Source organism: Ranitomeya variabilis, chromosome 2, assembly GCF_051348905.1.
Source record: "Ranitomeya variabilis isolate aRanVar5 chromosome 2, aRanVar5.hap1, whole genome shotgun sequence".
Lineage (NCBI taxonomy): Eukaryota > Metazoa > Chordata > Amphibia > Anura > Dendrobatidae > Ranitomeya > Ranitomeya variabilis.
This window is the reverse complement of record NC_135233.1, coordinates 1089795038-1089939216: the sequence shown is the minus strand read 5'-3', so window position 1 is coordinate 1089939216 and position 144179 is coordinate 1089795038. Positions and strand designations below refer to the sequence as shown.

At 46.9% G+C, this 144179-nt stretch overlaps 3 protein-coding genes across 6 annotated transcripts in view; 2 read left to right on the top strand and 1 right to left on the bottom strand.

The window, feature by feature from the left end:
• The window catches only part of EXTL3 (exostosin like glycosyltransferase 3), a 46332-nt gene extending 2207 nt beyond the window's left edge, over window positions 1-44125 (top strand). The window contains exons 2-6 of the mRNA XM_077291731.1: window positions 12704-15243; window positions 38334-38461; window positions 41876-42020; window positions 42163-42291; window positions 42870-44125. Coding sequence (XP_077147846.1) covers window positions 13096-15243; window positions 38334-38461; window positions 41876-42020; window positions 42163-42291; window positions 42870-43079 — 2760 coding nt within the window. The 5' untranslated portion in view covers window positions 12704-13095 and the 3' untranslated portion in view covers window positions 43080-44125. The remainder of the gene's footprint in view (window positions 1-12703; window positions 15244-38333; window positions 38462-41875; window positions 42021-42162; window positions 42292-42869) is intronic.
• Window positions 44126-50683: 6558 nt separating this feature from the next.
• Window positions 50684-65304, bottom strand: INTS9 (integrator complex subunit 9). The gene is made up of 17 exons (XM_077291732.1): window positions 65165-65304; window positions 64655-64782; window positions 61235-61295; window positions 61052-61114; window positions 59824-59963; window positions 58687-58773; window positions 57590-57710; window positions 57114-57248; window positions 56914-57025; window positions 56427-56607; window positions 54781-54841; window positions 54518-54689; window positions 54294-54418; window positions 53836-54003; window positions 53662-53760; window positions 53410-53550; window positions 50684-51703 (listed from the first exon to the last, which is right to left on the bottom strand). The coding sequence occupies exons 1-17, from the start codon at window positions 65171-65173 to the stop codon at window positions 51527-51529; spliced, it is 1980 nt and encodes a 659-aa protein (XP_077147847.1). The 5' UTR covers window positions 65174-65304; the 3' UTR covers window positions 50684-51526.
• A 156-nt stretch (window positions 65305-65460) lies between these two features.
• On the top strand, window positions 65461-143419 carry HMBOX1 (homeobox containing 1). Of its 4 annotated transcripts, none has more exons than XM_077291735.1 (10): window positions 65461-65647; window positions 105989-106145; window positions 115519-115995; window positions 127991-128076; window positions 128857-128967; window positions 129853-130006; window positions 133517-133599; window positions 137149-137244; window positions 140019-140110; window positions 142801-143419. In XM_077291735.1, the coding sequence occupies exons 2-10, from the start codon at window positions 106114-106116 to the stop codon at window positions 142936-142938; spliced, it is 1269 nt and encodes a 422-aa protein (XP_077147850.1). In that variant the 5' UTR covers window positions 65461-65647; window positions 105989-106113; the 3' UTR covers window positions 142939-143419. The 4 variants fall into 4 exon arrangements, with proteins under 4 accessions (XP_077147850.1, XP_077147848.1, XP_077147851.1 ...); XM_077291733.1 differs by having other exon boundaries at window positions 65471-65647; window positions 140016-140110; XM_077291736.1 differs by having other exon boundaries at window positions 65510-65647; window positions 140022-140110.
• Window positions 143420-144179: the final 760 nt, after the last annotated feature.

The window sequence follows — 144179 nt, the reverse complement described above, 5'->3', positions numbered from 1 at the left end:
GGTGACTTAGCGGTTTCGCAATGCATCTCTGGGAACGGAGCTGGCGGCCACATCGCGCACATCGGTGGACGGCGGATGGTGAGAATAGCACAATTTTTTTGTTTATTATTTTTAACATTATATCTTATTACTATTGATGCTGCAGAGGCAGCATCAATAGTAAAAAGTTGGTCCGGGATGGGGCGACACACTGGCACTGACTGGAGGAGAGTAGGGAGGGGCCAATTCGCGGCCGGACTAAGCCTGTCGCTGATTGGTTGCGGCCGGCTGGCTGCGACCAATCGGCGACACGGGATTTCCGTTACAGACAGACGGACGGACGGAAGTACCCCTTAGACAATTATATAGATAGATCCTCTGTGTCATATTTCACATCCCTCCATATATATTATATCCCCTGTTATATATCACATCCCTCCTTATATATTATATATCCTGTTATATATCACATCCCTCCTTATATATTATGTCTCCTGTGTCATTTGTCACATCCCCCTCCTTATATATTATATAAACCATCCATTTACATTCCTGTGTAACAGATATAGGCAGTTGTGGAATAAAAGATAATACATATTAAGAAGCTGTTAGGTTATGTTTCCACAGGCAGAAACCGGCACATGTCCACTCCGTCTAAAGTGCTGCCGGCTTTTGAACGCCGGTGATTCCGCATGTGTTCATTGAACTGTGCGGAATCACCGCTTCCTATACATTGGACGAGAGATATATTTATCTTGGGGAGACTGGGCATCTCCGCAAGATAAATAGATATGCTGCGGTCTGGAGAGATGCGCCGCATCATCAGTATCTGGTGGACGCCCGTCACCTCCATCATCAGTATCTGGTGGACGCCCGTCACCTCCATCATCAGTATCTGGTGACTGCCCGTTGCCTCCATCATCAGTATCTGGTGACCTCCCGTCTCCTCCATCATCAGTATCTGGTGACCGCCCGTCTCCTCCATCATCAGTATCTGGTGACCACCCATCCCCTCCATCATCAGTATCTGATGACCGCCCGTCTCCTCCATCATCAGTATCTGGTGACCTCCCGTCTCCTCCATCATCAGTATTTGGTGACCGCCCGTCTCCTCCATCATCAGTATCTGGTGACCACCCGTCTCCTCCATCATCAGTATCTGGTGCCACCCGTCTCCTCCATCATCAGTATCTGGTGACCACCCGTCTCCTCCATCATCAGTATCTGGTGACCACCCGTCTCCTCCATCATCAGTATCTGGTGACCTCCCGTCTCCTCCATCATCAGTATCTGGTGACCTCCCGTCTCCATCATCAGTATCTGGTGACCGCCCGTCTCCTCCATCATCAGTATCTGGTGACCACCCGTCTCCTCCATCATCAGTATCTGGTGACCACCCGTCTCCTCCATCATCAGTATCTGGTGACCACCCGTCTCCTCCATCATCAGTATCTGGTGACCACCCATCTCTTCCATCATCAGTATCTGGTGACCACCCGTCTCCTCCATCATCAGTGTCTGGTGACCGCTCCTCACCTCTATCATCGTCACTTGTACACAGGTTATGGAGGATCTTGGCAGGAGATTGTTCCAAACATCTTGGAGACCTGACCCCAGATCTTCGGTGTATGAGGCTTGTGCGGATCCTTCTGTCTCTTCATGTGATCCCAGATTCCTGATCTCACACCGTCCCGTCTGTCTGGGATCACATGAAGACACAGAAGGATCTGCAGAAGCCTCATACACAGAAGATCTGGGGTCATTTCTCCAAGATGTTTGGAACAACCTCCTGCCATGGATCTGCAGAACCTGTGACTATATAATTAAAATATTACTAAGGATAGGTTGTCAAAATTGCACTTCCAGACAAACCCTTTAAAAGAAAACCAAGAACCTTGGCGGTGTCTGGGTGTCCGTTCCTGAATTCCCTTTCCCATTAGTAGATTGGCGGTGGCACTGCGGTGTACCACAGACCTGTGTGCGCTCCATGTCGGCCTCGTAGTGCCCTCTGTGCGGGACGCGGGATGAATTCTGCAAGTTTGCAAACAGTCCTCATTAAGAAATATTGTGTTATGTCTGTGGGTTCTGGGTTCTGTGCCGTATGCATTTCCATAGTAACAGACAGAAAACAAAACCCTGCGTGTTCTCATCCTCCGGGCTTATTTCCTTCTGTCTTCTTGCTTACACCTCCGTTATGAATGCATTAATAAAATAAACCAAGCAACAAAATGCTTCAGTGTAAGGCTGTGTGCTCGCATGATGTATTTGCTGCATTTGTGTTGCTTTTTTTACCCCACAGTTTTGCCACAAAAACTGAAGCATTTCCTAACACCATCAATGAGATTCTTGAAGTCTCGTGCACTCGCTGCTTTTTTTTTCCTTACCAGATTTGAAGCAGAATATTAATTGTTGCAGCATTTTTCTCCCATTACAATGCTCTTGAGAATACACGCAAGTAAAAAACAAAACAAAACATAAAACAATGTTAGTAAAAAGACATGCATTTTTCCTGCCAACATAAAAAAGTTGTGTTTAGACAATGTGGCAATTATCAAAATAGTGTTATGATTTTTGACATCCGTTACAATTTCTATCAATTTTTTTTTAATGTTACAACAATCTGGAAACAGTCACAGAAGTTCTAATTTTCTCGCATCAAATTAAAACGGGTAGCAGGGGTATGCGGGAAACCTCGTGGACGACGACCGCTTCTCGCCAAACGGCTCTTCAACAGGTCCTTGCATGGAGATAACCTGATGATACCTTCATTAAGACCCAAAGTTTTGATTGTTGCGGTTTATTTCTTTTGCACTTATTATGCTCTTCCATTTCATGCTGCATTCGTTACAGTGTTTAATATTAAATAGTTTAGTTACTCAAAAAAAATAATAAATTGATATCCTTCCACATACAGTCATGGCTTGAAATTGATCCAGAAAGTTAAGTATTTCTCCCAGAAAAATTATTGCAATTACATGTTTTGTTTATTTCGTTTGCCTGTTATTTCAACAATACAAGAAAAAAAGGCAAATTGGACATAATTTCACACAAAACCCCCAAAATAGGCCTGACAAAATTGATGGCACCTTTCCAAAATTGTGTGTGTAAACAAACAACTTTGTTTTAAGCATGTGATGCTCATCCAAACTCACCTGTGGCAAGTAACAGGTGTGGGCAATATGAAAATCACACCTGAAACCAGATAAAAAGGGGAAAAGTTGACGCAATCTTTTCATTGTGTGTCCGTGTATGCCACATTAAGCATGGAGAACAGAAAGGGGAGAATAGAACTGTCTGAGGACTTGAGAAATTAAAATAGTTGAACAATATCAACAATCTCAAGGTTACAAGTCCATCTCCAGAGATCTTGATGTTCCTTTGTCCATGGTGTGCAACATTATCAAGAAGTTTACAACCCATAGCACTGTAACTAATCTCCCTGGACGGCACAGAAAAATTGATGAAAGGTTGCAACGTAGGATTGTCCAGATGGGTCGATAAGCAGCCCTAATCAAATTCCAAAGAAATTCAAGCTGCAGTCTGAGGGTGCATCAATGTCAGCGCAAACTAGTATCTGTCCACATGTGAATGAAATTCAATTCTATGGCAGGAGACCCAGGAGGACCCCTGTTATGACCCCAATGGCAGAGGGTCTCAGAAGTTATTACCAAGTCTGCAAACACAAAAACCAGCTCATAGGGCAGTGGTAACTAGGCTGACCGTATACCTGATCCTAGCACCACAAATAGCAGCAGCCGGGGAACGTACCTACGTTGGTTCTAGACGTCTCGCGCCAGCCGGAGAACTAACTAACCCTAGAAGGGAAAAGATAGACCTTTCTTGCCTCCAGAGAAAAGACCCCAAAAGTTGGATACAAGCCCCCAACAAATAATAACGGTGAGGTAAGAAGAAAAGACAAACGTAAGAATGAACTAGGTTTTTAGCAAAGAGAGGCCCACTGACTAATAGCAGAATATAGGAAGATGACTTATACGGTCAGCAAAAACCCTATCAAAATTTCCACGCTGAATATTCAAGAACCCCCGAACCGTCTAACGGCCCGGGGGGAGAATATCAGCCCCCTAGAGCTTCCAGCAAAATCAGGAATCACATTTAGTACAAGCTGGACAAAAAATAAGAGCAATGCAAATAACCAAAAAATAAGGAAGCAGGACTTAGCTTATTTTGCAAGAACCAGGACCAGCAGACAGGAGCAAACAGAAAGGAACTGATTACAACGATGCCAGGCACCAGACTGAAAATCCAGGAAGCTTAAATAGCAACACCCCTGGACTAACGAGCCAGGTGAGTACCAAGCTGAGGAAAGAAACTCAAAGTGTCATGTCGCTAGTGACCACAAGAGGGAGCCAAAAAATCCAATTCACAACAGACCCCACTGCTGAAACAGAGACATAAGAAAGCATGACTGCAGTTTGTCAGAATGCACGTGAGTAAGCCAAAATCTTTCTGGGAGAGAGCCCCCTGGACAGATGAGACCGAGATAGAGCTTTTTGGTAAAACACATCATTCTACTGTTTTCTGAAAACAGAATTAGGGCTTGTTCACACGATCCTTTTTTTGCTGCGGATCCGCAGCGGATTTTCAGCTGCGGATCCGCAGACGTTTTCCATGCAGGGTACAGTACATGCAGGGTACAATGTTACCCTATGGAAAACAAAATCCGCTGTGCCCACTATCCTTTTTTTCCCAGGCAAATCCGCGCGGATTTGCCGGCAGAAAAAAAGAAGTACCATGTCTATTCTTTCTGCGGATTCCGCTCCTGTTTTCAACATGCACCAATAGGAAAGTGCTGTTGAAAACCCGCAGAGGAATCCGCAGAAGAAACAGTCGGAAAATCAGCAGTGCTGTTTTGCACTGCGGATTTTCCAAATCAGGACCTGAAAAAAAAAGGATCAAAAAAAGGATCGTGTGAACATAGCCTTAGGCCTACAAAAAAAAAGAACACAGTACCTACAGTCAAATATGGTGGAGGTTCAAAGATGTTTTGGGGTTGCTTTGCGGCCTCTGGCACTGGGTGCCTTCACTGTGTGCAAGGTTTCATGAAATCTGAAGATTACCAAAGGTGTTTGGGTCTCAGTATAATGCCCAATGTTAGAAAACTGGGTTTGATTCCTAGGTCATGGGTTTTCCAGCAGGACAATGACCCATTTTGGGGGTTTTGTGTGAAATTATGTCCAATTAGCCTTTATATCCTTGTATATGCTTCCCCCATCCATCCTGCCAGCACCGCTGTAGTTCAACGCATAGAAAAAAAACAAAAACACGAGCACTCCTACTCGCCTACCTTCCTTCCGCTCACTCGCTGCGCCACGTCCTCTTCTGAAGCCGGCAGCTGACTTCAGCGCCCAAGTGACTGGTGCGCATTATGTCAGCGCCCGGTCACATGTATGCCGAAGTCAGCTGCTGGCCTCTGATTGGCCACGTGTATTGCGGCTCACGGACCCTGCTAGTTCATGCACTGCAATACACTTCAGCTGGATGTGCATTATTCCTAAGCAAGCTCTGCACTGGTGTAGAACCGATCCCATAGCTCAATCCTCTTTAGGATACTGTCCTGGCACTTGCTGTGCTTTCTTGGCCACCCTGAAGTATTCTTCTCCTCAATTGAACCTCTTTGAAGATTTTGATAATCCAATAAATCCTACAAGTGGCAATGTCCTTGCCTGTGAAGCCTTTTTATGACTGCATATATTTCTTGGGAAGTAACCATGGTTAACAGAAGATAATCATTTCAGTCCCTTTTAAAAGCTACCAGTCTTTGCCTATGCGTCAATCAGTATGACAGAGTGATATCAGCTGCCTTGTCCTCGTTAACACTTTCTCCTGAGCTAACAGTGAGGTTACTGGAATGACATTTATTTATTATGCTTTGCTTATATAGCGTTACCTTATTCCGCTGTCCCCAATTTCTCCTCACAATCTAAATCAACTGGTGGTTTTGTGACAGGGCAGAAATTAATTGGAAAAGGGTGTTTTGTAATGTTAAGACGGCTTTCATGGTTAGGCGTGACTTTAATAATTTTTGCAATTCATCTGATGACTCTTCAGAACTATCTAGAGTGAATACAAACCGTCACTATAAGGCCGGCGTCACACTTGGCGTAAGACAATACGGTCCGTTTTTTACGGCCGTAATACGGAGAAATGTTCCCAAAATATTGATCCGTAGTCAGGGTGTGTCAGCGTATTTTGCGCATGGCATCCTCCGTATGTAATCCGTATGGCATCCGTACTGCGAGATTTTCGCGCAGGCTTGCAAAACCGACATCTAATGGATTTATGTGCTCAAATGTTCGGGAAAACATATATACAGTGTGTGTATGTATATATATATATATATGTCATTGAGACACATATATATATACATTCTGTATTTATATTTAATTCAGCGCGATCTCTGTGAAAAGCCGGTAATTCAATTGCCGGCTTTTCATTTCTCCTTCACAAACCCGACAGGATATGAGACATGATTACATACAGTAAACCATCTCATATCCCCTTTTTTTTTGCATATTCCACACTACTAATGTTAGTAGTGTGTATGTGCAAAATTTCAGCGCTGTAGCTGCGAAAATAAAGGGTTAAATGGCGGAAAAAATTGGCGTGGGCTCCCGCGCAATTTTCTCCGCCAGAGTGGTAAAGCCAGTGACTGAGGGCAGATATTAATAGCCAGGAGAGGGTCCATGGTTATTGGCCCCCCCGTGGCTAAAAACATCTGCCCCCAGCCACCCCAGAAAAGGCACATCTGGAAGATGCGCCTATTCTGGCACTTGGCCACTCTCTTCCCACTCCCTGTAGCGGTGGGATATGGGGTAATGAAGGGTTAATGCCACCTTGCTATTGTAAGGTGACATTAAGCCAGATTAATAATGGAGAGGCGTCAATGATGACACCTATCCATTATTAATCCATTTGTCTGAAAGGGTTAAAAAACACACACACACGATTATAAAGTATTTTAATGAATGAAACAAACAGGTTGTTTTAGTATTTTATTGCTCTCTCAATCCATCAGGAACACCCTCGCTTGGCAAAATAATAAACCCACAATATACATACCCTCTGTTGAACCGTCACGTCCCACGAGGTAATCCATCTGAAGGGGTTAAAATATTTTACAGGCACGAGCCCTGCTAATGCAGCTGTGTGCTCGTGCCTGTAGTCCCCGGCGAATGAAGGAAATGTAGGTCAATGACCTATAGTTACCTTCATTCGCGGTGATGCGCCCTCTACTGGGTGTCCTCATATGACCTGGAGCGTGGGAAAAAGTTCCCAGGCTGTAGTTCATGACGACATCCACCAGAGGGCGCCTCACCGCGACTCAATGTAAGTATAGATCACTCTGCTTTCCTTTCAGCACCCGGGCATTACAGGCACGAGCACACAGCTGCATTAGCAGGGCTCCTGCCTGTAATATTAGTTAACCCCTTCAGATGGATTACCTCGTGGGACCTGACAGTTCATCCGAAGGTATGTATATTGTGTGTTTATTATTTTGCCAAGCGAGGGTGTTCCTGATGGATTGAGAGAGCAATAAAATACTAAAACAACCTGTTTGTTTCATTCATTAAAATACTTTATAATCGTGTGTGTGTGTTTTTTAACCCTTTCAGACAACTGGATTAATAATGGATAGGTGTCTTATTGACGCCTCTCCATTATTAATCTGGCTTAATGTCACCTTACAATAGCAAGGTGGCATTAACCCTTCATTACCCCATATCCCACCGCTACAGGGAGTGGGAAGAGAGTGGCCAAGAGCCAGAATAGGCGCATCTTCCAGATGTGCCTTTTCTGGGGTGGCTGGGGGCAGATGTTTTTAGCCGGGGGGGGGGCAATAACCATGGACCCTCTCTAGGCTATTAATATCTGCCCTCAGTCACTGGCTTTACCATTCTGGCGGAGAAAATTGCGCGGGAGCCCACGCCAATTTTTTCCGCCATTTAACCCTTTATTTTAGCAGCTACAGCGCCCAAATTTTGCACATACACACTACTAACATTAGTAGTGTGGAATATGCAAAAAAGGGGATATGAGATGGTTTACTGTATGTAATCATGTGTCATATCCTGTCGGGTTTGTGCAGGAGAAATGAAAAGCCGGCAATTGAATTACCGGCTTTTCACTAACACCGCTGCGTATTTCTCGCAAGTCACACTGCTGGTCCGTGTGGAATCCGTATTTTTCTCGCCCCCATAGACTTTCATTGGTGATTTTTTTTTGCGCAATACGCTGACAAACGCAGCATGCTGCGATTTTGTACAGCCGTAGAAAGCCGTATAATACTGAACCGTAATATACGGCTGATAGGAGCCGCCCCATTTAGTAGCATTGTGCCGTATGTTATGCGAGTTTTACGGACGTAGTTTCTGCGCTCTTACGTCCGTAAAACTCGCATGTGTGACGGCGGCCTTAAAGCTGAAGTATCGACATTTGTTTGTCCAAACTTTTGCCCATGAATGTACCCGTATGTTCAATCTTTTTGAGAACTTTTTTCTTCAATTTCCCTAAAGAATATTGGGCCTGATTCGTGATTGCATTTCCACTTTTTATCTAGTTTTTTTTTTTTTTTTTTTTCCCTCTCCTATTTTGCATTTGCACCTGATTAACTGTTGGCGTATTTATTTATTTATTTATTTTGCCAATTGAGGGGGCTGGCTCTGGGGTTTCTGTACGTTTTCGGCTTATAAATGATTGTGATTTGAAAAAAGAAAAAAATTGTGCAAAAGTTCTGCACAGATGTACTCCACTGCTTCCCCGGAGTGACGCTATGCACACCTGGAATTTTTCTTCCAACATCTGGCTAAATCTTAGCGAAACGTCATGAACCATGTGCGACATTTTGAAAACCAAGAAAAAGAAAAGTGACTTACGGTAAAATAAAACCCAGTGATGGATCGGACCCGTCGGATGTAGGCAGCTGACACTCCTCCTCTCTGTATGTGTAGGAGAGGGCAGGCTTGTCGCACAGCTGTGCCCGCACCTCCGCGTTCATTCCCCTGGAGCTGTCGGCTGCGGATGTCCTTGTTCAGTCCTTAGGGAGCAGCAGAGTCCCAGCGCTCCTCCTTTCTGCCTTTCTTCTCTCGCTCAGCTTTGCCCTGGTAACTCCCGTGATGCTCCTTTCTTTCCAACTCCTTTTCTTGAGCTATCTTAATGACAATAATATTTGTTCCTAAGGCTGCTTTCACACTAGCGTTAACTGCATTACGTCTCAAAACGTCTTTTTTTCGAAAAAACGCATCCAGCAAAAGTTTTTGCTGGATGCGTTTTTTCCCCATAGACTTGTATTGGCGACGTATTGCGACGGATTGACATACGTCGTGTACGTTTTACGACGGATGCGTCGAAATTTGGCGATACGTCGTCGGCAAAAAACGTTGCTTGTAGCGTTTTTTGTCTCCGCCTAAAAAACGTGTCGCGACGCATCCTGCGGCATGCGTCGTTGGCTACAGTGGAAGCCTATGAGCGACGGATGCGTCGGGACACGTCGTACGACGTAATGCAGCGCTGCAATACGTTTTTTTACACTGAGCATGCTCAGAAGCTGGATTTTGTTGCCAATTGGCCAGACACCCCCAAATCTATATAAACCTGGCCTGGGCCTTCAACCCCACATATATGGCCACGTATATACGTGGCACGTATATAAGTGCCACGTATTTAAGTGCCACGTATTTAAGTGCCACGATATTTCAGTTTTTTTGCAATTCTTCTAGTTAATACTTTTAAGAACATTTTTTTTTTTTTACAATTTTTATTTTCCTTTTTCTATACATTTTTATCCTGTATATTTTTCTGATCTATTTTTTTTACATATTTTTCTTTTATAAAAAAGATTTTTTTCTGATGTTTTTTTTTTACATTTTTTTTTACTTCTATATTCTTTTTTTTTTTTTTTTATGCAAGATGTATTTTTTTTTCAGATGTTTTTGTTGCGCATGTCCTTCCTATATATTTTTCTGATATTACATTTTTTTTTTCTGTTTTATAAAAAATATTATTTTTTGGATATTGTTTTTTTAAAAAATATTTTATTCAGATTATTTTAGTTTCTTACTGTATATATTTTTGCTACATATTTTTTCCTATATTTTCCTATTTTTGTTACATATTTTTCTTTTTTTTTTTTTTATACAATATATTTTTTTTCTGATATTTATTACATACTTTATGGTCCCATATATTTTTCTTTCTCTTTTTTTACCTTCTTGCTACATCCTTTCTTGTTCTCTGGGGCTGATTACATTAGGCATCACCGTAGTCTCTGACTGGGAAACCCAATTGCCAGACCTTACCATACGAGTGTCACTTGTGACCGGAGCGATCAAAGGGGTAAAAATCCATGATCAGAGGTTCCTCCGATCGCTGTGGTTTATGTAATTAAAGGTCGAGTCTCTTGATTCATCGAGGCGGGAAACATGGGCAGCAACAACCGGGGCTATAGAATAAATGCCTACAGGTCCCCATTGCATGAAACCGGCACGTCTACCCCTCATGGTATCTATACTGTGGAGATGAGGACCCCTTGGTCAGTGGAGAGGAGGACCCCTTGGGCAGTGGAGGGGAGGGCCCCTTGGGCAGTGGAGAGGAGGGCCCCTTGGGCAGTGGAGAGGAGGGCCCCTTGGGCAGTGGAGAGGAGGTCCCCTTGGGCTGTGGAGAGGAGGGCCCCTTGGGCTGTGGAGAGGAGGTCCCCTTGGGCTGTGGAGAGGAGGTCCCCTTGGGCAGTGGAGAGGAGGGCCCCTTGGGCAGTGGAGAGGAGGGCCCCTTGGGCAGTGGAGAGGAGGGCCCCTTGGGCAGTGGAGAGGAGGGCCCCTTGGGCAGTGGAGAGGAGGGCCCCTTGGGCAGTGGAGAGGAGGGCCCCTTGAGCAGTGGAGAGGAGGTCCCCTTGGGCTGTAGAGAGGAGGGCCCCTTGGCTGTAGATCTAAAGCCCTGACTTTTTGGGCACATCTTTTATTTGGCTGCAGAGATGTGCCCATATTTATACTGTACTTACAGACTTTCCAGGTGGTAAAGCAGGTGATTAATTTTCCCAATAACACCCAGATTACCTCTCCATGTGTGCAGCAGCGGCAGAAGTCTGCACGTTGGCACTTATTAATGAAAGCTTATCTATGGCCATAGTTCATTTCACAGACGTGGGCGAGTCCAATTTTTGGCAAGATAACGGTCGTGACTTGTATAAATGGACATCTAATAAGTGATAATACAGTGACTGGTCTCATGGAGCGCAAAGCTACAAGCTTAAAGGGAACCTGTCATGTATCTGTGGACAGCACAATATAGCGAAGAAGAAACTGAGCGGAATATGTAGGTTTCACTAGGACCGCCCACTGGACTGCTACATATACACATTGACATTCCTGTTTCCTGTGGGCTTGAGTCCAGTGGGCGGTCTAAAACACTGGTAGTATTGTCAGTAGTAGTGACAGTACACAGACCAACAAGTCCGTTTACCAAAGCACAAGGGCGTTTTTAGATCTTCATGTAAAACATTTCGGCATGCAGTAATCTGACCATCTGTAATGTGGTTGAGCACACCGAGCCAATTGTGGCTACAATCTGCAGACGTGACTGGCCCCATTTTTCTTCTGTCCGTCTGAACTTGATGGAAATGTTTATGTATGGATTTCGGGCAGACCTCTAACCTAAAAATGACAGGAAGCGTTCCACGTGCTCATTACGGTTCTTTAACGTCTAGTGATTTTAATGGACACCAGTTGTTGAGGGGGCTCCTAAGTGGGGTATTGGCCCATCTGGCAGCCACATGCAACGCGGTGCCCAAACCAACTGTTTATCAAGTGCCTGTGCTTTGATTTATAATGGCCGTGTACCCTGTTACCAAATTTAAAGGAAAATATTTAGAATTGAGAGTCCTCAGTGGTTGATACCTTTTAAAGGCTAACTGAAAAGATGGTAACAAATTGCAAGCTTTCGAGACTACTCGGGTCTCTTCATCAGGCACAGACAGATCTGAGTAGTCTCGAAAGCTTGCAATTTGTTACCATCTTTTCAGTTAGCTATTAAAAGGTATCAACCACTGAGGACTCTCAATTCTAAATATTTTTCTATCTACTGGCTAACACGGCACCAAGATATTTATCTTTCCTGTATCAAATTTAAAGGGGCGTTCAGAGATATTGAAAGTTGTCCCCTATCCATACGATACAACCAACGATTTGCAGATCTCACGCTTGAATAGAGTGCAGATCAATCTCCCGCCAAGAAATAATTTTTGCAAATCCCCCTTCATTCTTCCATGCAGTCCCAGACGTCCCTTGGTTGCCCACCATTAGCGGGGGATTTCTGACACAGGGGTCTATGAGAAGGGGCTATCTAATAGAAATTGCACTACGTAAAATGTGAAATATCCAGATTTGTTAAAACATTTCTGGATCCAACGTCATAGTCCAACTAGTAATTTTAGACAGTCTGGTTGATGGGTATTCTATTCCAACCAATGGATTCCTAGCAACCAGTCTGTCTCGGATGTGGCAATAAAGAGTTGTTGCATCGGTGTCGGACATAAAAGTGGAGATGCCACTCTTTTCGGCTGTAGGACCTACATTTTCCAGAAACCCATGTACTTGGCATTTATCATTTATTGCCTTCCATCATCGTAGAGGACTGCTTGCTTTAATATTTGAAGGCCATTTTCTCGATTTGTTTCTAAGTGTACGTTCACATCTCCACTTTCTTCTTTCAGGTGTGAAGCATCGACTGAAGTGTCCAGTGATTGCGATCTATCTGGGAAATTGCCTTTTCTTCTTCACCATGGATCTCGAGCACCTATTCAGTTAACCAAGCCATTACGATGTCAAGTACAGCAGAAAGTGTCTTCTTGGTTCAGACGGGCTTCTCACCGCCCCAGCAAGCCATCCAAATAACTCATTTATTACATCTGGGATAAAACATGCATGATTAAGTCCGATATTTACAAGCCTTGCGTTGTTGGTTTTAATATTACACCTTGGAAAATGAAATTTCCATTTTATTGGCTTGTTGTTACTCAGACAGAGTAATTCCTCTTCTACAGTCCAAAATTTTGGTGGCATGGCTACTGACCCGACGTGATTGGTCGGTGTCACTCTTGAACTCATGAGTGGGTACACCATGCTACGCAATGGGGGATTGGGGAATGGAGGTCAACCGTGGATGCTGCGTTGGTCCAGTAGGATCAGACTCTCCTGGCTGAGCTTCACGTTGTTCATCATCCTGGTTTTCTTCCCTCTGATCGCCCATTATTACCTCACCACCATCGACGACGCCAACAACGCAGGGAAGCCGATCTTTGTCCCCCGGACGGGCAATGAGCTCTGCGAGGTGAAACACGTTCAGGATCTATGTCGAATACGCGAGTCCGTCAGCGAAGAGCTCCTGCAGTTGGAAGCCAAGCGTCAGGAACTCAACAGCGAGATCGCAAAGTTAAACCTGAAGATCGAGGCGTGTAAAAAAAGCATCGAGAACGCAAAGCAGGACCTTCTACAACTCAAGAACGTCATTAGCCAGACGGAACATTCCTACAAGGAACTGATGGCCCAAAACCAGCCAAAGCTTTCATTGCCAATCCGGCTGTTGCCAGATAAAGACGATGTTGACGTACCATTGCCAAAGTCCAAAAGGAACTGCCGGCTACATAATTGTTTTGACTACTCGAGATGTCCGTTGACCTCCGGGTTCCCCGTGTTTGTGTACAACAGTGACCAGTACCCTTTCGGCAACGTGATAGACCCTTTAATCAAACAAGCCTTGGAGGCCAGTGTCAGAACTAATGTCTACGTGACTGAAAATGCAAATATTGCTTGTATATATGTAGTTTTATTGGGGGAAATGCAGGAAACATTGATGCCAAAACCTACTGATCTAGAGCAACAGTTGCACTCTTTGCCATATTGGAGGACTGATGGCCACAACCATCTAATAATCAATTTATCCAGAAAATTCGAGACCCAGAATTATCTCTATAACGTCAGCACTGGCCGCGCCATGATCGCCCAGTCCACGTTTTACGATTCTCAATACCGGCCAGGCTTCGACATAGTGGTGTCGCCATTAGTCCATGCTATGTCCGAACCAAACTTCTTAGAAATCCCAGCACAGGTACCCGTCAAAAGGAAATATCTATTTAGCTTCCAAGGCGAGAAGATCGAATCTTTACGGTCAAGTTTGCAAGAAGCACGGTCGTTTGAGGAAGAGATTGAAGGCAATGCCCCGGCGGACTACGACGACCGTATCATCACCACTCTTAAAGCTGTCCAAGACAGTAAATTAGACTTTGTTATGGTTGAGTTTACCTGTAAAAATCAGCCAAAGGCGAGTCTGCCCACTGAGTGGGCGCTATGTGGGGGAAGGGAAGACAGGATAGAGCTACTGAAGCAATCCACCTTTGCACTGATCATAACACCCGGGGATGCCCAGCTGGTCATATCTGCTGGCAGTGCCATGCGGCTTTTTGAGGCTCTCGAGGTGGGAGCCATTCCTGTTATTCTTGGGGAACAAATCCAGTTACCCTACCATGATATGATCCGGTGGAACGAGGCAGTGTTAATCATACCAAAACCCCGAATTACAGAAGTGCATTTCCTGTTGAGGAGTATATCGGACAATGACCTCCTTGCCATGAGGAGGCAAGGACGTTTCTTGTGGGAAGCTTACTTTTCTACATCAGACACGGTTTTTAACACCATCCTGGCCACCATAAGAACTCGTATCCAAATTCCCGCCGCCCCCATTAAAGAGGAACCGGCTGTGGAAATCCCTCATCGTTCCGGTAAAGCTGCCGGTACGGACCCTAACATGGCTGATAACGGAGACTTGGATCTAGGTCCGGTAGAGACAGAACCTCCTTACGCTTCCCCTAAATACCTGCGGAACTTTACACTGACGGCAACAGACATTTACCGTAACTGGAACTCCGCACCGGGTCCGTTTCACCTCTTCCCTCATACGCCTTTCGATCCCGTCTTGCCTTCCGAAGCAAAGTTCTTAGGTTCCGGAACGGGGTTTAGACCGATTGGTGGCGGGGCTGGTGGCTCGGGGAAAGAGTTTCAGGCTGCACTTGGTGGCAATGTTCCCCGGGAGCAGTTCACGGTGGTGATGTTGACTTACGAACGCGAGGAAGTATTAATGAACTCCTTGGAGAGATTGAACGGACTCCCTTATTTAAACAAGGTTGTGGTGGTGTGGAACTCCCCTAAGTTACCCTCTGAAGACCTTCTGTGGCCCGACATTGGTGTGCCCATCGTGGTAAGTGGTACCTCTCTTATCCTGTACCTAACACATATGTTCTATTTTTAATATTTATTTTTTTTCCATCTTGAATTGAAAAAGTTTTCCCTTACTTTGGCTGAATATTTTTTTCACTGCATCAGTTTTTTTTTTTTTTTTTCTACTGTTAACCCCCAATTTTGGCATATACGATTCTATTCACTTCATATAAATCTATTGTAGGACATGTGCATCAAGGTGTTGGTATGATGCCTTAATAGATTTGTGATGGTGAGTGTGTTTGAAAGCATAGCCTCCCAAATTGTCAAATGGAGGCCAAAAATTTGTTTTTCAGTGGACTCGTGTCTCAACCGATTACAGCCGGGTGGGCAATTAATTTTCCCAAGGGGCCAAATGAAAGAACGTGACTGTTGTCAAGGGCCGAACCAATAGGCTGAATTTAATTCTGGTCAATATTATTATTAACATATTATTAATTGTATCACTTAATATTGAGCAGAATTAAGTATGCTAAAATCCCCTATATACCGTAGAAGCACACACACAAACCCCTTATATAATGTATGCGCCCCACATAGCCTCCTATAGGTGCTTCTCACAAAATTAGAATATCATCAGAAAGTGAATTTATTTAATTTCTTCAATACAAAAAGTGAAACTCATATATTATATAGAGTCATTACAAAGTGATCTATTTCAAGTGTTTATTTCTGTTAATGTTGATGATTATGGCTTACAGCCAATGAAAACCCAAAAGTCATTATCTCAGTAAATTTAGAATACTTTATAACACCAGTTTGAAAAAATTATTTTAACATCTGAAATGTATGTTCAGTAAATGCTCTCAATACTTGGTCGGGGCTCCTTTTGCATCAATTACTGCATCAATGCGGCGTGGCATGGAGGCGATCAGCCTGTGGTGCTGCTGAGGGGCTATGGAAGCCCAGGTTGCTTTGATAGCAGCCTTCAGCCCGTCTGCATTGTTGGGTCTGGTGTCTCTCATCTTCCTCTTGACAATAGGGGAGGTCAGGGGAGTTTGCTGCCAATCAAGCCCAGTGATACTGTTTTTGTACACCAGGTATTGGTACTTTTGGCAGTGTGGACAGGGGCCAAGTCTTGCTGTAGAATGACATTTCCATCTCCACAAAGGTTGTCGGCAGAGGGAATCAAGAAGTCCTCTAAAATTTCCTGGAAAATGGTTGCGCTGACTTTTTGGCTCCTCAGGGGCGGGGCTGTTTAGTGGTTTTATTGACCCTACCTATATAATTATGGTTTGGTATTGCTCAATTCAGCTACGGGTATTGAATGGAACCAGTGGCCTCACTTCTACAGACTTCCGCCGCCTCCTGTGCTTGAGCAACATGTAGAGTCCACCCGTCTTTTTTTATGATACCTACCACTTGTGTACGTGAGCCATCAAAAATCTGTAGACGTGAGGTCACCAGCCCGATTCTGCATCACTCGTTTGTGTAGGGCTATCGTAGTGCCTGATTCTGTTTTAAAGAAGATGGTCCCTTTTTAAAGAGGTTGTTGAAAACCGCAAAAACATAGCTGCTTGCTTCCAGGAAGGGCGCCAGTCTTTGTCCGTAGGCCATGTCAGGTATTACATCTCGAGACCCTTTTTGTTAAAGCTTTGCTGCGGATGCGCTCTTGTCATTGCTCAATCAGAAATGTTATTATCTATGAAAATAAATAGGATCCGTTACTAATCTGCACTCTGTCACAGATTCGACAGCTTTTTTTTTTTTTTGTGCAGCTTATTCCCTGAAAGCCGTCAAGGTTGCTAAGTAACAAAAGTGCAAATGACTCGAGATGAATTCCCTTTCAACTAGTTTAGCGAGCGCAGGATCTTGCAGCGTCAGCCGTCTATATAGTCTGTGTAGTATTTCTTGTGTTGCGCGCTCCTGGCTACGCATCCTAGGGATTTTACTTAATCAACGCGGCCAAACAATCGTGTGTCACTCCCAACGGTGGCATCTGCCTACTGGGCATGAAAGATGTGTGCCCTACCATCGAGATCTCGAGAATGGGGGGGATCCCTGCCTGGAGCATAGAGACGACCCGTTCTTGAGATAAATCTGGTTTACACGGATGAATTGGAAGAGTGATAATCGGGTTATAATCTAGCATCCGTTGTTTTCTGCACACTCCCAAAATTGATTTGTAGAAATCCTGCTGAAAAAATGTAGGGTTGATCTTCTGTCAATCTGGAAGGAAGCAGATGTGTCGAGAGAGGGAGGAAAAAGTTGAACAATATTTTTGTCAGAGGGAGAGGCTCCTGCTGCAGATGGGTATCCTACATCCAGACACAGTGCAGTAGGGGGGAGACATGGCTGTTACTAATCTCTTTAGTGGCCCTGGCACCTTAGTAGTCGCGTGTTTTCCATGTAATGAACCTACACAAAGGGACGACCGCACACCTGGCGTCATTCATGTTATCGGGACGCGGGAGAGTCGCCGGAGGAGCAAAGTACAATAAACTGTGTGATCATACCGCTAGGTTTATTGCTGATTCAGTCACTATATACTCTGCTCTCCGTAACCACTGCCAGCGTCGTACAGGGTGTGGAAGGACTTCTGTGCTTCAAACGACGCCGTCCTTTTATCTTAGAAGCTACTCTTCATAAGCTGATAACTGCCGCATACTCCACAAGCGATCAGCAGCAAGTGTTCACTTAGCCCACAGTGCCCCCGCAGGAAAAATGAAGCATTACACTGTTATTATTGAAATCAATCCGCAGTGATTGAATGGACATACTGGGTCCTCGAGACCTAGGTGCCTTATTTTTTGTCACTCTCGGCACTAGTTATTAGAGGGTACAACCGCTCAGATCAGTCATGTCAATTGGAGCTGAGGTTCAGTACGTTATCTTACGTAAGGACACGGCATGTATGTCTAGAGATGGACGACCCCTTAACTACTTATCATTATGTAGCTCTCCTCGCAGTAGTCGGGAACTGTGTGAGGTATGGGTCCATGCACATGATGGGCAACATGTGATAATTTATGGGCACCGATTGCTCTGACTTGGAGGAGCAATAACTATTGTAAGACAGGAAAACAGCTGCTGCCATTGTCCATATGTAACTGCTGAGTCCTCTCACAACAATGAAGCCGGTGTACAGCTCATTTCTGATTTATAAAGTGGGTGCAGCGTGTGAAGGTCATTTTATAACCATTGTCCTGGCAGCTAAAATGTTTACTACATGTCATCTGGCACCAGAACGGCGTTATTACTAGTAATATAGTGGCTTTACTGTGCTTACACCAATTTACTACATTATAATACTGCTCCTATGTACAAGAATATAACTACTATAATACTGCCCCTATGTGCAAGAATATAACTACTATAATACTGCTCCTATGTACAAGAATATAACTACTATAATACTGCCCCTATGTACAAGAATATATCTACTATAATACTGCTCCTATGTACAAGAATATAACTACTATAATACTGCCCCCTATGTACAAGAATATAACTACTATAATACTGCTCCTATGTACAAGAATATAACTACTATAATACTGCCCCTATGTACAAGAATATAACTACTATAATACTGCCCCCTATGTACAAGAATATAACTACTATAATACTGCCCCCTATGTACAAGAATATAACTACTATAATACTGCTCCTATGTACAAGAATATAACTACTATAATACTGCTCCTATGTACAAGAATATAACTACTATAATACTGCCCCTATGTACAAGAATATAACTACTATAATACTGCCTCCTATGTACAAGAATATAACTACTATAATACTGCCCCTATGTACAAGAATATAACTACTATAATACTGCCCCCTATGTACAAGAATATAACTACTATAATACTGCTCCTATGTACAAGAATATAACTACTATAATACTGCCCCTATGTACAAGAATATAACTACTATAATACTGCCCCCTATGTACAAGAATATAACTACTATAATACTGCTCCTATGTACAAGAATATAACTACTATAATACTGCCCCTATGTACAAGAATATAACTACTATAATACTGCCCCCTATGCACAAGAATATAACTACTATAATACTGCTCCTATGTACAAGAATATAACTACTATAATACTGCCCCTATGTACAAGAATATAACTACTATAATACTGCCCCCTATGTACAAGAATATAACTACTATAATACTGCTCCCTATGTTCAAGAATATAACTACTATAATACTGCTCCTATGTACAAGAATATAACTACTATAATACTGCTCCTATGTACAAGAATATAACTACCATAATACTGCCCCTATGTACAAGAATATAACTAGTATAATACTGCTCCCTATGTTCAAGAATATAACTACTATAATACTGCTCCCTATGTTCAAGAATATAACTACTATAATACTGCTCCCTATGTTCAAGAATATAACTACTATAATACTGCTCCTATGTACAAGAATATAACTACTATAATACTGCTCCCTATGTTCAAGAATATAACTACTATAATACTGCTCCTATGTACAAGAATATAACTACTATAATACTGCTCCTATGTACAAGAATATAACTACTATAATACTGCCCCTATATACATGAATATTACTACTATAATACTGCTCCTATGTACAAGAATATAACTACTATAATACTGCCCCCTATGTACAAGAATATAACTACTATAATACTGCCCCTATGTACAATAATATAACTACTATAATACTGCCCCTATGTACAAGAATATAACTACTATAATACTGCTCCCTATGTTCAAGAATATAACTACTATAATACTGCCCCTATGTACAAGAATATAACTACTATAATACTGCTCCTATGTACAAGAATATAACTACTATAATACTGCCCCTATGTACAAGAATATAACTACTATAATACTGCTCCTATGTACAAGAATATAACTACTATAATACTGCCCCCTATGTACAAGAATATAACTACTATAATACTGCTCCCTATGTTCAAGAATATAACTACTATAATACTGCTCCTATGTACAAGAATATAACTACTATAATACTGCCCCCTATGTACAAGAATATAACTACTATAATACTGCCCCCTATGTACAAGAATATAACTACTATAATACTGCCCCCTATGTACAAGAATATAACTACTATAATACTGCCCCCTATGTACAAGAATATAACTACTATAATACTGCCCCCTATGTACAAGAATATAACTACTATAATACTGCTCCCTATGTTCAAGAATATAACTACTATAATACTGCTCCTATGTACAAGAATATAACTACTATAATACTGCTCCTATGTACAAGAATATAACTACCATAATACTGCCCCTATGTACAAGAATATAACTAGTATAATACTGCTCCCTATGTTCAAGAATATAACTACTATAATACTGCTCCTATGTACAAGAATATAACTACTATAATACTGCTCCTATGTACAAGAATATAACTACTATAATACTGCCCCTATATACATGAATATTACTACTATAATACTGCCCCCTATGTACAAGAATATAACTACTATAATACTGCCCCCTATGTACAAGAATATAACTACTATAATACTGCCCCTATGTACAAGAATATAACTACTATAATACTGCCCCTATGTACAAGAATATAACTACTATAATACTGACCCTATGTACAAGAATATAACTACTATAATACTGCCCCTATGTACAAGAATATAACTACTATAATACTGCCCCTATGTACAAGAATATAACTACTATAATACTGTCCCTATGTACAAGAATATAACTACTATAATACTGCCTCTATGTACAAGAATATAACTACTATAATACTGCTCCTATGTACAAGAATATAACTACTATAATACTGTCCCTATGTACAAGGATATAACTACTACTAGATGGTGGCCCGATTCTAACGCATCGGGTATTCTAGAATATGTATGTGTAGTGTATAGCACAGCCGACGTAGTACATTGCGCAGCCCGCGTAGTACATTGCGCAGCCCGCGTAGTACATTGCGCAGCCCGCGTAGTACATTGCGCAGTCCGCGTAGTACATTGCGCAGTCCGCGTACTACATTGCGCAGCCCGCGTAGTACATTGCGCAGCCCGCGTAGTACATTGCGCAGTCCGCGTAGTACATTGCGCAGCCCGCGTAGTACATTGCGCAGCCCGCGTAGTACATTGCGCAGCCCGCGTAGTACATTGCGCAGCCCGCGTAGTACATTGCGCAGTCCGCGTAGTACATTGCGCAGCCCGCGTTGTATATTGCGCAGCCCGCGTAGTACATTGCGCAGTCCGCGTAGTACATTGCGCAGTCCGCGTAGTACATTGCGCAGCCCGCGTAGTACATTGCGCAGTCCGCGTAGTACATTGCGCAGCCCGCGTAGTACATTGCGCAGCCCGCGTAGTACATTGCGCAGCCCGCGTAGTACATTGCGCAGCCCGCGTAGTACATTGCGCAGCCCACGTAGTATATAGCAATGTGGGCATCATATCCCTGTTAAAAAAAATATATAAAAAAGTTATATACTCACCTTCCGGATCTAAGCGAAGCGGTTACCGATGCTCCTCGCGCGCTCCGGTCCCAAGAGTGCATTGCGGTCTCGCGAGATCGCAGCATGGACTGGTTACCGGAGCATCGCGAGCGGGAAAGGCCTGTTGTCGATCCAGGGGCCGACGGACGGTGAGTATATAACGATTTTTTATTATTTTTATTATTTTTAACATTAGATCGTTTTACTATTCATGCTGCATAGGCAGCATGAATAGTAAAAAGTTGGTCACACAGGGTTAATAGCAGCGGTAACTGAGTGCGTTACACCGTGGCATAACGCGGTCTGTTACCACTGCCATTAACCCTGTGTGAGGGCAGACTGGAGGGGAGTACGGAGCGGGGCACTGACTGCGGGGAGGAAGGAGCTGCCATTTTTCCGCCGGACTGTGGCCGTCGCTGATTGGTCGTGGCTGTTTTGCCATGACCAATCAGCAACTTGGATTCCATGACAGACAGAGGCCGCGACCAATGAATATCCGTGACAGACAGACAGAAGGACAGACGGAAGTGACCCTTAGACAATTATATAGTAGATAATAATGCCCCATGTACAAGAATATAACTACTATAATACTGCTCCTATGTACAAGAATATAACTACTATAATACTGCTCCTATGTACAAGAATATAACTACTATAATACTGCCCCTATGTACTAGAATATAACTACTATAATACTGCCCCCTATGTACAAGAATATAACTACTATAATACTGCTCCTATGTACAAGAATATAACTACTATAATACTGCTCCTATGTACAAGAATATAACTACTATAATACTGCCCCTATGTACAAGAATATTACTATAATACTGCCCCCTATGTACAAGAATATAACTACTATAATACTGCCCCCTATGTACAAGAATATAACTACTATAATACTGCCCCTATGTACAAGAATATAACTACTATAATACTGCTCCTATGTACAAGAATATAACTACTATAATACTGCCCCTATGTACAAGAATATTACTATAATACTGCCCCCTATGTACAAGAATATAACTACTATAATACTGCCCCCTATGTACAAGAATATAACTACTATAATACTGCCCCTATGTACAAGAATATAACTACTATAATACTGCTCCTATGTACAAGAATATAACTACTATAATACTGCCCCTATGTACAAGAATATAACTACTATAATACTGCTCCTATGTACAAGAATATAACTACTATAATACTGCCCCTATGTACTAGAATATAACTTCGATAATACTGCCCCCTATGTACAAGAATATAACTACTATAATACTGCTCCTATGTACAAGAATATAACTACTATAATACTGCCCCTATGTACAAGAATATTACTATAATACTGCTCCTATGTACAAGAATATAACTACTATAATACTGCTCCCTATGTACAAGAATATGACTACTATAATACTGCCCCAATGTACTAGAATATAACTACTTATAATACTGCCCCCTATGTACAAGAATATAACTACTATAATACTGCTCCTATGTACAAGAATATAACTAGTATAATACTGCTCCTATGTACAAGAATATAACTACTATAATACTGCCCCTATGTACAAGAATATTACTATAATACTGCCCCCTATGTACAAGAATATAACTACTATAATACTGCCCCTATGTACAAGAATTTAACTACTATAATACTGCTCCTATGTACAAGAATATAACTAGTATAATACTGCTCCTATGTACAAGAATATAACTACTATAATACTGCCCCTATGTACAAGAATATTACTATAATACTGCCCCCTATGTACAAGAATATAACTACTATAATACTGCCCCCTATGTACAAGAATATAACTACTATAATACTGCCCCTATGTACAAGAATATAACTACTATAATACTGCTCCTATGTACTAGAATGTAACTACTATAATTCTGCTCCTATGTACAAGAATATAACTACTATAATACTGCTCCTATGTACAAGAATATAACTACTATAATACTGCCCCTATGTACAAGAATATAACTACTATAATACTGCCCCTATGTACAAGAATATAACTACTATAATACTGCTCCTATGTACAAGAATATACTATAATACTGCTCCTATGTACAAGAATATGACTACTATAATACTGCCCCCTATGTACAAGAATATGACTACTATAATACTGCCCCCTATGTACAAGAATATAACTACTATAATACTGCCCCTATGTACAAGAATATAACTACTATAATACTGCCCCTATATACAAGAATATAACTGCTATAATACTGCCCCTTGTTGTCTGTAGAATTGACCTACTGCTTGAAGACTTATGTACCAGTAGGGGGGATTTTCTGTAGACTGCTGTCAGTGGTGGGTCTTGGCGCAGGATATGTGATGACTGTAGGACGACCTGCCCTCGGCCTCTGTGTAATTATATGTTATATTCTGCTATTTCTGTCTCTGCAGTGTAAATATAAAGCTGCGCTCACTCTCTTGTGTATTTATAGTGTTTCCTGCACTCTCGGACATGTATGTGTGCGCTCTATTTTAGTCCATGTATTAATGGCACTATATCTGTCCGGTGTGTCCCATTTGTGGGGCATCTTACAGGATTGCCTCATGTGCTACTTTAACACTTGCGTTTTTCTTCTTCCAACACAACAGAATGCAGGATCCTGCACTTTCCCATAGACTTGTATTGGTGACGGATTGTGATGGATGGCCATCCGTTTCATCCGTCGTGCACTGGATCCGTCGCAAAATAGCGGTCCGTCGTGCGGAGAAAACGTTCATAGGAACGTTTTTTCTGCACGTCCAAAAATCGGTCAGCGACACATCCTGCGCTGCCCGTCGTCTGCTATAATGGAAGTCTATGGACGCAGGATCCGTCGCTGACCGTCACACACAGGAATCCAGCGACGGATCCCGTTTTTCCCCTCTGAGCATGCCCGGAAGGATTTTCAAGTCCGGAAAAAAGTCTCTCTCTCTCCCCCTCTTCCTCTTTCTTCCCTCCCTCTTTCTCTCTCTCCCGGAGGTTTTATATACGGTAGTTGCTTGTAGTTTAGTAATTTTTTGCTTTTGTGGCAAAACAAACTCCTTATTTTTCTGCCAACCCTGCGCTTATACACAACAGCCAATGTGAGCGAGCAGTGCTGCAGTGTAAAGCATTGAGGTGGGGCTGAGTTGACTCCATGAGCCTCTGAAGTTGGATTTAGTAGTTATAGCATATAGAAGAGAACTGCATTCACAATTCTGCAGGCTTCAGAGCTGAAATCTCTCTGGTCCCTGCTTGTTCAGTGTCTGCACTAGTGATTTGCATTCTGGAAAGTGGATAATCTCATGTAGGGAAAAAGTAAGTGCCCCCCCCCCTATTCCTGCATTACAGAAGCTAAACTGTTTGGGGACCAGCTTACGGACCGTCTCCCTATATGTTCATAGTTATGCCGCAATATTCTGTTTTTTTGGGGGGAAATCCTCTCCGGCTTGTGCTGTGTAGATGAGATCAGAGGAGGGGATGGAACCTGTGGTACAACCTGCTGCAGTGGAATTTGGTGGGGTGTGTGGATATCCCGCATTTCAGTATCCGCCGGCGAGTCTGGGAACGTCATGTTACCTGCAGGCGATGGCAGTAATGCGATATCGAGCCTCCGCTCACAGAGTGCACGAGATCCTGCGAGGAAACTGCTCGCCGTCATCCCGAGACGTAGATACACTAGTATCCAGGCCACACAATGATACATTGTAGCAAAGCTACAGACATTTGTGCAACAGCAGATGAGCTCCCAGCCAATTGGATTCAGTTCAGAATTTACCAAAAGCTTCAGACTCGCCAGAATCCAAAACGTTTGCAATGAGCTGTCCATCAGAACCGGGATTCTTACGTGAGGCAGGGATTGGCCCCGTGTAGGGTTTGGCCCCCGTTTAGTGCTTGCCCCCCTGTGTAGGGATTGCCCCAGTATAAGGTTCTTATTCACTGACAGCAATCTGTTTTCATGTGTTAGCGAGTTAGAAACAGCAGCAAATGTGCAAAGAAGAACGGCGACTCTGCTGCAGCACTGACCGTCCGACGGCCGGCGTAGAGGGAAATCTGCAACAGTCACAAGTTGGCCATTATTATAATATTATTTTTTTATTTAGTTTTTGGAATGATGACATTTTTATATATTGTATATAATAAAAATTCATATGTTGTTTTAAGAATTTTTTATTATACAGTGATATATTTTTAAAATATAATTTTCTTAATTTTTATTTAAAAAAAAAAAACAAATGCACAGACTGGGCAGTAAACATCAGTCTTGACATTGTAGAAGTTGTGGTGCAGGATCCATTGCATGACACCATAGAAGTCAATGGAAATCGTGCTTGACTGCTCTGACGAAGGAGATCGACTCTCGTCGTTGCTGTTCCTGCAGGTCGCAGTCGCTCGTGCACGGCCCCGGTGAGCTCCTGGACTGTGTGACGTGTAATACATGCGGCTGCCGCTATTATCTCCAGTTTATTACGTGTTCAGCCTCTTTATCTTCCCGAGGGGTTAAAACCTCAATTTCTCTCCGTCATGCTGCAGAGACTCCGCTATGTGCGCTAAGCCCTCGTCACCAGTGTTAGATTACACCCAGCGGAGGACAGCCGTTAAGAGAGATCACATGTGGGTGCTGAGGATGAGCACAGCGCGTGCTGGGATATGTAGTGCACAGCAGCTGACTTTTAATATTTCAAGGAAACCCTTTGGCAGAAGATCGATCCATGATGATATAATTGGTTCTTTTTCATCTGCCAAGATCCACTATGTCTGGCCTACCATTATTTAAATTTTTGTTTGAGTCCTGCTTGTCTGCTACCAGTTCCCAGTCTCCTGTCTGCCTGCGGCTTCCAGGACGTCTTCTGTCCGCCTGCAGCTTCCATTACCTTTAATAACAGTTTATTACCTTTGCTACCTGTCCCTTGCCTTGCGGGGCCCCTGTCCCCCTGAATTTTTTTTTGCATTCCTTGGATTACTCCATTGACAGTGCGTTACTGGCCATTTTTCCTGCATCTTGCAACAGTTTGATCCTAAGTCTGCTTCACGGGTGATTGTTGCTGCGGCTTCCATCTCCCAAACATTCCTGACGGGCCCCATCGGCTGCTTTAATGATACTTTCAGAAATGTTAGTGGACAGGTGAGAGCCGCGTTCCAGATTTTGCATTGAGGCGCTGGAGCTTTAAGTTGCACCTCTGACCCCTTTAAGAGAAGGGCCACCAGGTGCATCGCCCGTCAATAATCAGTAATATTTTAGTCGTCTTTACTGACGGAGCCAAATATTTTATTAGCGCTTCCTGGGATTATGCACATTTTTTTTTCCATCCACATAAATGTTAATGACTCTTTAGACATATTTGACAAAATCATCGCGCTGCCGACACAAAATGAGGCTTCTTTATGGCTCGTCAGCTGGAAGGAGACGTAATTAAGTGCTGACGATAATGATTGACACGTCACCCGGCGCTCGTTATCCCTCCCCCACCACCTTCAGCCGGGGAAGGCGACGGCGCTCCGACACCCCACTTACTGCAGCATCAAAACAAGATTATTTAAGCCGAAGACACATGAAGGAGCGAAGTGCCGCCATCAGGAGACACAGGGCAGATTTATAGCTGGTAAACAATGAATATGGATGTGCCAGAAAAGGTTCATTACTAGGAGATGGGATAATGTAAAATAAAAGGGACAAATCGCACTGTACCGCTACCCCCAGGTAATAAATGGCGAGCAATCCCCGGAGATGCAACATTGGAGCCGAGACCGGGGGGTGGAAGGGATCAAGAGCGTCATCATCTGCAGGGCTGGTAACGGGAACGTGTACAGAGTATACCAGTTATAGAGAAGGCAGTATTATAGTAGTTATATTCTTGTACATAGGGGGCAGTATTATAGTAGTTATATTCTTGTACATAGGAGCAGTATTATAGTAGTTATATTCTTGTACATAGGGGCAGTATTATAGTAGTTATATTCTTGTACATAGGAGCAGTATTATAGTAGTTATATTCTTGTACATAGGAGCAGTAATATAGCAGTTATATTCTTGTACATAAGAGCAGTATTATAGTAGTTATATTCTTGTACATAGGAGCAGTATTATAGTAGTTATATTCTTGTACATAGGGGCAGTATTATAGTAGTTATATTCTTGTACATAGGAGCAGTATTATAGTAGTTATATTCTTGTACATAGGAGCAGTATTATAGTAGTTATATTCTCGTACATAGGGGGCAGTATTATAGTACTTATATTCTCGTACATAGGGGCAGTATTATAGTAGTTATATTCTTGTACACAGGAGCAGTATTATAGTAGTTATATTCCTGCACATAGGAGCAGTATTATAGTAGTTATATTCTTGTACATAGGGGCAGTATTATAGTAGTTATATTCTTGTACATAGGGGGCAGTATTATAGTAGATATATTCTTGTACATAGGAGCAGTATTATAGTAGTTATATTCTTGTACATAGGGGCAGTATTATAGTAGTTATATTCTCGTACATAGGGGGCAGTATTATAGTAGTTATATTCTTGTACATAGGAGCAGTATTATAGTAGTTATATTCTTGTACATAGGGGCAGTATTATAGCAGTTATATTCTTGTACATAGGAGCAGTATTATAGTAGTTATATTCTTGTACATAGGGGCAGTATTATAGCAGTTATATTCTTGTACATAGCAGATGGTATTGGAGCTGAAGAACCTCACTTACGGTAGATCTCCTTCCCTTTCTGTGCAGTTACAGTAATGATGGTGGACGTCTCCTGGCATTTGTAAGATTATATAGAATGTGTTCATCTCTTAGGGATAGTGATGTTATTCGGGGCACACGTTGTTCCCAGTCCCGTGCTGTTGGATAATGCACAGTGTGTGATATTGCTGCTCTGCCGGTCGCCGGCTTTGTTAGTAGTCATCAGGCGCCATCATCACATGTGACTTGTACTTTGTCCTTTGTGACAGTAATTGTTTCTGGCAACCAGGAATTATTGCTAGAAATTTTCCGGAGTAGATTTGTGTGATTTCAGCACAAGTGATAATAGCGCAGGAACGTTTGTCTCTGCTGCTCTGTATCGTTCTGGGCAACGCAAGTTATGTCAGAGAAGCACAAAAACGTAACGGGGAACTGTGAGGACGAGCGGTGACAGAAACCGGCCTAGAATAGAGCTGATCGCTGTATCCGGAAACAGTCAGGAAGTGTCGGAGCCAATGGGAAGCTTCGCGGGTGGAAAAGATAGGTAGTGACTCCACCAGCAGAATAGTGAGTGCAGCTCTGGGGTATAATACAGGATGTAACTCAGGATCAGTAATGTAATGTATGTACACAGTGACTGCACCAGCAGAATAGTGAGTGCAGCTCTGGGGTATAATACAGGATGTAACTCAGGATCAGTAATGTAATGTATGTACACAGTGACTGCACCAGCAGAATAGTGAGTGCAGCTCTGGAGGATAATACAGGATGTAACTCAGGATCAGTAATGTAATGTATGTACACAGTGACTGCACCAGCAGAATAGTGAGTGCAGCTCTGGGGTATAATACAGGATGTAACTCAGGATCAGTAATGTAATGTATGTACACAGTGACTGCACCAGCAGAATAGTGAGTGCAGCTCTGGAGGATAATACAGGATGTAACTCAGGATCAGTAATGTAATGTATGTACACAGTGACTGCACCAGCAGAATAGTGAGTGCAGCTCTGGGGTATAATACAGGATGTAACTCAGGATCAGTAATGTAATGTATGTACACAGTGACTGCACCAGCAGAATAGTGAGTGCAGCTCTGGAGTATAATACAGGATGTAACTCAGGATCAGTAATGTAATGTATGTACACAGTGACTGCACCAGCAGAATAGTGAGTCCAGCTCTGGGGTATAATACAGGAGGTAACTCCGGATCAGTAATGTAATGTATGTACACAGTGACTGCACCAGTAGAATAGTGAGTGCAGCTCTGGGGTATAATACAGGACGTAACTCAAGATCAGTAATGTAATGTATGTACACAGTGACTGCACCAGCAGAATAGTGAGTGCAGCTCTGGGGTATAATACAGGATGTAACTCAGGATCAGTAATGTAATGTATGTACACAGTGACTGCACCAGCAGAATAGTGAGTGCAGCTCTGGGGTATAATACAGGATGTAACTCAGGATCAGTAATGTAATGTATGTACACAGTGACTGCACCAGCAGAATAGTGAGTGCAGCTCTGGGGTATAATACAGGATGTAACTCAGGATCAGTAATGTAATGTATGTACACAGTGACTGCACCAGCAGAATAGTGAGTGCAGCTCTGGGGTATAATACAGGACGTAACTCAAGATCAGTAATGTAATGTATGTACACAGTGACTGCACCAGCAGAATAGTGAGTGCAGCTCTGGGGTATAATACAGGATGTAACTCAGGATCAGTAATGTAACGTATGTACACAGTGACTGCACCAGCAGAATAGTGAGTGCAGCTCTGGGTATAATACAGGATGTAACTCAGGATCAGTAATGTAATGTATGTACACAGTGACTGCACCAGCAGAATAGTGAGTGCAGCTCTGGGGTATAATACAGGATATAACTCAGGATCAGTAATGTATGTACACAGTGACTGTAGCAGCAGAATAGTGAGTGCAGCTCTGGGGTATAATACAGCATGTAACTCAGGATCAGTAATGTAATGTATGTACACAGTGACTGCACCAGCAGAATAGTGAGTGCAGCTCTGGGGTATAATACAGGATGTAACTCAGGATCAGTAATGTAATGTATGTACACAGTGACTGCACCAGCAGAATAGTGAGTGCAGCTCTGGGGGGGGGGGGTGGGGTGTATATTTCCAGGTCATTTTTAGACAGACTTGCTGTGTAATGAGGGTCTCTGTGCACTGTTGTCACTGGCATCATCATATAATGATATGGGGGGAGGGGTCCTGTCATTGATTGCCCTGTATATCACTGATAGACCTGGGGTCCGCTCCATACCCTCCTTGAAATTGCCGACACATGTCACTGTGTGCCGCTGCCGGCGGTTTTTCAGCAGCTGCTTTTTAGCTGGTAATTGATAGCGCAGAGGGCGTCCTGCGGCGAGACCCCTTATCAGTGGTGGGCTCACTGCCGATTATACTCCGCTAATAACCATTGGTTCCCGTCACCTGTTCTCCTGGATTATTTATTTTTTTTTTTTGTTGGTTGAGGCTTTTGTTACCTACGGTATTTTAAGTTTATCCATTCCCTCAGCTGGCGCTATACATGTGCACGCTTGCATCAAGTGAAGCCCCTGTACGACTGCATTAGTAAAGTTCCTGTATGCCTGCTCACTTGCATCAGTAAAGCCCCGTACGCCTGCATCAGTATAGCCCCCATATGCATGCACACTTTCATCAGTAAAGCCCCTGTACATATGCGCACTTGCATCAGTGAAGCCCCCGTACGACTGCATCAGTAAAGTTCCTGTATGACTGCGCACTTGCATCAGTAAAGCCCCCGTACATATGTGCGCTTGCATCAGTAAAGCCCCTGTACATGTGTGCTTGCATCAGTAAAGCCCCCGTACATGTGTGCGCTTGCATCAGTAAAGCCCCTGTACATGTGTGCTTGTATCAGTAAAGCCCCTGTACATGTGTGCTTGTATCAGTAAAGCCCCTGTACATGTGTGCTTGTATCAGTAAAGCCCCTGTACATGTGGGCTTGCATCAGTAAAGCCCCTGTACATATGTGTGCTTGCATCAGTAAAGCCCCTGTACATGTGTGCTTGCATCAGTAAAGCCCCTGTACATGTGTGCTTGCATCAGTAAAGCCCCTGTACATATGTGTGCTTGCATCAGTAAAGCCCCTGTACATATGTGTGCTTGCATCAGTAAAGCCCCTGTACATATGTGTGCTTGCATCAGTAAAGCCCCTGTACATATGTGTGCTTGCATCAGTAAAGCCCCTGTACATATGTGTGCTTGCATCAGTAAAGCCCCTGTACATATGTGTGCTTGTATCAGTAAAGCCCCTGTACATGTGTGCTTGCATCAGTAAAGCCCCTGTACATATGTGTGCTTGCATCAGTAAAGCCCCTGTACATGTGTGCTTGCATCAGTAAAGCCCCTGTACATATGTGTGCTTGCATCAGTAAAGCCCCTGTACATATGTGTGCTTGTATCAGTAAAGCCCCCGTACACTTGCGCGCTTGCATCTGTAAAGCCCTTGTACACCTGCACGCTTGCATCAGTAAAGCCCCTGTACACCTGCACGCTTGCACCAGTAAAGCCCCCGTAAACATGCACGCATTCATCAGTAAAGCCACCGTACACCTGCGCGCTTGCATTAGTAAAGCCCCCATCCACCTGCGCGCTTGCATCATTAAAGCCCCCGTAAACATGCACGCTTGCATCACTAAACCCTCCGTACACATGTGCGCTTGCATGAGTAAAGCCCCCGTACATATGCACGCTTACATCAGTAAAGCCCCCGTACACCTGCGCGCTTGCATCAATAAATTCCCATACACCTGCGCGCTTGCACTTTGTGAATGGCAAGAGGGTAATAAAACATTGGGCATATTGAAATTCATCATGCCCGGTCCCTCCCTCTAAAGTATGAGATTGCGTCTCCTCCACACACAAATTTGCAAGAAGTGGGACGTGAGCTGCTGCCGGCCTCGGGCTCCTGATTATAGCAGCGATCCGGTGATCTCCTGGCATTGAGCTTACAGCATGGCGCATTGTGTGAGGTCCTGGCTGTAGGTGGAAGGGCAGCAGGAAGCCGCTGGGCGAGGGGGCTTGTAAGGGGGCCAGTAACCGGTCTCCATGTTTGTAGATCTTCTGCACACACTCCAGGTACACAAGGACGGGTGATCTGATCGCTTTCTAACCCCTTTGCTGCTGACCCATGGCGGCCATGATGCATTGTTAGGGGCTTCTCTGCTATGGATGGGGGACGGTATCCCTCTGCTCGCCGGTTCCAGGTTGTGGCTCCTCTGGTTTTTGTTTCATCATTGCTGTTGAGGAGCGCCCCGCTCCCCGGCCTCTTGGCTGCGCGCTCTGGGGGGCTCTGCACTCCTGAATGATTGACAGGTTGGGCTGGGGACATGGTGCGCTGTCGGCAGAGGCGGCGTCAGAGGAGCGCAGGGGCTCGGAGTATGGCAGAGAGGGGGTTGGTTTTCACATGACAGCAAGCGGAGATCTTAAATGGTAAAAAGGGAAAATATATATGTGAACATCACGGTTATTAAGGTGCATTGACAGACGGGGCAGTCAGTCTGTCCACCGTCAGGTGTGGGGGCCGGACCGGGGGGCTGCTATTGTTCTCCACTGTCCCCGTCTTTCCTCTCTCGGGCACCGAGGATTTTGTGAATGAGCCGCGTAGTTTCCGGCCCGTGGGACAGTTTTTGGCCTTCGCTCATATCACTAATATGACTCGGGCAGATTACCAGGGAGAGAATAGAAGCCGAGCGATAATGAATGTAGCTGCTCCCCCCTCCTGCTGGAAATGCCAGGCAGCGCCGTCACACCATGCCGGAGACGAGCAAAGGACAAGCGCCAGCATGTCCCCCGGGAGGACGCCGGGATCAGCACGATGACAGCGAGACGCGTGTCTGCTTCTAAAGTGCCAGCTCTTCTGCAGAACGCGGTGTCTATAGGGCGGAGGGTGAGGATTCCCCGCAGGACGGCAACGTAGAGTCGGAGGGGCGTACTTTGCCACAGGTTGATGGTGGAGGGGTGCCCTGTGCCACTGGTCAATGGTGGAGGGGTGCCCTGTGCCACTGGTCAATGGTGGAGGGGTGCCCTGTGCCACTGGTCGATGGTGGAGGGGTGCCCTGTGCCACTGGTCGATGGTGGAGGGGTGCCCTGTGCCACTGGTCGATGGTGGAGGGGTGCCCTGTGCCACTGGTCGATGGTGGAGGGGTGCCCTGTGCCACTGGTCAATGGTGGAGGGGTGCCCTGTGCCACTGGTCGAGGGTGGAGGGGTGCCCTGTGCCGCTGGTGGAGGGGTGCCCTGTGCCGCTGGTCGATGGTGGAGGGGTGCCCTGTGCCGCTGGTCGATGGTGGAGGGGTGCCACTGGTCAATGGTGGAGGGGTGCCCTGTGCCACTGGTCGAGGGTGGAGGGGTGCCCTGTGCCGCTGGTGGAGGGGTGCCCTGTGCCGCTGGTCGATGGTGGAGGGGTGCCCTGTGCCGCTGGTCGATGGTGGAGGGGTGCCCTGTGCCGCTGGTCGATGGTGGAGGGGTGCCCTGTGCCGCTGGTCGATGGTGGAGGGGGAGCCCTGTGCCGCTGGTCGATGGTGGAGGGGAGCCCTGTGCCGCTGGTCGATGGTGGAGGGGTGCCCTGTGCCGCTGGTCGATGGTGGAGGGGTGCCCTGTGCCGCTGGTCGATGGTGGAGGGGTGCCCTGTGCCACTGGTCGATGGTGGAGGGGTGCCCTGTGCCACAGGTCGATGGTGGAGGGGTGCCCTGTGCCGCTGGTCGATGGTGGAGGGGGAGCCCTGTGCCGCTGGTCGATGGAGGAGGGGTGCCCTGTGCCGCTGGTCGATGGAGGAGGGGTGCCCTGTGCCGCTGGTCGATGGAGGAGGGGTGCCCTGTGCCGCTGGTCGATGGTGGAGGGGTGCCCTGTGCCACAGGGCGGCAGCTGTGAGGTGGTAGTTGCCACGATCCTGTGAGCTAAAGACTGACACTTGTACCTTTCAGACTTCCTCGTTTGACAGTATATTATGGAGTTGTCCGCATGCGATTGTCCACTATTCCCGGTTTATCCCTTTATTGCGATGATTGAGCTCACTTTCCGTATAGCGCAGACCCCCTGAGATCTTCAGTCCTCCCCTCTCCCAGATCGGAGCCGGCCGCCCCCGGCGTTCCTGTTTTTCTGCATTCCTCCTCGGTCCGGTGTCATCCCAGGTCAATAAATCTCTGCTCGTACTGCTCACCTGCAGCTACAGGCCCGGTACCTGCCGCCTCCCCACTGTGCGGCTCCGCTGATGTCCCCGGGGCGTCCTGATGCTACATGGGATGACATTGTGGAGCGGCCGGCGCTCGCTGCCGGACACTGATGGCTCCGTGTATGGAACGGCGCAGATCTGTGCCCAGATGTAGTGGATCCAGTCCCCGCTGCCGACATGCTGCTCTCCCTGATTTAATCCCTTTAACAGGGAAAAAATGAACAGCATTCTCTATTTTCTGCATTTTTTTCCTGTAGCTGATGGAAATGTGTCAGGAATAGAGAGGAGCGCGGATATGATACCGGCTGGTCTCTTCACGCCTTCACAGCCCTGCTGTCACTACTGGGGGGAGATAGAGGGCTATTACTATGGGGAGGGGGACCTGCTGTCACTACTGGGGGGAGATAGACGGCTATTACTATGGGGAGGGGGACCTGCTGTCGCTACTGGGGAGAGATAAGGGGCTATTACTATGGGGAGGGGGACCTGCTGTCACTACTGGGGGGAGATAGGGGGCTATTACTATGGGGAGGGGACCCTGCTGTGACTACTGGGGGGAGATAGACGGCTATTACTATGGGGAGGGTGACTGCTGTCACTACTGGGGGGAGATAGGGGGCTATTTCTATGAGGAGGGTGACTGCTGTAACTACTGGGGGAGTTAGGGGGCTATTACTATGGGTAGGGTGACCTGCTGTGACTACTGGGGAGAGATAGGGGGCTATTACTATGGGGAGGGTGACTGCTGCCACTACTGGGGGGAGATAGGGGGCTATTACTATGGGGAGGGTGACCTGCTGTGACTACTGGGGGGAGATAGGGGGCTATTACTATGGGGAGGGTGACTGCTGTGACTACTGGGGGGAGATAGGGGGCTATTACTGTGGGGAGGGTGACTGCTGTGACTACTGGGGAGAGATAGGGGGCTATTACTATGGGGAGGGTGACTGCTGTGACTACTGGGGAGAGATAGGGGGCTATTACTATGGAGAGGGGGACCTGCTGTGACTACTGGGGAGAGATAGGGGGCTATTACTATGGGGAGGGTGACTGCTGTCACTACTGGGGGGAGATAGGGGGCTATTACTATGGGGAGGGTGACCTGCTGTGACTACTGGGGGGAGATAGGGGGCTATTACTATGGGGAGGGTGACTGCTGTGACTACTGGGGGGAGATAGGGGGCTATTACTGTGGGGAGGGTGACTGCTGTGACTACTGGGGAGAGATAGGGGGCTATTACTATGGGGAGGGTGACTGCTGTGACTACTGGGGAGAGATAGGGGGCTATTACTATGGGGTGGGTGACCTGCTGTGACTACTGGGGGGAGATAGGGGGCTATTACTATGGGGAGGGTGACTGCTGTGACTACTGGGGGAGTTAGGGGGCTATTACTATGGGGAGGGTGACTGCTGTGACTACTGGGGAGAGATAGGGGGCTATTACTATGGGGAGGGTGACTGCTGTGACTACTGGGGGGAGATAGGGGGCTATTACTGTGGAGAGGGTGACTGCTGTGACTACTGGGGAGAGATAGGGGGCTATTACTGTGGGGAGGGTGACTGCTGCGACTACTGGGGGAGATAGGGGGCTATTACTATGGGGAGGGTGACTGCTGTGACTACTGGGGGGAGATAGGGGGCTATTACTGTGGGGAGGGTGACTGCTGTGACTACTGGGGAGAGATAGGGGGCTATTACTATGGGGAGGGTGACTGCTGTGACTACTGGGGAGAGATAGGGGGCTATTACTATGGGGTGGGTGACCTGCTGTGACTACTGGGGGGAGATAGGGGGCTATTACTATGGGGAGGGTGACTGCTGTGACTACTGGGGGAGTTAGGGGGCTATTACTATGGGGAGGGTGACTGCTGTGACTACTGGGGAGAGATAGGGGGCTATTACTATGGGGAGGGTGACTGCTGTGACTACTGGGGGGAGATAGGGGGCTATTACTGTGGAGAGGGTGACTGCTGTGACTACTGGGGAGAGATAGGGGGCTATTACTGTGGGGAGGGTGACTGCTGCGACTACTGGGGGAGATAGGGGGCTATTACTATGGGGTGGGTGACCTGCTGTGACTACTAGGGGGAGATAGGGGGCTATTACTATGGGGAGGGTGACTGCTGTGACTACTGGGGGGGAGATAGGAGCTATTATTATGGGGAGGGTGACTGCTGTGACTACTGAGGGGAGATAGGGGCTATTACTGTGGGGAGGGTGACTGCTGTGACTACTGGGGGGAGATAGGGGGCTATTACTATGGGGAGGGTGACTGCTGTGACTACTGGGGGGAGATAGGGGGCTATTACTGTGGGGAGGGTGACTGCTGTGACTACTGGGGAGAGATAGGGGGCTATTACTATGGGGAGGGTGACTGCTGTGACTACTGGGGAGAGATAGGAAGCTATTACTGTGGGGAGGGTGACTGCTGCGACTACTGGGGGAGATGGGCTATTACTATGGGGTGGGTGACCTGCTGTGACTACTGGGGGGAGATAGGGGGCTATTATTATGGGGAGGGTGACTGCTGTGACTACTGGGGGGAGATAGGGGCTATTACTAAGGGGAGGGTGACTCCTGTGACTACTGGGGGGAGATAGGGGGCTATTACTATGGGGAAGGTGACTGCTGTGACTACTGGGGGGAGATAGGGGCTATTATTATGGGGAGGGTGACTGCTGTCACTACTGGGGAGAGATGGGGGCTATTACTATGGGGAGGGTGACTGCTGTGACTACTGGGGGGAGATAGGGGATATTACTAAGGGGAGGGTGACTGCTGTAACTACTGGGGGGAGATAGGGGCTATTACTATGGGGAGTGTGACTGCTGCGACTACTGGGGAGAGATAGGGGGCTATTAGTATGGGGAGGGTGACTGCTGTGACTACTGGGGAGAGATTGGGGGTTATTACTATGGGGAGGGTGACTGCTGTGACTACTGGGGAGAGATAGGGGCTATTACTATGCGGTGGGTGACTGCTGTGACTACTGGGGGGAGATAGGGGCTATTACTATGGGGAGGGTGACTGCTGTCACTACTGGGGAGAGATAGGGGGCTATTAGTATGGGGAATGTGACTGCTGTGACTAGTAGGGGGAGATAGGGGGCTATTACTATGCGGTGGGTGACTGCTGTGACTATTGGGGAAGAGGTCCGGTCAGAGAGGGCGGCTGGAGCAATCATGTCCGGTGCAGACAATCTCCTGGGCGTGAAACCCAGCAGCTCTCTTGTTTTAATAGTTTGCTACAATGTATCAGCGCAGGTAAAATCTGAATATTCTCCTGTGTATCAGAAGTTGCAGAACTTTCCATAATTACCGTAGTTATTAAAGATCAGATAATAGCTCAGCGAGGGCTCAGTCTCCATTTTTGTGCTCCGTCCCTGACCACCTCCATCAATGTGCGGAGCCTCCTGTAGTAATAATCCGCTGTCCTGCAGTCACACACTCGCTAATGGCTGATAACAGAGAGCAATAGACCACTTTAGATTACACAGTATGAAGGTTAGGGTTTTGGTTATGGAATATCCTTTTTGCCTGCACATAACCGATATCCTGCCTGTATATACCTGTATGTAGTCTGTGTGAAAGTGTTTACAGCGCCCCACGTGGGCCGGGTTCAGCCATAGATCGGCAGTGACTCCTGTGTAATACCTGTGTCCTCCTCCAGGTGGTGCGAACAGAGAAGAACAGTCTGAACAATCGCTTCCTTCCCTGGGATGAGATCGAGACTGAAGCCGTGCTCTCCATCGACGACGACGCTCATCTCCGGCACGATGAGATAATGTTTGGCTTCCGGTAGGTTTTTTTTAATGTTTTATTTCTTCATGAGACCTGGTTTGTGTGTCACATTGTATCTACTCACATTATAAATGCTATAGTAATCTTTTATTATACCCCAGAGCTGCACTCACTATTCTGCTGGTGCAGTCACTGTGTACATACATTACTGATCCTGAGTTACATCCTGTATTATACCCCAGAGCTGCACTCACTATTCTGCTGGTGCAGTCCCTGTGTACAGACATTACTGATCCTGAGTTACATCCTGTATTATACCCCAGAGCTGCACTCACTATTCTGCTGGTGCAGCCACTGTGTACATACATTACATTAATGATCCGGAGTTACATCCTCTGTATTATACCCCAGAGCTGCACTCACTATTCTGCTGGTGCAGTCACTGTGTACATACATTACATTACTGATCCTGAGTTACCTCCTGTATTATACCCCAGAGCTGCACTCACTATTCTGCTGGTGCAGTCATTGTGTGCATACATTACATTACTGATCCTGAGTTACATCCTGTATTATGCTCCAGAGCTGCACTCACTATTCTGCTGGTGCAGCCACTGTGTACATACATTACATTAATGATCCGGAGTTACATCCTCTGTATTATACCCCAGAGCTGCACTCACTATTCTGCTGGTGCAGTCACTGTGTACATACATTACATTACTGATCCTGAGTTACCTCCTGTATTATACCCCAGAGCTGCACTCACTATTCTGCTGGTGCAGTCACTGTGTACATACATTACATTACTGATCCTGAGTTACATCCTGTATTATGCTCCAGAGCTGCACTCTCTATTCTGCTGGTGCAGTCACTGTGTACATACATTACATTAGTGATCCTGAGTTACATCCTGCATTATACCCCAGAGCTGCACTCACTATTCTGCTGGTGCAGTCACTGTATATATATTACATTACTGATCCTGAGTTACATCCTGCATTATACCCCAGAGCTGCACTCACTATTCTGCTGGTGCAGTCACTGTGTACATACATTACATTACTGATCCTGAGTTACATCCTGCATTATACCCCAGAGCTGCACTCACTATTCTGCTGGTGCAGTCACCAGGGATTTAGGATTGTCGCATCTCTCCATTCTGACTGCTGGCGGTCTGCAGTGAGGACCCCCGTGCTGACACTCCCCTGTATACCATGTGTTCTGTTCTCAGTGACCCGTTGGGGACTCCTTCCTGATAATTCCCCAACTCATTCCGACCTCCCCACTTGCCTCGCACTGGGACCCTGCACCGCCCTCTGGTGGTGAAGCCTCAGCAGTGCAGCCCTGCTGCCACCGTAAGCCATAACCGAGATGTACCATGCACGTGTCTGCGGAGCGCTGCTCAGCGCCAGGTTTCCAGAGTTCCTCTGTTGAAATTACCCTGAGCTATAAAATCTTATTGCCAGCGCTGCGTGGGAGACATAAACATGGCGGGGCCGTGTCGTAACTGTCAGCTGGGGGCGAGAGTAAAAGTGATATTGTGTAAGCAGCGGGGAGCAGGAGGGATCGGCGCTGCGCACACAACCGGAGGGGGCGCACGTTTTTGGAGCTTCGGTGCATTTTCTTTTTAACCGCAGCCTGTCGGCTTACTTTGCATTATTGTGTAATTTTTTGCCCATTCAAATGAACTGTAATAAAGTATCAAAAATGCATTGCTGAGGAAAAATATACCGCAAAGTCGCTTAATGTGAAAGAACAATCTATTGTCAGTATATATTGGGTTCCACATGGGGTCAGGATGGATGAGCGAGGAGGCAGGGACCACACTGCTCCTCCGGGTGCTCAGCGCACTTTCATTACCACTGTCCATAGACTGTGACCTGTGAGGACCTTGCTGTAAAACAAGTGTTCATGTTTCCTTGTATTCACCTTGTTGCTAGGCCTCAATACACAAGATGGCTGTCGGCTGAATATTTATTTGTCTTGCTGCCATCTACACCTTCTCCCCCATAAATAGGAAAATCGGCGAAGGGCGCAGTGTAGAAGGACGGAGGGAAGAAGAGGTCGCCGCGAGGGAGAAAGGGGAAGGAAGGAGGGGTCGCTGTGTGGGAGAAAGGGGAAGGAAGGGTTGCTGCCTGGGAGAAGGGAAGGAAGGGTCGCTGCGTGGGAGAAAGGGGAAGGAAGGGTCTCTGTGTGGGAGAAAGGGGAAGGAAGGGTCGCTGCGTGGGAGAAAGGGGAAGGAAGGAAGGGTCGCTGCGTGGGAGAAAGGGGAAGGAAGGGTCGCTGCGTGGGAGAAAGGGGAAGGAAGGGTTGCTGCCTGGGAGAAGGGAAGGAAGGGTCGCTGCGTGGGAGAAAGGGGAAGGAAGGGTCTCTGTGTGGGAGAAAGGTGAAGGAAGGGTCGCTGCGTGGGAGAAAGGGGAAGGAAGGAAGGGTCGCTGCGTGGGAGAAAGGGGAAGGAAGGGTCGCTGCGTGGGAGAAAGGGGAAGGAAGGAAGGGTCTCTGCGTGGGAGAAAGAGGAAGGAAGGGTTGCGTGGGAGAAAGGGGAAGGAAGGAAGGGTCGCTGCATGGGAGAAAGTGGATGGAGGGGTCGCCGCTTAGGAGAAAGGGGAAGGAAGGAAGGGTCGCCGAGTGGGAGAAAGTGGAAGGAAGGGTCGCTGCATGGGAGAAAGTGGAAGGAGGGGTCACTGCGTGGGAGAAAGTGGAAGGAGTGGTCACTGCGTGGGAGAAAGTGGAAGGAAGGGTCGCCACGTGGGAGAAAGTGGAAGGAGGGGTCATTGCGTGGGAGAAAGTGGAAGGAAGGGTCGCCACGTGGGACAAAGTGGAAGGAGGGGTCACTGCGTGGGAGAAAGTGGAAGGAAGGGTCGCCACGTGGGAGAAAGTGGAAGGAAGGGTCGCTGCTTGGGAGAAAGGGGAAGGAGGGGTCACCGTGTGGGGAAAAGGGGAAGGAAGGAGGGGTTGCCATGTGAGAGAAAGGAGCAAGGGGTTGCCGCGTGTGAGAAAGGAGGGAGGGGACGCCACGTGGGAGAAAGGGGAAGGAAGGAGGGAGGGGTCGCTGCGTGGGAGAAAGGGGAATGAAGGTGCAGGGGTCGACGCCGGGAAAGAAAAGGACAAGGAAGGAGGAGTCGCCGCAGCAGGGAAAGAAAAGGGGAAGGAAGGAGGAGTTGCCTCGTGGGAGAAGTGGGAAGGAAGGAGGGAAAGGAGGGGCCGCCACATGGGAGAAAGGAGGGAGGGGTCGCCGCCGGGAAAGAAAAGGGGAAGGAAGGCGGGGTCGCTGCCGGGAAAGAAAAGGGGAAGGAAGGAAGGAGGAGTCACCGCTGGGGAAAAAAAAGGAGGAGGAGGGCAGAAGGGAAAGGAAGGAAGGGTCGCCGCAAGGAAGGAGGAACGCTCCTCATTAGGAAGGGAAGGCGGGGCGCCCTCTATTGTCACCAGTTATGGTTGTGGGTAAATCACTGGTGGTTCTCTTGGTAGGGTCTGGAGAGAGGCTCGGGACCGCATCGTTGGCTTTCCTGGTCGCTATCATGCCTGGGACGTCCCACACCAGTCGTGGCTCTACAACTCCAACTACTCGTGCGAGCTGTCCATGGTGCTGACCGGAGCCGCCTTCTTCCACAAGGTACGGGTGGGATTCTGATGACTCTATAACTTATGGGCTTCGGGATAAAACCCCTGCAGACATCTCCAGCTCTTCTGGTGCCTCCTTACATCTTTGGGGGCGCAGGTCTGATCTTCTGACTGTGCGTCTTCTCCCCCTTTAGTACTACGCCTATCTCTACTCCTACGTGATGCCACAAGCTATCCGGGACATGGTGGACGAGTATATTAACTGCGAGGACATCGCCATGAACTTCCTAGTTTCTCACATCACCAGGAAACCTCCTATCAAGGTGAGTGGTGGGGGGTCCGCAGCCTCCATCGTGATTTGTTTGTGCCGCCTGGTTACAGCTCCCTAGTGCACGTAAATACTCTGTAATTGACTGCAGCATCGGATGCCGGGCCGGTGTCCAGGTCTGAGCCGGGGGTGGAGGCAGCTCCCGCACCCGCCGCCGGGGATTGTTTATTCATCGAGCTGCAAAACCGCCGCGTCATTACTTCTCCTAATGGAAGTGACATCCCAACATTGTCACCCCGAGGCGGTATTACCATTAACGGTCACACTTGCGCATGATGAGATCGTAGTGCTGCTTAGATTATACTGTAGTCACCTCCAGAGCTGCGTTAAACATCCTTCTGACCTCCAATTACTGCTAAGGCTGCAAGTTCTGTGAGAGACGTGCGTCTCCTGCCAAACCACAACTCCCATTATTCCCTGCCTGGGGAATCGCCCTCATTTAGTGAGTCATTAAAAGTTTTGCAATGTCCCCGTCATGAATGGTGCGCCGGATCCTGAAGTCTGATAATCCGGAATTTGACGGCAAATACAAGTAATAAAATTAACCTATGTGCCCGTTTCGCGCTGTTTCAGGTGACATCTCGCTGGACCTTCCGCTGCCCCGGCTGCCCGCAGGCTCTCTCCCACGACGACTCGCACTTCCACGAACGCCACAAATGCATAAACTTCTTCGTGAAGGTGTACGGATACATGCCGCTGTTATACACCCAGTTCCGCGTGGACTCGGTTCTTTTCAAGACTCGGCTTCCACACGACAAGACGAAATGCTTCAAGTTCATTTGAAGACGTCGATCCCGGAAAAAAATACAAAAACGTCACTTGGTCCGATGCGGGGGGGGAAGACAGAGAGGCGTCTTCCCAACGTCTCGACTCCTAGACGATTGCCTCAAGTGTTCTATAGTCTTAAACTCAAAGTTGATGAATTACTGGATGATACGTACTCTAGAAAAGGAGACAACGGTCCTTTATTTTTTTTTTTTATACATTTATTTTTATTTTTCTGTAAATTTTAAAATAATTTTTTTTCTTTTTTTTTTTTTTTTTTTTTTTGGGCCACAGATGATTTTATCCGACTTGTCCTAGAAAGCAAATAGAGTCATCTTAACTTTTTAGACAAAAAAAAAGTTACTCTAAACCCTTTTCCTCCCCAAATGTTTTTTTTTTAAATTAAAAACGAAATGATGAAATAATCGCTACGACGAAACGAGCAGAGACTTTGCCGCCGCTCGGGCAACTTCAGAGATCGCACAAAACTGCCAACCTCTAACGACGATGCTCGACCCTCCAGACCCCGACCGTCGCCCCCTTCGCCCACAGCTTCGGTCTTACGACGCCCCAATAAAGCACAGAAGAAGGAGAATCGCCGCCTCGTCCTTCTCAGACTCACGTTTGTACATTTAATAAATTGCTGTACAGCTCGACAGACGATGTAGACAATGTCATTAGAACATTTTGGGATTTTTTTTTTTTTGGTGGGGGGGATGGGCGATTTTAAGTGTTTACAATCCTAGACATTGGTAATGATTGCGGGGGAAATCATGATTTGGGTCTAAAGACATTTGCGCAGACTGTACAATTGAACCCGTCCCCGGTCGCAGGTACGATTTATGTGCTGGCATTAAAGGAAAAATCTTTTTTTTTTATTATTATTTTTTTTTAGGATTAGCGATTTAGTCTCAACCTGTGGTAATTATCATTTCTATTAATTTTATTATTTTTACGCACAACAAACTTAAAGTTGGAATAAAAACCGTTGGTGAACACTGAAATTTTCATGAAAACAAAAAAAAAAAAAAAAAAGTGGTTACAGAGCGCCCTTCCTGGTTTTATTTTAAGTCCAATTTCTCGGTATTATTCTTCTATGTGTAGAAGTCGAGATCAATCTGTGCAAAATGTATTAAAGTGCTAAATATGTGGCCGAGACCGAGCACAATCTGTGAACGAATGTGGCGACTGCTCAAACTGGGAGTAGTCATTTTGGGAGTTGAATAAAAAGGGAAACAGATATTATGAGACATTTTTGGTTTGGTAAAGACTTATTACTCCTCAGCTCTGCAAACTGTTGCATGCTTTCCACCCTGTCTCTGCCCTGTGCAGCCTGTGTGAATCTGCCCTTGCAGAAGACTTAGATGCTTTCCTTCCTCTCCACACTCTGATCTGCATTATAACTTCTCTTTTTTTTTTGTGCAGCCTGTGTGATCTGCCCTTCCAGAAGACTTAGATGCTTTCCTTTCCTAATGCTGATCTGCATTGTAATGTCTTTTTTTTTATCTGCTATTTATCACCGAGACGAGAGAGAGCAGAAAGCTTTCAGAGCCAGGTCCTGTGACTGATTTGCAGATCAACTAGTTAGTAGATGGATTTGCACAGTCTGCAGCAGCAGAAAAGTAAGAATTTAACAAAAACTTTGCACTATGTCTGCTTTCCCCCTGATCTGTACTCGGTACAGCCTGTGTGAGCTGCTCTTTCTGCAGACTTATATGCTTTCCTTCCTCTCCACACTCTGATCTGCACTATATCATCGCATCGCCACCTCGGTCGCTTTTCAGGACCTCTGTCCAGCAGTCGGGTCCGTAGTGTATGGCCACTGGACAGGAGCCCACAAACCTCCTCCTATGTCCCTTCATCTCTCTTTTCTACCTCCCTGTATTCCCTGCTCCTCTTTTGATTTGTCTTGCCAGGCTGATTAACTTTTTTTTTTTTTTTAATTCGTTTATTAAACAACAACAGAATTAAGACATATATGGTTGGCAAATATTCAAGTCAGGACATATACAATCAGCGTAATATCCATGAAATAGCAATAAAAGTGACTTAAGATGTTACAACATGTCTAAAGCAGTTACTTAAAACTCTAAAACAAACCCCCTGCCATAACAATCTCCATCCCATTAATACTTCAGAATGTGAACCAAGTGCGAACTAATGCAAGATCCACCTTAAATACTATCAATTTGGAGCTGGAACATTACCGATGAGATGACATGGTAAGAAATGAGGAGTTCCATGCATCCCAGATTTTATTACATTTCCCTAAGCAGCCCCGATTCTGGTATAAGGTTCGTTCATAAGGAATAATTGAGTTTACCAGCTGAAATCCAGGCCCTGAAAGATGGGTGTGTATTGCCCATCCAACAACATGGTGTGCCCAAATCTCCTCCAAGACTCCAAACAGACATACTAACGGATTCAGGGGACAGGAATGTGTACAAGGGAGGACAACAACGAGATCACCTCCTTCCAGAAAGATAAAATAATTGGACAACCCCATACCCTATGTATAAAGTCTGCATCTAATGTGTGGCATCTGGGACATTCTGAAGACTGAGACCACCCTATTTTAAATTATCGCAGCGGGGTTAAGTATGATTGATGTATTATAGTATTATATACATTTGGGTCATTTTGTTGTTGGCCGAGGGGGAAACCCTAGTTGGAGACTCAAGAATTGTTTCCCAGTCCTCTTCCTGAAGATCAGGAATCAGAAGTTTCCATTTTTCTTTAATTGGTAATAAACCAGAGTCCGCACCCATGGATAACATATATGTATATAGTGCAGAGATAAGACCACGGGGTCCCTGCGATTTAAGGATCCCTATCAATGGGAAGGATGATATTCGTTGCGTCTCATTTATACTATACATATGTGATTGGATCGCTGTCCTAAGTTGCAAATAGCGAAAAAACTGAGGTTTAGGAACATTATATTTAGTTTGCATTTGTTCAAAAGACAACATAACTCCCAGTTCATATAGATCATTAATTGAGGAAAGACCATATGACATCCAGAACTGAGCAGAGTTGTGATTCAGGAATCCTGGAAAGTATTCATTACTCCATAATGGCATCTCAGCCGCAGTTCCAAATCAATCGTGCCAGCCAGAGTAGTGGCAGTAATCTAGGGGAATGGAATTTATTTATTTCTAAAAAAACCCAACGGGCAATTAATCCTTGCAGCATGAATCAAATGGCTCTCTGAGTTTGGTAAACATTCCCCAGGCATCCATTTGCAGGCTGATTAACTTGGACGATGTTGGCAGGTTGTCCTCAGGACTCCCATCCAGTGACCACAGAATACTGACCTGACCGCTGGACCAGGGTCCTGTATCGCTTATCTCGCCTCTATTGTGTGATCCTCCTATCCTGAAGACTTAGTTGCTTTCTTCCTCTCCACACTCTGATCTGCAATGTAACAAGGAGACAGATCCAGGAGCAGGCGAGCTGATAGAGTTTTTGTTGCTGGTGAGTTTTTAATGCACTTTTAAAAAATTGCATAATTTTGCATTTAAAGAAACAATAGAAGAATCCCAAAGCCATTGGAATCATAAGTGCTGATATATTATGAAGGCATCTGCTGCAAGATGCCTCTTTATATAGTGTCCACCTAGCAAGCTGCTGGGTCATCTTACTAGTGGGATAAAGACAAGCTGATTAATCTTCTACAGCTCCGTTTTTTCCAATTGTAAAATGCCAAATCCCCTTCATAGACCTAAAGTTAAAACCTAACTACCAGCTGTTACCACTAGAGGGAGCTCACTGCAATCTGTTATACATTGAGCTCGGCAATGCATTAGCTCCCTCTAGTGGTGGCTGCCGGTAGTCAACATGTTCACATTTGACTGTATAAAGTTTATGCAGGGGATTTGTATCGGTCAAATAAACCTCAATGAAAAGTTATTTCATAATAAAAAAAAAGTCCATTCAATTTAAAGTGCAAACAACTAATCAAGGGGGGGTCCCCTAAGTTATCCTTGAGACCGGGTGTCCCCTTTAACAGATCTGTCAACAGCAGCTTTTTTTTTATTTTATGGAGCATGACAACCCCTTTAAGGTATAATTAAATTCATGATACCTTGTGGCGATCGGTGCCTCTATATAGCAACATATTACAGCCTGACACTATAAGGTGTACTGGCCCTTTAAGGCTCTGCCTGTAGTGTTTTGTTTCAGGACGTGAACATGAACCAGTCCGTAGACGGCAATAAAGGCGCTCCAGTAATTGGCGGCGAAGATATCGGCCTGATACATTTGCAAACAAAAAAAAAAGAAAAGCCGATCGGTGGTTTAATAGGTGGGAAAGCGTCTGAATGTTTAATTGTCTCCCTCCATTGATTTTATATCCGCAGTAAAAACTCCGCAGCAGAGAAAATTGCCAGCGACTCCTGCGGGAAAGAAAAGTAGAAAAAGGCGAATTTAGGAGCCCCAGAAACTTCATCAAACAGGAAACTTTTTTACCTTTGTTTTATCCTTATAAATAAGATTCTTTGTGAGCAAACGGTGGTGGAAGTACGACCTCCAGCATGCCGCAATAATCTATAGTTCTGGTCGGGTATAATTGGGGTTTTGTCACAGCTGTAGAGACATGTCGCAATGTATTAAAGGCAGAAAAGTCACCACCGCTTTGTTGACCCCATAACAGCAGAGTCCAAACCTCCTCATCAGCTCAAACACTGCGCCACCCGCTGGGAGCGTCATGGCCGAGCAGATGCATGCAGCCGTACATCACCAAGCACAATACCGAGCGTAGGATGGAGTGGTGTAAAGCCGCCACCACTGGATTCTAGAGGAGACGTGTTCTGTGCAGTGATGGATTGCACTTCTTTATCGGAGTCTGTTGATTCCAGGAGAACATTACCCCCTGACTGCATTGTGCCCCCTGTACAGAGGATAGGGATAATGCTATGGGCTGTTATCAGGGGTCGGAATTGGGCTGTTATCAGGGGTCAGAATTGGGCCCTTTAGCTCCAGTGATGGAAATCGTAAACTTCAACACAAGAGATCGTGAACAATTGTAGCTTCAGCTTTGTGGGAACAGTTTAAGGAAGACCCTTATCTGTCCCCCATGACTGAGCCCAGAGCATAAGGTCCATACAGTGAATCTATCCCCCCACCCACACTACTGATTGTCACAATGTATCAATGCACAGAAGCTTGAAGATGTGCTCACTTTGCAGACGACTATCTAGTCTGCGGCCATTAGTAACAAACCCTCAGCTGTGAGAGTCAGAATTTTAGTATCTGGGATTCCAAACAATGGATGTTGTAATTCACTGTGAGCAAGCAGAGTCGTCGCACACAGGAGAAGTGAAGCTCAGGAGCCGGATTTCTCAGCAGCAATTTTCTTTGTCACTTTTCTTTTTCTGTCTCCATTATTGATGTTCAAAATGGCGCATGCGGATGGTGAAATTTGGGTCAAATAAAAGCTCTACATGTTTGACTCCAACCTTTTAGCGCAAAAAGAAAAAAAAAAAGCAGATATAAAAAATTCCTCAAAAAAGGACTGGAGAACATTTACGCTAAAACTGCATATAAAGACTTCAAAGGAGGCGCAAATTACAAGAACGTGTCGCAAATCAAAAACAGGTTAAAAAACACCAAAAACTAGAAAAAAAAAATGATAATCGGATCCGATGTCCTGAAGTCTTCACTTTCCTCCAGCAGCTACACGACGACGGGGGAGAATGACTGTTGTCGGCCTCCGGGGGGCGCCTTCTCTGGAAGCCGAGCGTTTATCCACATGCCAGGTACCCGCAGATATGTGAAGATTACCGCCACCAGGCGGCGGCGTAATGGCGATGTCGCCGGTAATTCCGGTAATTGTGCGCCTGACCGGCCTGCTGCTCGTGTCTGGGGTAATGGCCGTCTGTAACTGCTGCTTTACTGAGATTCATCTGGTCTTACTCTAGTCACAGCCAAAGCTGCGTCCACAGCTCCTGTGATTGCAATTTGCTTTTCTGCTGCAGGACGACCTCTCCTCGCTGCCCTCGGACCGGACATTTACAGCAAGTTGAAGGGGAATTCCAGCCCAAGGCACGGCATCATTAGGATGTGATCAAAAGGGTCTGACCCTTAAGACCCCCACTGGTCCTGATAATGGAAGGGAGAAAAAAAGAAGTGCAGGACCTTGGGAACATTGCTGGTCAGTGACTGCGCAAACCTTCTGCCGGCCGTCATCCCGCTGTACCCCCCCTACTCAAAAATTACCATCACCGCTCTGTACCCCCTCCTGCCGGCCGTCATCCCGCTGTACTCTCTTCCTGAGCTGCCATCCTCCCGCTGCAACCACTCCTAAGCTGCCGTCATCCCACTGTACCCCCTCCTAAGCGGCCATTATCCTGCTGTACCCCCTCCTCCTAAGCTGCCGTCATCCCGCTGTACCCCCTCCTAAGCTGCCGTCATCCCGCTGTACCCTCTCCCTGCGCTGCCGTCATCCCGCTGTACCCTCTTCCTGAGCTGCCGTCATCCCGCTGCAACCCCTCCTAAGCTGCCGTCATCCCGCAGTACCCTCTTCCTGATCTGCCGTCATCCCGCTGTACCCCCTCCTCCTGAGCTGCCGTCATCCCACTGTACCCCCTCCTCCCAAGCTTCCGTTATCCCGCTGTTCCTCCTCTTCCTTAGCTGCCGTCATCCCGCTGTACCCCCTCCTAAGCTGCCGTCATCCCGCTGTTCCCCCTCCTCCCGAGCTGCCGTCATCCCGCTGTACCCCCTCCTCCCGAGCTGCCGTCATCTCGCTGTACCCCCTCCTCCCGAGCTTCCATCATCCCGCTGTACCCCCTCCCGAGCTTCCATCATCCCGCTGTACCCCCTCCTCCCGAGCTTCCGTCATCCCGCTGTTCCCCCTCCTCCCGAGCTGCCGTCATCCCGCTGTACCCCCTCCTCCCGAGCTTCCGTCATCCCGCTGTTCCCCCTCCTCCCGAGCTTCCGTCATCCCGCTGTACCCCCTCCTCCCGAGCTTCCGTCATCCCGCTGTATCCTCCTCTACCTGAGCTTCCGTCATCCCGCTGTACCCCCTCCTGCGCTTCCGTCATCCCGCTGTACCCCCTCCTGCGCTTCCGACATCCCACTGTACCCCCTCCTCCTGAGCTTCCGTCATCTCTGTACCCCCTCCTCCGGAGCTGCCGTCATCCCTGTTGTACCCCCTCCTCCCGAGCTGCCGTCATCCCGCTGTACCCCCTCCTCCTGAGCTGCCGTCATCTCACTGTACCCCCTCCTCCAGAGCTTGTCATCCCGCTGTACCCCCTCCCGAGCTTCCGTCATCCCGCTGTACCCCCTCTTCCCGAGCTTCCAGCATCGTGCTGTACTCCCTCCTCCCGCTGTACCCTTCTCCCGAGCTTCCATCATCCCGCTGTATCCTCCTCCACCTGAGCTTCCGTCATCCCGCTGTACCCCCTCCTCCTGCGCTTCTGACATCCCGCTGTACCCCCTCATCCTGCGCTTCCGTCATCCCGCTGTACCCCCTCCTCCTGCGCTTCCGTCATCCCGCTGTACCCCCTCCTCCTGCGCTTCCATCATCCCGCTGTACCCCCTCATCCTGCGCTTCCGTCATCTCTGTACCCCCTCCTCCTGAGCTGCCGTCATCCCGCTGTACCCCCTCATTCTCATGACCTGTGGTACTATATAAGTTCAGACCCGCACTGATCATAAGCGACCGTTTACGCCGTCACTTTACAGGGTCAGAATCCCCCATAACTCAGCTGTGTCTGTCCAAGAGCAAAGCAGCAGCTTTGGATGTGACTGGAGTACAGACCAGATAAAGTCATTCTCCTCCACCCACAGTAAGAGCAGCAGATTCTGCAGTGCCCAGAGCTCCGGCTGCTAAAGAGGTGCTGGAATTAAAGGGGTGGTCGGGCTGCAACCACTTTGCGTCGGGTGGGGAGCGCCGCTCTTGTGCGCGGTTCCTGTCCATTGTATCACGTCTGTTATTGCAGGTCAGGTCTGTTCCTGTAAGACAGAGCTGCAGTACCGCACATAACCTGTGGATAAAGGTGGCGCTATTTTAGGAAAAAAGCCGCCCTGCTATGACCCCGAGTGTAAATGCGTTCACTGATTAGCTGCAATCTCATCTATGGTATACTGCAGATTTTCTGCACATAAATCCACACCAAGTGGGAACCCACACTTAAAAGGGACGCTCCAAAAGTCATTTTTCTAGAGTCTTAGTCATGGGTCACTTATTGAGGCACCCATCGTACAACCAGCCTTGTGTTCTGTTCCCCTTTAAAAAAAAAAATCCTTTAATAAAGAATATTATTTTATATTAAAAAATGTATATAACCTGAGTAAAAAAATATTCTCCATGTGCTGTACATGAGCGCGGAGCGGACCGCTGCCCTAGTATCACTACAGGCCGATCCCGCCATCTGCTGGTTCTAGTGTGGTCACACGGCGCCCTCTGCTGGCCACCACAGGCACTGCGGCCGCTCCAGCTTGTGCTCGGCTGGAGACGTCGTCTAGAACTTCTGCAGGAATTTCAGGACCAGGTCCCGGAGTCGGACCCTCAGCCGCTCGTCGTGTTCACAGATTATGTGTGTGGAATCATCCTCGAACTGGATGAGCGTGTCGGCCTCCTGGAGGTGCACGATGTGGCCTTTGCTGGTGTCTTCAATCTTCACGTCGGAGAAACCGTGCTGAGCGAGAGGAAGAAAGAATCAGATAACTGGGACCACAACAGACGAAAAACCAGTGCGAGGCTACACCGGCTCAGAAACCACTAACATGTACCGAACGACATAAACAAGGCGAAACGGTGTACCCAAACCCATCAATTGAATTGGTGTAATTAGGCTAATCATGTCCGATACTGGTTGATGAGTTATCCAAGCCAAAATGATGTATCTAATCCTCTTATGTGTGATACTCTTTCCTATGGCACTGAATCTCATCCCATCACATGTGATACTGCACCCTAATGTTGATTTCCCCCAAATAGTATCTGTATAATTCTGTATGTACTGAGCTCCCCCTAGTGGTGGCTGTATAAATCTATATGGAGTGAGCTCCCTCTAGTGGTGACTGTATAAATCTGTATGTAGGCAGCTGCTCCTAGTGATAACTGTATAAATCTATATGTAGGGAGCTCCTCCTAGTGATAACTGTATAAATCTATATGGAGTGAGCTCCCTCTAGTGGTGACTGTATAAATCTGTATGTAGTGAGCTCTCTCTAGTGGTGGCTGTATAAATCTGTATGTAGTGAGCTCCCTCTAGTGGTGGCTGTATAAATCTGTATGCAGTGAGCTCTCTCTAGTGGTGAGGGTGACTGTATAAATCTGTATGTAGTGAGCTCTCTCTAGTGGTGACTGTATAAATCTGTATGGAGTGAGCTCCCTCTAGTGGTGACTGTATAAATCTGTATGTAGTGGGCTCCCTCTAGTGGTGACTGTATAAATCTGTATGTAGTGAGCTCTCTCTAGTGGTGGCTGTATAAATCTGTATGTAGTGAGCTCCCCCTAGTGGTGGCTGCATAAATCTGTATGTAGTGAGCTCCTTCTAGTGGTGATTGTATAAATCTGTATGTAGGGAGCTCCCTCTAGTGGTGACTGTATAAATCTGTATGTAGTTATGTAGTGAGCTCTCTCTAGTGGTGGCTGTATAAATCTGTATGTAGTGAGCTCCCTCTAGTGGTGACTGTATAAATCTGTATGCAGGGAGCTCTCTCTAGTGGTGACTGTATAAATCTGTATGGAGTGAGCTCCCTCTAGTGGTGACTGTATAAATCTGTATGTAGTGGGCTCCCTCTAGTGGTGACTGTATAAATCTGGATGTAGTGGGCTCCCTCTAGTGGTGACTGTATAAATCTGGATGTAGTGGGCTCCCTCTAGTGGTGACTGTATAAATCTGTATGTAGTGGGCTCCCTCTAGTGGTGACTGTATAAATATGTATGTAGTGGGCTCCCCCTAGTGGTGGCTGTATAAATCTGTATGTAGTGAGCTTCCCCTAGTGGTGGATGTATAAATCTATATGTAGTGAGCTCCCTCTAGTGATGGCTGTATAAATATGTATGTAGTGGGCTCCCTCTAGTGGTGACTGTATAAATCTATATGTAGTGAGCTCCCCCTAGTGGTGGCTGTATAAATCTGTATGCAGTGAGCTCCCCCTAGTGGTGACTGTATAAATCTGGATGTAGTGGGCTCCCTCTAGTGGTGGCTGTATAAATCTATATGTAGGGGGCTCCCTCTAGTGATGACTGTATAAATCTATATGTAGTGAGCTCCCTCTAGTGGTGACTGTATAAATCTGGATGTAGTGAGACCCACTAATTAAAAGATTGGCACTTGTATAAGGATTAGTTAATTGTTCTGTCTGTTATACATGGCAGAGGGGAATGTTTCACCTTCTCCAGAGTTTGTACAAACTGTTCCACGGGGATGGAGCCGCTCAGTAGTGGTTTGTAGAGCTGAGTCTCTGGACTCTCCTCCGTTGCTCGCTTCCGTTTCTTGTTAGACTGGGCCGGTGGCGCAGGCTTAGGTGGTGGCTGAGGATAGAAGCAGGATAGTCACAGATCCCCCATCACGGGGCGTCATCCACAGATCCCCCATAACAGTGACTGCCACCACCTTCCCCCCACAGACGGACGGCCGCTCACCTGTAGGACATGTTTGTTGTCTTTTGTATACAGGACGGCCGACACTGTTGCGAGGGAAACTCCGGGTTTAATCTCGGTGGGCACCAGCGCCTCCGCCAGCTACACCAGGGAACAACAGGTCATTAGTCCCAGAAGTCAGACTTTTAGACCCTCCAGTTAGTCCACGTATCTCACCTCGGGCATGAGCTCTATCTTCTCGTAGCGCCTCCTGAACGGTAAGGTCAGCACCTCCGCCCGGCGGTAGGACATAGGAGGCGGCAGACAGTCGATCATGAGGTCGGAGCGGTGGGACTGCGAGGCCGGAGGTTGGGTGTACTGCTCGGGGCACACGACGTGCTGGGGCTGCAGGGAGACCGGAGGGAAGGCGGCTGCAGTCAGAACCTCCGGTGCTGATAGTTACAATGTATCAGGGCAGGTGAAATGTGTGCACTGATGCTCGGCGCACCACTCCCTCATTGACATCTACCTAGTGCCCTACTGGGACCTTCCACCTTAGAAGGGGTCGTCCCAAACTCAAAACTAGGACAGACGATAGGTCTCAGGGACCCCTGGAGATCATGAGTAGGGGGGTCCCCAAGGCCCCTGTATGAATGGGGCACACGCTCCACCCACTCACTAGCCACCAGCCTCACCTGGACTTCTTTGAGAAGTTTTGACACCTGGATGAAATTGAGCCGCGTGTCGATGGGGCAGTAGACGCACTTCATGGCGAGCGGCTGGTACGGAGCCAAGGCGTCCAAGTAAGAGAAGTCCGGCTCTGCGAAAAAGAGCAAACAGAGCAGATTGCAAAAGGAGCAAAAGATGTCGGCGCCACCCGGTGGCGGAGACCTAGAACGAGCTGCGGGACCTTCCATACCAGTGAAAATGATGGTGTTCAGGCTGGATTTCCCCCACAGCTCCATGAAATGAACCACGTCTCCGAAGCGCAGGGTGGGGTGACCCGTGAAGACCACGCACGGCTGCTTGAAGTCGTTGCTGAAGTCGCCGTGGATGCTCGGGTAATGCTTCAGCTTATTGGTCTGGATCAACTGGAAAAAAAAAAAAAACGAGAGCAGAAACGCGTTAGTACAGATGCACGAGTTCATATTTTCTATAGCCTTTTGGAGATGGTGGTCTTACCTCGGCGTGGGGGAACGGGGGCTCCGGGAGATAGACCTTCGTCTGCTTGTTGTGACACAGCCTGGGGTGGGAAAAAAACATCTCAACTTACGGGTATCTGCCGCCACCTAGTGGCTGTGGTGGTGTACTGCAAAAGACAGAGACGTCCTGGCCTGGGCGACCATCGAGTCCGCAAAGGCGGCAGACTGGCCGCCGGGGACAGTTTTATTCAACCCTTGGACGAGGCAGATAACTTTGGCATTAACCCTTTTGTTGCCAGGGGGTCTCAAGACAATTTAAGGACCTGCATCATATACTACAAATTTATTATTACATCCCTATATATTAAAAAAAATCCCACCCAACATAATTGGGGGCACTCATGCAAAAAAAACAAAGTAAAATATATCTATCTCTATCTAAACAACATGATAATCGAAGACAATGTATTGCCTTTTATTGGTAAAAAGGGTGATGACATGAAGAAAAGTTCCTGTATCACCCCATGGGGTCAGTGGATAATAGTGACAGGCTGCGATTGGTAAAAGGGGTGATGCCATGAAGAGAAGTTCCTGCATCATCCCATAGGGTCACCGGAGGCTGTACTGGGACGAAAGATGACAGTAACATTCTGTGATTGGCAAGATGGGTGATAACATGAAGAAAAGCTACTATAACATTCTATGGAGGTCAGTGGAGGCTGTACAGGGCAGAATTATTAGTAACAGGCTGTGATTGGTAGGAGGGAGTGATAACAAGAAGAAAAGTTCCTGTATCACCCCACAGGGTCACCAAAGGCTGTACCCGGGAAAAGAGAACAGTATACTGTGATTGGCAAGATGGGTGATAACATGATGAAAAGCTACTATAACATTCTATGAAGGTCAGTGGAGGCTGTACAGGGCAGTTATTATTAACAGGAGGGGTGATATCATAAAGAAAAGCTCTTGTAACATTCTATGGGGACACTGGATACTAGTAACAGGCTGTGATTGGTGAGGGGTGATAACATGAAAAGTTCCTCTAACATTCTATAGGGTAATCAGAGTCTGAAGAGGGCGGAATTAATAGTAACAGGCTGTGATTGGTAGGAGGGAGTGATAACAAGAAGAAAAGTTCCTGTATCACCCCATAGGGTCATCAAAGGCTGTAATGGGGAAAAAAGAGGACAGTATACTGTGATTGGCAAGATGGGTGATAACATGAAGAAAAGCTCCAGTAACATTCTATGGAGGTCAGTGTAGGCTGTACGGGGCAGAATTATTAGTAACAGGAGGGGTGATAAAATGAAGAAAAGTTCTTTATCCCCCCATGAGGCGAGGGCTGCTGTACAGGGAAAGACAGCAACAGGCTAAACCCTTCTTTTAGTGTCACGTGCCCCCTGTAGTGTAACTATAGGGGCTGTAGCAGAGAGTCGTGGACCTCCAGCTGCACCACGTTCGGTGCAATATCTGAGGTCTGGAGATCTACGTTTATTTAGGTACCGCTCTGGTCTCATCTACGTCCTGACAGCGTTCAGCACCCTTGACCGTGCCCATAGCAGTGCCCTAGAGTCTGGATCGCTTCCTCAGGGGCGGGGCCAAGACACCATAAACCCTTCCTTTAAGTCTCTGCCCACCCTCTTCCTGCACAGACTTGCCATCGCTGAGCGTTCTCCCACCACGTACCACTCGGCGAAGATCTGGGAGAACTCCAGGGAGCTGTTGGCCACGGGAGAGATGAAGTAGAAGGGGACGCTGGAGAGTCCGGCAGAGTCGATGTACTGATACAGACACTCCAGGAGGTCGTAGATGACGCCGGAGGGGTAACACGGCACCAGCACGTTCCCACCATTACGTATCGTCATCGCTGCGGAGAGGCAGAGACAGCGGCACACGCCGGATTACATACTGAGGGTTTTCATTCTAAACCATTTTAGGATCAATTTAGGATCCTTGCAGCAAAAGCTGCTCACAGCTGAGGGTTCGCTGCAATGTATGAAACCTGTGCGCCATTCTCTGATGAGATAAGAGATGTATCAGACTAACTTAGATCGCCAAACATGGAGGCGTTACTGACTATAGTTGTGTCCTAATAGATCAGAGTGGCAGTGTAAATCATGCCGGACAAAAAAAACGAGCAAGGACAAGAAGCCTAGAAGGGGCGACCGCTCACCCAGATTACTGCAGAACTCGCCCACCATCCCATCCGGATTGGCAGTGGGAATCTGGGTGAGGCCGGTGAGGATGAGGACGTCGCTGTTCTTAAGGGAAGTCTGATCCATTGGCTACAATTCATTAAAAAAAAAAATCATGATTAAAAAAACAACTAAGCGCAGACCCCACCGCCTCCTACCCACTATCTGTAGAGCTCACCTGCGGGTGGGTAGTTAAAAGCGAAGACCCCGACACGTAAGAGACTTTTTCGTAATGGGACTGAATGATCCAATTGGAGCTGCCGAGAGCGTAACCGGAACTGAGCGGCGTCACCTGCACGGCCCCGAAAAGTTCCTGCAAAAAAAAAATCAATGGCAGCGCATTACTGCGTATCGCCACAAGAGGGCGCAGTTACACTGCAGATTATGGTAAGTGCCAGGGGCAGAGACGTCTCCCTCTGTCTGGAAAGGGTTAAACGCATTTCTTCCTATAAAGTCGCCATTATTTTATATAGTTAAAGATTTTTCTTTCTTGGTAAAGTCTTTTTCATCCCTTACAATGCGCAAGACGTGAAGATGATGCAAAAAGACAGTGGAGAAGGAAGGAATGGAGTGCAGCTCTGGAGCACAAACTGCAGCTCTGACGAGTGAAATCCTGCGTGGGATAAAAAGTACAAGGAAGCTACCAGTACTCACTATTTTCTGGGAATACCCCACCAGCTGGATCTTGCTGAGTGCCGCGTTCACCTCCTGCATTGTGTAGCACTTCCGCCAAGTGAACACCTCGACAGCGTCCTTCAGAGGGGCCGGCAGCTGCCTACGGAGGCAGGGGGAAGAAGGAGGCGCCATTAAAAGGGATAACGGATCAGCTCTTTATTTCTTGTGCTGGTCCACGCAATCTATTGTTCCCTGTTATCAGCCATCCAGGCAGAGACTGTAAAATCCTTCAATAGATTTTTCCCGTTTCTCAGAACATTATATGATAAAGTGTCATACAAAACTACAACTCATCCCGGGGGGGAAAATAATAATCAACAAATAAAAACCAAACAAAAAAAAAAAAAAATACACAATGCTGCCATATCAACAGAAATAAAATTTTAAAAAATTACAAAAAAAATTAGTTAATTAAAAAAAAAAAAATGGCCAGGATGGAAAGGGGTCAGAGGCATAAGAATAAAGATAATATAAATACCAAGTCATGTATATTATAAATGATTATTTTCTTCATAAAAAAATAAATAAAAGGAACTACTAGAAATCCGCCGATCAAAAAAAATAAATAAAAAGAAAATATGTATTGTATAAAACAAATAAATTCACTAGTTAAAATATCTTATTTTATTATTTCTATTCACACAAAAAAAAAATACATAAAATTACACATTAATACTATACAGCGCTAAAAAATATTTTTATCTTCATAATAAAAAGCCCGCGTAAAAATAATGAAAAAAGATGACGGTGAAAAACAAGAAATAAAAGGAGAAAAAGAAACACAATGAAAAAGAAGAAAATTATAGAAAAAAAAAAGGATACAAAAATACAAAAAAGAAAACAAAACAATAAAAAAGGGTAAAAAAAAAAAGATGAAAGAAGAAAAAAAAAGACTGTAAAAGCAAAAGAAAAAAGACAATAGAAAAAAAGAATAAAAAGATAAAAGGGTAAAAAAAAGGACAAGGAAAAAGAAAGATGATGTAAAAGAAAAGAAAAGTAAAAAAAATAAATAAGAAAATCACTGAGCACCAGACAATATTAAGGGGTTAAGTTTTAACCTTCCTCGCACCCCCTACCTCTGGCTGTCCTTGTGCTTCCACACGGTGGCAGACTGCGCCTTCGGGACCCGCTCTATGAAATTCACCAGTTCTTCCATCAGTAACCTGGAGAGAGCAGGGAGAGGAGCCGTCAGCCATGAACCTGACTGTGAATGCAGCCCTGACGACGTCACACACGTTTCCCACCATTTTTACAGGGGAAGTTAATAAAGTGTTTATTCTCAGATAAAATCCTTACAGGGGGCGACCGGTAGACCCTCAATGACCACTGGATCGGGTTTAAAAAGGTATTAAATAAAAAAAAAAAAAGGGGGAAAAAAAGCTGCAAGTCCTGAATGGAAATATAGAAAAGTTATCGCTCTGGAAGGCGGGACAATAAACAAAAATAAAAAAAATGACGCTACTGTAAGGAATTAAAGGGACGCTCCTGCTGTAATTAGGTATTGCCTAATGTGGAGGTGACCTTTGCTCCAGGGTTCAGGGGTCTATGGGAGCCTGTGTAAGATCGGGCCCCGTAATGTGAGCGAACTGGGATGCTGCATTAGATATGAGTGTGCATGAGACCGGGGCCTGCCCAAGAGATGCCCGCGGGACCGGGACCTACCCAGCAGGTGCCCATAGGTCCAGGATCTGCCCAAGAGATTCCCACAGGTCCAGGATCTTCCCAGGAGATTCCCACAGGTCCAGGATCTTCCCAAGAGATGCCCACAGGTCCAGGATCTGCCCAGGAGATGCCCGCGGGACCGGGACCTACCCAGCAGGTGCCCACAGGTTCAGGATCTGCCCAGGAGATGCCCACAGGTTCAGGATCTGCCCAAGAGATGCCCGCAGGACCGGGACCTACCCAGCAGGTGCCCACAGGTCCAGGATCTGCCCAGGATATGCCCACAAGTCCAGGATCTGCCCAGGAGATGCCCACAGGTCCAGGATCTGCCCAGGAGATGCCCACAGGTCCAGGATCTGCCCAGGAGATGCCCACGGGACCGGGACCTACCCAGCAGGTGCCCACAGGTCCAGGATCTGCCCAGGAGATGCCCACAGGTCCACCATCAAATGGGTCATGAACAGGGACCCCGTATATCCTCAGTTGTACCCCCAACTTTTATCAGGTTCTGTCAGCTGAATCCCCCCACCGGCCATGCTGCGGTATTTTACCTGCCGATCTGCACTGTGGGCTCGGTGGCGTACACGGTGCCAGTGAATCCGGTGTGCTCGGTGATGTATGGCAGGGCCATCATACAGTGATAGTTAGAGATTAGGATCACATCTACAGTAGACAGATCTATGAGCTGCGTCTGAAAGCAAAGAGCAGAATATTAAACACCGAGTCTGCAGGGCCCGGCGTCTCTCCCAGCGGCAGCCGATGGCAGCGCCACCCCACCCAGACGGGAGGACATCCGTAATACAGATACCACCGCTGCCCAATACACAAGGTCATCCGACATGTGCCATTGGTATGGGGGGTGTGGGGGGTTGTTAATTACTGCAGCACCATATGGCTATAATACATGACCAGGGCAGGATACACAGGGCGGCCCGCGACACACGCGGGGCGGCCCGCGACACACGCGGGGCGGCCCGCGACACACGCGGGGCGGCCCGCGACACACGCGGGGCGGCCCGCGACACACGCGGGGCGGCCCGCGACACACGCGGGGCGGCCCGCGACACACGCGGGGCGGCCCGCGACACACGCGGGGCGGCCCGCGACACACGCGGGGCGGCCCGCGACACACGCGGGGCGGCCCGCGACACACGCGGGGCGGCCCCCGACACACGCGGGGCGGCCCGCGACACACGCGGGGCGGCCCCCGACACACGCGGGGCGGCCCGCGACACACACAGGGCGGCCCACGACACACACAGAGGGAGCGTAACTGACCCAGGGAGTGGCAGATGGCGCCGAGTCACAGATCCTACAACCCCTGATCCTTCTCAAAGAAAATAAAAATTGCTACAATTGTATCCGGCCGAGGAATCCTGCACCCCGGAGGTGATACATTGTAACAAAGCATCACTCAGGCCAGGAGAGGTCACAGAGGATTGTCTGGACACGACGCAGCAGTAACAGACCCTCAGCTGTGAGAAGTATTAGGTTGCAACACTGCACCTAGAGACATTTCCTATTCACTTCTGACCGTGCAATTATAGTTCCATTATCGACCATTTTCAGCACCTCCGCTTGCTGTCGGTATACGGAACGCACTCTTGTTTACCTCCACCTGCCCTGAATAAGCCCAACTGATGCAGGCGTACAGGGCGTTACAGTGTATCAGCGCATCGCCATGTCACAACTCTTATTAGATACGGCTGGTGCAAGCATCGGGGGGAAACGCGCGTCGGGGGAGGGGAGCTGTAATATAAAGGCTTATTACACACTTACTTCTGGGAGACAGAATTCGGGCACCGAGTCTACAAATACGCGTCCCGAGCACTCCTTCACCTCCTGTGGAGACAGAACACACCATGACACCCCCACAACTCACAGAGAACGTGAACAGCAAGCACAGAGCACTTCAGGAGAGGACCGCGCACATTTTAATTTTTTCCCCAGACACTACTTTACCTTCTCTAATTGGGCGTTCCCATCCTTTGAGACCCAGCCGGGCATTTTGGATAGACGAGTGCTGCCGAAAAAAAAAAAAATACCCATAATTCATTTCACTTTAATCCATCATAACATTTCAAGGGGTTAAATAACAGATTCCGGGTCATGCTCTCCTCCAGTCACATCCAAAGCTGCACCGCCTGTGGACGCGGCTCACCGGTCAGACCAAGCTCAGCCATAACCTGAGATTTAAAGCTCCCACAATGCACTGTTGTCAGAAAACAGGAATTCTGGGTGCAGCTTCGGATGTAACTGGAGTAAAAAAAAATAAAAAAATGAAAAAACATTTAAAATATTAAACGATACAAGAACATTAATTTCTGGAGCCCGTCACTCACATACCTGGGAAATGGCATCTATCCCTTTAAGCTCCCCTTACATTCGCAGGGTTAAAGGGTTAATTGGCGCCATAATATTATATTAAAGCCGTCACCTGTAATAACGTCCTGTCTCCGGGAGAGTCAGTCTCTCTGGCAGACGTGTGATTTACAGTCAGGATGACGGTGTGATTGATGAGCGGCCGCACGGCTCCTATATAAGAGCTCAGATACAGCTTCTTAAAGGGACGGCGACACCAAAAACGTCCGCAGCTGACAGGTGCCGCACAGAGACATATACGGAAAAGGTGTCTTGCTGGATTTCCCACAGAGCTGTGTGATAACCACTAAGGAAGCTCTAATGGCAGCCATATTTCTTGCTGTCACCCAGCTTTCCCAGACTCCTGCACATCAACCGTCTAGCAAGACAGAGATGCAACTACTCACAGCCGACAAATTTTCAATTTAGGATTGGAAAAAAAAGCTGTGCAATGATCTGTAGGAGGGACTTAATGGCAGTCATCCAGCTTTCCCAGGATCCTGAACAGTCAATCTGTCTGGTATCACAGAGACAACTCTCACTAGGCAGATTTGCCATTCAGGACTCCAGGAAAGCAGACACATTGGGAGCTTCTCCATTTGGGTACATTTCTTTTTAGCAAGGCTAGTCATCACCCAGCTTTTCCAGGACCCAATTAGGAATATCAGCATAAAAAAAAAATCAGGTCACTAAACAGATTTGCCACTCAGGACTCAAGGAAAGTGGTATAATGTTATAATGTTATCTATAGGGGCATGGGTATTATTAGTCATCCAGCTTTCCGAGAATCCTGAACAGATATTTATATTATTAGGCATATATGACAATCAGGACACCAGGAAAGGTGGATTATCATCCCTGTGGCAGCCATACTGGTTGTCACTCAGCTTTGTTCTCCAGTGACGCTGAAAGCTTTATGGGCAACGTTAGTCATCACCCAGCTTTCCAAGACTCCACTCAGGACTCTAGTAAAATGTCATTGTACCTATAATGAAAGCTATATTGTCACCCAGCTTTTCCAGATTCCTGAACATGAAATATGTCTAGTAAGACAAAGACTCCGGTCGTTACACAGATTTGGCGCTCGGGACTCCAGGAAAGTTCTAGGATTGTCCCAATCGGTAGTTAAAACGGCAGCTGTACTGACTGCCACCCAGCTTTCCCAGAACACTGGTAATGCAGAGATCCTGCAAATCTTACTACATCAACCTCCTCCACAGGGGGGCGCAATGCAGACAGGGGGGGAACGTCCTCCTGGAGTCACCAGACCCCTCCATCAGACGCAGATAGAGAAGTGCGGTCCGTCCCTGCACAGAACATATCTCCTCCAGCTTTACACCACTCCATCCGGCGCTCGGCATTGTGCTTGGTGATGTACGGCTGCATGCAGCTTCTCGGCCATGAAGCTCCCGGCGGGGGTCTGTGAGGGGCCGGACGCTGCCCCCCCAGACGTACTGCACAAGCGGCAGGAAGCTGAGGGCTTTACACCACTCCATCCGGCGCTCGGCATTGTGCTTGGTGGTGTACGGCTGCATGCAGCTGCTCGGCCATGAAGCTCCTGGCGGGGGCTGTGAGGGGCCGGACGCTGCCCCCCGGATGTACCTGTGCTCCTGGTGGGCGCTGTGAGGGGTAGGACGCTGACCCCCCGGATGTACCTGTGCTCCCGGTGGGGGGCTGTGAGGGGTCGGATGCTGCCCCCTGGATGTACCTGTGCTCCCGGCGGGGGGGGTCGGACGCTGCCCCCCGGATGTACCTGTGCTCCCGGTGGGGGCTGTGAGGGGCCGGACGCTGCCCCCCGGATGCACCTGTGCACCAGCAGCAGGAAGCTGAGGGCTTTACACCACTCCCTCTGGCGCTTGGCATTGTGCTTGGTGGTGTACGGCTGCATGCAGCTGCTCGGCCATGAAGCTCCCGGCGGGGGCTGTGAGGGGTCGGACGCTGCCCCCCGGACGTACCTGTGCTCCCGGTGGGGGGGGCTGTCCCCCGGACGTACCTGTGCTCCCGGTGGGGGGGGGCTGTCCCCCGGATGTACCTGTGCTCCCGGTGGGGGGCCGGACGTACCTGTGCTCCCGGTGGGGTGCTGTGAGGGGCCAGACGCTGCCCCCGGACGTACCTGTGCTCCCGGTGGGGGCTGTGAGGGGCCGGACGCTGCCCCCGGACGTACCTGTGCTCCCGGTAGGGGGCTGGACGTACCTGTGCTCCCGGTGGGGTGCTGTGAGGGGCCGGACGCTGCCCCCGGACGTACCTGTGCTCCCGGTGGGGGGCCGGACGTACCTGTGCTCCCGGTGGGGTGCTGTGAGGGGCCGGACGCTGCCCCCGGACGTACCTGTGCTCCCGGTGGGGGGCTGCCCCCCGGACGTACCTGTGCTCCCGGTGGGGGCTGTGAGGGGCCGGACGCTGCCCCCCGGATGCACCTGTGCACCAGCAGCAGGAAGCTGAGGGCTTTACACCACTCCCTCTGGCGCTCGGCATTGTGCTTGGTGGTGTACGGCTGCATGCAGCTGCTCGGCCATGAAGCTCCCGGCGGGGGCTGTGAGGGGTCGGACGCTGCCCCCCGGACGTACCTGTGCTCCCGGTGGGGGGGGCTGTCCCCCGGACGTACCTGTGCTCCCGGTGGGGGGGGGGCTGTCCCCCGGATGTACCTGTGCTCCCGGTGGGGGGCCGGACGTACCTGTGCTCCCGGTGGGGTGCTGTGAGGGGCCAGACGCTGCCCCCGGACGTACCTGTGCTCCCGGTGGGGTGCTGTGAGGGGCCAGACGCTGCCCCCGGACGTACCTGTGCTCCCGGTGGGGGCTGAGGGGCCGGACGCTGCCCCCGGACGTACCTGTGCTCCCGGTGGGGGGCTGGACGTACCTGTGCTCCCGGTGGGGTGCTGTGAGGGGCCGGACGCTGCCCCCGGATGTACCTGTGCTCCCGGTGGGGGGCCGGACGTACCTGTGCTCCCGGTGGGGTGCTGTGAGGGGCCGGACGCTGCCCCCGGACGTACCTGTGCTCCCGGTGGGGGGCGGCCCCCGGACGTACCTGTGCACCAGCGGCAGGGGCAGGAAGCTGAGGGCCGACGTCATGTCCAGGCCGCAGTCCAGCATGATGGTCGTAGCCTTGAACTTCAGCACGTTGCAGGGCAGGGTGGGGTGTCCGGACAAGCAGTACTGGAAGAGAAGATGGAGGGAGTAGTAGTCCACACAGACATTCAGTCACCTCTGCATTATTAACCCCTCCATCACCTGCACACCAGTACACAAGGGGTTAAACTAAGTATCTGGGTGTAGAAGCCCTAAACAGCTGAGGTGTTGTTACAGTCGCATCCATTGCCATACAGTGTGCAGGAGAGCTGCGCAGCTCAGCGGGGACACATCAGCCACAGTGTGTAAGCATCTAACAGGTGTGGGGAACCACAAGTGTCAGCATGCAGAGCAGGCCGGACTGGGCTATGGCGCACACAGAGTCCCCACCTCAGGCAGCTCACACTGTATATACCGCTCACACTGTATATACCGCTCACACTGCTCGGCTATTACACGAGCTCCTCACCAGCTTCATTGTGGAGGCTCCTTCCTGGCCGCGCACAGCCTGCTGGGAGGTGTAGTCCTCCGCTCTGCCGTGACGTCACTGTGACGTAGCCGCCGCTCCAGACGAGCTCCCCCTCCCCGCCTCTCTCTGCTGTCTTCTCCAGTCTATCACAAAGGGGCGGGGTTGTTATGTCTGTCTCGCTGAGCATTGTGGGAGACGTAGTCCGCTCCATGAGCTCCCCTTCAAGCTCCCCGGGGAGAAGCCAGCGGTGTCGGGAACTACAACTCCCAGAGTCCCCGCCGCGGCCGTTCGGCTGAGGAGCTGCGCGGTGCTTGAGTGTCAACATGGCGGTTGGGAGACAGACAAAGACGAGTCAGGCTGGGATGTGAGCGGCGGGGGAGACGCCGGGGGCGAGCTGGGCACCGAGGGCGGGCGGCGTCACCGTTACCACCTCGCCGGGAGAGAGTACGGCCTGCCGGGGAGCCGAGCCCGGGGACTGCACAGGTGAGCCCGCCGGGAATACGGAGCCGCTGTGCGTTCGAGACACAAACGCACGTGTATGTATATAATATATATATATATATATATATATATATATATATATATATATATATATATATATATAATATTACTGCTGCTCGGTGCAGTGTTGTATCCTGTCAGTACAGTGTGCTCTGTGTATAGTATGTGTAATATATATATATACTGTGCTGTGTGTACAGATACATCCCGTCATTCTATCTGTGTATATTGTATCACTGCCTGTATACATTGTACACCTAGATCTCTGTGTCTATTTGTTATAGGTCCATTTATTCCTTGTTGCTTTATATGTGAATATATGTATTTGTCAGTATCAGTTCAGTGTATATATAGTATATCAGCCTATTCTTAGATTATGTGTATATATATTTTCTGTACATCGCTCTCCCCCCTGATGACGGTCCCGTGTACACTCAGTCCCTGCTGTATGTGCCCAGGACGCTGTGTCGCTGCTGGGTACATGATGGATATGAGCTCCATCATTACTTAGTGTATGACATTGCCGGACACCTTGGGGTCTATTACATGGCTGATCACCGCTGTGTATAGTTATATGTATAGTTATAAGTGTTACTGATGTATATAACAGGAAGGATATGGGATGTGTGTACTGGATTGTATGATGTATTCTGTGTTGCACAGTATATAGTATACACTATTGTGGGAGGTGTATGGTGTAACGCTGTGTTGTGAGGGGTATATAGGCGTAATGCTGTGTTGTGGGGGGTATATAGGTGTAACGCTGTGTTATGTGGGGAAGTGAATGGGCGTAACGCCATGTTGTGAAGGGTATATAGGCGTAACGCTGTGTTGGGGGGGTGTATGGGCGTAATGCTGTGTTGTGGGGGTATACAACGTAACGCTGTTTTGTGAGGGGTATATGGGCGTAACGCTGTGTTGTTGGGGTATACGGCGTAACGCTGTGTTGTGGGGGGTATACGGCGTAACGCCGTGTTGTGGGCGAGTGTATGGGCGTACTGCTGTGTTGGGGGGGTGTATGGGCGTAACGCTGTGTTGGGTATATGGGCGTAACGCTGTGTTGGGTATATAGGCGTAACACTGTGTTCTGGGGGGTGTATAGGTGTAACGCTGTGTTGAGGGGGGTGTATAGGCGTAACGCTGTGTTGTGGGGGGTGTATAGGCGTAACGCTGTGTTGTGAGGGGTATATAGGTGTAACGCTGTGTTGTGGGGGGTGTATAGGCGTAACGCTGTGTTGTGGGGGGTGTATAGGCGTAACGCTGTGTTGTGAGGGGTATATAGGCGTAACGCTGTGTTGGGGGTATACGGCTTAACGCTGTGTTGTGGGGGGGTGTATGGGCGTAACGCTGTGTTGTGGGGGGTATATAGGCGTAACGCCGTGTTGTGAGGGGTATACGACGTAACGCCATGTTGTGGGGGGGTTATGGGCGTAACGCTGTGTTGTGGGGGGTATATAGGTGTAACGCTGTGTTATGTGGGGAAGTTTATGGGCGTAACGCCATGTTGTGAAGGGTATATAGGCGTAACGCTGTGTTGTGGGGGGTATATAGGCGTAACGCTGTGTTGTGAGGGGTATATAGGCATAACGCCGTGTTGTGGGGGAGTGTATGGGCGTAACGCCGTGTTGTGGCTCCTTTGCCTTCTGCATCCTTAGGCTGATCCCCAGCTGGGGGTATATTCCTCCATATGACACTGTATAGTTATGGGGGCTGTGTTATTGGTGGTGCGGGGGATCTGGGGACGGATCTGTGTCTGTAGCATCACTGGGGCGTATAGCTGTTACTGCTGATGTGCAGCCATATCCGGGGACTAACCTTACGGTGATTAATGTCATCTACCTGCCGCAGCATTTCACTCACGGCAGAAGAAACTGCCGTTTGCCCTGGTTTGTGCCACTTTCTGGCTTTTCTCAAGCCAGTGCTACTGTAGGTAAATGGAGGGCCGTGGCCAGTGCCGTGAGGTGTGACTGCCCATCTGTACACAATGTGTACAGAGCTTTTATGTCTAGGATGAATATGTGGCAGTCAGCTCAGTACCAGCGGGTGGTATATTGGCACTGGCAGTGTTGGTGCACAGGCTTATAATATTGTGTGACCGGCTCTGCCGTATCTTATGGGCATGAGCTTTTTTACAGATGTAGCAGAGCTGATCAGACACAACTTACCGATGTGTGTTACCTGTGGTTTCCTTTCATACATATATTATGACTATTTTCTGATATGCTACTTTCTGCTTACATGATGTAGTCAGAAAGGAAAATTAGCGTCCTTCCATTTCAGGCAGTGTTTCCTTTGTGCCCCGGTGAGTAGGACTGGTCCACTCCTGGGTAGTGCATTCTGTGGGCATATAGTTTCTGTACAGCATACACAGGGTTAATACAGCACATGTTTCCTGGGGTTTGGACCATTTGTGGGTCCCTGCTTGTTTATTTCTGGGATATTTATAAACATTAAATGTTACTTTATCTGTCACTAAGACATATTACATTGTATCTCTCACTAATGTTACATTGTATCTGTCACTGTCCTTTGTTGACATTGGCAATATCTGAAAGTGCAGAACATTCCTTGTCATGAAGTTATTAGGCTATGTCCATCCATTGCGTTTTTGCTGCATTTTTAATGCAAATTTTAAGCTGCGTTTTACATTACCAGCAAAGGCTATGAGATTTCAGAAATCTCATGCACATATATATATATTTTTTTTCTTTTTTTCCTGAGTTGGAAAACTGCTGCTTTTTTAAAAACTGCAGCATGTCACTTCCAGCGGTTTTTCACCCATAGCAAGCAACGATTAAGTGCAAAAACGCAGCAAAAAAAACAAAAAAAATAAACTTTAAGGAATTTGAATCATGTTTTTTTGGGGGGCACTAAACTTTATCAGCATGCGTAAGAGACTACAAAAACACAGCAAAAAATCAGCAAAATATGCAGCTTCTTTGAGCAAGTTTTGCCTGCAGCAAAAATACAACATGTGAACATATCCTTATGTACGGTATATCTATGCAGCGTGTGGATTTGTTTTTTCATACATCACAAAGTAACAGAGCCGAGACTAGCTCTTATGGTTTGTTCACACTAGGCGTTTTTTCAGCACTTTTTTCTTTCTGCAACAAAATCTGCTCTCTTGGCAAGAAAGAAGCTGCACAAAAAAGCAGTTTTTTGTTGTTTTTTTCTTGCGTTTTTGTCATGCTACATTTCCCTCTTATACTAATAAAGTTTAGTGCAAAAAAAATATTATATTTAATCAGGTTTATTCACAAAAAAATGCTGCAAATCCTGAAGCCTGCATTTTTTTGGGGGTATGGATTTTCAAAATTTTTTTTCACCACACTATTTTCAATGGGTAAAAAATGAAGAAAAAACCACTGAAAGTGACACTGATGACAAAAAATACAAGCTGTGTGCAAGATATTTCTGAAGTCACACAGACTTTGCTGGTACCGTAAAACGCAGCTGAAAATTCGCATTAAAAAAAAAAAAGCGCAACGTGTGAACATAGCCTTAAGCTCTCCCCCTTTCAGATTTACCAGCAGGCACACAATCTGATATCAGCTGATGACACACTCGACTCTGCTACATTCATTCATCTTAAGAATCCCAGTGATGTTACGTCCTTGAAAAAACCCAACGGATCTTTTTATCGTTTATTCGTAGTGAATATTCTCACTTCCATCCATTCACTTGTCATGCTCAGTTCTACTACATATGTATATAATTGTATCGGTCCAGTCTTTCACTTTATACCTGTTTTACTGTAAATTATTTCTACTAATGCCGAGATTCACGCTGCACCCCGTGCCCGGGTGTTTATAATTTGTCTTTACTTGTCCTTTCTGAATTGTAAAGTGCTGCGGAATATGTTGGCGCTATAGAAATAAAATTATTAATTTCCTCACTCCACAAATGTGATCCCAGAAGATAACCTGCAGATTGTATATAATACTATGGGCAATATTGTTGTTGTATTTATGAATTTACTTTTTTCCATTTTTGTTTTTTCACCTATGTTTGAATTGCACCAAATTATATTACGGTAACTTGTGTTTTTTGTTTTTTTTCGCCAATGTGGGTGAGATTTTTATTTTCCAGATATTTCCGGCCGATTTATCAATTGCGATTTTATAAAAAGTTGTTCGTTTTTTTTTTAAGGGGAAAATTTACTCCAGTATTCCACTTAATGATTTTACGTGTGCTTGACATTTTGCAACGTTTTTCGCCACTTTTTCTTATTAAAAAGGCGTAAAACAAGTTATAGAGAATCTTTGATTTTGTGCACAATTCATGATCCGGCGCAAAAAAAGTCAATGAATACAAGACAAAACAAGAAACTTGACTTAAAAAAAAAAACAAACAAAAAACAAAACCCAAAGCCAGTGATGAATCGAGCCCTATGGCTATGTGCCCACGTTGTGGATTCGTGTGAATTGACATGCTGCGGAAAATACAACGCAGCGTTTCCGTGCTGTATTTTCCTCACCATGGGCACTGCGGATTTGGTTTTCCATAGGTTTACATGGTACTGTATACCTGATGGAAAACTGCTGCGAATCTGCAGCGGCCAATCTGCTACGGATCCGCAGGCAAATCGGCACCGTGTGCACATAGCCTATATCTTGAGCCTCATTCAGACATCTGTGGAAAACGGTACAAGTGTCATCAGTTTGTCTGTTTTTACCACCAGTGTTATAAGTGTTTTTCACTAACGAATAAATAAATGACGAAGCTTCTCGTATATTTTGCAATATTAATCACGGACAGTGCATGGATGCCATCCGCGTGCTGTACGTGATTTTCACAGATCCATAGTCTTGTATTGGCCCTATTTCATCCCTGCTGCTGGAAAGAAACGGAGGCGTACAGCAGCATAGATCATAATGAGTACATGTCCAATCCTAAAAGACACAGGTACAGCAGGTATGTGTGAATGAGTCCTTATCTCCCCTCCTCCTGGTTTTTTTTTCTCACCTGTGATGCCAAACACTTGCTGGATACAGATTAGGCTGATAACACGGACCTAGGGAGCGGCCCCTCACCGTGAGACGCACTGGGCCCCTCAGCTTGGGTTATGTCCAATGGGAACCTTGGTTTTCACCTGTCCTCCCTTACTGCTGTGAAGCTGCTCCCTGCCCCACTCCTGAGTTTCACATTCGGTTGCCTCCTCCACTTTGCATTGATGCTCAGCGTTACAGCGGGGCCTTATAGCCACTAGGCGGCTGCCATGTGACTGCATATTGTGCACCAAGATGGTGCAGACAGTTACCGCTACTCACCTCTAATGACCCCTACAGATCTAGTATTAACCCCTCATCCGTGCACTTGGGATTTTATACAAGCAGTCACTGTATCATAGCAAAACATGTCCCTGGGAAAACCCAGAAGAAATGGAAGTTCAGCTCTGGAGTATAATACAGGATGTAACTCAGGATCAGTAATGTATGTACGCAGTGACTGCACCAGCAGAATAGTGAGTGCAGCTCTGGGGTGTAATACAGGATGTAACTCAGGATCAGTAATGTAATGTATGTACACAGTGACTGCACCAGCAGAATAGTGAGTGCAGCTCTGGAGTATAATACAGGATGTAACTCAGGATCAGTAATGTAATGTATGTACACAGTGACTGCACCAGCAAAATAGTGAGTGCAGCTCTGGGGTATAATACAGGAGGTAACTCAGGATCAGTAATGTAATGTATGTACACAGTGACTGCACCAGCAGAATAGTGAGTGCAGCTCTGGGGTATAATACAGGATGTAACTCAGGATCAGTAATGTAATGTATGTACACAGTGACTGCACCAGCAGAATAGTGAGTGCAGCTCTGGAGTATAATGCGGGATGTAACTCAGGATCAGTAATGTAATGTATGTACACAGTGACTGCACCAGCAAAATAGTGAGTGCAGCTCTGGGGTATAATACAGGAGGTAACTCAGGATCAGTAATGTAATGTATGTACACAGTGACGGCACCAGCAGAATAGTGAGTGCAGCTCTGGGGTATAATACAGGATGTAACTCAGGATCAGTAATGTAATGTATGTACACAGTGAGTGCACCAGCAGAATAGTGAGTGCAGCTCTGGGGTATAATACAAGATGTAACTCAGGATCAGTAATGTATGTACACAGTGACTGCACCAGCAGAACAGTGAGTGCAGCTCTGGAGTATAATGCTGGATGTAACTCTATAAATTGCTTTCATATTAATGTGGTCTCGTCAATCCCATGTTGTCCCTTTTCTGTGAAGACCCCACACCTTTATCCTGCTGCAGTGAATCAGATCCATGTTGGTAGTTGGTTCTGATCCGGTCTTTTTCCTTTGTGTAAATGTTTTCTAGCATGGAGGACATTGATCAGCACATCGGATGGTGTTATCTCCTGTGTGTCCGGTGAGCTCAGGATTCGGGTCTTCACCATCAGACGTGGTGTTCGCAGCTCTCGCTGTGGGTTAAATATTACTTGATTTCAGCCTCGATAAAGATCAGCAATCTGCCTTATGCCGACAGGTGCTGCAGGAATAAGACATGGGGGGCGTTTGTTAGATTTTAACCTCTACCAGCAGGCGCTGTGAAAATTGGTCCCCAGAGCCTAGAAGAAGTGAGAGTTACAGGCAATGCATTAATGTGTGGTCGCCTCCTCGCCTCTGCCGGTGTAATCAGCGCGGCCTCTGCTGGGAGAGTTAATCTGGAAGACTCCGGCCGGAGCATAGATTGGATGCAGGGATCTGTGGGTATACAGCGCTGCGCTGGATGTGCGTGTTCCCCTAACACCCGAAAACGTAAGTGGTGACTTATCCTAAGGGTTTCTGAAGTGTTGTATGTGGGCCAGTGACAACCTATCCGACCAACGTGCCATCACTTACTCAGAGGGGTAAAACCACTTTAGGGTATGTGCACACGTTGCGGATTCTCTGCCTTAAATTGAAAACCATCAGCAAGTTGTGCTGCTCTCCAGGCTGAAGACTGTGGGGTCTGCACTGTCTGTAATGTGATGGCGTCAGTCGTCCTTGATGGTGTACAAGAGATTTCACATTCATCCCCTCTTGGGTAACATATGCTTAGGCTATGTGCACACGTTGCGGATTAGGCTTAGGAATTTCTGGTGCGGATTCTGCCTCTCCTGGCAGAAAACGCACCTGCGGTTTTTTGGGCGGTTCCGCAGTGTTTTTTTGTGCGTTTTTGCTGCAGTTTTCTTGCGGATTTGCTGCGGTTTTTACCCCTGTGGTTTTCTATAATGGAGTGGGTACAAAAACGCTGCAGATTCACAAAAAAGAAATGACATGCTACTTCTTTTAAACCGCAGCGTTTCCGCAGCGGATTTTCCGCAAAGTGTGCACAGTATTTTTTTTTCTCATTGATTTACATTGTACTTTAAATCAATTGCGGATCTGCAGCATTTCTGCACCTCCAAAAACGCTGCGGATCCGCAGCAAATGCGCAACGTGTGCACATACAGTCATGGCCAAAAGTATTGACACCCCTGCAATTTTGTCAGATAATACTCAGTTTCTTCCTAAAAATGATTGCAATCACAAATTCTTTGGTATTATTATCTTCATTTAATTTGTCTTAAATGAAAAAACACAAAAGAGAATGAAGCAAAAAGCAAAACATTGATCATTTCACACAACTCCAAAAATGGGCCAGACAAAAGTATTGGCACCCTCAGCCTAATACTTGGTTGCACAACCTTTAGCCAAAATAACTGTGACCAACCGCTTCCGGTAACCATCAATGAGTTTCTTACAATGCTCTGCTGGAATTTTAGACCATTCTTCTTTGGCAAACTGCTCCAGGTCCCTGATATTTGAAGGGTGCCTTCTCCAAACTGCCATTTTTAGATCTCACCACAGGTGTTCTATGGGATTCAGGTCTGGACTCATTGCTGGCCACCTTAGAAGTCTCCAGTGCTTTCTCTCAAACCATTTTCTAGTGCTTTTTGAAGTGTGTTTTGAGTCATTGTCCTGCTGGAAGACCCATGACCTCTGAGGGAGACCCAGCTTTCTCACACTGGGCCCTACATTATGCTGCAAAATTTGTTGGTAGTCTTCAGACTTCATAATGCCATGCACACGGTCAAGCAGTCTAGTGCCAGAGGCAGGAAAGCAACCCCAAAACATCAGGGAACCTCCGCCATGTTTGACTGTAGGGACCGTGTTCTTTTCTTTGAATGCCTCTTTTTTTCTCCTGTAAACTCTATGTTGATGCCTTTGCCCAAAAAGCTCTACTTTTGTCTCATCTGACCAGAGAACATTCTTCCAAAACGTTTTAGGCTTTTTCAGGTAAGTTTTGGCAAACTCCAGCCTGGCTTTTTTATGTCTCGGGGTAAGAAGTGGGGTCTTCCTGGGTCTCCTACCATACAGTCCCTTTTCATTCAGGCGCTTACGGATAGTACGGGTTGACACTGTTGTACCCTTGGACTGCAGGGCAGCTTGAACTTGTTTGGATGTTAGTCGAGGTTCTTTATCCAACATCCGCACAATCTTGCGTTGAAATCTCTTGTCAATTTTTCTTTTCCGTCCACATCTAGGGAGGTTAGCCACAGTGCCATGGTCTTTAAACTTCTTGATGACACAGGAACATTCAGGTCTTTGGAGATGGACTTGTAGCCTTGAGATTGCTCATGCTTCCTCACAATTTGGTTTCTCAAGTCCTCAGACAGTTCTTTGGTCTTCTTTCTTTTCTCCATGCTCAATGTGGTGCACACAAGGACACAGGACAGAGGTTGAGTCAACTTTAATCCATGTCAACTGGCTGCAAGTGTGATTGAGTTATTGCCAACACCTGTTAGGTGCCACAGGGAAGTTACAGGTGCTGTTAATTACACTAATTACTGAAGCATCACAGGATTTTTCGAACAGCGCCAATACTTTTGTCCACCTCCTTTTTTATGTTTGGTGTGGAATTATATCCAATTTGGCTCTAGGACAATTCTTTTTGTGTTTTTTTTCATTTAAGACAAATTAAATGAAGATAATAATAACAAAGGATTTGTGTTTGCAATCATTTTCAGGAAGAAACTGAGTATTATCTGACAGAATTGCAGGGGTGTCAATACTTTTGGCCATGACTGTAGCTAGATGTTTTTTCCCAAGTTTGGTGTTATGTGATTTCACTGCCAGCAATGAAAGCCAGAAGGAGTCTCTCCCTAATTCTATCTGCGCTGTTCATAAGGCTGATGTGTCTTATTTGTATCATCCCCCGCCTCCGTGTGCAAAAGTGTAAGAAATCAGCCGGTCATTCATCGCTGGTACATTTCTGTACATAGCAGCAGTATTATAGCAGTTATATTCTTGTACATAGGGGGCAGTATTATAGTAGTTATATTCTTGTACATAGGGGCAGTATTATAGCAGTTATAATCTTGTACATAGGAGCAGTATTATAGTAGTTATATTCTTGTACATAGGAGCAGTATTATAGTAGTTAGTCTTGTACATAGGGGGCAGTATTATAGTAGTTATATTCTTGTACATAGGAGCAGTATTATAGTAGTTATATTCTTGTACATAGGGGCAGTATTATAGGAGTTATATTCTTGTACATAGGAGCAGTATTATAATAGTTATATTCTTGTACATAGGGGCAGTATTATAATAGTTATATTCTTGTACATAGGAGCAGTATTATAGTAGTTATATTCTTGTACATAGGAGCAGTTTCATAGTAGTTATATTCTTGTACATAGGGGCAGTATTATAGTAGTTATATTCTTGTACATAGGGGCAGTATTATAGGAGTTATATTCTTGTACATAGGGGCAGTATTATAGCAGTTATATTCTTGTACATAGCAGCAGTATTATAGCAGTTATATTCTTGTACATAGGAGCAGTATTATAGTAGTTATATTGTATGTAGGGGCAGTATTATAGTAGTTATATTCTTGTACATAGGGGCAGTATTATAGGAGTTATATTCTTGTACATAGGGGCAGTATTATAGGGGTTAAAGTCTTGTACATAGGAGCAGTATTATAGTAGTTATATTCTTGTACATAGGGGCAGTATTATAATAGTTATATTCTTGCACATTGGAGCAGTATTATAGCAGTTATATTCTTGTACATAGGAGCAGTATTATAGTAGTTATATTCTTGTACATAGGAGCAGTATTATAGTAGTTATATTCTTGTACATAGGGGCAGTATTATAGTAGTTATATTCTTGTACATAGGAGCAGTACTATAGTAGTTATACTCTTGTACATAGGAGCAGTATTATAGTAGTTATATTCTTGTACATAGGGGCAGTATTATAGTAGTTATATTCTTGCACATTGGAGCAGTATTATAGTAGTTCTATTCTTGTACATAGGAGCAGTATTATAGTAGTTATATTCTTGTACATAGGAGCAGTATTATAGTAGTTATATTCTTGTACATAGGGGCAGTATTATAGTTAGTAGTTATATTCTTGTACATAGGAGCAGCATTATAGTAGTTATATTCTTGTACATAGGGGGCAGTATTATAGTAGTTATATTTTTGCACATAGGAGCAGTATTATAGTAGTTATATTCTTGTACATAGGGGCAGTATTATAGTAGTTATATTCCTGTACATAGGGGCAGTATTATAGTAGTTATATTCTTGTACATAGGGGCAGTATTATAGTAGTTATATTCTTGTACATAGGGGCACTATTATAGTAGTTATATTCTTGTACATAGGGGCAGTATTATAGTAGTTATATTCTTGTACATAGGAGCAGTATTATAGTAGTTATATTCTTGTACATGGGAGCAGTATTATAGTAGTTATATTCTTGTACATGGGAGCAGTATTATAGTAGTTATATTCTTGTACATAGGGGCAGTATTATAGTAGTTATATTCTTGTACATAGGAGCAATATTATAGTAGTTCTATTCTTGTACATAGGAGCAGTATTATAGTAGTTATATTCCTGTACATAGAAGGCAGTATTATCTACTATATAATTGTCTAAGGGTCACTTCCGTCTGTGTATCTGTCACGGATACGGATATTCATTGGTCGCGGCCTCTGTCTGTCATGGAAATCCAAAACCGCCACGACCAATCAGCGACGGGCATAGTCCGGAGGCAAAATGGCCGCTCCTTACTCCCCGCAGTCTGTGCCCTGCGCCCGCTCCATACTCCCGAGTCCCCTCTAGTCAGCGCTCACACAGGGTTAATGGCAGCGGTAACAGACCGCGTTATGCCGCGGGTAACGCACTCTGTTACCGCTGCTATTAACCCTGTGTGTCCCCAACTTTTTACTATTGATGCAGCATCATTAGTAAAAAAAAAATGTAATGTTAAAAATAATAATAATAAAAAAAACCCTGCTATTCTCACCCTCCGTAGTCCTCCGAGCCGCACAGGGCTGCCACCATCTTCCGTTCCCAGAGATGCATTGCAGAATTACCCAGAAGACTTAGCGGTCTCGCGAGACCGCTAAGTCTTCTGGGTAATTTCGCAATGCATCCTGGGAACGGAAGATGGCGGCAGCCGCGTGGAGCTTCTGTGGATCCCGGTGGGTGAGTATAGAACTGTTTTTTATTTTAATTATTTTTTTAACAGGGATATGGTGCCCACACTGCTAAATATTGTGTGGGCTGTGTGATATACTGCGAGGGCTGTGCTATATAATACATGGGTAGTATTATATACTACGTGGGCTGTGTGATATACTGCGGGGGCTGGGCTATATACTACATGGGCAGTGTTATATACTGCGGGAGCTGTGCTATATACTGCGGGGGCTGTGCGACATACTGCGGGGGCTGTGCGACATACTGCGGGGGCTGTGCGACATACTGCGGGGGCTGTGCGATATAGTATGTGGGCTGTGTTAAGTACTGCGTGGCCTGTATTAACGCATCGGGTATTCTAGAATATGTATGTATGTATATAGCAGCCACATAGTATATTGCACAGGCCACGTAGTATTTGTCTGCTATATGCTACTTGCCACCTATACACTACGTGGCCTGTGCTATATACTATGTGGCTGCTATATACATACACATACATACATACATACATACATACATACATACATACATACATACATACATACATACATACATACATACATATTCTAGAATACCCGATGCGTTAGAATCAGGCCACCATCTAGTAGTAGTTATATTCTTGTACATAGTGGCAGTATTATAGTAGGTATATTCTTGTATATAGGAGCAGTATTATAGTAGTTATATTCTTGTATATAGGAGCAGTATTATAGTAGTTATATTCTTGTACATAGGAGCAGTATTATAGTAGTTATATTCTTGTACATAGGGAGCAGTATTATAGTAGTTATATTCTTGTACATAGGAGGCAGTATTATAGTAGTTATATTCTTGTTCATAGGAGCAGTATTATAGTAGTTATATTCCTGTACATAGGGGGCAGTATTATAGTAGTTATATTCTTGTACATAGGGGGCAGTATTATAGTAGTTATATTCTTGTACATAGGGGCAGTATTATAGTAGTTATATTCTTGTATATAGGAGCAGTATTATAGTAGTTATATTCTTGTATATAGGAGCAGTATTATAGTAGTTATATTCCTGTACATGGGGGAGGAGTGTTGTGTTGTACCTTTTTTTTTTTTTTTCCATAGAATTTGAATTGTTTTGTTTTTTCTATTTTAAGTTGGGAAGGTATTCTTGGTTGCACCATAATGGTGTAATCTTAAACATGTACTGTTGCAGGTCACAATACGTGTGGGGGAGATGCATTAATTTAATTTATTTCAGTTCTTCAATACAAAAAGTGAAACTCATCTAATATATAAAGCTGAATGTGTGTGTGTGTGTATGTATGTATGTCCGGGATTGGCATCTGAACCGTAGCAGCTACAGCCACAAAATTTTGCACAGTCACACGTCTGGACCCCGAGAGCGTCATAGGCTATGTTGTGAGGTGAAATTTTAACCCCGCGCTTTCCAATTCACCAAACAATTTTGCCCCTATCGACATAATGGGGAAAAAGTGAAAGGAAAAGTGTTGGAGGCGTCGCAGCTACAGGCACAAAATTTTGCACAGTCACACGTCTGGACCCTGAGAGCGTCAAAGCTATATTGTGAGGTGAAATTTTAACCCCGCGCTTTCCAATTCACCAAACAATTTTGCCCCTATCTACATAATGGGGAAAAAATGAAAGGAAAAGTGTTGGAGGCAAATTAACAGCTGCCAGATGTGAACAAGGGGGACTTAAAGAATGACAGCGATGGCACCAAAGAGTATATACTGTACAGTTGCTAAGGTGGGGCCCCAACATGGGATAATCACACCACCACGGGGATATGAACACACACACAAAATGCGCCACACACTACCACGTGCTCGAACACATATACCACCCTCAGTGCACATTTCACCACACATACACCAACCTCGCCACATAAAAGTAGAAACACAAAAGTCGCCGCTCAAAACTCGCCACGCGCAAAACTCTCCACATGCAAAACTCGCCACACGTGCAAAACTCGCCACACGCAAAACTTGCACACGCAGAAAAATTGCCACACGCAGAAAAATTGCCACATGCACAAAAGTTGCAACACATGCAAAAGTTGCCTCACACAAAACTTGCACATACTCAAAAGGCACCACACATAAAACTCGCCACGCGCAAAACTCGCCATGCGCAAAACTTGCTGCACACAACTTGCTACACTAACCTGTCACATGCAACTCGACACACAAAAAGTTGCTACACGCATGTCGCCACACAAAACTCATCTCACAAAAGTCCCTACATGCATGTCGCCACACGCAACTCAACACACACAACTTGACACACGAAACTCGCCCTAAAACACACACAAGTCTGGTATCCTTCAAAAATAAAAATCTGATTAATAAGCAGACAAACTACAAGAGCAACAAATGTACCATATAGGAATCCGGCAGCTGTCAGTCACATGACCAGTCTATTATGTGTATGTGTGAGCTAATATATACTGCCAGGGGGTGGGCTTACTGTTGGCTGGGGATTTATCAGGCTGCCATTTTAGCTTACAAATACTGAGGTAAAAATACTGACCAAATAACGTGTGAACGAGGGCTAATACAGGAGGAGATGACATACAGCTATATACTATATACAGGAGATGACACACAGGTATATACTATTTACAGGGGAGATGACACACAGGTATATACTATATACAGGAGGAGATGACACACAGATATATACTATATACAGGAGAGATGACACACAGGTATATACTATATAGAGGAGGAGATGACATACAGGTACATACTACATACAGGAGGAGATGACATACAGGTACATACTACATACAGGAGGAGATGACATACAGGTATATACTATATACAGGAGGAGATGACACACAGGTATATACTATATACAGGAGCAGATTACCTACAGGTATATAGTATATACAGGAGGAGATGACACAGGTATATGCTATGTATAGGAGGAGATGACATACAGGTATATACTATATACAGGAGATGACACACAGATATATACTATATATAGGTGAGATGACACACAGGTATATACTATATACAGGAGATTACATACAGGTATATCTAATATATAAAGCTGAATGTGTGTATGTATGTATGTGTGTATGTCCGGGATTGGCATCTGTACCGTCGCAGCTACAGCCACAAAATTTTGCACAGTCACACGTCTGGACCCCGAGAGCGTCATAGGCTATGTTGTGAGGTGAAATTTTAACCCCGCGCGTTCCAATTCACCAAACAATTTTGCTCCTATCTACATAATGGGGAAAAAGTGAAGGGAAAAGTGTTGGAGGAAAATTGACAGCTGCCAGATGTGAACAATGAGGACTTAAAGAATGAGAGCGATGGCGACAAAGAGTATATACCGTACAGTTGCTAAGGTGGGGCCCCGACATGGGATACTCACCACACACGGGGATATGAACACAAACACAAAATGCGCCACACACTACCACGTGCTTGAACACATATACCACCCTCAGCACACATTTCACCACACACACACACCAACCTCGCCACATAAAAGTCGAAACACAAAAGTCACCACTCAAAACTCGCTACATGCAAAACTCGCCATATGCAAAACTAGGCTCACGCAAAACTCGCCACACGTGCAAAACTCACCTCATGGAAAACTCACCTCATGCAAAACTTGCACACACAGAAAAATTGCCACATGTACAAAAGTTGCACCACATGCAAAAGTTGCCTCACACAAAACTTGCACATACTCAAAATGCACCACACATAAAACTCGCCATGCGCAAAACTCGCCATGCACAAATCTTGCTGCACACAACTTGCTACACTAACCTGTCACATGCAACTCAACACACAAAATGTTGCTACACGCATGTCGCCACACAAAACTCATCTCACAAAAGTCGCTACATGCATGTCGCCACACGCAACTCAACACACACAACTTGACACATGAAACTCGCCCTAAAACACACACAAGTCTGGTATTATCCTTCAAAAATAAAAATCTGATTAATAAGCAAACTACAAGAGCAACAAATGTACCATATAGGAAATACGGCAGCTGTCAGTCACATGACCTGTCTATTATGTGTATGTGTGAGCTAATATATACTGCCAGGGGGGAGGGCTTCCTGTTGGCTGGGGATTTATCAGGCTGCCAATAGCAACCAATCACAGCTCAGCTTCTATTTTGCTACAGTTAATTAACCTGAGCTCTGATTGGTTAATATAGGCAACAAAGACATTCTCAGTATAACAAAGCTAATATATGTTGTGAAATGCTTCTATTAGCTTAGTTTTTGCCTTTTAATAATTACATTTCTATCTATTTGTTTTGTGGTTTTTGTGTGCAGAATAAATTTTTGTTAACACATTCTATTTTGCTAACAGCAGTCATTAACCCGGGCGAAGCCGGGTAGTACAGCTAGTATATTATATAGAGTCATTACACACAGAATGATCTATTTCACGTGTGTATTTCTGTTAATGTTGATGATTATGGCTTACAGCCAATGAAAATCCAGAAGTCATTATCTCAGTACATTGGAATACTTTATAACATCAGCTTGAAAAATGATTTTAAAATTCGACATATTGGCCTACTGAAATGTATGTTCAGTAAAATGCACTCAATACTTGGTCGTGGCTCCTTTTGCATTATCACGTTTCACTTTTTGATGATATTCTAATTTTGTGAGCTGCACCGCTATCTGTATGTTTAAGGGTATGTTCCCATGGTCGGTAAACGCTGTGGGTTAGATGCTGCGTATATCCGCAGTACCCAGCCCGCAGCTTCCAGATGTTACAGCATAGTGGATAGATTTTAAGAAGACCCATGTCCACTGTGCGTGCACCATCGTCCATGGCTTAACTGCGGAAATGGACATGCGGTGCGTCTTTCCAGACTGCAGCATGTCAATTTATTGGGACGCGGCGGGATATTTAAGGTCGTTGTCCGGCTATAGAACAAATTTAGAGCCGATCAGACGCCTCCCTTATAGTATTACATGATGGGTAAGTATCTGGATTTCTCAGTGTAGAGGAGACCAAGTAATTGGCTGCGTAAGGACTGTAGACAAAGTTGTCAGCCGAAGAAACTTAGTGCAGCGTATGAAAGACACATCTTGTTACTGCCATTCAAAATGGGAAGATGTCCAGCAGTGCCATCAACTCAGTAACGAGTACTGCGAGGAATTAATGAAGGTGGCTGGCTGATACTGATGGATTTAGATTTCTCTTTCCTTCATTTACTTAAAATTTTGTTAATTGATAAAAAATACACTATTATCACTTCTATATTGGAAGATTCTTACTGCAGCATTTTGTCCACACCTGCCTAAAACTTTTGCACAGTTCTGTATAAAGAAGAGCGTGTAAGGCTTCATTCACACTAGCGTCGGGCCGACGCTAGCGTTGTCTCCGCTGCACAACGGGGGCAGCGGATGCATTTTTCCAGCGCATCTGCTGCCCCATTGTGAGGTGCGGGGAGGTGGGGGCGGAGTTCCGGCCGCGCATGCGCGGTCGGAAAAAGCGGACCGTCGTGAGCAAAAAACGTTACATGTAGCGTTTTTTGCTCCCGACGGTCCGCCACTGCACGACGCATCCGTCGCACGACGGGTGCGACGTGTGGCAATCCGTCACAATGCGTCGCTAATGTTAGTCTATGGGGAAAAAATGCATCCTGCAAACACTTTTGCAGGATGCGTTTTTTCGGCAAAACGACGCATTGTGACGGAATGCAGTTAACGCTAGTGTGAAAGTAGCCTTATACAGTGCCTACAAGTAGTATTCAACCCCCTGCAGATTTAGCAGGTTTACACATTTGGAATTAACTTGGCATTGTGACATTTGGACTGTAGATCAGCCTGGAAGTGTGAAATGCACTGCAGCAAAAAAGAATGTTATTTCTTTTCACAATTTTTAAAAAAAATAAACAAAGTTTTTTCAGAGGGTCATTTATTATTCAACCCCCTCATCCCCCCAGAATTCTGTTTGGTTCCCCTAAAGTATTAAGAAGTAGTTCAGGCACAAAGAACAATGAGCTTCACATGTTTGGATTAATTATCTCTTTTTCCAGCCTTTTCTGACTATTTAAGACCCTCCCCAAACTTGTGAACAGCACTCAAACATGGTCAACATGGGAAAGACAAAGGAGCATTCCAAGGCCATCAGAGACAAGATCGTGGAGGGTCACAAGGCTGGCAAGGGGTACAAAACCCTTTCCAAGGAGTTGGGCCTACCTGTCTCCACTGTTGGGAGCATCATCCGGAAGTGGAAGGCTTATGGAACTACTGTTAGCCTTCCACGGCCTGGACAGCCTTTGAAAGTTTCCTCCGGTGCCGAGGCCAGGCTTGTCCGAAGAGTCAAGGCTAACCCAAGGACAACAAGGAAGGAGCTCCGGGAAGATCTCATGGCAGTGGGGACATTGGTTTCAGTCAATACCATAAGTAACGTACTCCACCGCAATGGTCTCCGTTCCAGACGAGCCCGTAAGGTACCTTTACTTTCAAAGCGTCATGTCAAGGCTCGTCTACAGTTTGCTCATGATCACTTGGAGGACTCTGAGACTGACTAGTTCAAGGTTCTCTGGTCTGATGAGACCAAGATCGAGATCTTTGGTGCCAACCACACACGTGACGTTTGGAGACTGGATGGCACTGCATACGACCCCAAGAATACCATCCCTACAGTCAAGCATGGTGGTGGCAGCAATCATGCTGTGGGGCTGTTTCTCAGCCAAGGGGCCTGGCCATCTGGTCTGCATCCATGGGAAGATGGATAGCACGGCCTACCTGGAGATTTTGGCCAAGAACCTCCGCTCCTCCATCAAGGATGTTAAGATGGGTCATCATTTCATCTTCCAACAAGACAACGACCCAAAGCACACAGCCAAGAAAACCAAGGCCTGGTTCAAGAGGCAAAAAATCAAGGTGTTGCAGTGGCCTAGTCAGTCTCCTGACCTTAACCCAATTGAAAACTTGTGGAAGGAGCTCAAGATTAAAGTCCACATGAGACACCCAAAGAACCTAGATAACTTGGAGAAGATCTGCATGGAGGAGTGGGCCAAGATAACTCCAGAGACCTGTGCCGGCCTGATCAGGTCTTAGAAAAGACGATTATTAGCTGTAATTGCAAACAAAGGTTATTCCACAAAATATTAAACCTAGGGGTTGAATAATAATTGACCCACACTTTTATGTTTAAAATTTATACAAATTTAACTGAGCAACAAAACTTTTTGGTTTGTAAGATTTATGCATCTGTTAATAAATCCTGCTCTTGTTTGAAGTTTGAAGGCTCTAACTTATTTGCATCTTATTAAACCTGCTAAATCTGCAGGGGGTTGAATGCTACTTTTAGGCACTGTATTTCCTAACGTTTTAGCCCCTTTATATGAGGCAGGAAGATGACGAAAAGCCTGTCCTACAATAAAGAAATAAGGGTCTTGATACAATAGAAGCCTTTTCCCATGCTAATGTGTTGTCTTCTCTGTGAGACGCGGGAACGTTTACTGACGTTTTTCCCTAATCTTGGTCCCAGTCGTCTGCTCCTGATATTACCCTTTTTCGCTTTTTTCGGCCGCTGTCTGGCTCCGGTTACCATGTAGTATTACCATCTTCTCACTTCATGTCTGTGTGATACATTTTTTTTTTTTCTCCCTCTCTCAATGCTTCCTGTGCTAAATTTGGACTTGTCGTCATCCCTCTCCTCATTTGGGTCACATTTACACTGAGAAGTCCTTGAGATGCTGGGACGCTTTGTTCTCACAGCTCTGGAGTTTCCCCCGCTGCAGACATGCAAGAGCTGAATTATTAATGAATGGTATTTTCATATTTCGTATATGGAAACGATTGTCTCCTGGCCCAGACTTCATAGGGATCCTGTGCTGGCGAGGAACGAGGCTGCAGGGGTTAATTCTTTGCATTATTTTATTCTGGCTTGGTTACTCGTGGCAGCGGCAAGAGGAGCAGATGTTTCCGCTTTTCTGTGCCCTCGGTTGCTCCTTGTATATACCGGCAGTATGTGATGTGTACATATGATGGGTTATTGGGGAATTGCTTGGGTACTGCACTAGGGTAGGGATAAAGGAATCCTGTTTCAGACTTTCATGGCATGTCCGTGATGGGAAAACCCCTTTAAGTAGGATAGACGATAACTCACGGATTATTGGGAATCCAGCCGTTGGGACCCTACTGTGACCCTGAGAACTGGGCAGCCACAGCCCCGTCATAAATCAAGTTAAGGTGCGCATGGTCCAACCCCCGGTCCATTTACTCTGTGGGACCGCCGAAGAAGGCAGAGCATTCTTACCTCCATTGCATTTAAGACCGAGCTTGCTGCTGCAGGGCTGGCTGTCGCCGCTGCTGCTGGGAGGTGGCTGTTGCCGCCGCTACTGGGGTGGCTGTCGCCGCTGCCTCTGCTGGGGGGTGGCTGTCGCCACTGCCTCTGCTGGGGGGTGGCTGTCGCCGCTGCCTCTGCTGGGGGGTGGCTGTCGCCGCTGCCTCTGCTGGGGGGTGGCTGTCGCCGCTGCCTCTGCTGGGGGGTGGCTGTCGCCGCTGCCTCTGCTGGGGGGTGGCTGTCGCCGCTGCCTCTGCTGGGGGGTGGCTGTCGCCGCTGCCTCTGCTGGGGGGTGGCTGTCGCCGCTGCCTCTGCTGGGGGGTGGCTGTCGCCGCTGCCTCTGCTGGGGAGTGGCTGTCGCCGCTGCCTCTGCTGGGGGGTGGCTGTCGCCGCTGCCTCTGCTGGGGGGTGGCTGTCGCCGCTGCCTCTGCTGGGGGGTGGCTGTCGCCGCTGCCTCTGCTGGGGGGTGGCTGTCGCCGCTGCCTCTGCTGGGGGGTGGCTGTCGCCGCTGCTGGGGGGTGGTTGCCGCCGCTGCTGGGGGGGTGGCTGGCGCCGCCACTGCGGGGAGGTGGCTGGCGCCGCCACTGCGGGGAGGTGGCTGGCGCCGCCACTGCTGGCGGTGGCAGCATTCTTCTTGTTATTACCAGGAGGCCTATTCTCGACTCCAAAGAAGTTGTAAAATTACTTTAGACCCCCAGCTTCTAGTCATCTGTACCCATAGAGTGCGTAGTACAGGGTCGATGGGGTGACAAGGCTCCCTCAACCAATGCTGTCTGGAAACAAACCTCTTAGATTTCACGGTTGTTACTGATGATGGCATCTTAAGAGGTTACTCCTCTGGTCCAATGTTATTTCTGGTCCCTGCTGCTGCTGGCAGATGCCAGCTGTGCAGTTTGTAAACTATAAAGCTGCCCATACAGAGCTACCTCTCCTGACTCCACCACACACCTTCATGGAGAGCTTGGACCTTACGTACACATCAGATGGTCGTCTGGTCCCCATCCCCTAAGTCAGCCGTCTTTAATATGCGGTGGGGCATTTAGTGCTGCTCTGTGCTGTGAGAAAAGGCTTTGAGTCAGTTTCCTTCCCCTTCTGGCAGCATGCTGACTTTTAGACTTTTTAACCCTGCAGAATTGAGTCTTCCCAACAGGTTCTGCTCACACAGTTACAAGGCTCGTTGCAATGTGTCTTTTCTTTTATCAGGTAGTTTAGGGAAAGTTTTCACCCCGACAGTCATTCATGGTGCCTCTTGCTCCTATTTCTGTAATACGGGAAGAATTTGTCATAAGTCGCTCTGTAGGGGGGCGATGGGTGTCTGATGCTTTTCTCTTGTTTTCTCCTGATTAGCAGCACACAGGGAGCAGGATCCCATCAGACTGACAGCAGTGTGACAAACCCAATGTATGAAACGCATGCAGAAATCAAAGAAACGCGTCTCTGTAGCCCCCAGCAGGCCGTCGCCGCGTGTGATCTCCCTACAATAATAGAGACAACCCGCGATACAGAGGCGGACGGCGGTCTCTGATGCCTCCCGTCAACAACGCGACGTGAAGCGAGAATGCTCATACTGCTGATGATGTGTGCAGCCGAACAAGAAACGCGCAGAGCACTGGAAGGCAAAAAAAGATTTCTGCCGATTCCAGATGTTTTCTGCAGATCAAGGAAAAAGGAAAACGTCTGAATTTTTGGTTGTTTCCCCTCCTCCTCTTTCTCCCTCTCTCTTTGGGCACAATGTGAAAATAATTGTCTGGATAATTCCTATAATCCAGCATTTGATAATCTGGAGCTGGTTAAAAAAATCTGAAATAGCGGAGACTCTCCACAAATTATCAGCAAAAATCAAATGCGTTGCAGGAATTTTTCATCTTTTTTTTATTTTTTTTTCTTATCACTTTCTCCTGTTTTCCTTCTATATATGGATGATTGAAGAATTGTCTGTTCTGTCCATGGCCATAGCGGTTACATTGTATCCATAGCTTCTGTCATCAGTTACGTTGTATCCATAGCTTCTTTGTCGCTGGTTACATTGTATCCATAGCTTCTTTGTCACCGGTTACATTGTATCCATAGCTTCTTTGTCACCAGTTACATTGTATCCATACCTTCTTTGTCACCGTTTACATTGTATCCATAGCTTCTTTGTCATCAGTTATATTGTATCCATAGCTTCTTTGTCACCGGTTACATTGCACCCATACCTTCTTTGTCACCGGTTACCGTACATTGTATCCATAGCTTCATTGTCATCAGTTACATTGTATCCATAGCTTCATTGTCATCAGTTACATTGTATCCATAGCTTCTTTGTCATCAGTTACATTGTATCCATAGCTTCTTTGTCATCAGTTACATTGTATCCATAGCTTCTTTGTCACCGGTTACATTGCACCCATACCTTCTTTGTCACCGGTTACCGTACATTGTATCCATAGCTTCATTGTCATCAGTTACATTGTATCCATAGCTTCATTGTCATCAGTTACATTGTATCCATAGCTTCTTTGTCACCAGTTACATTGCATCCATAGCTTCATTGTCATCAGTTACATTGTATCCATCTTCTGTCAGCAGTTACATTGTATCCATAGTTTCTTTGTCACCGGTTACATTGTATCCATAGTTTCACCGGTTACATTGTATCCATAGCTTCTGTCACCGGTTACATTGTATCCATAGCTTCTGTCGTCAGTTACATTGTATCCATAGCTTCTGTCGTCAGTTACATTGTATCCATAGCTTCTGTCGTCAGTTACATTGTATCCATAGCTTCTGTCGTCAGTTACATTGTATCCATAGCTTCTGTCATCAGTTACATTGTATCCATAGTTTCTTTGTCACCGGTTACATTGTATCCATAGTTTCTTTGTCATCGGTTACATTGTATCCATAGTTTCTTTGTCATCAGTTACATTGTATCCATAGCTTCTGTCACCGGTTACATTGTATCCATAGCTTCTGTCATCAGTTAAATTGCATCCATAGCTTCTGTTGTCAGTTACATTGTATCCATACCTTCTTTGTCATCGGTTACATTGTATCCATAGCTTCATTGTAAACAGTTACATTGTATCCATAGCTTCTGTCATCAGTTACATTGTATCCATAGCTTCTGTCGTCAGTTACATTGTATCCATAGCTTCTGTCGTCAGTTACAATGTATCCATAGCTTCTGTCGTCAGTTACATTGTATCCATAGCTTCTGTCGTCAGTTACATTGTATCCATAGCTTCTGTCGTCAGTTACATTGTATCCATAGCTTCTGTCGTCAGTTACATTGTATCCATAGCTTCTGTCGTCAGTTACATTGTATCCATAGCTTCTGTCGTCAGTTACATTGTATCCATAGCTTCTGTCGTCAGTTACATTGTATCCATAGCTTCTGTCGTCAGTTACATTGTATCCATAGCTTCTGTCGTCAGTTACATTGTATCCATAGCTTCTGTCGTCAGTTACATTGTATCCATAGCTTCTGTCGTCAGTTACATTGTATCCATAGCTTCTGTCGTCAGTTACATTGTGTCCCTGTCGTCAGTTACATTGTATCCATACCTTCTTTGTCATCGGTTACATTGTATCCATAGCTTCTGTCGTCAGTTACATTAAATCCATACCTTCTTTGTCATCGGTTACATTATTATTATAATTTATTATTATAGCGCCATTTATTCCATGGCGCTTAACATGTGAGGAGGGGTATACATAATAAAGACAAGTACAATAATCTTGAACAATACAAGTCACAACTGGAACAGGAGGAGAGAGGACCCTGCCCGCGAGGGCTCACAATCTACAAGTTGTATCCATAGCTTCTGTCATCAGTTACATTGTATCCATAGCTTCTTTGTCACCAGTTACATTGTATAATTTCCAATCTTAGATTTGTTCTAGTAATCAGATTTATTTAAAAAAAAATTATTTGCAAAATTGTATTTTTGTTCATTAATAAGTCTCCATCGCCGGCGATGCCATTTACCTTTCCTCTACCGTTAATGTTCATTGTACGATCAGCAACCGCGCTGTAATAATCATTATAAAATTGAATTATTTTTTTATTACAGGCAGTAATAACATTTGCTGCTCTAATATGTATTCTGGCTTAACACGGAGGGAATAAATGAATAGGATGCAAATGTCAGCCACGTACTGGGGCAGAGCGTAATCATGCAGCGCTTAGCTTTTGATCTTTCTCACTGGTGCACAAATATTGCGTCCATCACAGATAATGTGTATACTCGCCTGGTGCCGACAATGTAAATATGCGATACAACCGGAGCCCTGCGGTGTCAATCACATCCCCGGACCTCACGTGCTACCCACACCGATCTGCTCGGCAGCATGCATAATGCAGAATAGTACAAGACTGGCCGGCTGTGCCGCCGGGGTGGCCGGCTGTGCTGCCGGGGTGGCCGGCTGTGCCGCCGGGGTGGCCGGCTGTGCCGCCGGGGTGGCCGGCTGTGCTGCCGGGGTGGCCGGCTGTGCCGCCGGGGTGGCCGGCTGTGCCGCCGGGGTGGCCGGCTGTGCCGCCGGGGTGGCCGGCTGTGCCGCCGGGGTGGCCGGCTGTGCCGCCGGGGTGGCCGGCTGTGCCGCCGGGGTGGCCGGCTGTGCCGCCGGGGTGGCTTTTCTGGGCCCTTTTGTTGCTGAGGGGTCCCAGCAGTCAGACCCCCAGTGAATGGTAATGTAATTAACTATTCTGTGGATAGCTTGTCGCTTAAGGACAACAGTTTTAATGCTTTATCTGGCCCTCATGGGACGGCGTCTGCTGCTTTGTTCACGCCCCCGCTTACTAGAGGGCACGCTCAATAGATCAGAGGTTACTCCATTACTGCGCAGTACATCCCTCTATAACGTGGCTTCTTTTAAAGTGTCTCTGTGAGTTTAAGGACAATATAAAGGGCTGATGATCTGCGAAGAATCTTGCGATTAAATACATGAAATCCCCTGCAGTCATGCAGTCTGCTCCCGCCAGATGACTTGTCATTCTCAGCGTTATTTATAATCTCTTATTAGAAGTTTAGACCTCACTTCTGTGCGCACGAAGAACACCCTGTTCCTGCAGACATTGCGCCATTAGCATAAAGCTTCTTTTTTTCTTTTTTTTTTAAGGAACAGGAATCCTGCTGAAATGCGGAATTTATCTCTGTTTAGGTCAGGGATTGTTGTGTGCACATGGTAAGACGTGGCGCCACTGCATATTACAGCTTCATACACAGGCAGCGTAATACAGAAACCATATAAGTCTGCAGCTAAACCTTCATATCTGACTTGATTTATCACTTGTAGTGCATTGTAGGGACTGCTTGTGCCGCCATCAGACTGCGGTGTGCAAGGCCCTGGTTTGGTGGAAGAGAATGGGAGGATTACTGTCTTATACCTTGAGGGTATGTGCACACGCTGCGGATTCCATTGCGGAATTTTCCGCAGCGGATTTGTTAAATCCGCAGTGCAAAACCGCTGCGGTTTTTACTGCGGATTTTTCGCGGTTTCTAGTGCGGTTTCCTCTGCGGGTTTTCACCTGCAGTTTTCTATTGGAGCAGGTGTAAACCCACAGCGGAATCCGCACAAAGAATTGACATGCTGCGGAATATAAACCGCTGTATTTCCACGCGTTTTTTTCCGCAGCATGTGCACTGCGGATTTCGTTTCCCATAGGTTTACATTGCACAGTAAACTCATGGGAAACCGCTGCGGACCCGCAGCTGCGGAAACGCTGCGGTTCCGCAGCGAAATCCGCAGCGTGTGCACATACCCTGATTGTTAGATACAGTATAAGGAGAATGTCACTAGTACATGCGAATGTAAGAAACCTTAGAACCTATTATTCTTTCTCCATTTATGAGCCATTTCCTGCCTCCTTATATCATGATTCACTGTGCAAAACTGCTCAAACCCATCTTGATAATGACATGAACCCGCTCACTGATGGACCACAATGACATCTATGGGGAGGAGCAGGGTGGCAGACACACATTCAGAATACCCTGCTGCTTTCTAGTCAGTGTTTTATCTCGCCCTTATGCTGAATTCCCAGCTTTACTGCTTAGTACTCCTGTAAAAAGCCCACTATGCTGCTTTTGAACATGTGCTGCATACCCAATGGAGAACAGAAGCAGAGAAAGACACACAGACTCTGTTTCTGCTTTTCAGTAAGTGTTTTATCTCGCCCCAGTGCTGGATTCCCAGCTTAGCTGCTTTAGTACTGTATAAGGCCGTCCATGCTGCTTCTGAACATGTTTTGCATACAGACAGAAGAGCAAGAATCTCTCATGTCTGACAGAAGAGCAGAAGCCAACTGAGAGACGCACAGACTGTGCTGTTGCGTTTTAGTAAGTGTTTTATCTCACCCAAGTGCTGTATTCCCAGCTTTACTGCTTAGTACTCCTGTATAAGGCCGTCCATGCTGCTTCTGAACATGTGATGCATACAGTCAGGAGAGCAGGAGCAGAGAGAGTGAAAGATACTCATGGACTCCGATGCTTTCTAGGAAGTGTTTAATCTCACCCCAGTGCTGGATTCCCAGCTTTACTGCTTAGTGCTCTTGTATAAGGCCGTCCATACTGCTTCTGAACATGATCTGCATACAGTACAGACAGGAGAGCAAGAGCAGAGAGAGTGAGAGAAAGATACTTACGGACTTTGATGCAGCTCAGGGACCATTTTACCGTGCGTATGTTGCTACAATCTATCTTGCCCTTTTAACATGGTGATACACACAATGATTAGAGGTCCATAAGGAATACAATGATTTCTTTCTAGTATGTTGGGGGAACCTATTAGTTTTCCTAGGCTCTTTAGAAGTCATGGGGTATTTACATAGAATATAAAGTAACAAAGCCCTTGACTGACACATACCCGTCTGTACAGAGCAGTGCAGGTCACACAAGGGCAGCTATGATACCACGCCACTGATAAGATATTGGATAGCGATCGATGGCCAGCACAGTCGGTGATGATGGCCATTATAAACCACCAGCGAGGTCCTGGCTGGAACTTCATATCCCGCAGAAATTAGCAAGGGTTAAAAGGAATTGTTCAGCGATCACCTACGAAGCAGAGGTAATGTGATCTGAGCAGCACTCGGCTAAAAATAAAAGTGTCAGAACGCTCGACGGCAGGGACAGCGCCGGTCCCCCGATAACGGAGGAAGTCACGCGGTGACATCAGGTGAAGCCCGAAACAGCCAACTTTTCTGTAAACACTAAATAAGTTAGGCGGTCTGTGACTCCTCCGACGAAGCAGGGTCCCAATTACAGATACGTGATAGAATTTACCCCGGAAACTATAGCCCACCTGTATAAACTATAATTATTACTGCTCCAGTGACCACATAGAACATGGTGAGCTAAAAGTGATGTAGCGGCAAGCCATAAAAGTGCCCCTAAAACATAGTGTTGTCGCCTGGCGGCAGCCTCGGACCAAGGTGTCATTGCATGGCCCCGGAGCAGAGTGTCGTGTCGCGGCCCCGGAGCAGAGTGTCGTGTCGCGGCCCCGGAGCAGAGTGTCGTGTCGCGGCCCCGGAGCAGAGTGTTGTGTCGCGGCCCCGGAGCAGAGTGTTGTGTCGCGGCCCCGGAGCAGAGTGTTGTGTCGCGGCCCCGGAGCAGAGTGTTGTGTCGCGGCCCCGGAGCAGAGTGTCGTGTCGCGGCCCCGGAGCAGAGTGTCGTGTCGCGGCCCCGGAGCAGAGTGTCGTGTCGCGGCCCCGGAGCAGAGTGTCGTGTCGCGGCCCCGGAGCAGAGTGTCGTGTCGCGGCCCCGGAGCAGAGTGTCGTGTCGCGGCCCCGGAGCAGAGTGTCGTGTCGCGGCCCCGGAGCAGAGTGTCGTGTCGCGGCCCCGGAGCAGAGTGTCGTGTCGCGGCCCCGGAGCAGAGTGTCGTGTCGCGGCCCCGACCTTGGAATAAATTTTTATTATATTTGGTGGCTTAAAAATAAGTGGTTGTCTAGTAATGACCCTGAAATAACACATAGTGACATTAAAAGAGGTGAGTGGTTGCGCCGCTGCCGAGAGTGAAGGGGCAACAAGGGCCAGTAAGTAGTTCATTCCCTCCGTGGGGACACTTTACAAAGTGCCTGTGCCGAACCACCACCCATCTTTCATGGTCCCCGTGGAGAGAATGAACTACTTTCCTGTCCTTGCACTGAGGACACTTGTTGCCCCTTCCTTCCTGGGATTGTGGGGTCTGCACCACCGGTCCCACTTTTGCCATAACATTATAATGTGTGAGTTCCCCTTTTCCCCAGTCACTGCGTCTCCTGTCATTCCCATCTTCTGCTTTTCTAGGTTTAATCGCCTTCCACAAGTCTCGGTTCCAGTTTATCGAGTCCTTTCTGTAACAGGAAGCCCCCCAGACAAACGCTAATTGCAACCCATAAAGATGAATGCCAGTGGACACTAATATATTCATTTTTTTCTTTTTTTCTTACATATTCATGTTAACCTTACGCTGCCTGATAAGTGTTAATTCACTATTGATTTGTCATGCTCTCGTATGGCGTAATGAGTGCATTATCTCCATGTGATATCGAGGTCAGTGCCGTAGGGGCGGTGATATTTCATCCATAGCAATATATGCTGATTGTCCGCCCGTCTGTCACCGCTGCAGTGACCCCTCTAACAAGTCCGACATTTGTTATCCTAATGCTTCATCAGGAACCACTGTGTCAGTATCCTGCGCCGAGATGGACGCTAGATTTTTACTATTAGTGCCACACCTAGAGATGCTGTCAAGTTTGATACTTTTAGGGTATGTGCACACATAGGTGGGATGTCTGCCGATTTTTTCCACACCTGTTTTTGTAAATCCGCAGGTACACCGCATTGCGGATTACCTGCGGATTTACTGCAGAATTACTGTGGATTTACAGCGTTTTTTGTGCGGATTTCACATGCGGTTTTACACGTGCAGATTCCTATAATGGAGCAGGTGTAAACCGCTGCGGAATCTGCACAAATAATTGACATGCTGTGGAATAAACAACGCAGCATTTCCGCGCATTTTTTTACGCAGCATGTGCACTGCTGATTCTGTTTTCCATAGTTTTACATGGTACTGTAAACTCATGGAAAACAGCTGCAGATCCGCAGCGTCAAACCCGCTGCGGATCCGCAGCAAAATCCGCAGCATGTTTACATACCTTTCCATAATAGGAATCCGCAGGTGTAAAACCACAGGTGGAATCCACACAAAAACCGCGGTAAATCCACACGTAATCCACAGTGCGGTTTACCTGCGGATTTACAAAAACAGGTGCGGAAAAATCCGCAGACATCCCACCTGCGTGTGCACATACCCTTATTTTAATTCTGAGCTGTTAAAACATATCTCCTTTTCCTGCTGTTTGTGTCTGCACAGACCCTGGTCTGTCCTTGTACAGTGTTGGCAGTATTATAGTAGTTATATTCTTGTACATAGGAGCAGTATTATAGTAGTTATATTCTTGTACATAGGGGCAGTATTATAGTAGTTATATTCTTGTACATAGGAGCAGTATTATAGTAGTTATATTCTTGTACATAGGGAGCAGTATTATAGTAGTTATATTCCTGTACATAGGGGGCAGTATTATAGTAGTTATATTATTGTACATAGGGGCAGTATTATAGTAGTTATATTCTTGTACATAGGGGGCAGTATTATAGTAGTTATATTCTTGTACATAGGAGCAGTATTATAGTAGTTATATTCCTGTACATAGGAGCAGTATTATAGTAGTGTTATTCCTGTACATAGGGGCAGTATTATAGTAGTTATATTCTTGTACATAGGGAGCAGTATTATAGTAGTTATATTCTCGTATATAGGGGCAGTATTATAGTAGTTATATTCTTGTACATAGGGGGCAGTATTATAGTAGCTATATTCTTGTACATAGGGGCAGTATTATAGTAGTTATATTCTTGTACATAGGAGCAGTATTATAGTAGTTATATTCCTGTACATAGGAGCAGTATTATAGTAGTGTTATTCCTGTACATAGGGGCAGTATTATAGTAGTTATATTCTTGTACATAGGGAGCAGTATTATAGTAGTTATATTCTCGTATATAGGGGCAGTATTATAGTAGTTATATTCTTGTACATAGGGGGCAGTATTATAGTAGCTATATTCTTGTACATAGGGGCAGTATTATAGTAGTTATATTCCTGTACATAGGGGCAGTATTATAGTAGTTATATTCCTGTACATAGGGGCAGTATTATAGTAGTTATATTCCTGTACATAGGGGCAGTATTATAGTAGTGTTATTCCTGTACATAGGGAGCAGTATTATAGTAGTTATATTCTCGTATATAGGGGCAGTATTATAGTAGTTATATTCTTGTACATAGGGGGCAGTATTATAGTAGTAATCTTGTACATAGGGGGCAGTATTATAGTAGTTATATTCTTGTACATAAGGGCAGTATTATAGTAGTTATATTCTTGTACATAGGAGCAGTATTATAGTAGTTATATTCCTGTACATAGGGGCAGTATTATAGTAGTTATATTCTTGTACATAGGAGCAGTATTATAGTAGTTATATTCCTGTACATAGGGGCAGTATTATAGTAGTTATATTCTTGTACATAGGGAGCAGTATTATAGTAGTTATATTCTCGTATATAGGGGCAGTATTATAGTAGTTATATTCTTGTACATAGGGGCAGTATTATGGTAGTTATATTCTTGTACATAGGGGGCAGTATTATGGTAGTTATATTATTGTACATAGGGGGCAGTATTATGGTGGTTATATTCTTGTACATAGGGGGCAGTATTATAGTAGTTATATTCTTGTACATAGGGGGCAGTATTATGGTAGTTATATTATTGTACATAGGGGGCAGTATTATGGTGGTTATATTCTTGTACATAGGGGGCAGTATTATGGTGGTTATATTCTTGTACATAGGGGGCAGTATTATAGTAGTTATATTCTTGTACATAGGGGCAGTATTGTAGTAGTTGTGTTCACATTCTAAGGTAAATACTATCGTTTGTCAGATTTGGTGTTGATTTCATGCGACAGGTGATGATCCAGGTTATTGTTATGTATTAGTAGCAGCAGTTTCTCAGCATACGTAATGCTGATTGATATTAAATGAGTAGAGATGGGCAAATCCAAACAGTAAAGTTTGGCGTCCGTACCGAACACCCTACTGTTCAGGCACGTTCACCAAGAAGTCTGTGTTACTGTTTGGGTTAGACCCCTCGAACACTGGGTGTTTCTCACGCTATCATGTGCATGACAGGGCTGCGAACATCGCTTCTAATCGGCGGTAAAATCATTACCGCCAATCTGACAGCTGCGGTTCCCACACTGTCAAATGAGTCCGCAGCTGTGATCGGAGGTAAAAAGTTCACCTCTGGTCACAGGCGTCAGCTGGTGAGACTTCTGCTCCTATCAACCTACGCCTGCTGCCGCTAACAGCAAGACCCAGCGGTGCATGCGCTGAAAATAAATAACTTTAAATAAAAAAAAAATGGCTTGCGTTCCCCTGTATTTTTGATAACCAGCCAGGCAAAACTCATAGCTGGAGGCTGCAACCCCCAGCTGTCAGCTTTAGCCAGGCTAGTTGTCAAGAGTAGAGGGGCCCCCACTGCGTTGGGTGCCAACCTTTTGACATCCAGTCAAGCTAAAGCAGAGAGTTAGGGACTGGTATTGTCAGGTTGCTTAAGTGGCCATTAACATTGGCCCTCCCAGCCCAAAAATTGCAACCCGCATTTCCTCAGAAAAGACCCATCTATTAAAAGCGCCAATTCTGACACACTGCCCGGTTCTTCCCACTTGCCCTGCAGCGGTGGCAATTTGGATTCTTATTTGTGGGGTTGATGTCGCTTTTGTATTGTCTGGTGACATCAAACCCACTGCTTAGTAATGGAGAGGCATCTATAAGAGATACCTATCTATTACTAATCCTAGAGTTATATTGTAAATAAACACACAGCCAGAATAAAGTCCTTTATTTGAAATATAAAAACAAAACACACTTACTTTATTTAAAAATAGCACACACAGTTATACTCTAATCTCAGCCCATTGAAGCCCTCTTCTCCTGTAAGAAAATGAAAATAAAAAAACAGTATCCTTCAGCTTTCCGTCATTTTGTCCCACGCTGTAATCCATGTTTGGGGGATACGGTAAACCGTTTTCAACCTTGACGGTGCCAACATGCGATGGTCCAGGCTGAGATCCACTGATGAATGAGCTTCTCTGAGCGCAGTGTCAGTGACTAGCGGTGAGGTCATTGAGGTTACCGCTGGTCACTGATGCTGTGTTCTCAGCTGGCCCCTGAACTGTGGTGACCTCAGTGAGATCCCTGCTAGCACAGTGAGAAAGTCTCACGTTGCAATGCTGAGCTCAGAGAGTTCACCACAGTTCACTGTTAGAAATTTGTCCCGTGAGTTCTCTGAATTCAACGCTTTACCGTAAGTCTTTTTTAAAAATGTATTTATTTAAAGGTGTGGGTTCCTCTTTTTTTTTTTTTTCGTTTTTTTTTTATAACCAGCCAGGTAAAACTGACAGCTGTGGGCTGCAACCCTCAGCTGTTGGGGTTAACAAGTCTAGTTATCAAGAATAGAGGGATCCACATGCTGTTTTTATTTAATTAATAAAAAAAAAAATTAAAAACAATGTGGTGTCCTCTGCTTCCCCCGTTTTTGACAACCAGTTAAGCTAAAGCAGATAGTGGTGGGCTGTTATTCTCAGGCCATGGACATTGGTCCCCCCAACCGCCCAGAAAAGTCGCATCTGTTAGATGCGCCCATTCTGGCACTTTGCCCTGCTCTTCCCTCTTGCCCTGTGGCAGTGGCAAGTGGGGTTGATGTTAACTTTGTATTGTCTCCTGACATCAAGCCCACGGCTTAGTAATGAAGAGGCGTCTTAAAGATGCTTATCCATTACTAATACTATAGTTTTATTGTAAATAAACACAGCCAGAATAGTCTTTTAATTGAAATAATGACAGAGTCCTTTAATGATTCTAAATTAAACCATACTCATGTCATCGCCCATTCCACTGAAGCCATGGTCTCCTGTAATAAAACAAAAATAAAAAACAACCATATCACTCACCTGTCCATCATTCAGTCCCACGCCATAATCGATGTTTGGGGATAAATTGTTTTCAACCTGGATGGTGTCACAATGCGACTGTCCCGGCTGAGAACCATTGATAAATAAGCTGCTCGTGAGCAGCGGTGACATCATCCAGGTAACTACCGGCCACTGAGGCTGCATTCCCAGCCGGGCCCCTGAACTGCAGTGACCTCGTTGAGATCACCGCTCGCATAGTGAGTTCACTGGGAGAAATTTCTCAGTGAACTGCAGTGAACTCTGAGTTCAGTGCTGTGCTGTGCCGTGAGATTCTCGCTGTGCTAGCGGGGATCTCACCGAGGTCACTGCAGTTCAGGGGGACACCTGGGGACGTAGCCTCAGTGACCGGCGGTAACCTTGATGACATTACCGCTAGTCACTGATGCTGTGCTCGCAACAGTTCATTCCTCACTGGTTCTCAGCCTGAACAGTCACGTCGTGGCATCGTCCAAGTTGAAAACTGTTTATCGCCAGACATGGATTACGGCGTGGGACAGAACGATGGACAGGTGAGGGATATGGTTGCTTTTTTATTTTTGATTTATTTCAGGAGATGTTGGCTTCAATGAAATGGGCTTTAGGTTAGTATAGTTGTGTTTTGTTATTTTTAAATGTGTGTTTTTATTTAAAAAAAATATTTATTTTCTTGCTGTATGTTTATTTACAATATAACTATAGGATTAGTAATGGACAGGCATCTTATAGACGCCTCTCCATTACTAATCTGTGAGCTTGATGTCGCCAGACAATACAAAGGTGACAAAAACCCCACAAATATTACCCCACTTGCCACTGCGACGGGATAAGTGGGAGGAGCCAGGGAAAGTGCCAGAATTTGTGCATCTAATATATGCGCCTTTTCTGGGCGGCTGGGGGAGGACAATGTTCATAACCGTTTACCAGCCTGAGAATACCAGCACCCAGCTGTCTGCCTTAGCTTGGCTGGTTGTTTAAAAATGGGGGTGACTCCACTCCTTTTTTTTTTAAATGATTAATATAAATTATTTTTAAAAAGTGGAGTGGGGACCCCTCTGTTCATGACAACCAGCCTTGCTAACACTGACAGCTGAGGGTTGCAGCCCCCAGCTGTGAGTTTTGCCTGGCTGGTTATAAAAAATACAGTGGTACTCACTCCGTCTTTCATTTTTATTATTATTATTTATTGGCGCTGGCTGATAAATACTCCTATCAGCTGCTTCTTCTCTCTCTGGTAATAGCGGCAGCAGGCATAGGCTGATGGGAGCAGTGGTCCCCTCAGCTGACGCCAGAGGTAAACTTTATACCTCCAATCATAGCTGCGGGGTCATGCTGTCCTTTGACAGCGTGGGAACTGCAACTGTCTGACCGGCATTAATGATTCTACCGCCGATCAGAAGTGTTTGCCACATTGTTACACATGACCCGAACATCCAGGGGTCCGCCGTTTGCTGAAAATGAGTAGAAGTAAGTTTGGTTCACCTCCAGCACAGTCTGTCTTGGATAAGCGATTTTCCCCTCCCTGGTGTCCATTGCAGTAGTGTTGTGGTGGGTCTTTTGTTGATCATTTGTTTGTGTAGTAATAGACACGTACAATAAAAGCGTTTAACCCCGTGTTATTCGAAGCCGTGACAGGCGTTACTCTGCCTCGTTGTTAATAGGGGATTACTCCGGGGCGGACAGAGCGTTGTGCAACCTCTGCCGATGCACAGGACCCAAGAGGTCGGGGCCACGATCACTGACTGCAGAGGGCCCATACACTCTTCCTGCACAGCGGCCTCTTCTGTCCGTCCGCCAGTGGGATTACAGAATATAATGCCGACGTTAACAAAGACCAGTGTCTGACGTTGGTGGGAGAAGATGGGTAGATAGATTTGCACTGGTTTTTGTCAGTTCTTCTGGTTTTATCGGTGTTTCCTCCAGTTGTGCACTGTATGGCGGCACAGATGTGAAGCTGAAGATTCATGACTTCAGTGTGAAGCCTCCTTTACTGGAACCATGAATCAAGGAGAGAGGAGTACAAGTGCCATGTCTCGGTGATGTCAGATGCGCTGGGGCCTTCTGTCGCCCGCCATGGACACTCACTAATCCCTGGATGTGATGCTCCTGTATCACGGTCACTAGATGTGTATAAGATTGCATGTAGCAGTCCAAATATGGGGATGTGGTCCGTATGGTGGAGGATGTGACACTCCGTGTGGGGGATGTGGCGCTCCGTGTGGTGGTGGGGATGTGGCGCTCCGTGTGGTGGTGGGGATATCCCGGGTACACAGGTTACTGCAGGGCCCGCTGTGAGCACTACATCTCCTACAATGCACTGCCGCCCTGCACACACTGCTCTGTAGTCCAAGGTGACTGGTTTGTGCCCTGACAGCTGATTATTGTGTAACTCGCCTATAAATGAGTCTGTGATGTATTTTCTGGAGATGTTATTGACTCTGCCGGCTGCAGTCTGTGATTACATTACACGGGGCTTTGTTGTGCGCGGCGTCTTCGGCGAGCGTCTTTTCTTCAGACGTCTCCTCGTGCCGCACTTCTCATAATGGGAGCTGACACATTGCTGCTATTCCATTTCTGAATTATTTGTAGTCCCAGCTCTATTAGCGGCCAGATTGTCTCATATCCCCTACATCTTCTGGGAATGACAGGTGACATTCATCACAGGCGGGGGGCATCATAATGTGCCGGATATTGTACTGCTGATGCCCCCTCTGCAATACTAAGTGACCCTGCACCCAGCTCTGCTGATACTCAGTGAGTGCAGCTCTGGGGTATAATACAGGACGTAACTCAGGATCAGTAATGGAATGTATGTACACAGTGACTGCACCAGCAGAATAGTGAGTGCAGCTCTGGGGTATAATACAGGATGTAACTCAGGATCAGTAATGTAATGTATGTACACAGTGACTGCACCAGCAGAATAGTGAGTGCAGCTCTGGGGTATAATACAGGACGTAACTCAGGATCAGTAATGTAATGTATGTACACAGTGACCGCACCAGCAGAATAGTGAGTGCAGCTCTGGAGTATAATACAGGATGTAACTCAGGATCAGTAATGTATGTACACAGTGACTGCACCAGCAGAATAGTGAGTGCAGCTCTGGGGTATAATACAGGATGTAACTCCGGATCAGTAATGTAATGTATGTACATAGTGACTGCACCAGCAGAATAGTGAGTGCAGCTCTGGGGTATAATACAGGATGTAACTCAGGATCAGTAATGTAATGTATGTACACAGTGACTGCACCAGCAGAATAGTGAGTGCAGCTCTGGGGTATAATACAGGATGTAACTCAGGATCAGTAATGTATGTACACAGTGACTGCACCAGCAGAATAGTGAGTGCAGCTCTGGAGTATAATACAGGATGTAACTCAGGATCAGTAATGTATGTACACAGTGACTGCACCAGCAGAATAGTGAGTGCAGCTCTGGGGTATAATACAGGATGTAACTCCGGATCAGTAATGTAATGTATGTACATAGTGACTGCACCAGCAGAATAGTGAGTGCAGCTCTGGGGTAATACACACAGGATGTAACTCAGGATCAGTAATGTAATGTATGTACCCAGTGACTGCACCAGCAGAATAGTGAGTGCAGCTCTGGGGTATAATACAGGATGTAACTCAGGATCAGTAATGTAATGTATGTACACAGTGACTGCACCAGCAGAATAGTGAGTGCAGCTCTGGGGTATAATACAGGATGTAACTCAGGATCAGTAATGTATGTACACAGTGACTGCACCAGCAGAATAGTGAGTGCAGCTCTGGAGTATAATACAGGATGTAACTCAGGATCAGTAATGTATGTACACAGTGACTGCACCAGCAGAATAGTGAGTGCAGCTCTGGGGTATAATACAGGATGTAACTCCGGATCAGTAATGTAATGTACAGTATAGACCAAAAGTTTAGACACACCTTCTCATTTAAAGATTGTTCTGTATTTTCATGACTATGAAAATTGTAAATTCACACTGAAGGCATCAAAACTATGAATTAACACATGTGGAATTATATACTTAACAAAAAAGTGTGAAACAACTGAAATTATGTCTTATATTCTAGGTTCTTCAAAGTAGCCACCTTTTTCTTTGATGACTGCTTTGCACACTCTTGGCATTCTCTTGATGAGCTTCAAGAGGTCGTCACCGGGAATGGTCTTCCAACAATCTTGAAGGAGTTCCCAGAGATGCTTAGCACTTGTTGGCCCTTTTGCCTTCACTCTGCGGTCCAGCTCACCCCAAACCATCTCGATTTGGGTTCAGGTCTGGTGACTGTGGAGGCCAGGTCATCTGGCGTAGCACCCCATCACTCTCCTTCTTGGTCAAATACTCTCCTTCTTGGTCAAATAGCCCTTACACAGCCTGGAGGTGTGTTTGGGGTCATTGTCCTGTTGAAAAATAAATGATGGTCCAACTAAACGCAAACCGGATGGAATAGCATGGCGCTGCAAGATGCTGTGGTAGCCATGCTGGTTCAGTATGCCTTCAATTTTGAATAAATCCCCAACAGTGTCACCAGCAAAGCACCCCCACACCATCACACCTCCTCCTCCATGCTTCACGGTGGGAACCAGGCATGTAGAGTCCATCCGTTCACCTTTTCTGCATCACACAAAGACACGGTGGTTGGAACCAAAGATCTCAAATTTGGACTCATCAGACCAAAGCACAGATTTCCATTGGTCTAATGTCCATTCCTTGTGTTCTTCAGCCCAAACAAGTCTCTTCTGCTTGTTGCCTGTCCTTAGCAGTGGTTTCCTAGCAGCTATTTTACCATGAAGGCCTGCTGCACAAAGTCTCCTCTTAAGGCTATGTTCACACGCTGCGGATTTTGCTGCGGATCCGCAGCAGTTTCCCATGCGTTTACAGTACAATGTAAACCTATGGGAAACGCAATCTGCAGTGCACATGCTGCGGAAAAAAACGTGCGGAAGCGCAGCGGTTTACATTCCGCAGCATGTCAAATCTTTGTGCGGAATCCGCAGCAGTTTTACACCTACTCCATAATAGAAAACCGCAGGTGTAAAACCGCAGTGGAATCTGAACAAAAACCGCGGTAAATGGGCAGTAAATCCGCAGGAAAAACGCAGTGTTTTTGCCCTGTTGATTTATCAAATCCGCTGCCGAAAAATCCACAGTGGACCATTCTACGTGTGCACATACCCTAACAGTTGTTGTAGAGATGTGTCTGCTGCTAGAACTCTGTGTGGCATTGACCTGGTCTCTAATCTGAGCTGCTGATAACCTGCGATTTCTGAGGCTGGTGACTCAGATAAACTTATCCTCAGAAGCAGAGGTGACTCTTGGTCTTCCTTTCCTGGGGCGGTCCTCATGTGAGCCAGTTTCTTTGTAGAGCTTGATGGTTTTTGCCACTGCACTTGGGGACACTTTCAAAGTTTGCCCAATTTTTCGGACTCACTGACCTTCATTTCTTAACGTAATGATGGCCACTCGTTTTTCTTTACTTAGCTGCTTTTTTCTTGCCATAATACAAATTCTAACAGTCTATTCAGTAGGACTATCAGCTGTGTATCCACCAGACTTCTGCACAACACAACTGATGGTCCCAACCCCATTTATAAGGCAAGAAATCCCACTTATTAAACCTGACAGAGCACACCTGTGAAGTGAAAACCATTCCCGGTAACTACCTCTTGAAGCTCATCAAGAGAATGCCAAGAGTGTGCAAAGCAGCCATCAAAGCAAAAGGTGGCTACTTTGAAGAACCTAGAATATAAGACATATTTTCAGTTGTTTCACACTTTTTTGTTAAGTATATAATTCCACATGTGTTAATTCATAGTTTTGATGCCTTCAGTGTGAATGTACAATTTTCATAGTCATGAAAATACAGAAAAATCTTTAAATGAGGTGTCCAAACTTTTGGTCTGTACTGTATGTGTGTGTGTGTGTGTATATATGTGTGTGTCATATACAGTATATGTATGTGTGTAATATATATGTGTGTATATGTGTATAATATATATGTATGTGTAATATGTGTGTAATATATATGTATGTGTGTGTGTAATGTATATGTGTGTGTAATATGTGTAATGTGTGTAATATATATGTATGTGTGCGTATGTGTAATATGTATGTGTGTGTGTAATGTATGTGTGTAATATGTGTGTAATATATGTGTGTGTAATATGTGTGTAATATATATGTGTGTATAGATAGATAATATATATATATGTTGTTTTTTTCTTTTTTGCAAAACTGTATAATTGTATAGAGCCCAAGAATGATGCAAATAATTAACATCTCGTCCCATCAGAAGTAAACCCTCATACAGCTATTTCATACAAGAAATGAAAAAAAGTGACGATAGACATGATGCAGAGAGGAAAAATACAAGTTATCCAAAATATTTGGTAAAAGTGGTTGATTGGCATATGAGCCGCTCTCCTGTGACAGAGGTTTTGATCTTTCTCACATTTCTATCTCCCCCGTAACAACTTCTGGTGGGTCACACACGGAGGGGGCTGGCCGTGGGTCACACACGGAGGGGGCTGGCCGTGGGTCACACACGGAGGGGGCTGGCCGTGGGTCACACACGGAGGGGGCTGGCCGTGGGTCACACACGGAGGGGGCTGGCCGTGGGTCACACACGGAGGGGGCTGGCCGTGGGCCCGCCGCCTATGATTCTATTGTTGGATTTTACAAATCCTTACATTTAGTAACAGACGATTCCTCTGAAGGCTTCTTGTAGATGATGGTTTTGACGTGCGGTGTTTAACCCCCTCATCGCCGTTGTTCCTGTGAATCTGAAAGGTCTTGGCGTGTAAATGTCAGCCGTCATCTGTGGCTCCGTCTCCCCCTCCTCCCGGCTTGGAGTCCTGCTGCCGTGTTTTTCAATTAGCTGCTATCTCAGACAGCCCTATTGACATCAATCTTTATACCTAGGAGATTCTTCCCCTGTCTCGCCTTTTCTTCGGAGATGCAGCACTTCATCCCAGACTGTCTAATCTTTATTCTGAATCTTTACTCCCCACCCTAATGCATCATTTCCCCTGCGCTACACTCCTGCGTCTCGTCTTTTTTTTTTTTTGAGGTGTAATTTCCAGGGGCGCAGTTGTATCCCACGCAGGTATGCAACGTCAGGTCACTATGTTCGTACCGCTCGTATTAGGATTTTAAAAACCTATATAGTTAATAATTCGTTAAATAAAAGATCAATACAGTGATGACTTTTCCTGTATCTGGGAAAGCTGGGTGACAACCAATACTACAGATGTTTAATCCTCTGTCCAGGTTGTCACCCAAGTTTGCTACATATTTGAACAGCCAATCTGCCTTGATAGATAGTTTTACATCCATGGGGACTGGGGGAGCTTAGCTGCATAACTAGCCAGACTTGCCATTCAATAGTTTGGGAAAGCTTAGCAGCAATATTAATAATATTCGTTCGCAATGTAATCACTTTGACACATTTTAATATTTTCTATTTTTCTTCGGCAGGTTCATCTTTATTCTGACTACTTGAGGGACCAGCAGGTGTTTCTCCGGAGGGCCACGGATCAGATCTTTTCTTCTCCCCGGCATGGTGGCCAGCAGTGGCGGGCCTCGCCTATGATCCTGCTGATATGCGTCCATCTGCAGACGCAAGTGTCCTGAGGTCAGCAGCTTCTTGTCTTCCTAGTCTCCTGTTTACCTTTTCGTTTACTTCTTGCAGTAATTTTTTTAATGCATGTTGGATGAATATTGCTTCATTTAATTGTCTACGTTGCTGCCTTATACCACGACTGAGCCCTCAACCAATAATTAAGGTTGGTCAAAGCAGCAGCTTCTCAATGAGATTCCCCCTTCTGTCACGGTTTAGTTATACACTGACTTCCTGCGGAGCTTGTGCTTGTACACAGCGGCCAATTTGTAGAAATTGAAGCTGCAGTGTAAAGCATAGTGGAATGAGCAGCAGCATGAAAGAGACGTGCTGAATTCAGTCTGCCTCAATAATCGGTGCAGGTACGCCAAAGTGAAATGAATCGCATGCTTCCTTCTAATTCTCTGGTCCTTTATGTTATCGGATTGTGCGCCGGCCTCGTGCTTTGGGACTGGGCTTGTTTTATATTTTTCTGGGTGGTCAAAAGGGGGTTCATCTTGTTCTCTGGTGGGAGATGTGAAGGATGCATTGTGGGCTCTAAACCCGGCGTGGGAGAATGTGTTCTGGCTTTTGGGGCATCTTGCACTTTTGCTAGAAGGCAGGAAAGGAGACATTTTGTATTTTGGTTTTGGGGTAGCATGAAGGGGCGTATTCCCCTCTAGCCATGGGATGAGGAGTGTGGTGCCCTCGAGCTGGTCTGCCCCTGGAGGGAAGGAGTGTGGTGGCCTCGAGCTGGTCTGCCCCTGGAGGGGAGGAGTGTGGTGGCCTCGAGCTGTTCTGGCCCATGGAGGGGAGGAGTGTGGTGGCCTCGAGCTGGTCTGCCCCTGGAGGGAAGGAGTGTGGTGGCCTCGAGCTGGTCTGCCCCTGGAGGGAAGGAGTGTGGTGGCCTCGAGCTGGTCTGCCCCTGGAGGGGAGGAGTGTGGTGGCCTCGAGCTGTTCTGGCCCATGGAGGGGAGGAGTGTGGTGGCCTCGAGCTGTTCTGGCCCATGGAGGGGAGGAGTGTGGTGGCCTCGAGCTGGTCTGCCCCTGGAGGGGAGGAGTGTGGCGGCCTAGAGCTGTTCTGGCCCCTGGAGGGGAGGAGTGTGGCGGCCTAGAGCTGTTCTGGCCCCTGGAGGGGAGGAGTGTGGCGTCCTCGAGCTGTTCTGCCCCTCGGAGGGGGAGGAGTGTGGTGGCCTTGAGCTGGTCTGCCCCTTGGAGGGGAGGAGTGTGGCGGCCTCGAGCTGTTGTGGCCCATGGAGGGGAGGAGTGTGGCGGCCTCGAGCTGTTGTGGCCCATGGAGGGGAGGAGTGTGGTGGCCTTGAGCTGTTCTGGCCCATGGAGGGGAGGAGTGTGGCGGCCTCGAGCTGTTCTGGCCCATGGAGGGGAGGAGTGTGGCGGCCTCGAGCTGTTCTGGCCCATGGAGGGGAGGAGTGTGGCGGCCTCGAGCTGTTCTGGCCCATGGAGGGGAGGAGTGTGGCGGCCTCGAGCTGTTCTGGCCCATGGAGGGGAGGAGTGTGGCGGCCTCGAGCTGTTCTGGCCCATGGAGGGGAGGAGTGTGATGGCTTCGAGCTGGTCGGCCCCTGGAGGGGAGGAGTGTGGCGGCCTCGAGGTCTGCCCCTGGAGGGGAGGAGTGTGGTGGCCTCGAGCTGGTCTGCCCCTTGGAGGGGAGGAGTGTGGCGGCCTCGAGCTGTTCTGCCCCTCGGAGGGGGAGGAGTGGGGTGGCCTTGAGCTGGTCTGCCCCTTGGAGGGGAGGAGTGTGGCGGCCTCGAGCTGTTCTGGCCCCTGGAGGGGAGGAGTGTGGCGGCCTCGAGCTGTTCTGGCCCCTGGAGGGGAGGAGTGTGGCGGCCTCGAGCTGTTCTGCCCCTCGGAGGGGGAGGAGTGTGGTGGCCTTGAGCTGGTCTGCCCCTTGGAGGGGAGGAGTATGGCGGCCTCGAGCTGGTCTGCCCCTGGAGGGGAGGAGTGTGGCGGCCTTGAGCTGTTCTGCCCCTCGGAGGGGGAGGAGTGTGGTGGCCTTGAGCTGGTCTGCCCCTCGGAGGGGGAGTAGTGTGGTGGCCTTGAGCTGGTCTGCCCCTTGGAGGGGAGGAGTGTGGTGGCCTTGAGCTGTTCTGCCCCTCGGAGGGGAGGAGTGTGGCGTCCTCCAGCTGGTCTGCTCCCCAGAGGGGAGGAGTGGGGTATTAATGAAGAGCTGCCCCCTCTCATTCAGTAGCTCTGCAGGGACCCATTAGCAGTGTTGTAATGACGGGAATTACTGGGAGCAAGATAAGGCATCGGGCACCAGGATCGGCATTTGTTCAGGTTGTTTGTAAACGACTTCTCCGCTGTTAAAACAACAAATGCTCCTTTATTAAGTGTTCCGCGTGGCTGCCTCCATTTTCTGCCTGGTTGCTTCCTTCTGTGCCACCATACCCAATACCCAGGGAGACGTCCGCCATTCACACTCCTGGCATCACACCTGTGTTTGAAGCTTGCCCTGCTCCCGCCACCTCTGCCCATCAGCGCTCTCCATCATGTTGTGTGATCTATGAGAGGGAGATTTTCCGGTTCGGTTCCTCCTGGGGTAAATAATTGTAAGCTTGTGTTACTGATTATTGTGTAGCTTAGGATTGACTGGTGTGAAGACGCCCAAGAAGTAGATGGAGATGTATGGCGCAGGCGGTTTCAGGCATCCGCAAGACTTTCAACAAGCCGTGTACAGCACCCTTTAATGGGGTCGTCCCATAAACCATATATCTGCACGATCCACAAGTGCGGTGATAAATCTACAATCACTAGGGGTCCGCCCACTAAGACCCAAACCGATCATGAGTTTGGGTCCTCGATGTCCCTGTGAGCATGTGCGACCCCTTCTCTGCTCATAGACTATGTGGACGCACAGGCTCACGATCCGCTGCTTAGAGGAGCCTACCATCAGAATGAGCTCACTGACAAGATTCTCAGTTCACTCATTCTGCAGCCAGCAAGGAAACAAAAAAAGCCTGTTCAACCCAAGCTTTTTTTTTATTATTATTATTATTATTATTATTATTGTTATTATTATTATTTTTAGCCTCCAAATACACTTATCTCAACAAAGAAAGAAAAGCACACAAATGATCCTTGACACCTGGCACTTAAGAAATACCCAGCAACTCGGGTTCAGATTCGGGACCCTTTTGCCGAGCTGAAAAGGAGGCTAAATTTTGTGCTCTCGGAGTGCCTGGATGCGAGGCGGCCCCCGCCATGTCCTTGGCAATGAGACAATGAGATTCCTAATGCTTCTATTGTAAGCAGTGGCTGCTATATATAAGCTACTGTCACTGTATAATAAGCTGGGGTGGGGGGGTGTACTCATTAATGTGTGTGCAGAGGATGTTCAGCTCGTCTTCCTTTTTTCTTCCTCCGTCAATTTCCTCTTTTTTCAATTTTTATTTTGGCATCTTAAAGGGCCACTGTCACCCCCCCCAGCCGTTATAAACTAAAAGAGCCACCTTGTGCAGCAGTAATGCTGCAGTCTAACAAGGTGGCTCTTTTAGTTTTTGATTCATTTATTAGCTCAATAAAGCGTTGTTCTTTGTGGTTGTTCCAAACGTCGGCAATGAAACCTGTATATTCGGGCAATGCTGGAAGGCGGGGGACCGGGGGAGCGTCTGACAAGCGCAGTGCGCATGCCCAGGAACCCCAGCCCCGCACTGTGCATAATGAATAACACAGTGCGGGGCGGGGATTCAGTAACAGGGCGGCCGCACTGCCCGCACCTGCGCAGTCAGGCACCCTGCATCTGAGCTGCTACTGATAATGAAGACTGCGCAGGCCCCAGGCAGGCACGCACAGCGCAGGCGCCGGATTTAAGAAGCAACAGCGCGAAGGGGGCGTGTACCATCGGCCCTGAAGAGAAGAGTGACGGCAGTTGGGGGATTCATACAGGACGCTTCGGACCGCCTCCAGGTATAATATCTGGTATGTGTGGCCAATTTATAAAACGCTTTATTGAGCTAATAAATGAATCAAAAACTAAAAGAGCCACCTTGTTAGACTGCAGCATTACTGCTGCACAAGGTGGCTCTTTTAGTTTATAACGGCTGGGGGGGGTGACAGTGGCCCTTTAAGTAAATATAAAATCCTCACCGACCATTTCCAGGACCCTCTCAACCCCAGGAGCCCAGAACTCATCCTCTCCCTGGATTTAAAGGGCCTGTAAAGTGAACACTTCCCATGATGCACCACTGCTTTTCCTTGATTATAATATATTGTGAGGGCTGGTATCAGGAGATTACATCAGAGCTATATGGAGGGGACAGATTACATCAGAGCTGTATGGAGGGGACAGATTACATCAGAGCTGTATGGAGGGGACAGATTACATCAGAGCTGTATGGAGGGGGCACATTACATCAGAGGTGTATGGAGGGGACAGATTACATCAGAACTGTATGGAGGGGACAGATTACATCAGAGCTGTATGGAGGGGACACATTACATCAGAGGTGTATGGAGGGGACAGATTACATCAGAGGTGTATGGAGGGGGCAAATTACATCAGAGGTGTATGGAGGGGACAGATTACATCAGAGGTGTATGGAGGGGACAGATTACATCAGAACTGTATGGAGAGGACACGTTACATCAAAGGTGTATGGAGGGGACATGTTACATCAGAGCTGTATGGAGGGGACACGTTACATTAGAGCTGTATAGAGGGGACACGTTGCATCAGAGGTGTATGGAGGGGACACATTACATCAGAGCTGTATAGAGGCGACACATTACATCAGAGCTGTCTGGAGGGGACACATTACATCAGAGCTGTCTGGAGGGGGCACATTACATCACAGCTGTCTGGAGGGGACACATTACATCACAGCTGTCTGGAGGGGACACATTACATCAGAGGTGTATGGAGGGGACACATTACATCAGAGGTGTATGGAGGGGACACATTACATCAGAGGTGTATGGAGGGGACACATTACATCAGAGGTGTATGGAGGGGACACATTACATCAGAGGTGTATGGAGGGGACACATTACATCAGAGGTGTATGGAGGGGACACATTACATCAGAGGTGTATGGAGGGCACACATTACATCAGAGGTGTATGGAGGGCACACATTACATCAGAGGTGTATGGAGGGGACACATTACATCAGAGGTGTATGGAGGGGACACATTACATCACAGCTGTCTGGAGGAGTTTGGTGAGCGCCCTTTTTAAGTGTTTTATCTGCCCAGGCAGCCCCTTTTCTTGCCCGGTCATCAGCTGCCCGTATTACTCCCGTGCCCACATTCCTGTGCTGTGAAGTATATTATATCGGGAGTTTATCTTCCTTTATGGAAACTAATAATATTTGCTCGTTGTCTGAAGTGTTTACTTTTCCCTCTCCCTTTTGTTGTAAAGCAATTACCAAGCGATCATTAATCAGCCTGAGCCCTGCATACACGATACGGGGGGAGACAATAACGTGTGGTCTGCTCATTTTTTCATCGTAACTGAAGTCCCCAATGTCGGGGCCAGTGACGCTTCTGCTGCCGTCTCGAACGCTTTTCACACCGGACGGTGCATGGAGGACGCACAGGCGTGCCGGCACTGAGCAGTATTAGGAGGGATAACACTTTACAGCTGAGTCTTTGAGGTTGTGCTGTAATGTAGGAGCGATGATAAGTGGAGCAGCATGGGCAAAGGGGCAGACAAAGGAACCGCTTCATTATTGCTCCTTTCCTTCCTTAATGCAAAGTTCAGCTACTTTCTAAATAGTCTTCATTAAAAGTTTTATACCATTTTGCAGCCGTACACGTCTGTCTTAGTTAGCAGGGTGATCTACAAAAATGTTAAAAAAAAACTGTCAGCGCTCCTGATGGCTCTTTGTTCTCCCCCCTCATTATTACAAATGGCAGCTGGAAGGCTATGGTACGCCTGTCGCCACTTTATCAGGGCAAAGAACCAGATCTCCCACTTTGCACTGATGAGAGGCAGTACACCGAAACACTCTGCAAATTGAGATTTTTGCTTTTATCCTAACTCATGTGGCAAGGCTCATAGAGAGGCGATATTGCCTCTTAGGATTACTACTTACTACTGGTGGCACAAGTGTTTGTAGTCTAGTGATGAGCTAGCGTGCTCGGATAACGTGCTATCTTAGCACGCTCGGGGGCTGTCCGAGTATCTTGGGTGTGCTCGGACAATATATTCGAGTCCATGCGGCTGCATGTTTTGCAGCATTAACCGCCGCACATGCGGGATTTGCCAAACAGGCATGTGTTGTCGCTGTCTACTGCCACAAAAGACGCAGCCGCAAGGACTCAAATATATTATCCGGCCACACCCAAGATACCCGGATGACCCCCAAGCTTGCTTAGATAGCACGTTATCCGAGCGCGTTCTTTAATCACTATTCTAGTCCTCTACCTCTCTGTACAGACAATTTGCATATTTCAGAGGAGCATTGCAAGGCTTAAGTCTTTTGACCTTGACATCTCAGGCTTGACATGTCACTCTCCGCAAGGAGAAATGTTACCCTTTGAAAACACTGGATACACAGATCTCACATCCATCCTATATTACTGGAAGAGACACAGACCTCACCTACAGCCTATATTACTGGGAGAGACACACAGATCTCACATCCAGCCTATATTACTGGGGGGAGACACACAGACCTCACATCCAGCCTATATTACTGGGGGGAGACACACAGACCTCACATCCAGCATATATTACTGGGAGAGACACACACACCTCACATCCAGCATATATTACTGGGGGAGACACACAGATCTCACATACACCCTATATTAAATTACTGGGAGAGACACACAGACCTCACCTACAGCCTATATTTCTGGGGGGAGACACACAGAGCTCACATCCAGCCTATATCACTGGGAGAGACACACAGACCTCACATCCAGCCTATATTACTGGGGGAGACACACAGACCTCACATCCAGCCTATATTACTGGGAGAGAGAGACAGATCTCACATCCATCCTATATTACTGGGAGAGACACACAGAGCTCACATCCAGCCTATATTACTGGGAGAGACACACAGATCTCACATCCAGCCTATATTACTGGGGGAGACACACAGACTTCACATCCAGCCTATATTACTGGGAGAGACACACAGAGCTCACATCCAGCCTATATTACTGGGGGAGACACACAGACTTCACATCCAGCCTATATTACTGGGAGAGACACACAGAGCTCACATCCAGCCTATATTACTGGGAGACACACAGACCTCACATCCAGCCTATATTACTGAGAGAGAGACACAGATCTCACATCCATCCTATATTACTGGGAGAGACACACAGATCTCACATCCAGCCTATATTACTGGGGGAGACACACACAGACCTCACATCCAGCCTATATTACTGGGGGAGAGACACAGACCTCACATCCAGACTATATTACTGGGAGACACACACAGAGCTCACATCCAGCCTATATTACTGGGAGAGACACTCAGAGCTCACATCCAGCCTATATTACTGGGAGAGACACACAGAGCTCACATCCAGACTATATTACTGGGAGACACACACAGAGCTCAGATCCAGCCTATATTACTGGGAGAGACACACAGACCTCACATCCAGCCTATATTACTGGGAGAGACACACAGACCTCACATCCAGACTATATTACTGGGAGACACACAGAGCTCACATTTAGCCTATATTACTGGGAGAGACACACAGACCTCACATCCAAACTATATTACTGGGAGGCACACACAGAGCTCACATCCAGCCTATATTACTGGGAGAGACACTCAGAGCTCACATCCAGCCTATATTACTGGGAGAGACACACAGACCTCACATCCAGACTATATTACTGGAAGACACACACAGAGCTCACATCAAACCTATATTCCCGGGAGAGACACACAGACCTCACATCCAGCCTATATTACTGGGAGACACACAGAGCTCACATCCAGCCTATATTACTGGGAGAGACACACAAACCTCACATCCAGACTATATTACTGGGAGACACACAGAGCTCACATCCAGCCTATACTACTGGGAGACACACAGAGCTCACATCCAGCCTATATTACTGGGAGAGACACACAAACCTCACATCCAGACTATATTACTGGGAGACACACACAGAGCTCACATCCAGCCAATATTACTGGGAGAGACACACAGACCTCACATCCAGCCTATATTACTGGGAGAGACACACAGACCTCACTTCTAGCCTATATTACTGGGGAAGACACACAGACCTCACATCCAGCCTATATTACTGGGAGAGACACTGACCTCACATCCAGCCTATATTACTGGGAGACACACACAGAGCTCACATCCAGCCTATATTACTGGGAGAGACACACAGACCTCACATCCAGACTATATTACTGGAAGACACACACAGAGCTCACATCCAGCCTATATTACTGGGAGACACACAGAGCTCATATCCAGCCTATATTGCAGGGAGAGACACACAGACCTTACATCCAGCCTATATTACTGGGAGACACACAGACCTCACATCCAGCCTATATTACTGGGAGAGACACACAGACCTCACATCCAGACTATATTGCAGGGAGAGACACAGACCTCACATCCAGCCTATATTACTGGGAGACACACAGACCTCACATCCAGCCTATATTAGTGGGAGAGACACACAGACCTCTCATCCAGCCTATAGTACTGGGAGAGACACACACACCTCACATCCAGCCTATATTACTGGGAGAGACACACAAACCTCACATCCAGACTATATTACTGGGAGACACACAGACCTCACATCCAGCCTATATTACTGGGAGAGACACACTGACCTCACATCCAGCCTATATTACTGGGAGAGACACAAAGACCTCACATCCAGCCTATATTACTGGGAGACACACAGACCTCACATCCAGCCTATATTACTGGGAGAGACACTGACCTCACATCCAGCCTATATTACTGGGAGACACACACAGAGCTCACATCCAGCCTATATTACTGGGAGAGACACACAGACCTCACATCCAGCCTATATTACTGGGAGACACACAGATCTCACATCCAGCCTATATTACTGGGAGACACACAGACCTCATATCCAGCCTATATTGCAGGGAGAGACACACAGACCTCACATCCAGCCTATATTACTGGGAGACACACAGACCTCACATCCAGCCTATATTAGTGGGAGAGACACACAGACCTCTCATCCAGCCTATAGTACTGGGAGAGACACACAGACCTCACATCCAGCTTATAGTACTGGGAGAGACACAGAGACCTCACGTCCATCCTATATTACATAGGTATATCGTTCTATCGATTCCTGACAATCCTCTGTTTTCTCCAGATCATTACCTTTTACCTGCACTGATACATTGTAACAAAATAATTCTTACTGACTTGTTTTGTCTCTTGATTTGCAGTCTGCCAGAAACCATGTCCCATTACACCGATGAGCCTAGGTTTACCATAGAGCAGATAGACCTGCTGCAGCGCCTCCGACGCACGGGAATGACCAAACACGAGATCCTCCACGCCCTGGAGACCTTAGAGCGGCTGGACCAAGAACACAGCGATAAGTTTGGAAGGAGAACCAACTACGGCAGCAGCACCTACAGCAACAGCACCAACAACGTCCTCGCATCGTCCTCCACCGCCACCATCTCCACACAGACCCTCCATTGTGGCATGTCCCCTTCACCCAGCAACAGCTGCGACACTTCCCCGCAACCTTGCACTACCAATCAGAACGGGCGAGAGAGCAGCGAGCGGCTCCCGATCTCCAACGGCAAGCTGTCCCCGACGCGCTACCACACCAACAGCATCGGCCCGAGGTCGTACAGCTTCGAGGCTTCCGAGGAGGATCTAGACATAGACGACAAGGTCGAGGAGCTCATGAGGTTGGTGCGGGCCGTTCACTTACAATGCCAAAATCTAACAGCTGCTTCTTGTCTCCATACCCATTAATTCTCTGCAACGTAAAGATGTTTCCCAAATCCTTTTGTCTTTGCTCCTTGTGTGTATGGAGGTCAGCTGTAAGAAATTTACCGAAAGTCTCGCGCCCTGGAGGCGTCCTCTTCTCCTAGGATTCCCTGCTAGTCTGTGTATTTCCTAATCAGTCTGGACCGACAGATTAGAGTTAATCAATACTTTACCGTTGGAGCCGGCATAGAACTAGCTTCCTATTGGTCCAGACGGACGTGTGACCGCTGCAGCCAGTGATTGACTGCAGTAGTCCTATGTCCGTGACAAAGTAGTACAGAGACCGGCGGTCTACCTGCAAAGTGGCATTTTAACTTTGTTTTGTTTTTTTGTGTTTTTTTTTTCCTGGCCTGACAACCCCATTAAGAAACAGCTTGACAAGAGGACGTCTCACACTTGCTAATATTTAGTGGGATATTTTTTTTTCTTCATTTAGATGGAATATTGATAGTCTTCTTCTTGGCTCTCGGCACCGTTACGTCCCCATAATGTGATCCCCTCGGTGTCTGGCCTCTGTTACAGGAGACGTTGGCCTCATTTGTGATTCCTTATTGGAGCCTTGCCCGAGAAGAAGCCGTATATCTGAGCAGATCTGCCTCTAATTGTGTTTGCTTCACTATTTGAGCTGTAATGCTTCTGACACCACGTTCGGTCTCCGGTGACTAAATCACATCTGGGACCCTTCAGGACTGACGTCAGTGGCCAGGACCAGCGCAGTTCTAGCTTTGTAGAGGACAGTGGTTCTCAGCCCATGTTGCAAACTTGGACCAATCAGATTTTTGCTGAAAGCTCTGTTCTGCATCAACCCAAAGCTTCCTAGGAAGCCCTGAACTTACCGTCAGCTGAATATTGTATTAAATAGGCATCGTAGGCGGGGCACAGCGGCCTGACCTATGTAGTGCTGCCAGTGGACAGCGCTTTATACTGGGGTCACAGTCGTGAATCCAACTAGGTTAACGCCTATACAGAATTGTGTATTCTTACTTTTTTTTCCCCCTTGTCTCTCTCCCTTCCCCTCTCGTCTCTCTCCTCGCCCTCCGGCCCTCATCCCCTCGCCCTCCGGCCCTCATCCTCTTGCCCTCCGCCCCTCGACCTCCGGCCCTGGCCCTCCGCCCCTCGACCTCCGGCCCTGGCCCTCCGCCCCTCGACCTCCGGCCCTGGCCCTCCGCCCCTCCGTCCCTCGCCCTCCGGCCCGTCCCTCGCCCTCCGGCCCGTCCCTCGCCCTCCGGCCCGTCCCTCGCCCTCCGGCCCGTCCCTCGCCCTCCGGCCCGTCCCTCGCCCTCCGGCCCGTCCCTCGCCCCCCCCGGCCCGTCCCTCGCCCCCCCCGGCCCGTCCCTCGCCCTCCGGGCCCGTCCCTCGCCCTCCGGGCCCGTCCCTCGCCCTCCGGGCCCGTCCCTCGCCCTCCGGCCCGTCCCTCGCCCTCCGGGCCCGTCCTTTGCCCTCCGGCCCGTCCCTCGCCCACCGGCCCTCTATATATAGAAGAAAATTAGAGCAGCACAAAGAAAGAGTCCGGGTGCAGAGCCCCCCAGGCAAATACCAAACCTCAATTATAAAAATCCGGAAAAATTGGAGGCAGCACACCGTTTGTTGTGAAAGGCGCTATTTAATCAGCCCAGAAGGCCTTCTGGATATATATGTATGTATATGTGTGTGTAATTCAGATCTACTCCCAGACGGCACCAAGAATTTACCTCTGTCTACAATAGGAAAACTGGGAGGGACGAAACCTTAAAAATTAGTTTGTGAGTGACCCAAACAGGTCTGGTCTTTAAACCACTTAAAGGGGTTGTCCTACTTAAATAAAATGCCTGCTTCCGATCCTCCCCACAGTCCGGGGTCGGTGGTCAGGTGGTCTCCACCAAATTCAGAAGTGATACCTTCCCGTTCTTATGATGGCTGCAGTGGTCAAGTGACGGGATTGAGTCGTCTTGCGGTGCACATGCAATGACGTTCCCCTTCAGTCACCCGACTGCTGCCGCCGATCACAAGCCTCAGCAGTCCGAAGACCTGATATACCGGGCATCATCACTTCTGGTCTTGGTGGGGATTACCAGAGCGGCCCGCCCTGTGTCAATGGATCTTTGTCAATTATTTATTTTAGTGACTCTCTAGTTTAAAGGAATTGAAACCTTTGGAAACAATTTTTTTTTCTTTTTTTTACTTAAATGCATATACATTAAATTACAGAGGATTAAAAATAATTTGTGTAATTGGGTTGTAACTCTTTTCTGAGCTCCTATCAGCTGGTGTATGACCACAGACCACATCGAAGTGCAGGGAAACAAGGAGCCTGTAAAAGCCAAACTGCAAAATTTTTAATGAAAACTAATTGCAAAACATATTTTTAGCCCCAAATACATGCAATTAAGAAAAAAAAAGTCCCCAAAGTTGATCAACCTCCTGTAAGTTGGACAACCCGTTTAAGCCTCTGTTAACCAGAATGGAGAGCAGGCACATTGCGGACTTGTCACATCACTTTTTAGTGCGTGTTCCCTTTAAATGATCATGAATCTGCATCCCATCTGTGTCGCCTGGAACGAGCGCCCGACCCGCTGATACTGTAACGCAGGCGGCGCCGCTCGCATTATAGATCCGTTTGCTAAACAAATAGCGCTCTCTCTGCCGAGCGCCGTAATTGCTTTAGAAATTTCTCATTTCTTTTTTTTAATTAGAAAACAGATTAAAATTCAGTTGTGGCCTTTACTTGCAGCTGTATATCATTCCATTGTTTAATTAAGTGCTCTCGCTCTGTAATTCCGCAATTCACCGGGCTCGGTGCGGACACCGCGGTGCACCGCTCACTTTGGGCCGCCCAGCTGCAATCGGCATTGAGAACGCGGGCGCAAGAGTCGTAATTAATATAACTTCATTATTGAGCTTTAGATAATTTACATCGGCATTACAGCCACTTACTGTGGACAAAAACATATCACAAAATGCGATTAATTGCGCGTAAGTGAAATCTGACTATGGCAGCGCTGCATCCGAATCGCAGCACTCCACTTCCCCACATTATGTATCACCTTGTGAATATACAAATACAAATCTGACTAATAGTGCAGGATGAGATGAGGAATGATATGGATATAGTGTAACCACAGCTTTCTGTCCCTAGCAACCCATCCGCATAATCTGATTAATAGTGCAGGATGAGATGAGGAATTATATGGATACAATGTAACCACAGCTTTCTGTCCCTAGCTACACATCTATATAATCTACATAATCTGATTAATAGTGCAGGATGAGATGAGGAATGATGTGGATACAATGTAACCACAGCTTTCTGTCCCTAGCAACCCATCCGCATAATCTGATTAATAGTGCAGGATGAGATGAGGAATGATGTGGATACAATGTAACCACAGCTTTCTGTCCCTAGCAACCCATCCGCATAATCTGATTATTAGTGCAGGATGAGATGAGGAATGATGTGGATACAATGTAACCACAGTTTTCTGTCCCTAGCAACCCATCCGCATAATCTGATTAATAGCGCAGGATGAGATGAGGAATTATATGGATACAATGTAACCACAGCTTTCTGTCCCTAGCAACCGATCTATATAATCTGCATAATCTGATTATTAGTGCAGGATGAGATGAGGAATGATATGGATACAATGTAACCACAGCTTTCTGTCCCTAGCAACCCATCCGCATAATCTGATTAATAGTGCAGGATGAGATGAGGAATTATATGGATACAATGTAACCACAGCTTTCTGTCCCTAACAACCCATCTACATAATACGAAAAATCTGATTAATAACCCACTCTGAGGGGAGGAATATGTTGTAGCTGATGATCATGTCCTTTAACAGTAAAATTTGCGACAATCCAACTGTAAGCCCCCCGTGGCCCATATTAGTCACTTCCTTTGCGCATCTTTTTTGTCTAGTTTTGTCGTTTTTTTGTTTCTTTGCACCAAATTCATTATTCTATGTGTCATTTTTTATTTCTATTTTATATATGCTCACCTGTTGTTGTTGTTTTTATTTTTTCCAGTTTGTGGGCAAAGTTTAGAGATTCCAAATGTTTTTGCCCGCTTAATCAATTCACAAAGTTGCAAAATTTGTTGCCACCCCCCATCCCCAACCGGACAGTGTTTTAGCACCATTTTGCGAAACATGCTTTTTATGTCTTTAGAAAGTCGCAAAAACAATTCAAGACAGGAAATGAAACAATTTTAGACATTGCAGAAAAATTCACGATCCACATGCGCCATTTTTTTTGAAGAATTTGGCAACACAAATAACAACTAATACCGCAAGACATAAAAAAAGAGTAAGAAAGTGACTTAAAACACAAATAATGAATCGAGGTCTAAGTATCTGTAGGAATTAGTCTGTCTTAAAGCTGGGGACTAAGCCCAGCAGCAGTCTTATCATGTCATTCCCTAGCTCAGCCTACACTAGTAAGCAGATTTTACTCATTACTAAGAATATGCAACCGAAATACAAAGCTGTAGATGTTACATTTTATCTATAGCAACTTGTCTTAATAACATACTTTTCTATTTGAGGTACGTCCTTCGGCAACCAGTCTGGGTAAAGAGAAAAGCCTGACTTACAGAAGATTTGTCACTTGCTATAAATATGTAATATTTTATTACCTGGCGTAAATGCCGCTGTTCTCCTGAATCCGGCGATGGTTTACTTTTGCTCCTGCGCCTCTCCATTCCTGAGCTATGACCTCCCTTTCTGTGCATAAAAGTCTAATCTAGTTGGCAAATGGGTGTGGCCTTTAAGGAAACTCCCACATGGCTAATAAGACTAGATTTATAAACCAGGATAAGAGGGGCCATAGCTCCGGAACGCAGAGGTGTAGGAAAAAAAGAAAAACATAGCCGGATTCAGGAGAACAGCGGCATTTACACCAGATAAAATATTTTTGGAAAGTGACGATGCAGACTGGGATAGGAAAGGAAATAATTGGGTGCAAACTCCCCTTATTGGACTGTCTGAATGCGCTCACTGATGGAGTCTCAGTTAACTTATTGTATAAACGGTGACGATTTTTAAATAAGGGTCAATTAAGAAAGAAAAGCTGTCCCTGAAAGTGGCCGTCCTCCCGGCATTGCATCGATCATGGGCAAGAACCGCGTGATTATTGCGAGTGTGTGTCGGACGTTTTTGCGTTTCCGCTCCATATAGCTCCTGAAATATTTACCAATAGGCATGTCTGTCTCTTTAACGCCTCCCCTCCCCCGACCGTCTTATTTTATGTCTCCGGCTTTATGTCTGAAGTCTTGAGATTTATGCCTCCCCTCAGTAATGAAAGTTTGCACATGCCATATGGCGCCCGCACACCTTCCCCGGAATTACCCTCATCCATCCTGCTGTTATGACACTCCTGATCAGATATGACACTCATTAAAAGCCTCTGCCAGGCAGCCGCTGCTTTATGGCGTGTCACCAGTCTGGCCCCTGGCTCTACACTGCGGCTGCTCTCCATTTTATTAACACTTTCCCATCATCCGTCACTGTCGCCCCGGTTTCCTGTACTGGTGTATCACAAAATGGGGATGATCTCCGGAGATGGGGATAAATTCCGGTAAGTCGGCGCCGAGGGGGATGTAGGATATCGGAGCGTCGCCTCTGTGCCGTACTCACCGCAGGGGCATGAGTGTGTGTCAGTGTCTAAGGGAGAAGACCGCAAAGTGTCAGCGACACCCCAAGAGTCTGCACAGCGCGGGAACACGGACAAGTGCGGAGCTCAGGGACCGGGGATGTTACATACCTGCAGCCGGAGGATCAGTAATGTATGTACACAGTGACTGCACCAGCAGAATAGTTAGTGCAGCTCTGGGGTATAATACAGGATGTAACTCAGGATCAGTAATGTAATGTATGTACACAGTGACTGCACCAGCAGAATAGTGAGTGCAGCTCTGGGGTATAATACAGGAGGTAACTCAGGATCAGTAATGTAATGTATGTACACAGTGACTGCACCAGCAGAATAGTGAGTGCAGCTCTGGGGTATAATACAGGATGTAACTCCGGATCAGTAATGTAATGTATGTACACAGTGACTGCACCAGCAGAATAGTGAGTGCAGCTCTGGGGTATAATACAGGATGTAACTCAGGATCAGTAATGTAATGTATGTACACAGTGACTGCACCAGCAGAATAGTGAGTGCAGCTCTGGAGTATAATACAGGAGGTAACTCAGGATCAGTAATGTATGTACACAGTGACTGCACCAGCAGAATAGTGAGTGCAGCTCTGGAGTATAATACAGGAGGTAACTCAGGATCAGTAATGTAATGTATGTACACAGTGACTGCACCAGCAGAATAGTGAGTGCAGCTCTGGAGTATAATATAATACAGGATGTAACTCAGGATCAGTAATGTAATGTATGTACACAGTGACTGCACCAGCAGAATAGTGAGTGCAGCTCTGGGGTATAATACAGGATGTAACTCAGGGTCAGTAATGTAATGTATGTACACAGTGACTGCACCAGCAGAATAGTGAGTGCAGCTCTGGAGTATAATACAGGATGTAACTCAGGATCAGTAATGTAATGTATGTACACAGTGACTGCACCAGCAGAATAGTGACTGCAGCTCTGGGGTATAATACAGGATGTAACTCAGGATCAGTAATGTATGTACACAGTGACTGCACCAGCAGAATAGTGAGTGTAGCTCTGGGGTATAATACAGGAGGTAACTCAGGGTCAGTAATGTAGTGTATGTACACAGTGACTGCACCAGCAGAATAGTGAGTGTAGCTCTGGGGTATAATACAGGAGGTAACTCAGGGTCAGTAATGTAGTGTATGTACACAGTGACTGCACCAGCAGAATAGTGAGTGCAGCTCTGGGGTATAATACAGGAGGTAACTCAGGATCAGTAATATAATGTATGTACACAGTGACTGCACCAGCAGAATAGTGAGTGCAGCTCTGGGGTATAATACAGGATGTAACTCAGGATCAGTAATGTAATGTATGTGCACAGTGACTGCACCAGCAGAATAGTGACTGCAGCTCTGGGGTATAATACAGGATGTAACTCAGGATCAGTAATGTATGTACACAGTGACTGCACCAGCAGAATAGTGAGTGTAGCTCTGGGGTATAATACAGGAGGTAACTCAGGGTCAGTAATGTAGTCTATGTACACAGTGACTGCACCAGCAGAATAGTGAGTGCAGCTCTGGGGTATAATACAGGATGTAACTCAGGATCAGTAATGTAATGTATGTACACAGTGACTACACCAGCAGAATAGTGAGTGCAGCTCTACAGTATAATACAGGATGTAACTCAGGATCAGTAATGTAATGTATGTACACAGTGACTGCACCAGCAGAATAGTGAGTGCAGCTCTGGGGTATAATACAGGATGTAACTCGGGGTCAGTAATGTAATGTATGTACACAGTGAGTGCACCAGCGGAATAGTGAGTGCAGCTCTGGAGTATAATACAGGATGTAACTCAGGATCAGTAATGTAATGTATGTACACAGTGACTACACCAGCAGAATAGTGAGTGCAGCTCTACAGTATAATACAGGATGTAACTCAGGATCAGAAATGTAATGTATGTACACAGTGACTGCACCAGCAGAATAGTGAGTGCAGCTCTGGGGTATAATACAGGAGGTAACTCGGGATCATTAATGTAATGTATGTACACAGTGACTGCACCAGCAGAATAGTGAGTGCAGCTCTGGCGTATAATAGAGGATGTAACTCAGGATCAGTAATGTAATGTATGTACACAGTGACTGCACCAGCAGAATAGTGAGTGCAGCTCTGGGGTATAATAGAGGATGTAACTCAGGATCAGTAATGTAATATATGTACACAGTGACTGCACCAGCAGAATAGTGAGTGCAGCTCTGGAGTATAATATAATACAGGATGTAACTCAGGATCAGTAATGTAATGTATGTACACAGTGACTGCACCAGCAGAATAGTGAGTGCAGCTCTGGAGTATAATACAGGATGTAACTCAGGATCAGTAATGTAATGTATGTACACAGTGACTGCACCAGCAGAATAGTGAGTGCAGCTCTGGAGTATAATACAGGATGTAACTCAGGATCAGTAATGTATGTATGTACACAGTGACTGCACCAGCAGAATAGTGAGTGCAGCCCTGGAGTATAATACAGGAGGTAACTCAGGATCAGTAATGTATGTACATAGTGACTGCACCAGCAGAATAGTGAGTGCATCTCTGGAGTATAATACAGGATGTAACTCAGGATCAGTAATGTATGTATGTACACAGTGACTGCACCAGCAGAATAGTGAGTGCAGCTCTGGAGTATAATACAGGATGTAACTCAGGATCAGTAATGTAATGTATGTACACAGTGACTGCACCAGCAGAATAGTGAGCACATCTCTCGGGTATAATACAGGATGTAACTCAGGATCAGTAATGTAATGTATGTACACAGTGACTGCACCAGCAGAATAGCGAGTGCAGCTCTGGAGTATAATACAGGAGGTAACTCAGGATCAGTAATGTATGTACACAGTGACTGCACCAGCAGAATAGTGAGTACAGCTCTGGAGCATAGTACAGGATGTAACTCAGGATCAGTAATGTAATGTATGTACACAGTGACTGCACCAGCAGAATAGCGAGTGCAGCTCTGGGGTATAATACAGGATGTAACTCCGGATCAGTAATGTAATGTATGTACACAGTGACTGCACCAGCTGAATAGTGAGTGCAGCTCTGGAGGATAATACAGGATGTAACTCAGGATCAGTAATGTATGTACACAGTGACTGCACCAGCTGAATAGTGAGTGCAGCTCTGGAGGATAATACAGGATGTAACTCAGGATCAGTAGTGTAATGTATGTACACAGTGACTGCGCCAGCAGAGTAGTGAATGCAGCTCTGGGGTATAATACAGGATGTAACTCAGGATCAGTAATGTAACGTATGTACACAGTGACTGCACCAGCAGAATAGCGAGTGCAGCTCTGGGGTATAATACAGGATGTAACTCAGGATCAGTAATGTATGTACACAGTGACTGCACCAGCAGAATAGTGAGTGCAGCTCTGGGGTATAATACAGGATGTAACTCAGGATCAGTAATGTAATGTATGTACACAGCGCCTGCACCAGCAGAATAGTGAGTGCAGCTCTGGGGTATAATACAGGATGTAACTCAGGATCAGTAATGTAATGTATGTACACAGTGACTGCACCAGCAGAATAGTGAGTGCAGCCCTGGAGTATAATACAGGAGGTAACTCAGGATCAGTAATGTAATGTATGTACACAGTGACTGCACCAGCAGAATAGTGAGTGCAGCTCCGGAGTATAATACAGGAGGTTACTCAGGATCAGTAATGTAATGTATGTACACAGTGACTGCACCAGCAGAATAGTGAGTGCAGCTCTGGGGTATAATACAGGAGGTAACTCAGGATCAGTAATGTAATGTATGTACACAGTGACTGCACCAGCAGAATAGCGAGTGCAGCTATGGGGTATAATACAGGATGTAACTCAGGATCAGTAATGTATGTACACAGTGACTGCACCAGCAGAATAGCGAGTGCAGCTATGGGGTATAATACAGGATGTAACTCAGGATCAGTAATGTAATGTATGTACACAGTGACTGCACCAGCAGAATAGCGAGTGCAACTCTGGGGTATAATACAGGATGTAACTCAGGATCAGTAATGTATGTACACAGTGACTGCACCAGCAGAATAGCGAGTGCAGCTATGGGGTATAATACAGGATGTAACTCAGGATCAGTAATGTAATGTATGTACACAGTGACTGCACCAGCAGAATAGTGAGTGCAGCTCTGGAGTATAATACAGGATATAACTCAGGATCAGTAATGTAATGTATGTACACAGTGACTGCACCAGCAGAATAGTGAGTGCAGCTCTGGAGTATAATACAGGATATAACTCAGGATCAGTAATGTAATGTATGTACACAGTGACTGCACCAGCAGAATAGTGAGTGCAGCTCTGGGGTATAATACAGGATGTAACTCAGGATCAGTAATGTATGTACACAGTGACTGCACCAGCAGAATAGTGAGTGCAGCTATGGGGTATAATACAGGATGTAACTCAGGATCAGTAATGTAATGTATGTACACAGTGACTGCACCAGCAGAATAGTGAGTGCAGCTCTGGGGTATAATACAGAATGTAACTCAGGATCAGTAATGTAATGTATGTACACAGTGACTACACCAGCAGAATAGTGAGTGCAGCTCTGGAGTATAATACAGGATATAACTCAGGATCAGTAATGTAATGTATGTACACAGTGACTGCACCAGCAGAATAGTGAGTGCAGCTCTGGAGTATAATACAGGATGTAACTCAGGATCAGTAATGTAATGTATGTACACAGTGACTGCACCAGCAGAATAGTGAGTGCAGCTCTGGAGTATAATACAGGATATAACTCAGGATCAGTAATGTAATGTATGTACACAGTGACTGCACCAGCAGAATAGTGAGTGCAGCTCTGGAGTATAATACAGGATGTAACTCAGGATCAGTAATGTAATGTATGTACACAGTGACTGCACCAGCAGAATAGTGAGTGCAGCTCTGGAGTATAATACAGGATATAACTCAGGATCAGTAATGTAATGTATGTACACAGTGACTGCACCAGCAGAATAGCGAGTGCAGCTCTGGGGTATAATACAGGATGTAACTCAGGATCAGTAATGTAATGTAATGTATGTACACAGTGACTGCACCAGCAGAATAGTGAGTGCAGCTCTGAAGTATAATACAGGATGTAACTCAGGATCAGTAATGTAATGTATGTACAAAGTGACTGCACCAGCTGAATAGTGAGTGCAGCTCTGGAGGATAATACAGGATGTAACTCAGGATCAGTAATGTATGTACACAGTGACTGCACCAGCAGAATAGTGAGTACAGCTCTGGAGCATAGTACAGGATGTAACTCCGGATCAGTAATGTAATGTATGTACACAGTGACTGCACCAGCAGAATAGTGAGTGCAGCTCCGGAGTATAATACAGGAGGTAACTCAGGATCAGTAATGTAATGTATGTACACAGTGACTGCAGCAGCAGAGTAGCGAGCGCAGCTCTGGGGTATAATACAGGATGTAACTCAGGATCAGTAATGTATGTACACAGTGACTGCACCAGCAGAATAGTGAGTGCAGCTCTGGAGTATAATACAAGATGTAACTCAGGATCAGTAATGTAATGTATGTACACAGTGACTGCACCAGCAGAATAGTGAGTGCAGCTATGGGGTATAACACAGGATGTAACTCAGGATCAGTAATGTAATGTATGTACACAGTGACTGCAGCAGCAGAGTAGTGAGCGCAGCTCTGGGGTATAATACAGGTTGTAACTCTGGATCAGTAATGTAATGTATGTACACGGTGACTGCACCAGCAGAATAGTGAGTGCAGCTCTGGAGTATAATACTGGATGTAACTCAGGATCAGTAATGTAATGTATGTACGCAGTGACTGCACCAGCAGAATAGTGAGTGCAGCTCTGGAGTATAATACAGGATGTAACTCAGGATCAGTAATGTAATGTATGTACACAGTGACTGCACCAGCAGAATAGTGAGTGCAGCTCTGGGGTATAATACAGGATGTAACTCAGGATCAGTAATGTAATGTATGTACACAGTGACTGCACCAGCAGAATAGTGAGTGCAGCTCTGGAGTATAACACAGGATGTAACTCAGGATCAGTAATGTAATGTATGTACGCAGTGACTGCACCAGCAGAATAGTGAGTGCAGCTCTGGGGTATAATATAATAATACAGTCTTCGCTGTTTTTGTGCTGACAGGTAATTGTCCCCCCGTAGTGTGTGGTGTGATAATTTGGGGGGCTGTTATAGCTGCTGACTATGTCTGATCTTTATCTTTTCTCAGGAGGGACAGCAGTGTCATAAAAGAAGAAATTAAGGGTTTCCTGGCGAACCGGAGAATATCGCAGGCGGTGGTTGCACAAGTCACAGGTGAGCATTGCCCGGTGTATGCGAGGGGATGAACGACCCGGTGTGGACGCCCGGGGAGGCAGATCTGTGAATATATCGGGCTTCTGTAAGAATCATCCGACACATAAGACCCCACAGGATCGGCATACTTCTCTCCTAAAATACTCTGTGCTGCTGGGACCTGTGGCCCCCACATGCTCACTGTGCTGCTGGGACCTGTGGCCCCCACATGCTGTACCGTGCTCGGATGCTCACTGTGCTGCTGGGACCTGTGGCCCCCACATGCTGTACTGTGCTCGGATGCTCACTGTGCTGCTGGGACCTGTGGCCCCCACATGCTGTACTGTGCTCGGATGCTCACTACTGCTGGGACCTGTGGCCCCCACATGCTCACTGTGCTGCTGGGACCTGTGGCCCCCACATGCTGTACTGTGCTCGGATGCTCACTGTGCTGCTGGGACCTGTGGCCCCCACATGCTGTACTGTGCTCGGATGCTCACTGTGCTGCTGGGACCTGTGGCCCCCACATGCTGTACCGTGCTCGGATGCTCACTACTGCTGGGACCTGTGGCCCCCCACATGCTGTACTGTGCTCGGATGCTCACTGTGCTGCTGGGACCTGTGGCCCCCACATGCTGTACCGTGCTCAGATGCTCACTGTGCTGCTGGGACCTGTGGCCCCCACATGCTGTACCGTGCTCGGATACTCACTGTGCTGCTGGGACCTGTTGCCCCCACATGCTGATCCGTACTGTCACTTGTCAGTTTACATTATTGCACATCTTTACTTTTGCCTCGCAGGTATCAGCCAGAGCCGGATTTCTCACTGGCTGCTCCAGCAAGGATCCGACCTCAGCGAACAGAAGAAAAGGGCTTTTTACCGATGGTACCAGCTGGAGAAGACGAGTCCAGGTAACAATGGGGAGCAGCCCTTATTCTCCAGTCACAACCAAAGCTGCGTTCAGTGTTGTCAGTATCGAAAGGGTTAAAGACTAAATGGTTAAAAGCCTCTTCTTCCGCGTCAGATGCGAGAACTCTGAATGCTTGGATGTGGTCCTGGATGATCACTTTCCCGCACCCTCTACTCCTGCTTCTCGGAAACTCCTTCCCCGGCTCATGAGTCTCCTCGCGGGGTCCCAAATCACATTTCTGCCCAATTACGCGGACTGCACAGCATCACAGCGGCTAATCACATTGCGAGGCTGGAGGATCAGCGGCGCGGCCCTCACACCCGCTGCTCTCCACACCCAGCGTCTGTTGTTCCTCCCGCGTTTTCAGCAGCTCTGATTGTTGTTAGTGAATGGAAACTCGCCGAGGATGAAAATCTCTTTGCCCCGTCTTAATCTCACAGTCCGATATCACCAGGTGTAAAGTGGGCTCTCTGTTGGTTTCCATTCACCAAAAGCAAGCGGAGATCTTGAAAAGTGAAAAACTGCATTGTAAAATGCAAAAGAGACCGCTGTAAAAAAAAAAAAAAAAAAAAAGAGGGGGCCACACCTTGGCTCATTCTTTAGGATGATGGGAGTTGTAGTACCTGTCATGAAGCACGTCTCTCTCTTACACAAGGTCGGAGCTGGTGCAGGCGAGCCAACGCCTCAGGATCCCGACCACCGGGACACATGTACAGCTTTCTCCCGTTCATGTACATATTGGTCTGGAGAGGAGACCTCCGTATACGTGTCCCCCTATAATCCGTGGGACCACAGCCCAGGTGTCGCCATTTTGCACCCAATGAAGGAGGGAAGGGTTGGGGGCATCTTATTGGGGAAAATCAAGTTTTATACGTTTTTCTTACAGGTGCGACACTCAGCATGAGGCCAGCACCCATCCCCATAGACGACACCGAGTGGAGACAAACGCCACCACCCGTCACCGCCACCTCCGGGACCTTCCGGTTACGGCGGGGAAGTCGCTTCACATGGAGAAAAGAGTGTCTGGCGGTAATGGAAAGGTAAGAAGGACTGACACACGGAGATCGCCTGAGCAGAGAGATACTATTATAGTGTATTCTCAGAGTCACTTAGATTCTTCACAAAGAACAATGTGCAGCATCCTGTATTATATATACCAGAGCTGCACACACTATTCTGCTGGTGCAGTCACTGTGTACATACATTACATTACTGATCCTGAGTTACCTCCTGTATTATACCCCAGAGCTGCACTCACTATTCTGCTGGTGCAGTCACTGTGTACATACATTACATTACTGATCCTGAGTTACAACCTGTATTATATATTCCAGAGCTGGACTCACTATTCTGCTGGTGCAGTCACTGTGTACATACATTACATTACTGATCCTGAGTTACCTCCTGTATTATACCCCAGAGCTGCACTCACTATTCTGCTGGTGCAGTCACTGTGTACATACATTACATTACTGTTCCTGAGTTACATCCTGTATTATACTCCAGAGCTGCACTCACTATTCTACTGGTGCAGTCACTGTGTACATACATTACATTACTGATCCTGAGTTACCTCCTGTATTATACCCCAGAGCTGCACTCACTATTCTGCTGGTGCAGTCACTGTGTACATACATTACATTACTGATCCTGAGTTACATCCTGTATTATACTCCAGAGCTGCACTCACTATTCTGCTGGTGCAGTCACTGTGTACATACATTACATTGCTGTTCCTGAGTTACATCCTGTATTATGCTCCAGAGCTGTATTATGCTCCAGTGCACTCACTCATCAGTGCCCTTCACTTTGCTGCAATGCAAATGTGATACCAATTTTTTCTTTTTTTTTCTTCTTTATAATCTCACTTTATCGATTGTTACTGCTCCAAATCCCTCAGAAGCTGACTTTCGGCTCTGAGAACAGAATGGACAAGGGCCAATTGTCTGCTGTAATAATATTATACCTTGATCTTAGTTACTGGACCCAATTCACTCGTACATACATCCCACAGAGGCTGCTAACTGGTTCCTGACGGGGCCGGGTTCTCTGGATAGGACAGAGTCAGGCTGGGGAGGAAGGGGTTAGATTTAAGGAGCCCATAACTGTGTACAAAGTGACTGCACCAGTAGAATAGTGAGTGCAGCTCTTGGGTATAATACAGGATGTAACTCAGGATCAGTAATGTATGTACACAGTGACTACACCAGCAGAATAGTGAGTGCAGCTCTGGGGTATAATACAGGAGGTAACTCGGGATCAGTAATGTAATGTATGTACACAGTGACTACACCAGCAGAATAGTGAGTGCAGCTCTGGGGTATAATACAAGATGTAACTCAGGATCAGTAATGTAATGTATGTACACAGTGACTGCACCAGCAGAATAGTGAGTGCAGCTCTGGGGTATAATACAGGAAGTTACTCAGGAGCAGTTATGTAACGTACAGTTATGCTCAAAAGTTTACATACCCGGCAGAATTTTTGCTTTCTTGGCCTTTTTTCAGAGAATATGAATGATAGCACCAAACTTTTTCTCCACTCATGGTTAGTGGTTGGGTGAAGCCATTTATTGTCCAACTACTGTGTTTTCCTTTTTAAATCATAATGACAACCCAAAACATCCAAATGACCCTGATCAAAAGTTCACACACCCTGGTGATTTTGACCTGATAATATGCACAGAAGTTGACACAAATGGGTGTGAATGGCTACTAAAGGTAACATCCTCACCTGTGACCTGTTTGCTTGTAATCGGTGTGTGCATAAAAGCAGAGTGAGTTTATGGGATCCAGACAGACTCTTGCATCTCTCATCCAGCCACTGACGTTTCTGGATTGTGAGTCATGGGGAAAGCAAAAGAATTGTCAACGGATCTACGGGAGAAGGTAGTTGAACTGTATAAAACAGGAAAGGGATACAAAAAGGTATCCAAGGAATTGATAATGCCAGTCAGCAGCGTTCACACTGTGATTAACAAATCAGGGGCTCTGTAAAAAGAAAACCAACATCGGATAGACCAACAAAAATGTCATCCACAACTGCCAGGAAAATTGTTCAGGATGCAAAGAAAAACCCACAAATAACATCAGCTTAAATACTGGACTCTCTGAAAACTAGCGGTGTGGCTGTTTCAAGATGCAGAATAAGGAGGCACTTAAAGAAAAATGGGCTGCATGGTCGAGTCACCAGAAGAAAGCCATTGGTGCGCAAATGCCACAAAGTATCTCGCCTACAATACGCAAAACAGCACCGAGACAAGCCTCAAAACTTCTGGAACAAAGTAATTTGGAATTATGAAACCAAAATTGAACTTTTTGGCAACAACCATAGACCTTACATTTGGAGAGAGGTCAACAAGGCCTATGGTGAAAGGAACACCATTCCTACAGTAAAGCACGGAGGTGGATTGCTGATGTTTTGGGTATGTGTGAGCTACAAAGGCACAGGAAACTTGGTCAAAGTTGAAGAAAAGATGAATGCAGCACGTAATCAGCAAATACTGGAGGCAATTTTTTACTCATCAGCCCGGAAGCTGCACATGGGACGTACTTGGACGTTCCAACATGACAACGATCCAAAACAACCTGTCATTAGCTACAGTAGAACAAAGTGAAGGTTCTGGTGTGGCCATCTTAGTCTCCTGACCTCAGTATCATTGAGCCACTCTTGGAGATATCAAGCACGCAGTTCATGCTAGACAGCCCAGGAATTTACAGGAACTGGAGGATTTTGCCAAGAAGACTGGGCAGCTTTACCATCCGAGAAAATAAAGAACCTCATCCACAACTACCACAAAAAACTTCAAGCTGTCATTGATGTTAGAGGGGGCAATGCACAGTATTAAGAAATGGGGTATGTGAACTTTTGATTAGGGTCATTTGGATGTTTTAGGTTGTCATTATGATTTAAAAATAGAAAACACAGTAGTTTGACAATAAATGGCTTCACCCAACCACTAACCATGAGTGGAGAAAAAGTTTTGGTGTTATCATTCTTATTCTCTAAAAAAAAAAAAAAGGCCAAGAAAGCAAAAATTCTGCCGGGGTATGTAAACTTTTGAGCACAACTATATATCCCAGTGACTGAGCCAGCAAAATAGTGAGTGCAGCTCTAGTGCATTCCTTGGGTGCATCAACATGGCGCATTCACAACCTGATGATCTGTTAAGCTTCTCCTCGCAGCTGTCTAGTATAAGTGAGGACTTGCCCCGAGCACATATCCAGTGAAAAGCTGATGATTTTTTTTGGAGTTGGAATATCCCTTTAAGAGTATGTCTTTTCCTGAAAGATAAGTGGAATACTTTGTTGCTGCACTGTAGAAACCATATTGCAACAGGGAATATGGGAGACATATAATGAATACAATGCGTACGGCCGCGTCACATACTTATACATCTCGTGACGACTTTTCTTTCTTTTCCGACTGTCAGGTTTCCTTTATTTCCTCCATATCTTGTCTGTTCTTATACGGCAGCCCAGGGCGGGGCGCGCCCTTTTCATGTTTGCCTATAATAACACTGGATAATTGTGAACACTTGAATTTTTCAGCTATTTTAATGAGAACCAGTATCCCGACGAGGCGAAGCGGGAGGAAATCGCCAACGCGTGCAACGCGGTTATACAGAAACCAGGTGAGTGACGGATCCGCAGCACAGAGTCAGGTCACCGACATTAGAGGGATTATACAGCTTCACCTTTTATACAGCTTCACTTTTCACATAGCGAAGAACAGCTGGCCAGACACTGGGAGCGTCATTCCTGATCTGATCACACAATGATAGGGTAGTTTGATCTACCCCTTTAAAGGGCTTTAAAAAACAATTAAACGTAAACATAAACCACCCCTTTTATAAGAATGTACCTCTAGTTTATGGAGACTACTCAACAAGCTGTTGTGTATACATGAGGACTTACACTATTTCTGGACATTATTTGCCTTTTCAACCAGTTTTCCCATCTTCAGAAACTAATTCTAATTTTCAGTTATCCGCATACACATATATGAGGGATTCCTGCTCTACTGTCTCCATGTAGCAAATCTTCAGAAGTAGCAGCAGCATGGAGGACATTATATAGCAGTATTAAGCATTGTAGGTGTGAATCCTGCTCAGGGGTGAGATAAAACACTTGCTAGAAAGTTTTAGGAAATTTGTAGCACCATATATTGCAGTATTGAGTGAAAATGTGAATCTAGTTTAGGTTTTAGATTAAAAAAAAAATGCTAAAAAGCTTCAGCAGCATGATTCATATAATACAGCAGTGTGGCAGTGACACCATCTCAAAGGTTGAGATAAAATTCTTTAAAATCTGTAGAATAGATGACATTAAACAGTAGTACTGACCAGTATAAATCTGAATCAAGCATAGAGTTGAGGTAACATTTTTTTTTTTTTTAAACAAAAGACTGCTTCATTGGAAACATTATACAGCAGCACTGAGCAGAGTATGTGTGAATCCTTCTCAGGGGTAAGAAAAACATTTACTAGAAAGTAGTAGGCGAATTAGAAGATGTTATACATGAGTATTCACCAGTGTAAATGTGAATCCATCATAGGTTTGACAGAGTATGCTTTACTAGTCAACTACATCAGCCTGGAGGGCATTATATAGTAGCACTGAGCAGTATAGATGTGAATCCTGCACAGTAGTGAGAGAAAACTTTTACTAGAAAGTAGTAGGAGAATTAGATGACTTTTACTGCAGTAGAAAGCTGTGTCAGCATGGAGGGCATAATACAGAAGTGTAGCAGTGATTCCAACTCCAAGGTGAGATAAAATCTTAAAAATATCAGTACTGAGCAGTGTAGGTGTGAATTCCACCTCTGGTGTGAGATTAAACACTACAAAGGAAGCAGCATGTTGGACATTATCGAACTGTGTAGTTGTGAATGCAACTCTGTGTCGAGATAAAAGATTTACTAAAATAGCACTACAACAAGGAGGGCACAGTACAGTAGTATTGAGCAGTGTAGATGTGAACCCAGCTTTGGGATGAAATAAACACTTACTAGGTAGCTGCAGCACAGAATAACTGTACCCAGTGATATTACGATGCCCATCGTATGGAGAAAGCCTAGAGTCTCCTCTGAGGGTCTGTACGCATAGTTGTCTTGCTTATTCCTTATGGGAGCGGAGCCAATAGAGGTTTTCACCGGTGACCCCTTATGATGTTTGGAGTCGCTTGCACCAGTTTCACAGCCTTGCAAATGTCACAGAAAGATGTTTTGTTTGTCATCTTTGCATATTATTCAGCAAAGACCTTGAAATGTGATGTAAAATCCGGGCGATCTCCATAATTTATGTCTGAACAATAATTCATTCTCTATTAAAGGCCTTGGTGGGGAGCCAGCCCGCTTATAACCAGCGCCGTGCCAAGTGAGCTCTGGCATCGGCTCGTGTAAGGTGCTCAGGAATGACAGCGGCGGCGGCTTCACCGCCCGTCCTGATTCTCAAGGTCACGAGTGCACGCGATCCGCTAACACATATCCAGATGTTGTGGGTTTGTCACCTTACATGCACGGTGCGATGTATACATGGTAGGAGAGCGGAAACTGGAGGACATTATGGTGTTTGTAGTGTGCCCCAGGTAGACACGTCATTAGGGCATAAGCCTCTATGATAGGCAACCCAGAAAGTGACATGTTGGTAAAGGCAGAGGGCATGGCATTGGGGCTGGCCGTCATGCTTCCCCAGTGAGGCGTCTGGGGCTTGCCTTCATGCCCCCCTAACCGGGTGGGGCGTCTGGGGCCGGCTGTCATGCCCTTCCCAGCGGGGCATCTGGGGCCGGCCATCATGCCCTCCCCGGCGGGGGATTTGGGGCCCGCCGTCATGCCCTCCCCGGCTGGGCATCTGGGGCCTGCTGTCATGCCCCCCCTTCCTTCCCTCCAGCGGGCTGTCATGGCTTCCCCTTCCCGGCTGGGCGTCTGGGGCCGGCCTTCATGCCCCCTGTCGGGGCCATCATGCTTTTTCCCCCTTGGCAGGGCGTCTGGGGCCTGCTGTCATGCTCCCCCTTCCTTCCCTCCAGCGGGGTGTCATGGCTTCCCCTTCCCGGCTGGGTGTCTGGGGCCAGCCGTCATGCCCTCCCCGGCGGGGCATCTGGGACCGGACATCATGCCCTCCCCTGCGGGGCATCTGGGGCCGGCCATCATGCCCTTCCCGGCGGGGCATCTGGGGCCGGCCGTCATGCCCTCCCCGGCGGGGCGTCTGGGGCCTGCTGTCATGCTCCCCCTTCCTTCCCTCCAGCGGGCTGTCATGGCTTCCCCTTCCCGGCTGGGCGACTGGGGCCGGCCGTCATGCCCTCCCCGGCGGGGCATCTGGGGCCGGCCATCATGCCCTCCCCGGCGGGGCATCTGGGGCCGGCCGTCATGCCCTCCCCGGCAGGGCGTCTGGGGCCTGCTGTCATGCTCCCCCTTCCTTCCCTCCAGCGGGCTATCATGGCTTCCCCTTCCCGGCTGGGCGTCTGGGGCCGGCCGTCATGCCTTCCCCGGCGGGGCATCTGGGGCCGGCCGTCATGCCCTCCCCGGCGGGGCATCTGGGGCCGGCCGTCATGCCCTCCCCGGCGGGGCATCTGGGGCCGGCCGTCATGCCCTCCCCGGCGGGGCAACTGGGGCCGGCCGTCATGCCCTCCCCGGCGGGGCATCTGGGGCCGGCCGTCATGCCCTCCCCGGCGGGGCGTCTGGGGCCGGCCGTCATGCCCTCCCCGGCGGGGCGTCTGGGGCCGGCCGTTATGCCCTCCCCGGCGGGGCGTCTGGGGCCTGCTGTCATGCTCCCCCTTCCTTCCCTCCAGCGGGCTGTCGTGGCTTCCCCTTCCCGGCTGGGCTTCTGGGGCCGGCCGTCATGCCCCCCGTCGGGGCCATCATGTTTTTTCCCCCTTGGCAGGGCGTCTGCGGCCTGGCGTCATGCTTTTTTATCCCCCGGCTGTGGCCGGCCATCATGCCTTCCCCGGTGGGGTGCCTGGGGCTGGGCGTCATGCCCTCCCTTCCCTTCCCCCATTGGGGCATCTGGGGTCGGTTGTGACGTCGTCCCCCCGGCGGAGCGTCTGGGCCTGGCTAACCATCATGCCCCCATTGCCGGCCCCAGACGTGCGGCTCAGGACTTTTCTCCGTGTAGTTTATGCCCTGTTGGCCCATAATCGCTGATGTTTCTGCTTCTGTAACATGACCGAGTAACGTCTTATTTCAGGCAAGAAGCTCTCCGACCTGGAACGCGTCACCTCCTTGAAAGTCTACAACTGGTTCGCCAACAGGCGGAAGGAAATCAAAAGACGAGCCAATATCGGTAATGTATCATAGCAAGATCTCCACTGATTTATTATTCTGTCGCCCTCATAACTTGTCAGAAAAACTTCCAAATGTGAAAATGTCTGAAGTTATCAGAGTTAAATGACTTCCTGATGAGCAGAGAGGATTTTAAGGAATTCTTCTAATTGGCGCGGAAGGCTAACGAGCCCATAACACTACTTGATGAGTGCGATAACCTGGGGGATGTGTCTGTAGTCTGGGTATTAATGTCGCCGGCAGCTAATGAGCGGCACATTCGGGCTCCTGTCTGTGTTCTCCGGCAGGTTATTACATTTATTGCTCTTGCATGTATAATTAGCCCATACATATGCATCCGAGCGCTCATTAACGATAAATTTATCCTCCGATTACCATAATACGTCCGACTCTGTCTGCTCGTCACAGATGTAGTGATCATAGGGGTAAGTGAGGCGCCGAGGTTATGGGAATCGCTAGCACGCGGCGGCGGAACTTACCTGAATCTTAATGCCGATGTCGGTTTATCTCCGTTTTTACTTTTTCCATCTTTCTACCGCAGTTTATTTCTTCATCTTAATGTTGTATTTTACCTTTTAGCCTTTCATCTTTTCTACCCCCTTAACTTGTTACTTCAAACATTTACTGTCTTACTCCTTTTGGCCCTCGGCCCCATCTCCTCCATCATCAGTATCTGGTGACCGCCCGTCGCCTCCATCATCAGTATCTGGTGACCGCCCGTCACCTCCATCATCAGTATCTGGTGACTGCCCGTCTCCTCCATCATCAGTTTCTGGTGACTGCCCGTCTCCTCCATCATCAGTATCTGGTGACTGCCCGTCTCCTCCAACATCAGTATCTGGTGACTGCCCGTGTCCTCCATCATCAGTTTCTGGTGACTGCCCGTCTCCTCCATCATCAGTATCCGGTGACTGCCCGTCTCCTCCATCATCAGTATCTGGTGACTGCCCGTCTCCTCCAACATCAGTATCTGGTGACTGCCCGTCTCCTCCATCATCAGTATCTGGTGACCGCCCGTCTCCTCCAACATCAGTATCTGGTGACTGCCCGTCTCCTCCATCATCAGTATCTGGTGACTGCCCGTCTCCTCCAACATCAGTATCTGGTGACTGCCCGTCTCCTCCATCATCAGTTTCTGGTGACTGCCCGTCTCCTCCATCATCAGTATCCGGTGACTGCCCGTCTCCTCCATCATCAGTATCTGGTGACTGCCCGTCTCCTCCAACATCAGTATCTGGTGACTGCCCGTCTCCTCCATCATCAGTTTCTGGTGACTGCCCGTCTCCTCCATCATCAGTATCCGGTGACTGCCCGTCTCCTCCATCATCAGTATCCGGTGACTGCCCGTCTCCTCCAACATCAGTATCTGGTGACTGCCCGTCTCCTCCATCATCAGTATCTGGTGACCGCCCGTCATCTCCATCATCAGTATCTGGTGACTGCCTGTAGTAGCCTCCATCATCAGTATCTGGTGATCGCCCCTCACCTCCATCATCAGTATCTGGTGACTGCCCATCTCCTCCATCATCAGTATCTGGTGACTGCCTGTAGTAGCCTCCATCATCAGTATCTGGTGATCGCCCCTCACCTCCATCATCAGTATCTGGTGACCGCCCCTCACCTCCATCATCAGTATCTGGTGACTGCCCATCTCCTCCATCATCAGTATCTGGTGACTGCCTGTAGTAGCCTCCATCATCAGTATCTGGTGATCGCCCCTCACCTCCATCATCAGTATCTGGTGACCGCCCCTCACCTCCATCATCAGTATCTGGTGACTGCCCATCTCCTCCATCATCAGTATCTGGTGACTGCCTGTAGTAGCCTCCATCATCAGTATCTGGTGACCGCCCCTCACCTCCATCATCAGTATCTGGTGACTGCCCATCTCCTCCATCATCAGTATCTGGTGACTGCCTGTAGTAGCCTCCATCATCAGTATCTGGTGACCGCCCCTCACCTCCATCATCAGTATCTGGTGACCGCCCCTCACCTCCATCATCAGTATCTGGTGACCGCCCCTCACCTCCATCATCAGTATCTGGTGACCGCCCCTCACCTCCATCATCAGTATCTGGTGACCGCCCCTCACCTCCATCATCAGTATCTGGTGACCGCCCCTCACCTCCATCATCAGTATCTGGTGACCGCCCCTCACCTCCATCATCAGTATCTGGTGACTGCCTGTAGTAGCCTCCATCATCAGTATCTGGTGACCACCCATTGCCTCCATCATCAGTATCTGGTGACCGTCCGTCGCCTCCATCATCAGTATCTGGTGACCGCCCGTCGCCTCCATCATCAGTATCTGGTGACCGCCCGTCACCTCCATCACTTCTCCTCGTGACTTGTACACAGGTCATGGAGGATCTCAGCAGGGGATTGTTCTAAACATCTTGGAGACCTGACCCCAGATCTCCTGTGTATGAGGCTTGTGCGGATCCTTCCGTCTCTTCATGTGATCCCAGACATTTGATTTATATTTCTCTTTTGCTCATTGATAAAAAAATAAACCATTACCGTTCTGCGCGGCGCTCCATTCTGCGCGGCGCTCCATTCTGCGCGGCGCTCCATTCTGCGCGGCGCTCCATTCTGCGCGGCGCTCCATTCTGCGCGGCGCTCCATTCTGCGCGCCGCAGGCTCCACAGCACGGGGGTGGAGTCGTCCCCTTTTATTTTATATTTTTTCTTTCCATCCCCTTACATGTGTGTTTTTGGAGTGATTTCTTTTACCATGGCAGATAATTTAGGGCCATATTTGCTTTTTTCGAAGAAGCAGCAATCCTGGAGAGTCATGGCATCGATGTACAAAGTCCTGGCGTTCATTCGAACAGTGACGACGTGGATGGGAATGACTATTCTGAACAGGTGAGCCTCTGGACTCCAGTGTGACAGCGGGCAGACATCTTACAGCCGCTCAGCTTCACCATTGTCCACTTTTATACCACATTTTACAGATCATATAGTATTTATAAACTGTTGGTTTCCATTGGAAACAGTCAGCATGCATGTCATCAGATGACTGATCAGTGCTTGGTGTAAAGACTAAAGTTTAGAGAATTAATATAATGGCGAGGAATATCTTCAGATCTTTAAGAATTGCAGCTCTGGAGTATAATGCAGGCTGTAAATGTGGCCATCAGCCTCCGGAGGAGACCGGCAGCGGCTGATTCTCCTCTATCTTATAAAAATAAATTTAGTTGAGAAAACACAAGTATGGAGGAGAAGCTGTCCGGCACACCAGCGGAGTTTTCTTGCTACTTTGGAGACGCCTAGTTCTGCACAGGAGCTGCAGACAATAGGCAAGTTTAATAAAGACACTTTAACCACTTAACGACCCTTAATGAAAAGGTGTGTGCCACGATCAGGTGCCAGTCCTCGTACAATGACGTGCACTTCTGTTACGCCGATCTCACGGGTGATGTCAGTGAATCTGAAAGATCAGTGGCAGGAGCTTGGCTAGAACGGAGAGCTCTGCTTAACCTGCCGGGGCTGAAGCCACCATTGATCCTAGCAGTTAAATCCCTTAAATGTCGCCTGTAGGGACCGTAGCATTTAAGTCGTTGGACAGAGGCACAAGGCTACCTCTGTCATGGCGTCGCTCTCTGCCATGGCGTTGCTCCCTCTACCGTGGCAGGAGTTTGGCTAGAAGGTACAGCCCCGCTTAACCTGCTGAGACTGAAGCCATCTTTGATCCTGACCATTAAATCCCTTAAATGTCGCTGCCTTTAGTGACCGTGGCATTTTATTAGTTGAGCAGAGGCAGAAGGCTACCTCTGGCGGCAGCATGGTTCCCTTCAGTGGCGACAGCGGCGTGGTTCCCTCTGGCGGCAGCGTGGTTCCCTCTGGCGGCAGCGTGGTTCCCTCTCTGGTGGGGGCGGCGTGGTTCCCTCTGGCGGCAGCGTGGTTCCCTCTGGCGGCAGCGTGGTTCCCTCTGGCGGCAGCGTGGTTCCCTCTGGCGGCGGCGTGGTTCCCTCTGGCGGCGGCGTGGTTCCCTCTGGCGGCGGCGTGGTTCCCTCTGGTGGCGGCGTGGTTCCCTCTGGCGGCGGCGTGGTTCCCTCTGGCGGCGGCGTGGTTCCCTCTGGCGGCGGCGTGGTTCCCTCTGGCGGCGGCGTGGTTCCCTCTGGCGGCGGCGTGGTTCCCTCTGGCGGCGGCGTGGTTCCCTCTGGCGGCGGCGTGGTTCCCTCTGGCGGCGGCGTGGTTCCCTCTGGCGGCGGCGTGGTTCCCTCTCTGGTGGTGGCGGCGTGGTTCCCTCTCTGGTGGTGGCGGCGTGGTTCCCTCTCTGGTGGTGGCGGCGTGGTTCCCTCTCTGGTGGTGGCGGCGTGGTTCCCTCTCTGGTGGTGGCGGCGTGGTTCCCTCTCTGGTGGTGGCGGCGTGGTTCCCTCTCTGGTGGTGGCGGCGTGGTTCCCTCTCTGGTGGTGGCGGCGTGGTTCCCTCTCTGGTGGTGGCGGCGTGGTTCCCTCTCTGGTGGTGGCGGCGTGGTTCCCTCTCTGGTGGTGGCGGCGTGGTTCCCTCTCTGGTGGTGGCGGCGTGGTTCCCTCTCTGGTGGTGGCGGCGTGGTTCCCTCTCTGGTGGTGGCGGCGTGGTTCCCTCTCTGGTGGTGGCGGCGTGGTTCCCTCTCTGGTGGTGGCGGCGTGGTTCCCTCTCTGGTGGTGGCGGCGTGGTTCCCTCTCTGGTGGTGGCGGCGTGGTTCCCTCTCTGGTGGTGGCGGCGTGGTTCCCTCTCTGGTGGTGGCGGCGTGGTTCCCTCTCTGGTGGTGGCGGCGTGGTTCCCTCTCTGGTGGTGGCGGCGTGGTTCCCTCTCTGGTGGTGGCGGCGTGGTTCCCTCTAGCTGCGGCAGCGTGGTTCCCTCTAGCTGCGGCAGCGTGGTTCCCTCTAGCTGCGGCAGCGTGGTTCCCTCTAGCTGCGGCAGCGTGGTTCCCTCTAGCTGCGGCAGCGTGGTTCCCTCTAGCTGCGGCAGCGTGGTTCCCTCTCTGGCTGCGGCGGCGTGGTTCCCTCTCTGGCTGCGGCGGCAGCGTGGTTCCTTATGTGGCAGCGTGGTTCCCTCTGTGGTGGTGTGTATGTGTTGGATGCAGTGTACGGTGTGAACGATCATTGACTCATGTCTGATTAGATTGAGACTAAAGAAAAAAGTTAAGAAAAAAGTTAAAATATTTGTAACTGGTCAAAGAATAAAATTCCACAACAAAAAAAAGTCACTAATTAACCTGCTCAAAGAACAATGTAAAAAAATCTAAATGACTGTTTTGTTGTCTTGTTTATTCCATTTGATAAAGGAATAGAAAACAATCAAAAAGTCACAAATTGATACGAATAAACATTACCTCGTCCTGCCAAAAATCCAAACCCTCACACGGCGCCATCCACAGAAAAAATGTAACAATTATGGTTTCCAGAGATCGCCAAAAAAAAAATGAATTTGGTGCAATAAAAATTGCCACGATTTGAAGGTGCAAAATGCGTTGGGTCCGTAAGGAGCGAAGAGACGTCACAGAGCACGTGTGCGACTTCCGGGCTGAGCTCTAATTTGATGTTTTCCCTTTCTCTCTACATACTTAGGACGACAGCACCAGTCATAGCGATCACCAGGACCCCATCTCTCTAGCCGTGGAAATGGCTGCCGTCAATCACACCATCCTGGCGCTGCGCCGGCAAGGTACTGGAGAGATCAAGACAGAAGCTCTGGATGACGACTGACACCTTAAACACTGCGGGGGAAGGGTCAATCCGAAAAGAAAAAAAAAAAAACCTAAAAGGAAAAAAAAACAAAACCTACTAATAACAATAATGTACCTTAGATGTAGACGTAGCACCTTAGCAATCCTCCCTGGGTCCTTACTATGTGTTCCTATTATCAGTATAACTGCAGTCTCTCTTGTACGTCGAGTTAGCTGGTAGGGTCTCGTCCTGTGAAGATGGCATGGTGCCCATAATGCCCATACCCGTCACGTCTGCTTTCTCAGTATTACTCCCAGCCATATCCTCCCGGGCCGAGAACACTACTCAGTTCTGGCATTCCAGTTTCCAAGTGCTTCCAGCCCCCTCCCTTCCGTCTGTCCTTCCTTCCTCTCGTACGTCCACCTCTTCGCTCTAAGCACTTTTTAAATTTTTTTTTTTTTTTACATAAATGTCTTTTTTTTTTTTTTTTAATTTTCGTTTGTGAAAGACTTTCTCCAAAGCAGGAATCATTTAAAGAAGTGGAGACCGTCCAGCCACGTGCCAGTAAGGGGCAGCAAAGCCGAGATATTTATTAGTATGATTATTATTTTTATAGTTGTTTTTATTATTTTTTTCAGCAACCAGTTTTGCTTTCCAAAAAGGCAAAAAAAAAAAAACCACAACAAAAAACACTAAAAAATTGTGCAGAAGCCGGAGACACTAAAAAAAAAGGGAATTGTGAATGTCCCCGTCCATGCGTTGTGAATGGGAAATGCGCAGTCCCATGTAAAAAAAAAAAAAAAAAGATATATCTATCTGTGTCTGCTTTCTTTTAGACGTATTTCACTCCTATGTCAGCGGGGGGGGGTTGCACAGCCGCGAAGTGATCTGCTCTGTGTCCAGCTCTGTTCTCCCCTCTCCCAGCGGGAACGCGCAGCACTAACCATTGGCAGGATTGCAGCCCCTCGCCTCGTATGTTGCCGGGGTGCAGGCAACGTACAATTATCAGCTCCGCCATTCGTCACGCTGGCTACATACTATCGATTTTTACTTTCCTTCTTGCCAAATATGATTGGAATGTCAGATTTCTGCTCCTAATCCTCCACTTATCACATTAGTCATTTAAGAATCTTTTCTTTGTTAAATTTTTTTTTAAATTTTAGGGTTAGTTTAACAATAAGCTGGAAAACATCCTCCGCGACCATCCGATGAAACGTTTCCTGTGTGCTGTACATACGGCTGCGTCCCTCGCGGCTCGGCCAGATCTATTTTCAATAGCA

Coding starts and splice junctions, on each gene's coding strand:
- INTS9 (XM_077291732.1), bottom strand. Junction 54,690..54,780: donor CCCCGTTCCCCCACGCCGAG/GTAAGACCACCA, acceptor TTTTTTTTCCAG/TTGATCCAGACCAATAAGCT. Junction 53,761..53,835: donor AGATAGAGCTCATGCCCGAG/GTGAGATACGTG, acceptor TCCCTGGTGTAG/CTGGCGGAGGCGCTGGTGCC.
- HMBOX1 (XM_077291733.1), top strand. CDS start 106,114: ATGCGTCCATCTGCAGACGCAAGTGTCCTGAG. Junction 137,245..140,015: donor CAAAAGACGAGCCAATATCG/GTAATGTATCAT, acceptor CTTTTTTCGAAG/AAGCAGCAATCCTGGAGAGT. Junction 140,111..142,800: donor GGAATGACTATTCTGAACAG/GTGAGCCTCTGG, acceptor CTACATACTTAG/GACGACAGCACCAGTCATAG.